Raw genomic sequence first — 137984 nt, 5'->3', positions numbered from 1 at the left:
AGGTGCTGTGCTTTAAAGTGGATCTCTAGGACTTATTCATCTTGTATAACTGAAACTCTGTGGCTTGTAACTCCCTGTTTGCCCCTCTCCCGAGACCCTGCCAACCACCTCTAGCTTCTGCATGAGTTTGGCTATTTTAGATTCCTTGTAAAAGTGATGTTGTGTAGTATTTGTCCATCTGTGTCTGGCTTATTTCAGTTTGCACAGTGTCCTCCAGCTTCATCCATGTTGTAGCACATGGCTAGATTTCCTTCTTTTTTAAGGATGAATGATATTCCATTGTATGTATGTACCACATTTTCTTTATCCATTCATCTGTCAAAGGACACTTAGGTTGTTTCCATAACTTGGCTGTTGTGAACAATACTGTGGTGAACATGCTAGTGCAGATCTCTTTGAAATCCTGATTTCATTTCCTTTGGATATATACCCAGAAGTGAGATTTTTTTAAGGAGTTCCTTGTACATTTTAACATTATTTCTTTTTCTTTTTTTATTATAGTATTTTTAAGTACAGAACTTCAAGCTTTACAGATATTACAGAACAAGAAATGTAAAAATTCTCAATTAGATAAAAATAGTGAAATATATCAGGAAGTTCAAGCTATCTGTGATACCCTTGGTGTACCCAAGTCAACGACTTCTGACATTCCGCTTATGCTAAACCAAGTGGAATCAAAGGTATTGTATTTGTTTTATTTTTCATTTCCCAAAAATTCCACTAAATGCTGACATGTAAATATTGTATTAAAAATGAAAATATTTCCTTTAAGTGTAAGATTTACATTCAATTTCAAGAAGCTTATCTTCATGTAAACTAAATTTTGCATTTGGAGTTAATATGTATGTGGGCTGACTTGACTATAGCTAATATTCAGGAAGCCGATCTTAATGAGTGAGTGCCCTTAGGCTTTGCAAGAGTTTGCCGTGATAGAAACACTTTGCAAATTTAAGGATCTCTTTCCTAAACAAGGTTGGATTACAGTATAATGAAAGAAATAGAGTTATCCTAGAGAGTCAAAGGCAAACTAAAATTTTTTTCAGTGGATGTTGTTAATAGAATTGCAATATGGTTGTCTTCAGCAGTGAGCAAGCACAATTTCTGGTGGATAAGTATTCATTGTATAGTGAATGTGAGAGAATGCCACTCTTGCAGACCAAATTCTGGCCTAGTTCCTAGGATTTGTAGGAGTCCTCTAGAGGAATAATACAGGATTCATTTTAAAGGAAAAGAAAATTCTCACTCTCAAGAATAGGTGCTAAAACTCCACTTTTAGACATGCTGCTTTAAACTAAATCCTTGAATAAAGTTCTCTTTTGCATTGATAGTTTATGAACTGAAAAATAAGATTTATCTGAATGAAGTAAGAAAATTTGAATATCATTAAGATGAAAAGACAATATTAAAAACTGTTTTTGGTAGAATTTGCAAACCAAAAAATAAATGTTTGAATCCCAGGTCAAAAACATTGTTCTGGAGTTAACAAGATACTCTTCAGAGTTTTTTTTCCCTTTTTCTCTGGATTAAGAATGATCTGGGGTTGGCTAAAATGTCTGGGACTATTTCAAAGTGAAACAGGTTTCTGAGCTTTTCCTAATCTTCCAGTGCTTCCACATATCTCAAAGAGGCTTTTCCGTTTTATGGGTTTTAGTTAATATTAACAATATCCTCAAACCTCTCTTGTCCCTACTTGAAGCAGGCTGTAATGCCTGTGTTAGATGCTGGCAGGCTAATTATAAGGTAGCTATTGTTGTGGCCATCGTGGCCAAATATTTACCTAAAGGACTTCCTTCTCCATTCACTTTGTATCAGAAGCAAAAATTTCCATATTTTCTTTCTTCTACATGTGACATGTCCAGAAGATACTTTGTTACCATTGGGGAAGAAAATGATCATTATTTTCCAACTTGAAACTGTTCAAATATAAATCAAAAGTAATTATAGTAATAATAACAACAAACGTATAGCATTTACTATTCTAAATGTTTATATGTAATAACTCATTTAATTCTCACATCACCTATAATGAGGTAGGAAACTGAGGTACTGAAAGATTTAATAAATTAGACAAGCAAGTTTCTAAGTAGTAGTGGTAGACCTGAGGTTCGAACCCAGGCAGTCAGCCTCCAGAGTCTGTGCCTTAACTCCCTCTCTGACACAAGTCATTCTCAAACTTACTAAAACTGTTACCTGATGTTGAAATTCTGAGAATGGAGCTGAATGTGATTACATGTAAGAAACTACAAGTTTGCATTCAGAGGCCCTCTTGTGTGAGGAGTTACAACTAAAACTTTTAGTATATGAAATAACAATCAAAATTGGAAGTATTTACAATAGTTGCATAGAAATGGTATATTTTAAGAAAATAAGTTAATAATTCTTTATAATATGTAAGAATCGTGTCAGCATTTCAGTTGTTGTTGTAGAGGTAGATTTGCTGTGAAGCTAATAAAGCTTAAGCTTTGGGGTTTCTCAGTAGTACAAGTTCTTTCTAAGCTAATTTTTTAAAAACATCTTTCTGAAGATAAATATATGTGCCATAAGATTCACCCACTTTAAGAGTATAATTCAGTGAGTTTTAGTATGTTTGCAGAGTACAATCATCATCAAAAATCTCGCTTTACAGCATTTCCAGTACCCTCAACAGAAGCCTTGTGCCCAGTCACAGTCACTCCGCATTACTGCCACCAGCCTCAAAGCTAATTTTGTCTTCATAATTTTTAATTCTTTTTCTTAGCGTGCCCCCAAGGTTAAATAAGCTTCATACCCCTCAAAATCTGAACTGCTCTTTGTTGTTTTCACTAGTTACCTTATAACCAAGAAACTGTAAATATTTTCTGCAGTTTTTAAGTATTTTCTTTAGATAATGAAGGATTCTCCAGTTAGCGGGGTGAGCCCAGCTTAGGCTGTCACTTCTCAGTCATTTTCTTCAGGATAAATTGCTGTTATTGGAATGACCCTTAACATTGCTAAAGCAAAAGCAAATGCCTAATATCTTGTTCACCAAAATAAAAATGTTTCAAGTAATTCAAATTAGAGACTTTGCAAAAGTCATGAAGTGGTATGTGGTGACTGTAACTGAGAAGGCTTGTTGTCCTGTGTTGTCTTGCTGAAGAGCAAAACCAGAATATTTACAATTAGAATGTGGACATAGCTTTTAATTGAGAAAAATGAACGTGCTTTTCAAAGGTTTTAGCATCTTTTTTGAGAATTTACCAAGATGTAAGACAGTGCTATCTGATGAAGAAACTCCAAAATTATTTCACATAAAGCATACAGATTCTTACAGTAAAACCTTTAGTGACTAGTTTTTTGGTTGTCTGTGTACATTATTTCTTATTCTGGAAAAGAAGATGTTCTATAGCTTGGATAAATATATAACTTACGCTTTGAAAAAGATGTTTGCATTGTAGTGTTACTCTTTCCTGGTAGGTGAAGGTATATTTTAATTATTTCAACTTAATGTTTTATTTATTCTCTAGCATTCAGAACAACATTTTAAGCAAGAATAAGGTTGTTTTAAATTAGGGATATACATTTTTACAATCTTTTATATTTACTTTTAGGTGAAAGATATTCTCTCAAAAGTCCAGAAAAATCATGTGGGAAAACCACTGCTGAAAATTGATTTGACTCTGGAACAGGCGGTAAATCCCCCCTCCCCGTTTTTATTAGTTTTATGTAATTAAATTAGTAAATACAACTTAATTTTATAACTGGACATCTAGATTTTACAATGTATAGCATGCATTTATTACTTTGGAGAACTAGAATGGATTGATACTCTAGAGTAATAGGTCCTAAAATTTCTTCAATCACATTATTAATTTTAAAAATACCTGGTCAGGAGTATTTACAGTCCCTAATATGTTAGCATAGTTGTGATTTGAAAAGTATAGTAGCTCAAAGCCAACAAGATGGGAAGTTATTGGTGTTTTTATTCCTTATTCGTCCAAACACTTAGCAAGTAGACATTTCACTTAAATTAACGTTTGGTTGAAGATGAGATAAATGCTACCAATTTTAGAGTTTAATTTATATGTTTAATATCTTCTGAATATCATAAATGTCCTATCAAATACTCTTTATTATTTAAATAATTTACTGTAAAGTCTCGTGGGTTCAGGAAATGATCATCAAGTATAGTATCTTTTGAATTAGTAGGAAGTATTGGCTATAGTTTTCAAGTTTCTTTTCTGTGCATCATGAATCTAAAGCTTATGATTTTTGTTTCCAAATTCTTTAGAAACAATTGGAAAGAATCAACGATGCTCTTTCCTGTGAATATGAGTGCCGCCGGCGGATGTTGATAAAACGATTAGATGTGACAGTGCAGTCTTTTGGATGGTCTGATAGAGCAAAGGTAAGGCTGTTTTCCCATCTGTGTCCTGCAGGTGGTACTCTGTGACAGCTCTGCCTGCTCTCTCGTCTGTTACTATGTAACAGTCACATTTGCACAATATCACTGTCTGATGCACATGCCCAGGCCTACTACCAGTCTTATATAATCATCCTGGTCTTGTATAAATCCCTGTTTGCAAATACCTTAATTTCTCCCCATATCTTTCACATTTGTTTTAAACTCATAGATGTTGTGATTTATGCAAGGATGTGCATAAAAGAAAGGGCATCATATGAAACAGTGAGATAGATATAGTGAGCAAATGGTCAAGAAAGCAGGAGATAGAAATAGGAACAGGTAATACGCATGCCTGAACAAGTCTTCTTACAAGTGTTTTAAAGCTGTGGAGAGTGTTTCAGTCAGGGATGGGGCATTCCCAAGTAGGAATATCTTCAGATACATTTCTAGAGAGCTCTTTGCCTTCATTCCCTTTTTATGCCTTTAACCTGTACTCAGACCTTGTCTGGGATCCCCTGCCCTACCCTGCATCATAGTCTAGATAAGCTGAAATAATTATAGGGCTCACCTTATTTGCTTCCCCTGTTTCAGGGGTCACTGTCCTGTGCTCCTTGATGTCCAGTGTCTCAAAATCTCTAGTTCACATGGGTTGTCCAGTTTTGTAGTTGTTCCAGGTGTGAAGGTAAATCTGGTGCCTGATACTCTCAGGTGTTATTATATTCTTTGGATTAACTGGACAGTTCTTCTGCCTGTGTTTTATCACTGCGATCACTTACGCACCTTTAGTAAGCTGGTGCTTGGGCTGGGCGGGAGCATCCAGGATGGTTGTCTGGGTTCTGCTGTCTGCTGGGCTGTTTTGGTCGTCGTCTTGGCTCTTCTTTATTCTCTCTCTCTCTCCATGTTGTGTCTTGTATTGGTTTCCTATGGCTGTTGTAACAAATTACCAGAAACTTAGTGGCTTAAATAATATACATTTATTCTCTTATAGGTCTAGAGATCAGAAGTCTTAGAATGAAGGTATTGGCAGGATTACATTCCTCCTAGATGCTTCAGGAAAGAATCTGTTTCTTTGCATTTCCTAGCTTCCAGATGCCACCTGTGTACCTTGCTTCTTGACCTCATCCTCCATTTTCAAAACCAGTAGTGTAGGATCTCCCACAATTTCTCTCTGCTTCCATTGTCACATCACCTTCTCCTGTCTCTGACACTCCTGTCTTTCTCATATAAGGATCCTTATGATTACATTGGGCCCAGCGAGATAATCCAGAATAACCTTTCCATTTCAAGATCCTTAATTACATCTGCGTCTGCAAGGTAACATATTCACAGGTACCAGGGATTAGGATGTAGACATTGGGGGGCCATTATTCAGTTTACCAGATGTCTCACCTTCTTTCTCATTGGATTTTTTCTTGCATTGTGTTTCTCTATCAAATGCTACTGCTTCTTTTTCTCTTTTTATATATACTTTAAAATCAGGTATTCTAATGAGTCCTCCATTTTCTGTATACTTTACCTCCCAAAAGCTTGTATCTTCCAGTTGCAATCTTAGCTGTTTGCGTGGTTATCCTTGGATGCTGCACTATTTCCTGGATCCCATGGCCTACTCTTTCATTGTTTATTCCCTCATTCTGCTATAGTAAATCCACAGATAACTTCCTAACAAAGAATGCTTAGGAGGTGATTTTCTGAATTCTTGCATTCTGAAAATATGTTTATTCTGCTGTCACATTTGATTGATCGTTTGGATAAACATAAAATTATAGGTGAAAACATTTTTCTCTAAGAATATGGGAGGCATTGCTTCGTTGTTTTCTAGCATTTAATGCTGCTTTTGAGAAACCTGATGCCATTCTCTGTCCTTTGGGATGACCTTTTATTTTTTTCTGGAAGCTTTTGGGCTCCTCTATCCTTGGAGTTCTGAAATCTCACAATGTTTGTTGGTCTGGGTCTTTTTTTATTCATTGTGCTAAACACTGGGTAGGCCTTTCAATCCATACAATCTTACCTTTTATTATTTTTTTCTTTATTAATTTCTTCCCTTTTCTTTATTTTGTTTTCTTTTTCTGAAACTCTTGTTAGTCAGATATTGGACGTCTTGAATAGATCTACTTAAGTTGCTTTATTTTTTGTCTCATTTTACATCTCTTTCCCTTTTTGATTCACTTTCTTGGAAGTGTCCTCAATTTTGTTTTGTACTTGATATTGACTTTTTGTTTCTGCCATTATTTTTTAAGTTCCAGGAATTCCTTTTTGATTTTTGAATTCTCCTTTTTTGTTTTTTCCCCTTCTTTTATGGATGTGCTTTCTTCTTGAATGGGGATGAAAAATTAAGAAAAATTTTTTTTGCCTTCAGTTTTCTGTTTTCTCCAGGGTAATGATTTGTTTGTTTTTCTTTGTCTCCGTCTCTCTTGTGGTGGCTTTCTTCAAATGCGTAGTGGTCCTTGGTTGTCCAGAGTTAAGAGCAAGGCACTGAAAAACTGATTGGGAACTATAGACATTGATAAGGATTATTGACGTCAAGCTTTGGGTCTGGCTGTTGTGCTGTGGGAATTCTTAATGCCAACCTGTAGAAGTCTTGCCTCTAGCTGCTAATTTTTTCAAGAAAGAAACTCATTTTTCCTCCACACCTTTTTCGTTTGGCCAGGGGAGAAGGAGTGACAGCCTGGCACCAGGGGTCAGAGGAATAGACTGTTCCACAAATAGACTGAGTTGACCTCACTTTTCAGCTCCAGATTTCATTTTCTGAGATGTTGGTTCCCTCTTATCTGTATCCCTCTTTTCCATTCTCTTTGTTATAGTATATGTATACGTTTTTATAATTTAGTGTGTTCAATCTGACTCATTACCTTGAAATACTCTGTCATGGGTATTGTACATGGAGTCTCCTTCCAGATCCCTGGCAGACAGATACAGAAAATTGAAGAGTGATTAGAACAGGGTTGCTGGTGAAAACTGTTATTATTTCAGAGAAAAATTTTTTAGCATAGTAATAGTATAGCTATAAGGCAGAGTTGAAGACTGTCATTCATTTATTTTCTTTGAATACAGATTTATTCAGCACCTCATATGTGTCGAGTGCTATGATGGTACCTGGTTCTGGATGAGCATCTCAATATTCTATGATTAGGTGTAGAACATTTTTAGAAGATTTCTGTATCTGTAATTCCTAGTCAGCTTCTCAGATGGATAAAGCCTGTTTTTCTCTCCTGCATGCGCAGCAGGATAAACTCCAAAGATGTGTGTGTGTATCCATGTCATTGAAATGACTCTTATATGCAAGAAGCCCAGATTCTCTAAGAGCTGTGAGTTACCAAAGAAGTAGATGACATGATTGCTGACCTCAGGAAATGTAATAGAGGTCAGATGTGTGGGAGGTACCAGTTTTACTGACCTCCAGAAACTTAGTAGGGGTTGTATACATGTTGGGTCTCCAGTTTAACCTGATAAAATTTGAATGATAAAAAGCAATTGTTAAAAGTAGTGCATTAAAAGTGTCTTAACATACTAGCTTAGAGGATGTTCCCAATGTTGGCCTTAAATTTACAGAGAAATCCAAAACAAATGAGTTTTGACATGTTCTTTTCTTTGACTTTTTAATGAGATCCTTGGCAGTTAAATTTTTGGTTGTGTCTATGATATATTTCTAAAAGTGGAATTTCTTGTTCAAAGAATATATGTGATTTTAATGCTTTTGATGCATACTCCAGAGTTGCTTTCAAAAAGATTATTCACATTTATTAGTATGGTTAATCTAGTTTCTTTTCTTTATTATTTTGCTAGTATTGAGATAAGACTGTGAACATAATTTTATAGTTTGCTTTTTCACTGAATATATTGTGATCATTGTCCCATATCTCTAAAAGCCCTATTTCAATACTCTTTTTAAAATTAATTTTTAATTTATTTCCTATTTTTTGAGATATCATTTACCATTCTTAAAATGTAGCATTCAGTCATTTTTAGTGTATGCACTGTATTGTGTAACAATTACCGCTATCTCATTCCAGAACATTTCCATTACCTGGAAAAGAAACACGCATCTGCTAGCAGTTATTCCCAATACCCCCACCTCCCTTCTTTGGTAACCACTACTAAGATCTACTTTCTGTCTCTTTGAATTTGTCTGTTCTGGACGTTTCATATACATGGAATCATACAATATGTGGCTTTTCATGTCTGGCTTCTTAGCATAATGCTTTCAAGGTTCGTCTATGTTCTTGGATGTAATATTACTTCCTTTCATCATCCTTTTTGTGGCTGCATTATATTTTATCATATAGTGATGCCATAATTTACTTAACTGTCTTTTTTTATACATTTTTCCTATATTAACTAACACCAGGAATATTATTATGTATAATTTTTATTTGTAAATTTCAAAGTATATTCTTATGGTGATTACTAAATGAAAATTTACTGTGTCAAAGGTTGTGACTCTCAATGCTCTAGATTCACATGGTCAAATTGTTTTTTAGGAAGTTTGTATGAATTTAAACTCCTATGAGTAGGGTAAATGAAATTTTGTCTTCTCTTTAATATTTAAAATATTATCAGTTTTATTGCTAACTTGATGGTTAAAAAAGACTAAATTGTTTTAATTTTGTATATTTTTATTATTGGTAAAGTTGAACTTTTTTTCACAAGCTTATTAGTCATTTGAGTTTCCTCTTTTTTTGAAATTTCTATTTGTGTCTTGTCTTTTTTTTCCCCCTTTGAGTCTTCCTGTTTTCCTTTTGATTGAGCTTTTTATATATTAAGGAAGTTAGCCAGTTGCTTTATTTGTTGAAAATATTTTCCCCAGTTGTCTTTTGGTTTTCTTTTATGTTTTTTGATGTATAGAAACTTTAATTTTTGTAATACAGTTAAGTTTTTCAATTTAAAATAAAACCTTAAACAATGAACTCTATTGTATTTGGAATTCTCTTTGTTCTACATGGTGTGCCTTATTATTATTGTTATTACAAATAGCCAACAGTTCATTCCAGCACCATTTAAAAAATAATTCATCCCTTTTCTCGCTAACCTCTGATGCCTCCTCTGTCATTTATCGCATTCATACATTTGTCAGGCTCTGAATCTCAGTTACCTATTTTGTTTAATGAATCTGTTTTTTCCCCCAAGTTCCATTGAATTAGACTGAGGTAGGGTGGTAGACTGTTATCTGTACACCTGTGCTTGGGGGTCAAATAGACCTTTATTAGTAAGTGGGCAAAGCTGAGATTCTCGCTGTATTTTGGGGAAACTATTTAAGCTTTTTAAGCCTCACTTTTTTTCTGTCTGCAAAAGGGGATAATAAAAAGAACCACTCTAAAAGGATGTTTTGATGATTAAAGAAATAGTGACTAAGTGAACAGTATCTTGGCACATTTAAAAAGTACTCACTGAATGTTAGCTGTTACGACAATGAAATAATTTCATATTGTATATTAGTATCTAGTAGAACTCTTCTTTTTAAAATTCTTTGAGTCATGCTTACCTATTTAGTGTCTGGATTAACTTTAGATCTTTTTTTTTCCATCCTCTCAAAAACCATCCCAATAGGATTACAGTAAACCTCTAAGTTAATTTGGGGGAAAACTGACAATACTCAATGTTCCCATCCAGAAACTTGGTATTTCTCTCCGTTTATTCAAGTTTTCCTTTTGTTTTTGTAAGATGAGATTTACTAATGTTTTCTTCTTCAAGGTCCTGTATGTGCTTTTGGTAAAGCTATTTTTAGTTCTTTTGTTTTGTGTTAATATGAGTGGAATCTTTCTTGTGTTACTTTTTAAATGAGTTGTTACTGATAGTTATGTATTCTTTTAGCATCTGTTGGTCTGGTTTTTTCATTCTGCCTACAAATTATCAGATATTTGAATGTTTTCCTCTTTTCTATTTCTTGTGCATTATCTCCTTTTTTTTTCTTTCTGATGATTCTGATTGTCATTGCTCTTTCATTGAAATGTTCTTTTCCTTTTTTCCCCTAATCTTTGTTATTTAGGTAAAAACAGACGACATAGCAAGAATTTACCAGCCTAAGCGTTATGCTTTGTCACCGAAGACAACAATTACATTGGCACATCTACTTGCTGCTCGTGAAGATCTGTCCAAGATCATTAGGACAAGTAGTGGCACCAGCCGGGAGAAGACGGCATGTGCCATTAATAAGGTTGGTTCTTCTTTCAGGACAGTGGAGAATGAATTTATAATATCCTCGTTTGATGTTTTTACAGATTTTAATCCATTTTTCTTTTACATCCTGGTTAAACTCCTAGAAAAGGGGTGTGGTGGAGGGGCTTCAGTTGCTCTAGGCTTAGTTCACTGTTGTGTGTACGTGTCCATTTGAATTTCTGTATTCATAAATGGAACTGAAGTTTTATCTGAATTAGGGGAATTAAGAATTTATTTTATTAATAGCTTTAGCAAGAACTAATTTGCCTTCTTTCCACGAATGTAATCATTTTTTGTCAGGAAAAGTCTGTAAGAATCTTTTCAGGTACTGACAGATTGCTTATATCCTTGGTGTAAAGGGAAGAGTACGTGCTCTGGAGTCATACAAATCTGGGTTCACATCCTAGCTCTGTTGTTTGCTTTTAGAGGAATCACCTTGGGGAAGTTACTGAATCTCTTGGAGGTTCTGTTTCCTGATTCAGAGTCTAGATGCATTTCTCTGATAGTGGTCTGAAACTCAGAGTCTGAATTGTTCACTTTGTAACAGTAGCAACAACAATAATCTAGAATAGTAATGTCAGCTTGAATAGCATGTATTCTCCATTTGGATGATGTACTTTAAGGCGAACTTGATTACAGAAGAGCAAAAAATCAGCAATACGGGATTTGAGTAATTTTAAAACCTCGTTTCTCACTCACTATAGTTAGAAAGGCATCCTTGATACAGCACACTTTGCCAGAGAGATGGTTGTATTTAAAGGCAATTGACTAATTATTGCTAAGTTAAGCACTAGTGTTTGTGCCTCTTCGCTTTCATTTTAGATCAACCTCCTCTGTCGTCTGAAGGTGCTCTGTCTTTAAATATGTTACTTAATATCTTGCATCAAGTTATAATCTGGTCTTGCCGGATCGAGAGTTCTCCTTTAAGTGACATTGCCCATCTCTTTTCTGAGTTTATAATTTATAGTCTAATTATTTGAGGGCAATCTTATGATCACTTCCTGGAGCACCATCCCCGTATACCCACCAGCATAAGATATTTGGTAGAGAGATCAGTGCGAATAACAACCAGGACAAGCTAATTTTTGGATTTGATAATTAGGACATTATTGCTGACTTTCAAAGAATGTATGTATACTTTGAACCTTGCCCCACAGTGAGCATGTTGTGCTTTTTATATTTTATTTATGACAAATTACTAAAACATAGAGGATCAGTGAAAGTAGAACCCAAGTGATTCGTAGGTCATTTTAGTTGAGGCAGCTACTGTTTAACTTCTTTCCTGAAAGAGACTAGCCAGGAGCTGTTGGCTTCCCCTTGGCTTTAGTGGGTGAAGGACACCCTCCTCACCGCTATCTGTCTTTCTCTCTTCATGGGCGCATAAAGAAGCTCCTTTCTATAGAAGGTTAGGGACCTAAACCAAACTCTTCCTTGGTTTATGCTTCAAATATTGTAAAGCATGGTTAAATAAATTTATCAGGTCTTTTTTTTCTTTGTAATAGTGTAGTGACTAGTTTCATTGAAAGTTGGTGAGCTTAAATTTCTCGTAAGAAAGGAATTGTTTGTTGAGAATCCTTGTATATCTTTGCCATGATACCTTGGATTATAATCATTATATTCATCTCTGACCTCATATCCACGTTATCATATATACCTCATACTTTATTGAAATAAAATGTGCTCAGAAATACATTCTTTTATTGGATAATTCATTAAGAAATCAATGGCACTGGGAAGCCCAGAGTTGTTATATAAATGGATATGAAGTTAATTAATGTAGAGTATGCAGTTTATGCATATTCAAAGTATTTTGCTGAAAAAATTTCTTAAGTGTGATAGATACTACATTTGTTACAGAATTTGCTAAACACATTTATACAAGAGAAAATCAACAAACTCTTAAGTTTCAGAAATATTCCCTCAGATTGTGTAAAAATAATACCAAATGCTGAGGAATTTGTCATACATCACATATTTTCAATATTAATTCATACTGCCATGTCTGATACTTTCATGTCCTTAAATATTTGGCTTCTGTTCCTTTATTAGAACAATAACTTCAATATCACTTGAATCCTTTATGTAAGTTTTTACTTTTAAAATATTAGAAACTGAAAGAAAGTGTTTCTTCACGCAGGTGCTGATGGGAAGGGTGCCCGACAGGGGAGGACGACCAAATGAAATTGAACCACCACCCCCGGAAATGCCCCCTTGGCAAAAGAGACAAGAAGGCGGTGGACGGGGTGGTTGGGGCGGTGGAGGTGGAGGTGGTGGTAGAGGAGGTGGTGGGGGTGGAAGAGGTGGCTGGGGAGGTGGAGGGGGTTGGGGAGGTGGTGGGGGAGGGGGTGGAGGGTGGGGAGGAAGTGGGGGAGGTGGTGGTAGAGGAGGTTTCCAAGGCAGGGGAGATTATGGTGGGAGGGGAGATTACGGTGGAAGAGGAGGGGGCTATGGTGGAAGAGGGGGCTATGGTGGAAGAGGGTACGGAGATCCATATGGAGGAGGTGGTGGTGGATATAGAAGATATTAAAACTAGAAAAATTCGATAGCAGTGCTTACTTCTTGATAGATACATTAGGCATAGTGTTCTAAATAACATACTTGAATGTCATCTTTGAAGTAAACACATTAGACTCTGATGATAACATTCTTTAACTGGTTAATATGTAAGAGCATTGTTTTATACTACCATTTGATCTCTTAAACAAAGTGATGATTTTTTCCATATTCTCTGTATCCTTGAGCATGTTATGTCTTTTTAAAAAAAACAAAGATCAAAAATTATTTTTAAGAATGTAAATATTTATTACCATGAGACTTGGAAAATGGAAAGTATTTTATTGTCATTATTGAATTTAGATTGTTACCTGTATTTTATTCAGGTTTGAGACCCATAAATGACCCCACTTGTAATGAAAAGGAATATAGACTGTTGCCTTATCTGTATTCCTGTGGCTGTGTTTTGTATTTGTTAATTCTACTTTACAAAATAGCGAAAGGAACTGACAGTTGTTTTCAATAGGTAGTTGTCATGATTTGTTTTTTCTTTTACAGGAGGCAATGCCTCTGGTCAGGTTTCTGTTAAAGTTCTATTAATTGAAGCCCAGGTCTGCTGTTCTGCATGCATATTTGATTTATTTTCCAATTGGATTCAAAATCCATGATTTTGTTTGACTTGACAAAGCAAAGTTAAAGATTTGGGTCAGAATTTCTCTAAAGGGACAAAGACATAGTAATTTTACATGATGGTGTGAAAAACATTCCTATAAAGTCGTTTCTTCATCATTTGTGCCATCACTTTAGATATCTGCATATTAAAAGGCAGGTTGAGCTGCATTAGGTAGGATTAGGGCAATAACTTCTAGTTTCAGTAGATCAGAGGTAGGTATGAGGCATCCCTTGGTGATTCGGATTCACAGCCAGGGGTGGGAAACACAGGGTTAGGGGATGGCTGTGTCTGGTTTTGTGGGTGGACTAGTCAAAGGCGTGGGGATCGAGAGTTGTGAACTCGAATCATAGCACTGGCTTAGGGCTGCTGTGGACTGAAATGACCTTAGTTCTCAAGGTGTGATTTGTCCTCATTTGTCAAATGAGGAATGCGGCACTTGCACCCTTCTTGTTATGTTTCATAAAGACCTACGTGCAAGTGCAATTTGTTGAGAATTTATAAAGGACCTATTGAGAATGGTTTAAGAGGTGGGCCAAGTAATGCATTTTTCTCTTAGTGTAGATGGTGAGAGAAAAGGAAATAGCCACACAATTTTTTCAATGCCACTGTAAAATCATATCCTGCTGTAGGCTTCTGGTCAACACCTGCGGATAACAACTTTTTGTGATCTAATCAGCTCAACAGATAGAAAGCTGAGTACCAGTGGACAAATGGTATTTGATATTTGGCAGTTTGTTGTTTTGTTTTGTTTTACAGTAAACCCCATGGTGAAATCTAAAATAATGTTGAAACTTTAAATATTGTGTATACTGCAGTCTTGGCCATGTATTGTTAAGCTAACCCTTCAAGGAAATTTGTTCAGGAGAGGAAAGCAAATTTTTTTGGTTATTTGTAAACTTAGATTTTTTTTTATGTGTTTATATTTAATGAAGAGACTTAATTTCATTTGTGAAAAAGGCTTTCCATAATTAAGAAAACACTTTTATCAGTAGCCTTGGACTCTGAAAAATAAATAATTTTTAAAAATATATAGGCAAAGACCACTGGAGTGAAATATTTCAAGAGTTATTAGTTAAAACAGAAAATGTGCATTTAAAAGCTTTGCTTTTCTGCTCTATTTCTTTCCAGGAGCTTTGGTTGCTGATACAGAAGGGGTTTACAACTACTTTTATCACTAAAGGTTTATGGCAAATAATGGCAGAAACATTAGTTTATCAGTTTCCGTAAGCTTTCTGTGTACCTTCCTGGGAGTGCTATTGGGTCATCCACTGCACTCACTGTAAATCTTAGCCAAGTTTAGCACTTGCTCCTGGAATCATGTTGGAGCTGGAATTGCTCCTATTTACACATTCTCATGAACTTCATTTGAATGAAAAGCTGAGTGGTCTAGCCCCTAATATCTTATTCTTTCCTGTAAAGTAGGATTTTCATGATAATCTTTATTCAGTAAAGATTTCTTTTGTAGAAGAGTGTGCTGAGCAATATCTAGAATAGCAGTAAGGCACTTTGGGGCCTTAATGTGAAAGGTCATAATGTGAAAATGTTTTATAAATTGAATGCAGTACAAATGTAGAGTATAATGAATGGCACTTCACTGCTTCCTAAAGTCTAACACCTTTTTCTCTGCCTCCTCTTCATTCTTCTCCTGCCTGGTTCTCAATTTCATTTTTTTCTAATACCTCATTTTTCCTTCCCTGTTTTCTTCTCCTTGCCTTGGTCTAGCCTGTAGTATTTCATAACACCTAGAGACATGACCTTACTGGGAGTTTCCGGATTAAAGAAGTAATTGACCTCTCATCTGGCCCTATAGGACATAAGCCCTGTCTGTACATAATCACCACAGCATTGCACATAAGCTCTCAGTGAAAGAAGGGATCCAGCGTTTTCTTTGAACCTAGTCCCTTGTATTCTGCAGATCAGGGAAACCTTGCCGTATGAAACAGAAAAGACATTTTAAAACAAAAACATTTAATTACCTGTATTTGTTTCAAAAGAAAGTATGATAACCCAAAAAAGATTTGTGACCAGAGAATGTCTTGAGCATTGAAACTACCTATACCTTGTAAGGAGCACAGGGCAGACATACTGGGGGTGGAGGAGGGGAGGCAGTTTAACCTCTCCTTCAGGGTCAGATTAGCAATGCGACTTCATTATTTTCTCTGAAGTATTATGGATTGCCAAAATGATAAACAGACCCACATCCAAATGTACCACAGTGGAAACTGAGTGAGTGGAATTTTTCCCCTTTCTTCATGGGTCTGGTTAAACAAAAGCTGGCTGAGGATTAAGGGAGCATCACGGCTATCTCCAATCACTGCATAATGAGAGCAGGTGAATTGCCCTGGGTGGTCTGTGCACCGCGTTGAACCATCCTCTACCACAGCTTCAAAGCTTTTCTGCTTGCTAGTTTGCTAAGATAGACAATGGAATTAAAGACAAAAGCCTCAGAGAAATGACAACCTCAGATTTGTCTCCTTCAGTGTTAAGTATTTATAGACTTAATATTTGGGGATCACTATACATCATTATGCAAGAAGATGGGAAAAGGTTGAATATTTCTGTACTGTTACTTTATGTTATAGACAGATTTAGAAAAACTTACACTGAATAATTACTTGTCCTTTCGGAAAACTCAGTTTGATTAACAAAATGGAGAAGTGGTCTCAGCTGTGGATTGTAGTAAAAATTCAGTTGAAGCTTCTACATATTTATGAACGAGAAGAAACAGAAGACATTTATGTTGTAGGGGTCCTAATGTTTTTTATCATATAAATAATACACAAAGAAAACTTACATTAGGTATCAAAAAAAATCCCTTTACAACCTGTACATTTGTTTTTTTTCCTTGCAGTTCTTTTACATTATACATCTTTAGACAGAAATTCACAAATGGTCAGTAAAAAGGCAAGTCAGTTACCAAAGAAAATGAGAAGTGACATTGCTGTTAACAAAATAAGATTTATCCTTGTTTTGGCAGATAAATAGATTCCCAAACTTATTTCAAGTAGTACAAGATACAAAAATTTGTATCCTAGGCTTGACAAACCAGAAATGTGCTCCAGATTATTTCTGTAGATTCCACTAATCCCATGTAGCTCAGCGCAAACAAGACTAATTTACATCCTCTACCTTTTTGGCTCCTGCTGGACTGTAAAGACCTGTGATGAAACTGTTGCTTCCTATCCATTTCAGTGATAAATTCTAGAATGCTTGAGACCCTCTAGCATGTTAATTTGACTAATTAAGGGGACTGTGACCTTTTGAATTCTTATAGATTACAGATTATATACAGAGAAGCTAACCTGGAGTCTGTATTTTGGATGGAGGGTTAGGAGAATGAAAAAATTTGTGTTACATGACTGTCTTTAAAGAAATTGAGCAGTACCATCTTTGGTCTATATCAGAGGAAAAGAATAATAGTGGAGACTATGAATTTTAAAGATTATCATAAACTCATGTTTGTTCCATATAAGGTAAGTAGCAAAGTGCTTCTATAAGTTCATATACCTGGTGGTGGACCTAAGGAACCCTTCTGGGGGGATTTCTGAGTTTGGATTTAGACGAGGGTAAATCTGTGTGTAAAGTGATTCTTTAAAACACTAACTGAAAGCTAGTCACTAGCTTTGTCACTAAAGCTCAGCACAAGGAGGTACGCAAATGAGAACTGGTCTTTCATCAAAGAAACTTCTTCAATGGTCTGAATCCTCCAAGGAATCTGTACTCTTTATATACTTTGTATTCTGCTGAAGACTTGGTGCTATTAGCTTTAGGTTTGGAACTCTTAATTTTGAGATTATACTCTTGGCATTTGGTCAACTTGTGTATGAATTTCAAGACAGCTTGGTTCCAGGCTTTCCAAGCAGGGAAGGTAAGTTCCCCCCAAAAAGAAAATGATCATATGATTTTTCTTAGAGAAACAGAGTCTGACAAAGGAGTTTGTGAACAGTTGCCCTGACAACTAAATGAGCCCATTTATCACGAACCTTCTTTAACAGAAAACTCATAGAACTCTTATTAAACTTGTGATTTTGCCAAACAATACAATTTACATTGTGAGCAATTTCATCTTATAACAAAGTGAACTTTATATTTCTGAATTTGTGTGAATGACTAAAAGTTGTTTAATTCACTTCCACATTTTGTAAAGGAGGAAATAAAATTCCAAGCCACATGCATGCCTGATACTGTATATACATAATATGTACATATATATACACACTGTCAGCTATTATTGAAGCCTCTGATCTGATTAGCTTATTTCTAAATAATAGTGAAGACAGAATAAGCACAAATTCACTTCAAAAATAATTACTTAAAAAAAAAAAGATGGCACATGAAGAGTGAAACAGAGTCTATTTTTTAAAAAAAGCCATAAATTCCTAATTCTCTCCACTGTAGATAATATGAGGGCAAACATCATGTTTGCATTATGTTTATTTTAGCTAATTAGCCAGTCATGTAGGTAATAGCCATGTTTCCAGCTATTCCATTTGGCTACTTATTATGACTGTGAGACTAAAACCATGAGTTGATCTGCAATTGGATGATGTTGTGTTTAATAGGCCCCCCAAAATTTGTGGCTACATCTCTAGAAGTTCCCTTCTAGGTAGATATCCTTGTGTGTATGTGAGTGTAGTGAAGGAGGGGGAAAGGCTAACTGATTAGATCTGAGGTAGTGAAGTGGGAACCAGATTCGTAAAGAAAGCTGGAATATAGACTAGGAAGTGAATCTACTTTCAGAATGTGGGTATTTTTCCATTATAAGCAGGCTTTGGATGGAACAAAGTAAATCCCTCAGTTCACAGAAAACCTGGGGAAGGAAGCAAATTCATTTTCTAGGGATTTTAATTCTAAGGAAGAAGTAACTGGACAGGCCACATAGGAGAAGCCACCTTCTCAGAAAACTGTAGTTACGTTTTTATCATGCTTTTAGTATTAGTCTCAGGGAAAAAAAAAGGTTTGTGTCATGAATGGCAAAAATTTTGTATTCTTGAGCTTTGCTCCCCTTTGATTCAACTGACCGGAAGAGAAAAACAATACCGCACATTAGGAATCTTCTAGGTAAAAAAAAGAATAACTAGCTTTTCCTTTTTAAAGTACCCTTTTTAAAAAGCCCGTCAATCTAAGGTTCCCTGGGTCTTTGTGTTAACTGGTTTAGGAAGTGAGACCTCTGATAGACTCATCTACAGCTTGTGTGTGCTCCTTGAGTTTCTGGGCTAAGAACAGTCACCCTGCTCCATCTGAGCTAAGACATGATTGCTTCTTGCAAGCTGGAGAGTTTCTATTTTCTTCTGTGCACATTTCAGTTGGATCTTTAGAGCATCATTATCTGCTTTCAGGGTATTTATTTCCTAAAGAGAAAAGAGAATGAGGTATGTTAATAAAGCAGTAATGAATAGCAAATCAGTTAGACTATCAGGAGTACTACACTTGATTGGCATCTCATATTCACTGTGGCTGGGAATTAGAAACTATTTTCAAGACAGTTATTTTGCCCTGAATAGAAAATAAGTTAAATATCAAATGAGCATGTGCAAACAGCAATTAGTTTTTGTTATCAAAGATGTGAGTGGCTAGTAGGCAGAATAAACCGTTCCCTGGCGGTAGGTGGATCATGACAAAACCTCTGGATGTAGTGTAGCAGGCTAACTAAACTTGGCAGAAACAGTCTCTGGTCAGGTTTGAGCATGAAAGCAGTGACTCAGAATACTGTAATGTGAGATATCATCGAACATTTAATCTAAGTTTTTTTCCCTCAATCATTGAAAACTAATGGACTCTTGATAAGGATAAGAATTTTATCCCACCCCCTAAACTGGGATTAAGTTATCTAAGCTGCAGTGATTTAACTATAGAGACAGCAGTTGACTTCTGGCCTTCTGGTTCTTTTTTTTAATTGAAATATATTTGACATTTATCATTCTTTAAATTTAAGGTGTACAACAGGTTAATTTGATACAGTCATATATTTGCCATTGTACCAATAATTAGCACTTCTATCATATTACATAATTTTCTTTTTAGTAGTAGGAAAATTAAGTTCTAGTCTCTTAGCAAGTTTGATTATAATACAATATTGTTGTCTATATTCAATATACTGTGCATTATATCTGTAGGGCTTATTTACCACTCGTAAGTTTATACCCTTAGATAACATCTCTCCTGTCCCCCCACACCCCATCGCCTGGTAACCACCATTCTCTTTGTTTTTACAAATTTGGCTTTTTAAAATTCCACATATAAATGATATCATAGAGTACTTGTCTTTCTCTGCCTGACTTATCTCACTAGCGTAATGTGCTCACAGTCCATCCATGAGCAGGATGTCCTCTTTTCTCATGGCTGAATAATATCCCATTGTGTATATGTACCACATTTTCTTTATCCATTCATCTGCTGATGGATGCTTAGGTTGTTTCCATATCTTGGCTATTGTGAATAATGCTGCAGGATGTGTGTATCTCTTTGAGTTAGTGTTTTTGGTTTTTTTGGATAAATACCCAGAAGTGGAATTGCTGGATCATGATATTTCTATTTTTAATTTTTTGAGGAACCTCCATACTGTTTGCCATAGTGGCTGCACTAATTTATAATCCCAGCAACAGTGCACAACAGTGCACTTTTCTCCATGTCTTCGCCAACATGTATCTCTTGTTTTCTTGATGATGGCTATTCTAACAGGTGTGAGGTGATAACTCATTGTGGTTTTGATTTGCGTTTCCCTGATGAGTGATACTGAGCATCTTTTCATGTACCTGTTGGCCATTTGTATGTCTTCTTTTGAAAAATGTCTATTTAATTCTGTCCATTTTTTAATCAGATTGTTTTTTTGTTACTGAGTTATATGAGTTCTTTATATAGTTTGGATATTAACCCTTTATCCGATATATGGTATGCAAAATTTTTCTCCCACTCTGTAGGTTGCCTTTTCATTTTGTTGTTTCTTTTGCTCTGCAAAAGCTTTTAAGTTTTTTCTGGATGTAGTCCCCATTTGATATTTTGCTTTTGTTTTTTGTGCTGTTGGTGTTATTCCCAAAAAAATCATTGCCAAGACCTGTTGGGTGTGTATATATTTACAATTGTTATATCTTCTTGATGTATTGACCCTTTAATCATTATATAATGACCTTCTTTCTCTCTGGTTATCATTTTAGGCTTGAAGTCTATTTTGTCTGATAAACGTATGGCTATGCCTGCTTTCTTTTAGCTTCTATTTGCATGGAATACCCTCTTCTATCCCTTCACTTTGAGCCTATGTGTGTCTTTAGAGCTGAAGTGTTTCCTGTAGGCAGCATATAGTTCGGTCTTGTTTTTTTTTTTTTTTTTATACATCCAGCCACTCTGTGCCTTTTTATTGGTGAATTCAGTCCATTTATATTTAGAGTGATTATTGATATGTAAGGACTTACTACTGCCATCTTGTCTTTTGCCCTCTGGTTTTTCATCGCCATTGTTTCTTCTTCCCTCTGTTTCTGTTTGCCTTTGTAAAGGGTTGGTTTTTCCATGGTGATGTGTTGAGCGTCATCCTTTTTTTTTTTTAAAGATTTATTTTTTTCTTTTTCTCCCCAAAGCCCCCTGGTACATAGTTGTATATTTTAGTTGTGGGTCCTTCTAGTTGTGAGCCTCATCTTTTATGTTTCACAATTCTAGATTTTTGCTTTGTGGTTACCATGTGGCTTACATAAAACATCTCATAGATAAAATAGTCCTGTTCATGCTAATAGCACCTTATCTTTGTTTCCCTATAAAGGTTTCACCCTTTTACTCCTCTCCTTTTATATTGTTGATGTCACAGTTTACACTCTTTTCATGCTGTGATTTTGTTGAGAAATTATAGTTGCTTTAGTTATTTTTAATCCTCCTTTCCTTAAGCCTGTATACTATAATTAAGTGGTTAACACACCGTTCTAGAAGTTACAGTTTTGTAATTCTGTTTTTCACCTTTGCTAGAGTATTATGTACTTTCATTTGCTTTTTTGTCACTAATTAGCATTTTTTTTCATTTCAGCTTGAAGAGCATATCTTACAAGACAGGTCTGGCAGTGGTGAACTCTCTCAGTTTTCGTTTGTCTGGGAAAGCCTTTATTTCTCCTTCATATCTGAAGGATAACTTTGCTAGGTAAAGTATTCTTGGCTGGCAGTTTTTATCTTCCAGCACTATGAATATGTCATGTCGCTCTCTCCTGGCCAGTAGAGTTTCTGCTGAGAAATCTGCTGATAGCCTAATGGAGCTTTCTTCAGAGGTTTCTTTCTTTTTTCTCCTGCCTACCTTTAAGATTCTTTCTTTATCATTGAATTTTGACAGTTTCATCATGTATCTTGGAGAAGGTCTTTCTGCATTAAGATAATAAGGTATTCTGTTATCTTCTTGGACTTTTATGTCCAGTTCCCTTCCCCAGGTTTTGGCAATTTCTCAGCTATTATTTTTCTAAATATGCTCTCTGTTCCCTTTTCCCTCCCTTCTTCTTCTGGTAGACCAATTATTCTTATGTTTGTTTTTCTCATCATATCTGATATCTCTCACAGGGAGTTTAGTTCACTTTTTAAAAAATATTAGTTCTCTTCTAATTGTCATTTCTAAGTTCCTATCCTCTAAGTTGCTAATTCTTTCTTTCATCTGATCTGCCCTATTTCCTAAGCTCTCTAATGCATTCTTGATGTCGTTCATTGAATTCTTCAGCTCCAGATTTCTGTCTAGTTCATTTTGAAAATTTCAATCTCTTTGGTAAAGAACTCTTTCTGTTCATTAATTTTATTCCTGAGTTCATTGAATTGCCTTTCTGAGTTTTCTTGTAGCTCACTGAATCTCTTCATAACAGCCATTTTGAAGTCTTTACCAGTTAGATCTCAGTATTCCCTGCCTTAGCATTCAGTTGCTGGAGTTTTTTCTTTTTGTGATACTATATTACCATGATTTTTCATAGTGTTTGATGAAATGTGCCTCTGCTGTTGCATCTGAGTAGCACACACCTTTCTTAGTTGTTTACTTTGACTGTAACAGTTCAATGACTGGCAGTTAGAAACCTTTCTTTTGTTTTCCAGAAGGTGATGTGTACTATAGCTCAAGTTTTTGGTTTCTCTTTATCTGGATTGGCTGTGGGGCTGCACTCTGGAGCACACATAAAAAAAGCCAGCAGCAGAGTGGGGGCGAAGTATGGACTTATCACCTGGGGCTTTGTGGGTGCCCATGGCATGGCAGGGGGATCCTTGAGTGGGGATACCCTCAGAGGTCCATGGGCAGACCTCCTGTGGAATTCGGAAGCAGACAGTGGGGGAACTCGTTTCTTCAGTGCTGTTTGTTATTCTTGTCTGCTTCTTTCTCTTCTCTCTCTTTTTAATCACAGACGTCTTTGTTCAGAAATCTGGGTGCTGTTGGAGAAAAACGGGTCTCTTTGGCTGCAACCTGCATAGCCAGGTGGTCAGCCACTCTCTGCTTTCACTTTCCACCTCCTCTGTGAGGGAAGAAGTTCAGTGTGTTGCACTGTCACCATGGGGAGGGAGACTGACTCCTCGAGTTCTCCCTTCTCCTCTGCCTACAAACTCGTCTCTGTCTTGCTTTGATGGCATGCTTGGTTCTCCTATGAGGCTGGTGAGCCTCCACAAATTCTCTCTTTCTCTCTTGTGTCTGCTCTGTTTTGCACTCTCTGGTTTTGCTTTTTCCCTTGACTGCAGCAAGTGGGGGTGGGGCATGCTCACCAACTCTCTTGGATCTGCGGATCCCTGTGAGGTCCTATCCATCTATTTTCGGAAGCACAGGTAGGTAGAAATCTCCAGAGTATTCTGGTATAATGTGCAGAGTCGCTTCTGTTTGGTTATGAATGACCAATTAGTTGTAAATGAAAGGGGAGAGGAAAAAGGAATAACTTAGGCCACCATGATGCTGACATCCCAGTCTTCTGACTTGGGATCCAGTGTTCTTACATTATACCATATTGATTAACCCCATCCTCCAAAGTGGGCAATTTCTGGGTAATTTGGGATACATTGAATTGCTTCTCAGTGTAAATTACCTAGATAGCTGTCTGTTAGCTACCATTTGCTATGTGCCAGGTACTGTGTTACATGATAATAGAGGATCTTAGCCCTCACAAAGACCCTGCACATTGGTGGTATATCTGACCCTAAGAGCCTTTGCTTTTTCTTTTGTCCCATGCTGGTTTCAAAGTATATTCATACTTAATATGTAATATTAATGTATACAATATTAATATAACATTTTAAATTCCAACTTAATTTGTCTACTCATTGTGGATGGGACAGGCAAGTCACTGTAAGGATTTTACTTGATGGGAAAGTGGGATTCACTGTTCTTCTAAAAGGTACATGGTGAATTCTGGTCCTTATGTCCCTATGACAAGCATAAAAGTAAAGAGAGGCAACTAGGAAGGTGGTGAGAGGGTCTCCTGCTCTGGTATTACTGCGTTGGAATTATTCTGGACCTAACTCATCTGAAATCTTTCTAACACCCACTTACAGCAAGAAGTCATTGTTGCCAACTACATTGTTTCCTCTCATGGGCATGTAAAATGTCAAGATCTGATGCAAACCATAGAAAGCATGGAATCCCAGCCCCGTACTTTACAGAGGACCAAATAGGTCACACTTGAACAGGTAGGTAAGAAATATCTGGCACGAGAAACAAATCTTTGCCCCCAAGACCAGAGTTCTCTCTATTGAGTTCACTTTTCAAGGTTTCTTTCATTGTTCTTAAAAGTTGCTTTTGGCAGTTTCTACCCTAAAGAGAGATGGTGTTGTGTAACCCACATTTGCCACCTTCTGATTGACTTGGTTCTTAAAGTATGTCTTAAAAAATACTCTAAGCAAGAGAGTACCTTTCATCCAGAAAATGTGTTTCTTTTTTCATGTGTTCCTCCCAATATTATCTGGTTTCTCTAATTCAATTACTGGGAGTCTGACAGGGAAGGTACAACATTGAGAACAAGGCAGGAATCCTGAGGCCCTTTTGGGCAGTTTCACTATGTCGTATGTGCAATTATTTAAGGAATTCTAGCTAGGTGGATGTTGGTTTTGTGTTTGTACTATAGGCCTCCAAAAACACATTGCCAATCTCAATGTAGTAGGGGCCGGCCCTATGGCCGAGTGGTTAAGTTCGTGTGCTCTGCTTCAGCGGCCCAGAGTTTTGCTGGTTTGGATCCTGGGTGCAGACATGGCACCACTCACCAGGCCATGCTGAGGCAGCATCCCACATAGCACAACCAGAAGGACCCACAACTAGAATATACAACCATGTACTGGGGGAACTTTGGGGAGAAAAAAGATGATGATTAGCAACAGATGTTAGCTTAGGTGCCAATCTATAAAAAAAAAAAAAAATGCAGACAAGCATTCTTCCCCTTTAATAAAATGAATGATAATGTTGGATCTAATGTATCCTTGCTTTCCCATCCCTAAGATGACTTAGGTTACCTATCACTGGTAGGCAACTACTGTCCCATGACGAGGTCTGTCTAAGCCAGCTCTCACCATGAGCTTTGTACTCTAAACAAAAAGCAGTACATTAGTAATTGACCCCACAGAATTGAGTATTTGGACAACTGCCTCTTGTCCCATCTCCTATTTTCCTATGTTTTCTTATTTTTTTAACCTCATTATCCCCTTCTTTCAAACTTTGGCACCATATTCCCAAACTCCTGTTCTCCTTTTCTTGATAAACTTTGTCTTTTCTATTGCTTCCTATAAGGTACCTTATAATTAGGACATCGTGAGCCTAACAAAAAAGCAGCTCCTGATACCACAATTGTTACCATTTATAGATTATATTGCTATGTATTATATTCAACTGTGCATTTGCCAGCTGCTGTTGATTTAGCAGTTCAAATATATATATAGAAGATCAGCACATTCCCTGATGTGTTCGAAAAGATTTCCCTCATTTATATTAAGAGGGAGGCTTTTCCTGTGGTGAGCTATAATATACTCGCCTCTTTTTTTGTAGCACAAAGATCACCTACCTTTTAGGAAGATGCCCAGGCAACTTTGTTTTAAGTTTCATCTAGAAAAGCTGTCGTGTCAGCACAGTAAAGCTGATCAGTAGAAACTGGTTTTTCTCAAGGAGCCTACTGTGAACAGAGCTTTGGGTCCTGGGACCAACACTTTGAAATGGTACCTTTATGGCAATAGGGAGCACTGTATATCCTCATCTACTCCTATAACGTGAACCAGGGCCCCCACTGGTTTCTTTGAGAGAAAGCCAGAATACTCTTTTTCCTTTCTTGCTTGCTTTATCCTGCCTAGTGATCAGCCTGGTCTGAGTCTTCATTTTACATGTTCTTCCCTGGTTTAGCCCCACTTTTCTGAGAGAGAGTCTGAAGAAAAGGAAAAAGAAGGTACCTGTTCCAGCTCTTGGTAGGTTGGGAGTCTGAGGCGGCGGAGCTCCTCTTTTGATTTTATGAGAGATTCTTTATTCTCCCACTTGACAAAAGCCCGCTTCCTGACCAAGACTGGGCTGGGGCACGGAGATGTGGGACTGGGAAGCACATAGAGAGTATCCTGGGCTGTCTTCCTTGAGGAAGACAGCACAAAGGGACCAGAAGGGCCCTCGCTGCCAAGCCAAGGCAGTGGTTCGGTCTGGGTGGCCTTGTGGGCGACAGTCCTCTTTAGCCGAACGGAAATCTTCTGTGAGGACACTCCCATGAGCATGATGGTCCGATCCTTACTTTCTTCACTGTGTTCCACAGCCTCCCCATTAGGGAATGTGAAAGGTCCTTCCTCAGGTGCTGTAGAAAGATGTATGACATGTTAGGACTCTAAGTCAGAAAAGCAGAGACTCAAGACTGACACACTGGTTCCAAATGAGATCTTTCTTATTGTTATGGGAGTTCCACAGGACTCATTTTCAGGGATCCAATTTAGGAGGTGGAGGAGGCTGAAACCCAGGGGCTTTGCTGGCCAAGCCATGGCCTCTGGTGTCAGGCTGCATCTACCCTGAGGAAAGGGCATCTTTTTCTGTTTGCACAAAGCTTACGTAGATGGTTTCTGCGTCTGCAGATAAGTTAAAGCCCCTGCCTCAACATTGTCATGTTTCGTAAATTAAAGAGAGCAGGGTCAATATATAGACAGACACTCTCTGTAAATACTTTTCTATGGACCCTGCGATTTGGGATCTCTCAGCACTTAACTTTTGGTCCTGATAGTGGTGGCCTCCAGCAGCTCCTGGGAATTCTCTGTGGGACCTGTTTGCCCATTTGTACAATGGGCACAGCTTAACTGTCTGAGGAAAGTTCCAGCTTTGTGGTAGTGTGTCTCAACATATATTGCCCTTGTTTGATACTGGTTGGGAAAGGAGTTTTCTTTAAACCAACACCCCTGTCCAGGACCCAGCCTAGATATTAACTATAAAAAGTAAAGTAAGGTGGATGTATTTGAGATGGGTGGTAGGCTTTAAGATAGACTGCCTTTTAGGAGCAAAGGGAAGAAAGCAAATAAAAAAGCAACAGAAAAGGAGCCCTTAAAATGTCAGGAAAAGGTCCAGGAGACTACAGTGTTGTAAAAGTCAGGAGAGGTGTAAGTTTCAAGGAAAGAAAAGCAGATAAATATAAAAAGTTACTGTGAGATTGAGAAAGATAATCAGCTAAAAATATTTGATGAGCAGGTGCCATCCCAGAGAATAATTGTTAATAAAGAGATGGAGGCAATTTGAATGGATGACAATAATATCCAGTAGTCAGTTTTTATTACAAGCAGACCTTGGCTTATAGCATTTCACAGCAGTTTTCATCTGTTGCCCATGATATACCTATGTTTATCCTACCCATTAGTCTACTCCCTTGTGGGTTCTAAGAAAGCCTCAGAAGTCCTTATCATCTGGGGGCGGGGCTGTGGAGAGAGGGCTCAGAGAAGAGAAATCTCCAGGTGCAGCCTCTTTCCAGGATGCACACTGAGGCCCTGGACCTTCATGCTGTTCTCTACCACCTTTCTCCCATGAAAATTTGCATTTTCATTTTGTGTGATAAAATTGTGGTACCCAATGGTGATGTGTAACTCCTAAAATATAGGGTGCATCATATACACGCGTCTTCCACAATGGTATTTGTGGTGGTTTCTATAAGAGTGGCAAGGATAAAGGTAATCGTTCCTCTCCAAAAACTTTATCCTTCCCCACTTCACTTTCCAAGCTGAATGCTCCCAGTGCCTGCTTACCGTGGAGCATATCTTTGGCTCCCAGTGAGCAAAGGTTGGACGTGGGCCCCGCAGAGGTGCTGTTCTCTGTGGGAGCTGCTGGGCTCTTGGCTCGCTTCTTGCACTCGAACACAACCAGATCTTTGCATTGTCTGTGGCAGTTCATCCCGCAGTCTGTGGACAAGACGCTCAGGTCAGGAAGTCTTTCACTTTCTTCTCCAGGGTCTCAAAACCGCATTCAGGCAGTGGCTTGTCACACATTCCTGTCCTATCTTCTGGAGCTATGGCACCTAACATTCCTAGTGAACCTAGCATTTTTCTCATTTGGTCAACCCTGGATGTCACAATCTTGTCATAGCCCTTACCATGAGTCTCAGAATCAAAAGTAGTATCTGGTTATCTTGGAGAGAAAAGGTGGTGTCTTGGTCATCCCACACATACTGCCTACTTTAAGGGGACCCTCTGCAGGCTCCAAGATGTTAGGGCTTATTCTTCCTTGCTGTAAAAGGTCTCCTCTCTTTTTCTCCTGAATTTTTCTAGTCACAGGAAGGACAGTTATGTCCTGAGGTATCTACTGATAAAAGGAAAGCTGACAAAGGCCTTTGGTAATCACTTATCTTCTGTTCTAAAAGTAATTCTATGCCTTTCTTTGGGGAGCCACCTTTCCATGACCATATGAGAGCATAATCTCCTACCAGCCATCTCTGTTTCCAGGGCAACCAAGGCAGAGAGAGGATCTTGTCAGGGGAAGCTGCCTAACTGATCACCCATGCATTCCTCTCTTCTGTGTGGTGGCATCACTCTCAGGGGGTGCTCTGGGGAAGCCAGTTGGGGATGTGGCTGTGAACTGTGCTGAGAAGTTGGGGACTGAATGGACAACTATGATGGATAAAAAGTGCTTTATAGAAGAGCCCGCAAGACCAGGGAAGACAACACAGTCGACAGAGCTGAGCCTTACCTTTACACCGATATCCTTGTTTGATTACTCCCCAGAGCTAAGAGACAAACAGGAGACAGTCAGAATGCACCACACCTTGTTCACCTCTCTGGTATGAGGCTATACGTTGACATCCCTTCTACTCTCTACCTCAAGTGGGAGGGAAACCTCCTTTATCTCTCATATGTCTTGTCCCTCCTGACCTTGAAAATAGGAAAAGTTTGTGCTGATCAGAGTCAAATGTTCTCAAGAAGCTCACTATAGTGGATTTATGACCCAGGCCTTTTCCTGGCCTTAAGTGGATGAGGTCTGTGCCTTGGACGATTATTTAAACTGTCTCATACCCCTCCGCAAGTTCAACACTGAGGCACTCTAAGAACAACTTACAAATCCAGCACAGTTGTCACAGAAAGTGGGCTTCAGGTAGGTTGTCTCTTGGAAGTTGTGAGGGAAGCCCAGGCCCAGCTTGGAGTAGATTGAGCTGGCCCTCATGAAGTAGGCTGTGATCTCGTCTCTGCTGATGAGGCCTTCCCTGCCAGCAAATGACAGAGACCAGGATATGAGTGGAGGGTGGGGGCAGCAAGAGAGGCTTCTAGCCTTAGAAACTCACCTTTCTTTGTGGTCGAGTGGTAGAACAGCGTGTATTAGCTAGTAATTACTTCCGTGAGCCCTCCGCAATAAGGATACAGGGATAGCATGTCATGAGTAGGTGAGTTGGCATTAATCATTTCCACAGAGTTGTACTTTGGCTAAACTAGGTTTTCCTAACTAATTTAACCAGTATCTACAAAACTTGAAAAAGAAATGATGGAAAATACGTGTCCAGGGAGAGAAATAGCCTTATGCTGCAGTTTCTGACTTTAGACAGTACATAACACATAACTGGAACCCACCTACCAAACATTTGGTTTCATATGGAGAACGAAAATAGAACTTAAGTAACCTTGAGAAAACTAAATATGCAAAGTATTAATAAATAGTAGCGGTTTCTCATAACTTGTAAGGACGAAGCAAGAAGGAAGACTAGACTTTTTCTTATTTATAGTTGACTGTTCCTAACCTGGCAGATTTATGTAATCTTTAGTTCTGAGGCATTTAAAAAAGCATGCATTTTTCATGGTCTCTTGTGATCCAAACCAAAGCAGACAGGTATTCACTTGCTTGCTCTCTTAGCCCCAATATTCAGTAAGTGATCACAGCAGCAACACATCTGAGTTCACAGATTCCTCCAGTGATGCACCCACAAACTGTTCTAACAGGCTCAGAACCACATATCGCCACACACAAATCCTCACCTGTCTTTGTCCATCACACAGAAGGAAAATGGAAAACTCGCAGCAATCTTTTCAAACTCTTCCTGAGAAATGTATCCATCCTGGTCATGATCATAGTTCTTGAAGACAGACTGTGAAAAAAGGAGTTTCTTTGGTGATTTGCCAAAGAGAAACCAATCATTTCTCCCTTTAACCAAATGATAAAGGGGCTGGAGCAGCTGATAAAAGCCTCTTCTCAGCCTGAATGAGAGGAACAAGGAAACATGCTCCTTAAGCTGCTGTAAAGAAGCACAGGGTCACATCCCAGGTCTTCGCTGGTCCGGCATCTGGAGGGTGGCCAGGGACATGCAACCATCACCACTTCAGTCATGCCCTCACTCTGGCTACCGTGGACTCCGTGCTCATCGCACAGGGGGCTGTTCTCCCTCCACCCTGCCCTGCTTTCACTGCTAAGCTCGGACTGCAGCATCTCTGAAGCTTCTACTAATAGCCCAGTTTGAAGTGCTCCCTCCTCCCTCTTACTCCTCTACTGCTCGTTGTTCTGTCACTTGCTGGCTCTTACTTTTCTGTTATTACACTGGAATGGTCCACAGGGACAAATGTAGAAATATGAAAGTATATACTCCTCCCTTAGCATTTAGCACAGTGAACTGAATCAAGCAGTGCCCAAATTTTCAGTTTTAGATTCTCCTTATTACCCTTACTTAGACTCAAACCTTTTCCAATACCTCTCTGCCCCCAGATCAACCGATAACCTTTAAATATATGCTTTCCTGCTAGGTCATAAGAGGAGGCACACCTCCCCCCCACCGATATGAGGCCAAAGTATGTTGGCAAAACGTAACTTCTGAACAGTTCTGCAGCCACAATATGAGAAGTAAGTGGTTCTCTGTGCTCTCATAGGAATGAGTTTCAAGTTTCTTATCTTTGTGTTTCTACCATTGAACTTCCCCTCACCCCTATACAAAACTAAGCCAGGCAGTGCCTTTTGTCGGCAGAAACACAGCTGTACTTACATCCACCATCCTCTGCACATGTTTGCTTATAGTCTTTGGGTCAGGTTTGGGAGACACTCCAGAGGCCCAGTCCACTACTACTGGTGGCTTTGAAGGTGTTAGTGGCTAAAATGAAATATTCAGAGAAATCTCCGTGACTGTAATGCAATATTATATAACCTACAGCTCCTTCCTTTCCCCTGCCTGCTGGCTGCATCCATGGACAATCCTCAACCGTGTGCAGTGGCAAGGAGCAGAGCCCTCACGTCACTGAAATCTAGGACAGTAACCTTGGCTAACACAAGTATTATGCTTTACAGGTTACAAAATGCTCCTCACATACATTATCTACATCTACAGATAATTTAAAATTCTCCATTTGCCTGAGTTTCAATTCCCTGTCCATTAAACTTTTTGTCAAAACCTATCAACAAAGAGGAAAATGGATCATTTAAATTTCCTCTCTGTTCTCTACTTACTATTTAATAGAGATGAGGATGAGGAGAAAAATAGCTAAAAGGCAGGAAGACACACAAGAAAAAAATCTGAGGCACGAACAAGCTGAGATGAAATTCATTCCTAAGTATTTGAGATTTGGCCCAAATTAAAATCTCTTCCAAAAATGGGAGAATGCACCTTTTCCATTGAAATGCCCTCTAACACCCTGAAAATTGAACCCACCAAATATTTTCAGTGAACATCTTTCATTACAATAGGGAGCTAGAACTTGATCTTTGTGTATAACGACAAATTTAGCCACCTGAAAAGATAAGCTGAATTTCTTACATGTGGGCAACTCTCTCCCCTTGAGCATCACTTCTTTTGGGGCTGGGAAGCTTCCCAGGATATTGTGGGGATTGTTGGTCCTTCAGAGGGAAGACCCAAATTATTTCACCTGCCTGTAGGAGATGTGGGGCCAGGCAACCGTGCAGTTGCTACTATGCAGCACCAGGGCTGTGAGCTATTTTAGGGACTCAGCAGAAGAGGTCCAAAGACCCAGCAGATGGCTCTGTCTGACCCAGATGAATTAAAGATGATGGGGCTTTTCAATCTACCAAGCTGGAAGTCCTCTGAAGTTTAGCTTTTGTTTAGTATGCATCTTGCTCTCATTATCATCAACAAATCAGAAGAGAAACCACTGATGTGAGGACGCTTTATAATAAATAGGAGGGAGAAGTCACTCCTGCCCACAAGATTATAACCTTTCCCTAATTTGTAAACCACTGATTGATTCCACCACTCATTCTGACACTCTTAGTCTTAACCCTTCAAGTAGACTGCAGGCTCTTGAGGGTCAGGCATTATTCCTCATCCACATGTTGAAGCTTTCTCTGTTCCTAGCCCAAGGTTGGGCACATGGAAACATAACATGCTTATTATACTGAACTAAAAGTCTGTTCCTTAAGATGAATGACTTCTGTGAGTGGCTTATAAAGCACCTGTTAAACACAGGAGTCTTAATATGAAACACTCACTGGGGCTTTGTGGGTCCTTGGTTCCCGGGCATAGGACAGCTCGTAGATTTCATCTTCGGTGTAGTAGAGATCTAAGGATAACTGTGGATACAAGCAGAACAGGGTAATTGCTAGGATGCCATTTGCCTTCCTCAGGGCTGATGTGTTGTTTCTTGGTTTTTCCCCTCCAGTGGTTTACTCTTCTAAGCTCTTAGTAGTTTGTTTTTTAAAAAGGCACAAAGTTTGCAGGGTGTAAACCTAGTATTACAATAGTGTAAGTGTTCTTTCTTGTTAAAATGTTTTTAAATTTTGGAGAAGTCTCAAGATGCCCTCTTTTAAACTATGATTTAATATCTAGCTTCTGTAGAGCTCAAGCGAAAGGCCCTGTCTGGTCAGATGGTCCACAGTTCACTTGTTCTCTCCCAAAGCAGACAGGTGATCTGAAAGGCCCGACACTGTTATAATTTGATTCCAACAGCAGAGCCCAGTTTAAATAACAGGTATTATTAAACAATATTAAGAGTTAATGATTTTCATATATCTTAGAACTATAAGATTTTGGAGGAGAGAGGTCTTAGAAATAATCTCGTTCTTAACCTAGAGTCTGTGGATGGGCTTCCGGGGGTCCAGAACTCAAAAACATGCGTATTTTTGAGTATATTGCTAATGTATATTTTTCTGGGACGAATGTTCACAGCTTTCACCACAGGACTTGTGATCCAAAAGATAAGATTCAGTGCATCTTTCCACAGACGATGTTGTCTAAGGCCAATATCTGCCAAGGTCACCTGGTCAATTAGCAGAAGGGCTAGGATTAGACAGCAGGATTAGACACCAGCTGGATGCACAGAGACTAATCCCTCTGATTTTACAGAGGAGGAAACAGAGACTTAAGAGTTACATGCCCACAGTCACAAAGCTGGTGAACTACAGAATCGCCAGGTCTGGAAGGAGTCCATCTGATCTCACCCTGCACCCCCAGTGCTAATCCTGGGCCGCTGCACCATTGCAAGTGTTTGCCTCCCCTTGGCCTGAACACCTCTGGGAACCCAGGGATCTAAGCCAGTGGTAGCAGGACCTAAATAATGAACCTGGTTTGTTTGTTTTTTACATTCTCTGTCTTGTCGTTTTTCATGAGCACACACTGTCTCCATCTCTTACCAAGCGCTGCATCCTGATTTGCTATCAGCTCCTCCCAGAGAGCGTAGGACTGCTTTTGCAGGGGGAGGGAAACACTCTTAGAAGTCTGGAGGGCAGACCGCTTACGAGCACAGCCTCTGGACTCCCACCACCTGGGTCTGAAACCAGGCTCTGCTGCTTAATAATGTTTGGTCCTCTGGCAAGTTATGTCGTTGTGTCTCGGTTTCCCCATCCATAAAATGGACACAGTACTTTTATGAGGATTAACTGAGCTAATATTTGGCAAGGTGCCGAGTGGTGCCTGGCACACAGCAAGTGCTTAGTAATTGTCTCACGTGTGAGCTCACCGTCAGCAGATGCACCAAGTCCTTGTTGGCCTCCAGGGGCGGGGGTACCTCTTGCAGCTGGATCAGTTCGTTGATATGATTGTAAAGGGTCAGCAGCTTGGGTACATTCACCTTCCCATCCTCCAGGTAGTCAGGCAGGGCTTCGTACAGGGAGATGAGGTCCTTGAGGTGCACCCCCAGGATGGGGATCTTAAAGTGGGTGCACTCCCCATAGGCTCGCCGGTAGTTGTCGTAGTTTCTATAGGAGGACAGCAGCTCCGTCATCTCACCCAGAACCTACAAAGCAGAAGAAGAGATCCCATCACAGGTCCCCACCAGGCAGGGTGTACTGTCTGCAATGGCCACCTTGTTTACACTGAGCCCCTACCATGGTTTCACCCCATCCCTAATTTGTTGGGCAGGGGGTGATCCATCTAAAAGGTGCAGATTATGACTCCCGAATTAAAACCCCAGTTCACGTCGAACATCACAGGGTGTATTTGCAAACACAAGATCTGCTTTACTTGATTCTACTACATAACTGGAAAATTCTAAATGAGGTTTTGTTTATTTTTATGCTAAAATTTTTCTTTTTAAAAATAAATAATATAAGCTCCCAATATAAACATTAAAAAGGTACAAGAGTATACAGTGAACAGTAAGTGTCCCTCTGACCTCTATCCCTAGGCCATGCAGGTCCTCTCTCTAGTGTCTTCTGAATGCTTCCAGAGACTCCAGTCCATCCCATATGCAATGTGATGTCAGAGTGCTAACTGTCTTGCTGGCATAGGAAAACGTGTTCTACAGGCGGAGCATCAGTCATCTATTGCAAGTTCTTATTCTGTTAGCAGGTGACATTCCCTTCACAGGCTGAAACCCTCACCCAGAGAGACTGAACAGACTAGACCAGTTCTCAGCGAAGGCCATGAAAGAGGATGAGGTGAAGGTCCCAGGGGGCTTCGTTAGAGCTCACAGCCTGCCCCGGCGCTGGAAGAGCACGGCTGCTCTCCAGCACGAAAAGGGAGCAGCCAGATCTGGGGCTCTTTGCAAACACACCTGGCTCACGTCAGCAAGCAGTTCATAGAACCTCATTCCCTGCGTGATGACCAGCTCCTCAAGAGCAAAGACAGGATGTAAAGACCATCTGCCAATCACGTTACAGTGCAAAATAACCATTTTAAACACTGTACCAGAAATTCTTTCAGTAAAATTGAGGCCTAAGAAGTAGAATTTCCCCCCAGTGAAGAATGTTAGGTCCTCCCTCAATGACGTTAGCCTCCCTCAATGACTTTAGCTGGCAAGACAAGAGAGCCTCCTCATCACACACCTCCTGCCAACAGTGCAGGTGAGTGTGAAGTGTGGAAGGTGCTCACGAGGCAAGAGACTAACAGCAAAAATGACAGAGATGTTTCTCCCCCCTCGAAGGTGAAATAAACTACTAGGGGACACTTACTTTAACCCTGGACTTACTAATTCACTAGGCAGACCACCCTGGGGGTCGGGGCCCACAGGCTGAAGAGGAGCAAGCTATATCTTGTGAGCAAAATGGCACGAAGGCATATTAATCTTTGTGACTGTCTCCTTCTGTCACCTCTGAGACAGGGGCAGTCTTTTCAGTTGTTCCACCTGGCCTCAGCGGAACTATTAGGGAATCATAAAGTGACTAGAGAGTCCTCTTTTGAGCAGACCATTGGGAGGTGGGGTGGGGCAGCATCCCCAGAGCCCAGCTGTGAGAGAAGGCATGATTAATAAGAGACTTCCCAAAAGGAGGCTGAAGACCTGGGAAAAACAGCTGGGGCACTGTGGCTCAGACGTCTCTCCCTAAGAGAGTCTCCCTCGGTGCCAGCTCGGGAGCATTGGGGTTTGAGTTTCGTAAGGGAGGGCTGGTTGACCTCTTACACCAGATGAAAATGCTCAAAGAGCAGTCATTCTCTAACCCCCACCATACCTGGCTGCATTGAGATCTGCAGAATATCCCAGTGGCTTATATGTATAACAGCCCTATGTCATAAAGGATTAAAGTCCATTGTGTAAAATCTAATGAATAATGTAGGAAAGTGCATGGGACACTCAAGAAAAATATTCCTCAATAAAACACTATCTACTTTAAAATGGCAGCTGAAAAGCTCATTTCCAGGGACAATTCAGCTATCCAGAATGTCACTCTCCAAGGGATCTGGATAGCGTGGTTTCTTATGTGTCACTCTATAACTACACTTGACATGCAAACTGAACTATGGTCAACGGAACCACTATTCCTTTTGGGAAAACATTTCAGAGCAAGTTGCTGGAGCAAGGGAGTCGGTGTTCAAGATGGTGACTGCATAGTCAGTGGTAAATGAACACGGGAAGGAGGCATACATTATTTTAACTGATCGTCAGGAATGTGTGCAGTGACACAGGCCAGACGGAATCATAGTCACTCTCAGATCTGTGACGTCCTCATCCTGTGGGTTTTGCCTCCCTGATATTTTGCCTGGTTGACAAAGGACGATGAGGTTCAGAAATGCTCTCTAGGTTGCCGCTCAAGGAGGAAATGTTGACACTGGTCCAGGAATGCTGCTAAGGGGCCCGGAGGAGACAGTAGCACTGACCTTATTGATTTCGTGTGGGATGTGGGAACTTGTCTCCTTGAGCCTGGAGATCGAGCTGTGGCTTAGCCCTCCTATCACAGCCATCAATGTATTGAAGTTCTGTAGTTGGTGGAGCTTCTGTGATACAGAAAACAGATGAGAGCAGTCACTGTACATGTCACTTAGATGGGAGCGTAGAGGCTACATTTGTCTCCAGCCGCAAGTCTTCCTTCCTAACACTGGCAAAAATGAGTGATCAGATGTTGTAATTTTCTGTTCATTTCTTCCCTTACGTTTAACTCCAGACCAGTAGGTCCCAAATCTAGCAACATGTCACATCTCCCCGCTTTTGCTGCAGCTGGTCTGTGACGACCCTCTACATCAGTGTTTCTAAGCATCAATCAAAGTACTTGTTTAACACAAGGATTTCTGGACCCAAGCCCAGATGTTCTGATCCCCCGGCTCGGGGGTTGAGCTTAGAGATCTGTGCTTTTACTATACCTTTAGTTACTATCAGAGCAGGTGGTCCAGGTACCAAACTTTCGGAAACACTGGTCTAGACCATCTGGAGCTGGAAAAATGTTAAGCGTAATCGTTCATATCCTTCACCCCATATTAGCCAGGCGATTTTATTTTTGAGGGCAATACCAGTGCCTATCTAGGATACTAACTCAGACAGGGGAGCTGGAATCTCTGGGGAATTTCGAAATGTGTTCACAGTACCTGTTTTCCTCTTCTCAAATGCTTAAACTCTGCCCCTCAAACATTAAACCTAGCCATTCAAAACAACGTGGGCTCAAAGACGAAGGACAACTCAGGCTGGTGCAGCCCCAATAAAACTGGGAATTGCCCTTCCTTTTGTCATGTGGGCCAGATTTGGGGAGAAAATGTAGGCAGGTAAGCATCTTCTGAGAAGATGCTAACAGATCTAAACAGATCTACAGATCTAAAACCGTACAGATCTAAACAGATCTAAAACCGTATCCTGACCCCTGTATGCCCCTCTCCATATTATCCTTGCGTGGGAAAGAGAATAGTCACCATATCTACATCTGGGGACAGTTGAAGGCACACAACCACCCCAGCCGCTCCATGGTTCAGGAGGGAAAAGCATGTATAATGGATAGACTAGGTTGGGGGAAAGAGGATAATTTATCTCATAGCCCAGGCCTAACGTCTAAATCAGTCACTCACCTGAGCCACCTGGATGAACTTGATAAAGACTTCCGCTCGGAGCTGTGGGGTGGGGCGGCTGAGAACCATCAGTTGTACCCACTGGGAGATGCCATTACACAGGGCAATGGACCGCTCCATGGTGGGGTTCTCCTTCACACAGCTATTCACAAGGTAATTCTGGTAATCAGAGAACTAGGAGAAAAGAAACCCATTAGGACTGCCGCTCTGGTATTCTGGGAGATAGAGGCGTATCACCTCTGCCCAGCTGACAGCTAGAAACTGCTCTGGGACAGAGGAGCTCTTGCAAGGCCGCCTTCTGCGTGCCCTCCACTTGGCCAACAAGAATGAGAGGAAGGAAATCTTTATTATTCTACCTATGGTCTCTCTACATCAAAAGTCATTAGGCATAAGTAGATGTGTACACATCCTGGTTAATCTAAATATAGTATTTAAGTAGATATTGATACTGTCTCTTCTAATTTCTAAAGAACACAGTATAGAAGAAAAATCTCAGTACTAGTTCTAGCTCTATTGCTGAAGTTAAGGGGAAAAAAAGATAATCCTTTCACAAAAATCTAATCTCCGGCCCCCCCCCCCCCCCCAGCTGTTTTCTTAATTTAAAAGCGGGAGGGTACAATCTGCCCTATCTGGGACATGGAGTTCTTACAAACATCAGACATGGTAATGCATAAAAGCACCTTAACTTTCCAAACTGCTACATCAATGTGAGGTGGTGCTAATAGGATAATTATTAACCTCATGCTAAAACAAACCTGTTTGGATTTCCTTCTGCTCACCAGTTTGAGCAGAGGCCAAGTGAGTGGGGTGCGCGAAACCTGGTTAGCTCTACATATTTGGTGACCATAGTTTCCCAGCTGGACAATGGCACTGACTGTGGTTGACAATGAAGCAGCATATGTGAGACGGGAAATGTTCCAGAAGATCCCTGTATAAGTGATGACTGTAGCTATTGTGTCCCTGTCACAAACACTCCTGCTCAAACAGTACAACCAAGAGGAAGGAGTAGCCTGCTCTGCTCCAGTGCTCCTATGGAAGCTTTCGGTGCTGCTCCCCAACTCTTTTCAGCTCTCTGCTTCGGAACCCTCCCCTCTGAAATCAGGTGTGACCACGTGACACAGTTTAGCCAGTAGAATGTGTGTGGAAGTCATGTGAGTTTCAAGGAAAATATCCAAGAGGCAGTGAATGACTTGCCGTGTTGCCTTTCCACTGCTGCAGAGACTGTGGAAATTCACGTCAAGATGAAGCATCCTACATCCACACTGTGATCAGCAGAGGCCCCTGCTGACCCATGTTAGACCCTGTAGTGTGAGTGAAAAATAACTTGTTTGTGAAGCCACTGAGATTGCGGGGCATGGGGCTTAGGGGGCCGTTACTTCAGTATACAAACCTTCATCCTGCCAGACTAGTAAATACACTGATGAGAGAAACTCACAACCTAAATAAAATAAATACAAATTAACTTAGCCCCATTTTACTATGCTGTGATTGCTAACAGGTGGAAAAACACAAGTAGGACCAAAACTATCCTTAAGAGAGACATATAAAGCAAAAATCTTGTAGTTCTAAGAGAAAGTTCCCATGACTCATTCCAATGAATACATTTATATATATATATCTGCCCCGCTATAAATATAACATATTGAATCCACTTGTTTTATAAAATAATTATCCAAGTAATCTCCCCAACCCCCCTAAAATATTATAATAAACAGAAAATATCAAATACCACTCAATTCACAGCAGAAATAAATTTTCCCTCCAACTCAATGTTGGAGGGAAAATTATTGTTTGGGAGAACTGTTTAGAACTGTGTAGAAAAAACAAAAAAAAACCCCAGTCTTCTTCTATGAGGGGACCATGCCATTAAAAAGAAGTGAAAGTTCAAACTGACGTTTTCTTTTGCAAATAGAACACTGCCTCTACCCTGCGGGAGCACAGGCTCCAGGTCCTTGTGCTACACTGATTTTTCACTTTGGCATCAAGCAGACACCTTACAGGCCTGACCGAGCAGCCCTGCCAGCTGGGCCCCAGCACAGCTCAGATTTCCAGCGTGATAAATGGCTCTTTCCAGTGTCCTTCCCCATGGCAGGGGCAGGCACGGCCAAATGGAAACTCCCCAGGTGAAGCTTCCCAAGCAGGGCCTGTGGTTCTGTCTGAGGGGTGCCAAAGAGGAGACTGGGGGGCTACACAGAGCAATGCTTGGAGACTCATTTCCAAATGGGAGCTAGGTGGTTCCTGGCTGATGGCCCAACAGCTGTGTGAAAATAGGGTGGATATCAACATTATGGGTGAAAAGATGAAATAACCTCTGTAACCTGGTGTGCAGATCTCCTTCCAGGCACAACCAGGCTCAATAAATTGGCGCCGAGTGACTGAGAGGCATGTGACCCTAGCTCCAGCTCTGACTCTAATAAGCTATGTGACCTTGTTCAAGCCCTCTGGGCCCCCATCCCCTCATCTGGGGAACACAGGTCATTCTAAGAAATGCATCCAGCAATTAGGCCCTCTCTCTTTCTAGAGCAAAGCTGAAGACTGTATCTTTTGTAGGGGTGGGGGCTGAGTCGGAGTAAGGGTGTCATTTCTCAGGAAAGCGTATGCCCAGTTAGGGTCTGCTGGCATCTGACATGTCGTCAAGTTCTCTTGTACGGAACCAGTGTTGTTTGGTATCACATGGAGTTTTAAGGAGCAAGGTCTGGGTCAGCACAGTTTATCTCTAGAATCATGCATCACTGCTGGGCCATGTCAGCACCACTTCAAGGCTTTAGGTAGATTTTGGGCTAGACCAGTAGCATCTACTTTATTTTGAGATTCCCCAGAGCCATCCAAAGCCTATCCTAGAATGAACTCAAACCCTTAGAGAACATATCAGCCCTCCCCTCCCCACCCCCACTGCTGCACACTTTTCTTTGGAGGAAAATGAAAAACTTCTAGAAGCCTATTGATTATCAGGGGTAAAATGTGTGTGTCTGTGTATGCTGCGTGTACACTCACAAATGCATGTGTGCAGGGTGTCATGCATACCCATCGTCATTTGAATGAGGGAGCGGGCATGGAGGATGGGAGGCGGGACCCACAGCAGGAGCAACAAAGGAGTTCTGAGTGTACTGATTCTCCAGACTATACAAAGTCTGCTGGGAAAGCCGACCAGCACGGAGAGGGCCCTCTAGGGTTAGGAGGTGGGCGGGCTCTTGAATTTGTCTGCTTAGTCTCAGAAATACTCCATGCAGCTTTTCCCCCTGCCCCTTGGGTACATACCGATATCCTCCGGAAGGACTTGAACTCAAGGTAGGTGAGGTGCTCAGAGAGCTCTTCTGGTTCCAGATGGTCAAAGAGCAGAGAGACTTTCCGTTTCTTGCTGGTGTTTGATTTTATCCTTTGAGTAAGTTTCCTGGACCAGTCACGAGCATTGCTTTTGTGAGTAAACACGAAAGGGAGAAGATAGGGAAAAAGGATAAATCAAATTGCTTTTTAAGGCAAGTAAACCCATTAAGCTTTCCCACAAGAATATACAAAGCACCATTAGCTAACTTTCCTTGGCCAAAACAATGCATTAACTGAGTTTCCCTGAATCAATTTTTTCTATGGTGCCAACTAGGAAGCCTTGCTTGTTTTCAATGAAACTTTTGCATGTGCCATGGGAACTGGGTAAAAATGTGTTAACTTTAGGGCTGTGGGAAGGACAGGGTCTCAGGCAGTGGTCACAGTTTCCTGGCCTTTGGTCCTGGCTCATTTGTCTAGCCCCTGGCATGTGTGCTCTCTCCACGCCTACTGTGTGTTCCTTCATTCTCATGAAGGTGATGGGAAGGCTCTCTGGTTGGAAATCTCAAGGTCATAGGGCAGTTTTCATGCCAGAAGAGCACAGAGAACCAGAGAGAGGAGAAGCCGTGCTGTGGGGACTCATGTGTAGGAACATGTGGTCACTCTGGACAGACTGACCCCAGCCACTGAAATGAAAGCCTAGCTAGCCCTGGAGTGTTCCCCATTACACACATTTTCTTGTAATCAATCCATGTATTTCTTACTCAGTTTCCATTTCCTTCACTAAGGAAGCAAAGGAAAGCAGCCATTTTGAGAGGGAGCGGGTTGCAGATCTGTGTTTCCCAAACTAGTATTCTTGAGGACCTTGTCTCTTGACAAAAGGATTCTGTGCTCAGAAGAGTTTGGGAAATGCTACAAATTCTGTAGCCCCCTTGGCCAATGAGCATATCACAGACTCTGAGAAGCACTGCAAAAGGAAAGTTTAACTCACTATTTCTCAAGTATATCCGGTCAGGTAATATGCCGGTGACTAATTCCTAAAGAACATACATACTGTGGAAAATATTGGTAGGGGAAAGTCAGCTAGGGACATCTTGGGATGAGGAGGTCCGGGTTGGAGAACTGCCCTGCACCCTAGGTTCTGCACCTTTAAAATGAGGACATTGTTAATTCAAAAATTTCTTTTATCTTTGAAGTTATATAATTCTAAGCAGAGAAGTACAGAGAATCCAAACTGATATATAAATTTATTTGGGACTATGAAATGTGATGTTGAATTCATTTCTTTGTGGCTATGGCACAGTGCCTTGAGGGCCCTCACAGTCCAGCTTCTCCTCTGCCACTAATTTAACTAGCTGTGTGACCCCAGATGAGTCACAACCTTGCTGAGCCTCAGTTTCTCAAGATGTTGGATAAAATGATCTCTAGAATATGTTTCAGTCCTAGAATTCTAGATCCTAGGAATCTGTATTATTCCAAAATGAAGTGGCCACATCGTGAAGGCCTTAGCCTACAATGTGTACACCCTCCTCTCTCAAAATTAGGAAAGGCACTCATTTTTCCAGAAAGGGCCAATCTCATAAATAAGAAATCCGAGGAATAATTTGAAATATTTCTGAGACCCTTTCCATCACTGACACTAAGTGTCTTGCACAGACCTCCATGTCTGTTATAAGCCCTCTGTCAACACATTTCTCAGCAGGCCCGTCCCCCTTGACACGTTCGGGTGCCTCAGGCACTAGCTGCTGAGGACGTGTGGATTTAGTCACTGCACTTTCAGTTTCTCACGATCTGGATAAATTTGAGTCAATATCTTGCTGCTTGATTTCTTTTTCACTGGGACTTTTTTTTTCTTCTGCTCTTGGATGTTAGTCACCTACAGCTTTATCGCCAGGTGGCTTCTCTGCTTTCCTGTTAAATGTCAGGCTTTTCACTTTGGTGAGGCAACTGGAACCTGCCTGTCTGAGCTTCTCAGAGAGGTGAACAAGCACAGCAGTCACAGCCGGGAGTGGGAACCTAGCTGAACAGCTTGGATTGCATTACAGGAGGGAGGTGGTTTTGAAAGCTTAGTCAAAACCTTGACACTCACATTTGAGTTGTGTCAATCAGGCGGCAGTGCAACTCTTCGCCGTTAGCTTTCACCAGCTCCTGAAACTCCTCCATAGCATTTGTCAAGCTGGCATCCATTTTAAACATGGTCCAGAATTCCGTTATCCAATACCTACAAGGCGGGAGTTACAAAACACCATCTGAAACTGAAGCCAAGGACTCACACTTTGGTGGCGTCTTCCCACGAGGAGGACTCAGAATAAGGCATGGGTTGGTTTGTCCCTCTGAACTCCCAGGAATACAGAATATATACACTACCTACAGAATATGAGGAGCTGGGGTAGGGGTTGGAGGATGGAAGGATCACCTGCTGACAGTCCTCTGCCCTCTGCATGCTAAATGCTCTGATGGGACGAGGCGCATCGTAATACAAAGACTTAGGCACCATCATGTGTATCAGAGATAATTATAAAGACAACTACAGACAAACCAAATGTCCAAAGATGGGGCAATGAATCTGTAAATTCCCCTTTCTCATATCTTAGAATATTACACGGCCGTTAAAAATAATGTTTACAGAATGTGTTTAAGGATTAGAGAGGATTCCTATGGTATGAAGTGAAAAATATAGGATATAAAACTTTATATATATTTTGATCTTCACTATGTTAAAAAAATCTGCTTGGAAAAAAGACAAAGGAAATACACCAAAGCAGGTGGTTGGATATGAGTGATTATTACTGTATTCTTTTCTGTATTTTCAAAATGCTCCAAGATGACCTATATTACTTTTATAATTAGGGATAAAAACAAACAAAATAGCAAAGAGATCCTTCATCATCTCTGTATCTCTCCCGATGCTATTTGATACGAAAATGCTGTAAGACTGAGGAAAATGTTGGTTTAAAATATTAAGCTCAGGCTCACCAGAAAACACTGAGTGTGCTCTGTTGGGGAATTTCCAGAATTAAGGATTGCCCTTTGCAGCCTGTCCACCTGTGTGGTGTTCTACACACGGTCAGGAAGAGAAAGGTGGGGAGGACGAGGGAGGAAGTCAAGTCCCCTGTCTCCGTCCTTCATTTCGCCCACTCCACAAAGTGCCAGCTGCAAGCGGAAACGTTACCTTACAAAATGGCAGATCTTCAGGCAGAGCCCTGGTGAGTTCTGCGCCAAGGCCTCCTTATAGGTAGGGCTGCGGTTAAGGGAAACGGAAGCCTCTGTTACAGAAACCAAACAACTTCTCACCTCTGGAAGTATTTCCTCAAACTACCCCCCACACATAAATAATAATTTTTTTTTAATGAAAATTTTTCTTCTCTCTCTCGCCAGAGGATAAAAACCAACTCGATGTGTGCACTGTATGCTTACTATTACCCAGAAGGGTGACAATGGTGACTTTCTATCTAGCCCACGCTGAAATGGCCTATGGGACGAGGCCGCTGCATCTCCTTTGCAGAAGCAAAAGTCAACGGCGTGGAAAGGTTCCTAGAAGAAGAAGGGGCAAATGACCTCCTGCCCGTGCCCAGGAGGTCAGGAGTGCAACTGAGACGAGTTAATAAGAGCAGCCCCTTGGTATCTTTTGAAATGTTTCCAGTAACTGATAAACAATTTGTGCAGTGAATTAGAAGAGGAACAGATAGATATTCTGATACATTGTCGTGATAATTAAGAACAATAATGTGGAAAATAATAATGTTTGCCTAGATGATGTCAGAAGATTGACCTTATAATTTGTGATGGCCAGTCAGAAAAAGCCACATGAATAATCCAAAATGCAATCGGAGGTCAAGTGAAGGATCCGTACCGTTTGGAATATTCCACGAGAATGGTGCCGTCCTAAGAATATGAAAACATAGCGAGATTCCATCAAGTTTGCATGTCTTTAGAAATATATGGGAAGAATATTCATTTATTTTATAAGCCAAAGAAATGCAAGATCCAATCCAGTGAGGACCCTGGGTGGGTCCTACCGTCTTCTGTCAACAGACTGAGCAATCAGGCTATGTGGGCTGTGTGCCCCGTAGGACAATATGTCCTCTTTCTCTTCTAAAAACTTGCCATAACTGCAATCTAGGGTTCAGTGAATTTCACAGCAGGACCCCTGAGAGGAATCCTGTGAGCCAGCTGGCAGAGACCTCAATTAACTAGGATGGGAACGGCCTTCCTTCAGTGGGAATGGGTAGTCTAACCTCTGGAAAATTTAGAGTTAAATATAGAAAAGTAAAAGCCCAAGTCATGGTACTGATATTTTTCATTAGGAAAGAATCTGTGTGTCTTGAGATTCTATATGTCGATGATGTTCAAGAGCATATTAGAATGATAGCCTTGAAACTTCAATTTGGAATATATAATCAAGTGCCTTAGACTTGTGGTTTTAAATTTAAATCTTATTAAGTTTATGCATAGCTCTGGAACATCTAAAATAACGTTAGCTTTACTGTTCATCACTCTAATCTGCTAGAGTTATAAAAGCTATTTAGAATTCAGGAAGGCATCTGAAGTATTTTAAAATAATCTAAAATGTAAAATTCATAATTGTAGTTTAAAACCATTGGAAGTATTTAATTAATTAGTCTTATTCAAGTTAACCAAACATTTTTCAAGACCCCTTAAAAACGCTTGGTGAAACATGCTAGACTTAGAGAAAGAATAAGATTTGCAAACTAACTTGAGCCCCTAAAGAAGAACTATGGTTGTAAAATTTGTACTTTTAATGACATGACTTTAATTTGAAAAACTACATTTTAATAGATTTACTGCCTATAAAATCTGTCCTTGAAAACACCAAAACAAACACACAAAACCACACACACATCAATAAGGGTAATCAAAACAGAAATAAGCCCAGGCAACTGGCACATTTCACGAAGGCAAAGTTCTGATGCCTGCCTTTCTTGGGCCTGAAAGGTAAGAGAATAAGATGACTCTACGTTCTTCATGCCACGTGGCTAAGGAAATGTATCCCTTCGATGCAAAGAGATTCAGTCATAAGGCACGTTCCAGATAAACACGTCTCAGATCCTGTATTTTCATCATTTGATCTACCTGTTGAAATCTGTATTCTTCTTTCTAACAAGGAAGGCACAAAAAGCACACTCCTCTTGAAAACAACTAAGTGGACCTGTAAAGGTGCCTTTCCCCGTGGAGTTGCTCTTTCTCCTGGGCACTCCTAATCCTTCTCTTCACGTGTCCATCTGGCTGGCAGTGCCCGGTGGCTGTGCGTGGGACAGTATCTGTGTGAACCCAGTCAGTCTGCATCCGAGAGCTGAGCCTGTGGGCGCATGCAGGTCACCACGCAGAAAGAGCCTCCCAAGGTCCTTAGAGCCCCTCCCCCACAGCAAAGGCAGCCCCGAAGGGAGGCAGGGCACCCCTTTCTCTGCAGAGGGAACAGATGCCCAGCACGTGCCACCGACGGACCAGGGGGCGACGTCAACTGTTTGCTGGAAGCTTCATGCTCCACACCTTTTCCTTCTCTTCACAGCCAGGACTGTGACGAGGAATCACCAGGACGGCTCTGACCGTACTTCAGGCATCTCAGCTAGTCAAAGCATGTTTTTAAATGTCTCTCTCTCTTTAGCAATGGAAAAACAGGAAACCATCTGAGCTTACTTAACTAACAATTCTATTACTTCCACGCCAGAGAACAGGGACATTATGTGTGAAGAAAAAATTGTTTTGCCTTCAATGTTTAACCTGGGTTTCAATGACAGGGAGTTTTATTTCATATTCCCTTCTTAGAATCCCTTCCCCCCCTCCCAGACCTGAGCAAAACGCAGATTTCCCACCTAAAAGTCCTGATATATATGGAAAGAGTGTCCTAATGTTTTGCACCCACAGTAACACTTTCCTTGTGTCCTAACGTGAAATGGCCATTAAGCTAAGTTCTAGAGAAATAAAGATAGATAAGCCTTGGTTCCCAGTGTTGAAGGACACACAGCCTACCAGGCAAGATGTCATGTAAATAGGTAAGTTACAATATGGTGTATGTATTTTTAAATATATGTTAAAAATACATTTATATCTTTTTTTAAAGCAACTTGTCATGTAATTAATTTCAGTACCCCTTCAACCTTCCAGATTGCTAACACAATTCAAACTGCAGCAACTGGACACAACGTTCTGTGGTTTACTTGAAACGGTCATCTACAAAGACCAGAGTACATGCAGATTACATTGCAAAACTTACACCTGAAGTCTAGGCAGATCCATTTTTTTTAGCTAACACAATAAAAACACTTCCCACTTTCTGCAAGCATTGATGAAAAGCTTTTCAAGGCAGATTACATTCAGGCCAGAGATATAAGAAAGACAGTTTGACTTAAGCAATACAAAACTAAGTCATAAGAATTAAATAGATTTTCCATCAATAATACTATGTTAAAACACTACAGTCATGCATTGCTTAACAACAGGGATACATTCTGAGAAAGGTGTCATCAGACAATTTCATGTGTGGACGTCATAGAGCCTACTTACACAAACCTAGATGGGATAGCCTACCACACACCTAGGCTATATGGTACTAATCACATGAGAGCATCATCGTATATAAGGTCCATCTTGACTGAAAAGTTATGTGGCACATAGATGTATTTTTAAAAGTCAGGGGAGGGCTGGAAATGTCAGCAAAGACTTCACAGATGGGTCTTGAAAGAGCTTGCTAGGTAAAGAGGGAGAAAGAGGCATTCCAGGCACAGGAATTGTAAGAGGCCCCATTCTGCCTGGTGGGTGGAGCAGTTCAGTGTGGAGGGGGAAGGGGTTTCTGAGAGAGCTGCAGGATGAAGCAGGAGGGACACACTGGGGTCAGACCGTGGAGGGCCTTTTCCTGGCAACTGAGGAGTCTGACATTACCCCTGTCGTTTGCAGAGGCTCTGAAGCAATGGCCTATGTGATTTGCTTCTTAGGAAAGTAACTTCAGCGGTAGATAAGGAACGGGACGGGGAGGCCTCGTAGATGAGAAGACCAGTACAGGATAGAGGCCTAGGAGAGAGGCAATGAGGACCCAAACTAAGGCAGAGGCGTGAGAATCGAGAGAAGAGACCAGAGAAGAGTCACTTCTGAAGCAGAAACCCTGGACTGGGGAATGGACTCTGTGGGAGATGAAAGGTAGCAAGGAGCCAGGAGTGCTTCTGATGTTTCTGGTTTAGGCAATTGGCCGGGTAATGACACCGTTAACTGAAACTGAAAATGAAAATACAGGTGTCAAAGCAGAATTAACGGGTAGTAATTGGGGATGAGAGTAGGGATGAGTTAAGTTTTGAACATATTAAGATTAAAGTGTCTACAGGACAAACTAGTACAAACATTAAAATAAAAATGGTTTGGGTTAGAGAAATACAGCCTTGAAAGTCATAAGCACAGAGGAACGGTGGTGGAAATCACCCAGGGAAGGAAGCAGAGTGAGAAGAAAACCAGGATGTCCTCTCTGGGTTTAAGAGTTGCTCGAGGAGAGGCTAGATAGAAAGCTGGAAGAGGAAGAGCCCAGGAGGAAGGAGAGCCAGGCGTGTCTGGGAGCCCTGGAGGGAGAGTTCGGAGAGGCAGGGGATTGTCAACAATGCCCACTGTAAACCAGGATGGAAAAAAGCCACTGGGCTTAGCAACTGGGAGGTCACTGGTGACATCAGAGGAAAGTCTGAGTACAGTGGTGAGGGCCACAATTGAGTGAAGGAGCGAGTAGGAGTTGAGAGATCGGAGATAGTGAGGGCAGACTATTTTAAGAAGTCTGCACATCAGATTTCTAACCCTAACAATGGAATGAAGGGGAGGCAGGCTTGAGAGTTTATTTTTAGGTTGGAGAGACTTCACTGTGTTTTAGGTTGAGGGGCAGGTCATTGAAGAGACAGACTTTAAAACTATAGGGAGAGAGGAGATAACTGACGGGGTAGGAGTCTGTGAGAAGTGGGAGGGGGGCTGGGAAGGGGAGAGGGGTCCATCCTGCTGTATGGGCAGGTGGCAGGCGGTGCACCAAGGGCGGGTGCCCCAGGGACAACTTAGTCCTCAGACCAACAAACGATTTGTTCAGTAAGGAGCATTTAATCATTGACATTGTTTGGAATGGTTGGGACATGGAGTTAACAAAAAGTAGACCAACTCTGAGTTGGTTTTATTATGGTCTTAAAATTCTCTGCACACCCAGTCACCACTTCTACCTGCATCTCTTACCACGTGGACCCCTCTCAACGTTCTGCCCTTGGAATGCACTGGGAACACCTCTTTTAATACAAGAGGGAAAATTTCATTAAGTAGGTTTAGTGAAGAGACTCAGTCCTGGTGGCTTCTATTTTTTTCTGTGTGCCAAAAGATGAAAGGGAGGGGTCAGGAGAGTGGTGAAGGATTAGAGAAGCCACGAACCATGACTCAGTGCCAGGGACCTGAGCTTTGGGCGCTAAACAGGCTCACCCCACCTACAGTCCTTTCTTGTCAGGGACCACAGCTTACAGTGTCATCAGCAAGAGGGAGAAGGCGGGCACTTTCTCCACCCTACTCAATTCACACCCCTGAGAAGGTTAACCTTCAACAGGCTTTGCTTGGCGCATAGCCAGTGCCTCTGCCTGAAGCAAAAAGGCCCCAGCAGACTCTCCAGATGCCAGGGCATCAGGAAGCTTTCTTCAGGACCTGGAGAAGGTAAAAAAATTGGACAGAAAAGCCAGAATGCAGTCTATCATGTGAGTCACGCTTGCACCCCTGTCAATCCACACAGGATGAAAATGAATTTTGATTAATCTTCAGGACAAGTATTTTTTACTAGCAAGAGATACCAAAGAAGACTGTGTTTACATGTTGATTTCTCTGACCACTTCCCAGAGTAATCAGCATCAATCATATCGCCCCACCCAACAGAAAATACACAGACACATGTATGGACACACACACACAAACACACACACAAACCCTATACCCCTGAAAGGACACATGAACCCATTTACCACTCAGGGTTCTTCCAAACCAATCAAAATGAAAAGCATACTTCAAATTCCAAGATACTTGAGAATGAAGCCCGTTTTAGGATTGCCAGTCACTGTGCTAAAGGATATAGGGTGATAACTTTTTGGAGCAGTTCGGCAGAGGAAATGAGAATTCGGTGCATGGTCAGCATGACTTGCAACTGCTGGTTACTTTGACACAGGTTTCCATCTGCATCTGAAAACATAAAGAGCAGCATCTGAGTGAGGTCCCAGAGAGAAATTAGTCACCTGGGGGTGACCACCCTCCATTCCTCAAGGGTGGATGAGTGTGGGTTCCCCAGGTCAGGGCTTTGCTTCCGATGCCCCAGCACCACACATCCCTCCCTTCTTTGCTTTTCCTATCCTCCCACCGCATTCTCCCCTTCCCCAAATGTCCATTTTGATGCTCGTTAGCCACCCCACTAAAAAAGTGGTAGAATCTTGGGAAGGGATAAAATTTGTACCAGTACGCTTGAGTCTCTGTTGAAAGCAGAAGAGATCCAGGTTTTGTGGGGCCTAAAGTGCATATAATTGAGAGGCGGGGGTCCTTTCTAGGGTCAGAGTGAAAAAAGTTATAGTCTTAATAGATTACAGTTAAAACATCTTACTTTTGCAAATTTTACAAAAACATATGAATACATTTCCAGGGCTCTGTGATGGCCTTGAGAGGGGCTCATGCCAGTGAGGGGCCCTGAAACATAAGCTACTCTCGTTTTATGGGCAACATGACTCTGGATGGAAATAAAGGAGGAAGACCATGGGCAAACATTACATTTGGAGATTATGGGTGGATTACAAGTGTCCATGATGATTTGTATCAAAGAGCATGTTTAGCTAGCTTTTCCAACTCCCAGCTGGTACCAAATAATAAGATGCATTCTATACACTGGCATTAGGCTTAAAGATTCCCCTTGGAGTGGTTTTCAAATCCTTTTCAACATGTGTGGTATGAAGTGTTAGTTGCTGTGTTGGTTATTCGCTGCTGGATCTACTCTCTGTCCTTCACCATGGATTGCATGCTGCCAGCCAGCTTCCAGTGGGGTTCAGCCATTGGGAAGCATCAGCAAGAGAGAAGTCAGGATATTTCTTTCTCATTCCCTCTGCTTCGGCACTTGACAGTCACTACTGGTCCCTTGAATGAATGATCACACTCGTTGACCCCTCCTTCATGACTCCAGCTCTCACTGGCATCTAAACACTTCATCTCCCTTGACCCTTTGCACCTAAGTGTGCAATGACTTCTGCCTGTTGACAGTCTCTGGGTGCAGCATCTCTTAATTCCATTCTCATCTCTGTAAGTAGTTCCTTCATTAAAGTGTCTTCATTTAAACAAACAACGTGAATTCTGTTCCCAGCTGGGCACTTGAATGATTTAGAGTAAAGCATCAAATGAAAGAATATATATGAATTGTTTTATCATTTGATAGCTCTTTAAAAAACATTATACAAAAGAGGTTGTCATTGTCATTCTTTCCAAGTGTACCAGATGGTAAATGAAGGACATAGTACATTTGGACTCAGGACTTAGAAGTCCTGGTTCATTCTCAAATGATGACCTAAAGTCATAGTTCATTGAGAAAATATAAGTAAACTGACAGGATTATTCACCTTCCCATCACTAAATCCACCAATTTACCCACACTCTATTACTCTTACTGCCTGCCATCCTTGGTTTCCATGGAAGCCTTTTGGAGGCCAACGCTTCCACTGTGTTCTGGGTCTCCTCCTTTCTCAAGAACGTTGATCCTGCCACCTTTGTCCATTTTCGTTCCTGCATTAGCAACTTTCTCTCTCTCTCCTGATTTACTTCCACTGCCATTTAGACATGCCCCAGAATCTCCTATTTAAAACAAAATGAAATAAAATAAAACCTTAAACTCTCATCCTCTCTAGCTACCTCTCCATTTCTCTGTTCCCCTTTTCAGCAAATCTCACTGTCATTAATTTCTCACCTCCCATTCATTTTCAACCATTCCATTTTGATTTCTATCTCTATCATTCCACTAAATATTTTATTTTCAAGATGACCAACCAGCTCCACATTGCCAAGTCTAATGTTTATTCCTCTGTCCTCATCTTACTTTATGACTCAAGTTGCATTCAACCCAACCAAGTTGACAAGTCTCTCTGTCCTGGAACACTTTCTTCTCTTGGCTTCTGTAACATCACACTCTCTCAGCTTCTCTCTCAGGCTCTTCTGTCTTCTCTTCCTCTGCTAAGCTTTTAAATGTCAGTGTGCTCTGTGGCATAGTCCTCCTACTTCCTTTTCTATAACAATTTTTAAAATTTAAAACTTCTTAAATTTTAAATTAAAAAAATTTCAACTTCTTTTTTCTAGGTGAATTCATCTAGTTCTTTGTCTAAAATACTATCTGAATGCTGATGACTGCCCAACTAATATCTTCAGGCCTGGGTACCAACTTAGTATGTCCAACATCCTACTTGGCAAATCCACTCAGATGTCTAATTTCAAACTTAACTCATCCAAACAAAACTCTTGACCTACCCCTCCCCCTAATTCATTCCTCCTCCATTCTTCCTCATCTCAGGAAATGGCACCACCACCCATCCTCTCAGTTACTCAAACAAAAAACCTAGGAGTCATCCTTCATTTCTCACTTTCCCTCACATCCACCCCATTAGCAAGTCTTGATTCTATTTTCGGAATATATCTCAAACCCATCATTTCTCTCCATCCTTGCCATCACACTAGCTGTAGCCATCACCATGATGCAATGACCTCATTGACCTCCCTGCTTCCACTCTTGTCCATCTACCATCCATTCTCCACACAGCAGCCAGGAGTGAGCTCCTAAAACCCATAAGTCAGGTCACATGCTTAATACATTTTAATGGATTCCATTATACTTATAATAAAACACCAACTTCTTATTATGGCCAACAGATTTCCACATGTTCCAGCCCCTTTTCATATCTCCTACTTCATTTCATACCACTTTACTCTTCTCTACACTTCTAGTTATACTTCCGACCCTCTGACCTTATTCCTACCTCATAGTCTTTGCATTTATTTCCTTCAATGTGGTCTTTTTTCCCTTGGTCCATTGATACCATTTAGGTCTCAATTTCAATGTCACATCCTCAGAGAGGTCTTCCTTAAACTACCTCAGACAGCCATTACTCTGCCTGAGTTTCTTCATAGCACTTATCATGACCTGAAGTTATTTTATTTGTTTAATTTGTATGTTCTGAGTCTTGACTAGAACATAAGCTTCATGAGACCTGAGCTTTGTCTGTTTTTCCCACAAGCATATCTCCAGGGCCTAGAAAGTACTGATACAAAGTCGGTATTCCTGAAACATTTGTTGAGTAAATGAGTGAACTGGATCAAAAAGGAGACCCCCTACCTTTTCCTGCATCTTTGGATATTGAGCTTGCTTTTGTCATTAGCTCTTTCATTGATGATATTTAGCATACACACTTATTCTCCTCTTGGCCACAGTTTACAAAAGAAATTCAAAGCTACGACTTGACACATCACTTTTATGAAGTATTCAGCTAGCCGGGTTATATTTTTTAAAATCTTTCACTCATTTTTCTTAACTTATTCTCTGGTGAGGTAGAGTTAGTATGGCTATCTCTATGTTTTCTGGCCCAAATAATTTCTATAATACTTATCTCTTGCCACAAAAATTCTGCATAACAAACCACCCCAAAACTCAGTGACTGAAAACACTAATCATTTTTTTCTCTCAAGTGTCTGTGAGTTGGCTGGGTGTCGGCTCATTTAGGCTGGGCTTTCCTGGGAGCCCTGCTCTGCATTCCCCCCAGGTTCCTTGGACCAGTGGGCTCGCTGAGGCGTGTTCTCTCGTGGCGATGGCAGGGCACTGAAGGGCAACTAGAAATACCCAAGGCCTCTTAAGCCCAGGCTTGCAACTGGCATGCTGTCACTTCTGCCTTAGTCTGTTGGCCAAAGTGAGTCACACTGCTGAATCTCGAGTCAAAGGGCAAGAACCTCAAGGTCACATGAAAAACTGACAGAAAGAAGGTGAAAAATGGCAGGGGAGGAGGGGGGAGAGCAATAATGCAATCAAATCCACCACAATTATGGTGGGGGGGAACTTTTCAATTCAGCATCTGACAATATAGTTTTTATCATGCATCTTTCCTCACAGAGGTAGTGGTACTCATATTCCCGTACACTATGGTAAGAAGCAGGAGAACCTGTGAAACACGTTTGCAGGGTACGCATTAGAATGTTCTTGGAGCTATGGACACAGTCGCAGGCTTATTCAGTACGGACAGAATCTAAGACTTGCTATCTCAAGTCTTGTTCTTTGTGGCTGGTAGCATCTTTCCAGGGGTGCTCATACACAAGGGACGAGGGCTTAGAAGTATCCTGGGTGAGAATCAAAACAAGTTATCTATGGAAGGATTCAAGGAACTAAAAAGATTTGCCATGGAGAAGTCTCAAGAAAGATGTTAGAATTGTCTTTGAATATCTCGAGTGTTATACGTGGGAGAAGGATTAGATTTGTTCTGTTAGGCCACAAAAGGCAGAACCAGAGAGGATGAACAGAGGAAGTTATAGAAAGACAACGGGGCACGACATATGGCAGAAACTTCTAACCACTGGGACTGCTCAACCATGGAAAGCATTCCCATCACAGATGTACTCAAGAGAGGCTGGAGAGGGACACTTAATTCTATTATTGCAACCGGCATAGTTGTTATATATTGAAGTCCCACTAAATACCAGGGGCTGTCTAAGCACTTTAACAATATTATTTCTAATTCTTACAACAACTCTGCAACGTTGATATTTTTCACAATGTACAGCTGAGGAAATTAAAGCATAGAGAGATTGGATAATTTGTTCTAGGTCAAAGAGACAATGAGTGGAGGAGCTAGGATCTGGCTCCAGGTCTGTCTGATTCCAGAACCCCAGCTCTTTCCACTACCCTTGGCTGCATGCCGTGTGACCATTTGTCAGGAAAGGAAATTCAAGTACTAAATGGGGGACTAAGGTAGAGGAGCTTTAAGTTGTCCTCCAGTCCTTAGGGCACAAGTCTGAGACATGCCACTGGGAGAGTGGATTGGAACCAATGCACATTTGGAAGAATAGCTTTTCTCCTCTGGTGATTGCTGAAAATCTCTTGTATGCCTTGGTTGATTGACACTGATCATTCAAGTTACCTTTAAGATAAGAAGGGTACTGTGCGTAAGGTTCACAATCACATTCGCTCTCCACTTTTACCTTGCACACCCTCTTCCACAGAGGTCTGTGACATTCCCCTACTGTGGCTTGTTAATCCTCGCACGCTGTCTGTGGGAGTGAGGGCTGACAAATGGTAAGGCCGGGAGGGGATGACTCACTCAGCAAAGGGAACCAGAGACGGGGCGAGGGAAGAAGTACCTCTGCCCTGGGCCAGAACTCCCTTCTGGGCTCTGCTCTTCCAAGAGGAGAATGTCTCCGCTTTGCACTTGCCCTCATTCCTACCACCATCTCTCCCTAGCATGACCTTCGCCCTCCGTATGACCTCATCAAGGGTGCATTCCCATCCTCCCCTCGTCTCACAGAGCATGCACTTCTTCCTTTCAGAGGGGAAGAGCCTCCCTCGGAAAGTCAGATTTCAAAGTGGGTGGTCAAGGGGAATCTACCTTCTAGGCTGCTAGATTTTATTTTGATATTTTGATATAATTGCTGTAAGCTGATTTAAATATTTCAGTGAATAATTTCATTTTGTTTGCATCTTTAGGCTTTTTTAAAATGCAGGGTGTCATATTAAAAATTCTAATAAGTAAAATGTGCAATGCATAATAAAATGTGACTAGTTTCCCATTGCCATCTGCTTCTCCTTACGCTTCAGAAGACTTTAAAAGGTTGAAACCTCAGTGAGGTCTAAAATGTCCATCTTCCATCCTCTCTCACTTGATCTGAGGAGTAATGTATGCTGCTAGAGACATATGCTAGTCAAAGACCCACCCAACTTATGGACCATTTGCTCCACAGAGCAAACAGAAAAGCCATGTGGCTTCTAGAGAGTCATTTGTTTATGAGCCAACAACCCATTTTCCATCATTAGACTCAGTGCTGGCAATAGCTACACTTCATGGTATCCCCAAATCTTGGGGTAGAAAAAACTTTAGAAACTTTTATCCAATGCATTATTTCCTCCTAAAAGTATCACAGGTAACTGGCTGTCAGCTTCTATTTGTACCCTTCCAATAAAAAGCTATGGCTCCCTAACTAGCTATATGGCAACTCTTCATTCTACTTCAATTAAAAACACTTTATAATAAATCTCCTCTGTGCAGGGCACTGTCCTAGGTACCAAAGAAGATCTGAAAAGCTATGAGAAAACTCTTGTCATTGAGGAGCTCACTATCTAGTTGGGGAATAAGACACACACCCAAGCAGCAGCAGGTAGAAAGTGTTAAGAGGGAAGCCCATGGAGACCACGCTGAGTGGTGATATGGTTCAGAGCAGGAGAGACCCAGCCAGTTGTGGTGGTTCAGGAAGCATCTCTTGATATCTGTGGTGAGGTGACCCAGAACTTCAAGACTCAAGAGGCCACCTGGTCCAGCCCCCTGCCCCTAAATCACCCTGTAGACTTTTTTCTTCCCTTCTGTGGTTTAATCTTCAGCAAGCTTCTTGCCTCTGAGAGCAATGAACTGCTCCCTGATGCAGATGAGAATCCCGGGAGAGCAAACTTGCAAAGGGCTGCATTCCAGACCCTGTTTCTTGCTGACCAGAGCTGGGGCGACTTTCCTACAGTGAAGGCTTGTCTGGGGGATGAGGCAGAAATGGCTCGCTGCAACATGGACATAAAACATGCCCAACATCACAGAGACTCCGGAATAGAGTCATCTCTTCCTTTGTTTTGGCTTCCATGGAAATCTCTTGATGTGTGAAGGGGTTTTGACTGCACCAAAGGTAGAATGTCAGAAACTGCTATACTGACGGTACGCACGCTGTCAGCATTGAGGACATAACACAAAATAACAGGTGCGCCGAAACCAGGGGCCAGGAGATGGTGACAGGAAAGCTAATGTCAGAAAAACAGGGCAGAGCTGGATGCAGAGCCTAGAGCAGGGCTGAGCTGCTGGTGGAGGTCAGTATCTCCAGAAACGAGAAGACTTGATCCAGGTAGAACCTGACAGATGCACACAGAATTCTGAATGTACGACAACGCGATACACATTCCAGAGAAATAAAACCTACTTGACAGCAAGACCGGCACATTCATTAAATCCTGTCTGGAGAGTGTACAAAAACTGCCGAGCTGAACATAGGTTCATGTTTGTTTTTGTTTCTTTGTTTTTTGAGCGCCAGCAGTTGCAACTGGGGCAGGAAGTGCGTGTGGAAAAAAGAGTGTGGTGACACACTTTGAACTCTCAGAGCTTCTGCTGCTGGAGCAGCTTAAAACATGTCTTGGGCAGCCCCTTGATCTGGCATTTGTCCCCAGCCTCTCAAGACTGGGGGAGAGAACAATCAGGAGAAAGCAGGTGACTTGCTAAGGATGGGGCCTCACTTCACAGGGCAAGTGTGAGAATCAGTGTGGTGGCTGCCCGTGGTGTGTTGGTAAGAGTTTCAAGAACAGCCCTCCTGGGGGGGGGGCGCGAAGGGGGAGGGCGACAGACCCTGATTTGCAGATTTCTGTGGTGTAAATACTCTCACTATGGCCAATTCTGAGCTACCAACGGGAAGTGACTGAACGTGGAGCTGGCAAGAGAGGCTTGCTGTCAGCGCTTAGGCCAGATGCAGCTGCTCCAACACACCTGGTTGCAGCTCTCAGCAGCACACCTGACGTCAAAGGGCGGGAGCCTGCTCAGCTCCCTGTCCTCTTCCTACCCGGCCTCCTTGCTCCCGGGTGCTCCTGAACCCACTTTCCTCCTCACCTCACTCCTACTCCCATGCCCTCCAGGTCTTGCCTGGTGACTGAGCAGGGAATCCAGGCGAACACATTCCTCTGGAGGAGAGGACTTCCAGAGGGCATCCTCCCAGAGACATGGCACTGCAACAGCAGGGCTTAGAGTGGTTAGTGCTTGACCCCAAGGGCAAAAATTTGACTGTAAAGTGAGAACTTGGAAGAGGAGAAGCTCCCAGTTCCTTATAAATCTAGCCCTGCTCCTGGTCCCTCCAGGACCACCTGGTATATCAGATTCAGGCCCATGGTATGGAGCCTGCCACAGGAGTGAGGTCTACCTAGAATATTTCCTATTCCTTGGCCCAGCATAGGGTTCAGAAGCTCTGAATACCTCAGCTACAAGTAGAATTTAATTGTTTATTTGCATCGGCCAGGGGATACCACAACATGGGCAACATACAAGCCTCAGTTTAACCTTGACCTGCGATTTCAAACTTCTGCAACAGGCCTTCAAGCAGAGTCTTACCAAAGTGGGGAGGGGGTTAGTCAGGCTCCCCTCCTCTCTCCTTCAACCCTGGGGGGTGATGACAGCCAAGGCCAGGGACTCAGAGCAGGGAAAATCCCGGCTAATCAACCCCAGCTTAGCAGGGCTTTGGTCTAATCAGGCCTCCCTCGACGCCTGGCCCCGAGAGGCCAACCAGGGAGACACTTGGTGAAGGAAAAGAACTTGCGCTTCCTCCCTTCATTCTGTTGATACTTATTCACTGTCCTGCTGGGCCAGAGTGGGGGGAGCAGGCGTTTCAAGTTGCACAGCATCTAGATACACGTACAGACACACACATAGTACGTGCATGCGCACACTCAAATCTTCCCTGAAGCGAGCCAGCAGCTGGAGAACCACTGCTCTCCCTAGAGGAGAACATCTGATAACAATGCTTTATGCTTTTAAAGCACACAGGTGCAATAAATAGAATCCACTGTGTTGAATGTCTGAGTTGCACAACGCTGTGCAGTACCAGGGACCGTGGGCTCAATTTTAAAGATGAGGAAACCGAGCTGTCATGCTGGGCCATGGTCACAGGGCAGGTAAGTGGAGGCTCCTGGACAGGATGGCCCTCTGGTCCCCAGCCCAGGGCTCTTTCCTTGCCATCTGCCTCTCCTCAGGGATTAGAAGGCGAGGAAGTGAAGACTTGTTATATTGAGAAGAGCTCTAACTTCAACCATCCGTGCTACAGGCTAAAGCCCTTCCCCACGCCCCACTTCTCCTTTTCTCCCCAAGAAGCTCTGCACCCATACAGACCAAGCTCACCCCTCTCATTGCAATTATGGTGCATACTCTAAAAATCTCCCTGGAGACCCGAACCCTTAAACCCACCGCTTTTCATGACATCAACACGAGGCTGCTGTTACTGGCACTGTTTACCTAGGATGATGAGAATGCAGAGAGCCTGTGAGCCAGTGGCCGTGTGGGTGAAAACGCCAAGTCCCCTGAGAGCTCACAGCACCCCCCAGCCCCCCCGCCCCAGCCCCGGCATCGGCCCACCTGGCCCTCCCCCTGCAGCAGACACTCTCTGCACTCGCTCTGCCCACCCAGACATCGACGGGAGCATTCCTCCCCGGGCATGGCTCTTCTTCTGAAGCCTGAAGCTCTATGTGAAGGGTGACCTAGATTTTTTGGATGAACGATTGCAATCTATAAATGCCTAACCAAGCGCATGAATTGCGTAAAGTGAAAAAGAGCTTTTAGCTGTATTGCCTCTGCTGAGCAAGAAAGCAGCCTTCCTTGGGGATCGCCGCCTCGGTCTGCACCTGTCAGGAAGAATGAGGGGTCTGAGAAGTCCTGAGGGATGCTGTCCTCTTCAGTTCCATGAATTGGACCCAGTTCTGGGTGTGGGGGTCAGGGGGCCGGGCTGGCACTAAAAGACAAGAGAAGGGAGGACGGCGACAGGTCCTGGGCAGACCCAGTACTCTGACTCTGGGATGATGCATGACCTCAAACTCTAAGAGCCATTATTGGAAAGTGGCACCAACGGAACATCCCAGGTGGCTGCTTCACCAGGGCCCATCAAACTCCTTGCAACAGTCAAATTATCTGGCTGGGGAGTTAAGCTGCAATTTGAGTCTTTGGGGAGCTGCTGTCAATGCAGCCTACTTGGCTCACACGCGGTGACCATTCCCCACGACAGCACCCCAGGAATGTGCCTGGTGGGGTGAAGGGGAAGCAGGGCCTTGTCTCAGCTTCCCAGAGGATGCAGAAAGCGGCCTGCAGGTGGCCAGGAGAGAGGCCAGCAAAGGGGTGAGTGGACCCAAAGACAAAGAAATGCAAACAAAATGGGGAGGAAAATCTGGGGCAGTCCTCTTCCTTGCTCCCTGGAGCACACTCCTCTTGCTGCTTCATTCTTGACTGTCAAATTCTGGGCCTTTTTTGCATATTTGTTGACTGGCTGGATATTCTGAGAAGCAACTCAAGGGAACTTCCCAATTACTCACCCAGGGAATACAAGGCCCATCTCACACTGACTGGTTGGCCACAAACTCGGCCTTGACTGCACCCTAACTGACCTAAACGCCTGGATAACCTCATTCCAGTGCCTGACAGGACTGAAGCAATCGGTGTATGCTGACTGAAACAGCAGTGCACAGAATACAGTGTCACCATAACTCAGTTTGCACCACAGACCCTATCCTTGGCCTACAGTGCTCCACAAAGGACAGTCCTGTATAAAAAATGTCATCCTGGGGCTGGCCCTGTGGCCGAGTGGTTAAGTTCGTGCGCTCCGTTGCAGGAGGCCCAGTGTTTCGTTGGTTCGAATCCTGGGCATGGACATGGCACTGCTCATCAAGCCACGCTGAGGCAGCATCCCACATGCCACAACTAGAAGGACCCACAACGAAGAATATACAACCATGTACCGGGGGGCTTTGGGGAGAAAAAGGAAAAAAATAAAATCTTAAAAAAAAAATGTCATCCTATCCCACGTATGGGAAAAGTCACTGAGACAGAAGTCACTCTGAAAGTCTCTCCTTCCCTTCCTTATTTGTAGTCAGGATTAGATTACATTTGATGCAATACAGAAAAAGGCTTAGGAAACTGGGAAGCACTGTTAACAGTGGGTGAATTGTTCTTGTCTTGCTGGCCTGGGGCTTTCTTTTGCTTTTCTCTTTGCTCCTCTTAGTCTTTGGCTATTCCAGGCTGAGACTATGACTTTTCATGAAATACAAAACTATAATCACCATTCAAAGACTCGTTGTCCATTGTGGTTTGTCACACCCTCCATGCCACTGAGACTGGACTTGGTTTCCCCTCAAGCAGGGTCCCGATCCGTGGCAGAGTTAGCTGGGGGCCTTCCAATCCTAGGTTTTACATGTCCTGCCCCTTAGACCCTCAAGACATAAAGATTTCTTAGTTTCCTGAGGTGTTAGAGAGAAATCTGCGTGAGGCCCTCGGGAACAACTCTGAGACGGAGAAGTGCACGGGTGGGTGAGGAATCTCTTATTATCTGAAGGAAAGAAGAAACTGCCCTCTGTTCAGGAGCCAAGAGCCAAATAATGTGTTTCAAAACAGCCCAGGTCACGAACCGGTGCTGTGTCATTGTCCTACAGAAATGGCAAAAATGCACCACTGAAACTCACAATGTTGATATGAACTGGAAGATGGAGGAGACCCGAGAAATATTTGCTATTGTTGGAGGAAAGTCAGCATATGACCAGAAGAAATGAACTAAATTCAGAGTTGAGCCTGACTCTCTCTCCCTCTCTCACTGTCTCTCTCTGTTGCTCTTTTTGTTAACATACTTGGAGTGTGTCCTGTGTCCCAGGTACTGTTCCCAGAGACTCTTTACATGTATTCACTCTATGAGATAGGCAGTATTATTGTCATCTGATAGATGAAGAAACTGAGGCAAAAAGGGGGCAAGGTAACTTTCCCAAGTTTAGCTAAGGGGCAGACCTGGGATTTGAACCCTGGCTTCCCAGCCCTGGGAGAGGTCTAATCATTTCTCAGTCTCAATTTGCTCATCTGCAGAATGAGAGCTTGATGATGTCCTCCCTCCATCCCTCCCAGCAGAGAGGGAATCAGGAGATCAGTCCAGATAAGGAGAGAGCTTTGATTTTTTGGGGGGGGAGAACAAAGTCCTGAACTGAGTCCAAACCACTGTGCTATCTGGTTGACTTGTGGGTTCCAAATATCTAGGTAGCCTGACAGCCGCCACGTAGGCACACGAACCCTCACTGTGCGAAGAACTAACAACGTACCATTATCAGTGCTTTCTCACTAACTACCCTCTCCTTGCACGTTAGCTCATTTGAGCCTCACAACAACTCTGTGGATGTACATTATTTCATTAGTTTATAGGTGGGGAAACAGAGAGTAAGGTAATGCCACCTGCCTAAACTCACCATGTGATGAGTGACAGTGTTGGGACTTGAGTTCCCGTCTTTTGACTCAAGCCCTGCCCTTCCCACTGTATCCCACAGCTTCTCATTCTGAGAGTTGTGAAGACTAGAGGCGCATCCTTTACCTCAGTACTTGAGGGTTTCTGGAGCCAGCCTACATGTAAGTGACATTAGAAACCACCACCACGGCCATCTTATCTTGAGTACCCCCTGTGCTAGATGCGAGCTCGGCCGTATTACAGACGTTCTCTCTAAATTTGGATCACAGCTCTGTGTGGTAGATGAAGAAACAGACTCAAGGGCAGTAAATTAACTCATCAGTGGTCCCACAGCTAGGAAGGGGCCCCTTGTTGGTGGTTTTATCACTGAGTCTCGAGTGTTAGTCTATGACAGTCCTGCATTGCCTTTTAAATGAGGATCCTCCAAGGAAAAGGAAAAGGATGTGTTGACTTCCTGTCAGCTCCCTGTAGTCTCAAGTCTGCTGCCGTATGCACCACACTGGGCCACTTCTCTCACTGAAGTCACAGTATGTAAGAACAGATAGCGACTAGCGACTACTGAGTAACACAAAACAGTGACTGCGCCTAATGTAAGGAAAGAGTTAAATGCCTTTGGAAGGAAGAAATAGCTAAGGATTTGCATTCCCAGGATCCAGAGCTGTGAGGGGCTGCTGGGGGGTGATGGTGAGGAAACTAATATAGGTTTTAAGAAGAAAGGGTAAAAAGAGGAATCAAGAAACTATAAGGACAAAGCAGGAACTAACATTTATTTAGACCATCCTTTCAATTTGTGTTCATGTTGCTGGCCTTTAGTTCCATTTACAGATCTAGACAGAGCAGCCCCTTGACACACAGTGACAATCAGAGATCCCCAGATATCTGGAAGGATCCTGAATTTTAAAGTCATTGTGCGATAGAACAAGGTGTCCTCAAGTGAGAAAAGCTTAGGCTAAAGTTCAAAAAGCCTTCCTACGCTTTTGATTTTGATTAGATTTCCCCAAACTTATCTACCGAAAAATTGACATTTTTAGGACTGAAAAGGTGAGGGGAGATGTCTGAAGCAGCTGATATCGTGGGATCTAATAGGTGGATTCCAAGATTTCTTCTGTTTGTTGTGTCCTACTCAACTGATCAACACCTCTTTGGTCAGCTCCTGGGAGCCTGCTCTGAGCAGAGCAGAGCAGGAGGGAATGCTGAGGGCGGAGCCACCAACCCCACACACGCATCGGAAATACCGCTAAACAACCCGACTTACCTTTGCAGAGCACTTTGCACTTTACAAAATACTTTCACATGCAGGATCTCATTTGACCACCACCACAACCTTGTGAGGAGGGGAGGGACTATATGCACCTTACAGATGAGAAAGGCACACAGACAGACCTGAGGTTCAGTCTGTCCAAGTGGCATCTGTGCAGACTGATGGGGGCCTGTGCTACACCAGTCATTAAATATTTGGAATATCACCCCTTGATAAACAACCGGCCCATGAATAACACCACCATCAAGTGGCAGAGTTGGAGTTCCAGGCTTGAACGGTCTTGACTCAAGTCCAGGGTGTTTTGTTCAAAGAGTGCTGTGCTAGGTACTGTGGGGGTGCAGAGATAACCAGGATCCTGTCCCAGGAAGGGTCCAGGAGCCACTGGCTCTCATACAGGGCAGAATACAGTAAGGGCCTGGAGGGAGGTACAAACGAATCACTGAGGCAGTGTGGAGGACAGCAAAAGCCAGATCTGACTAGAAGAAATGGCTCAGCCTTCATGAAGAGGTGGCATTTGAGGTGGACCTTGAAGGAGGGGTCACATCTTGACAGAATGAAATGGAGGTAAGGGTATTCTGGGTGGGGAAAGACATGGTTTCTACTCTTGGAGATGAGAGAGTTATTAAAAGTATATTTAGGGGGGCGGCCCTATGGTGTAGTGGTTAAGTTCACGTGCTCCACTTCAGCAGCCAGGAGTTCACGGGTTCGGATCCCGGGTGTGGACCTACACACTGCTCATCAAGCCATGCTGTGGTGGCATCCCACATACAAAAAATAGAGGAAGACTGGCACAGATGTTAGCTCAGGGACAATCTTCCTCACCAAAAAAAATTAAATTATTTTAAAAAAGGATATTTAGGAAAGGATGTGAAGCCCAGTTTGGTGGAATTAGAAAGCACTCATAGGCAGGGAGAGAAGTGTGGAAATGTAGGTCAGAGTCACAGTACTGGGAACCTCACATACTAAGTGGAGGAGTTGCCATTACTCTGATCTTTACCTTAAAATTCTGCAAAAGCAGAAGGTCTGTCTACAGAAAGAGGAAAGCAGCACCCTCTCCCTTGGTATTCTGGTAAAATTACCAGGTTTTTTGTGACTTACAACCTCAGCCCTCAGGGCTCTTTTCAAGGTGGATCATTTCTAAAGAACCTTTAACCTTATTTTAATTTCTACTTGCGTCTTTCCTTAACCACACAGCCACCAACTGAAGGCTACAGTGTGGTCTGTGTGTGTGTGTGTATGTGCACGTGGGTGCACTTGCTGCTACAGTGAGGTCATCTTGCCATATGAAATAAATGTTGATTTTTGCTGAACTCAACTGATTTCATTGTTATTTAGGAAGCTCAGTTACTTGCGGTTAATATTTTCCCCCCTCATGTTGCCAGCACAGCCCCTTAACCCTTGGTTTCCTTCCCTATCCACATCTCCCCTTCCTCCTTTTGAAGGTGAGGAATCATAATGGAAGACCATCCATGGTTACCACGGACCAAGGACTCTAAGGTTTCCGAGATCTGTCACAGGGAGGCTGGAGCACTTGCTTTTGGAACAAGTTCAGACCCTGAAAATGTACAAGTCGTCAGCAAGGATGGGGCTGAGAGTTGGCAAGTCTTTGACTTTACCCGCTGGCTAAGACTTTTACCACCGTAGGGTAAATATCGTTCTTTCATCTGTCACTCTTCCTATGCACCAGCTGGCATGTCTGCCTCTCATGCATGCTAGGGATTTAAGTAAAATGATGACCCCATAGGCAGTCCAGATAGGTCAAGAGTAGACTGTGAGGGAGGGACGGCCTTCAGTGCTTTCCTCACTTGGTGTGTTTTTTCCTCTTTATCTCCCATCTTTTCAAATAGCTAGTTATCTACGGAAACCATAGGCAAGACCGTGTCAAGGTATTGGAGACTTCAATATTCTTCAAGTCATATTTGCAGAATAATAGCTATTCTGAGAGTCATAAGGAAAAGAAAAATTCACAATAGCTAAAATTGGGGGCTTTAGTAGGTGAATTTTTCTCTTTTTCTAGTGAGGAGGCCTTGATGATAATACTGTACAAGTTACCACAACTCATCCTTCAGAGAGTTTCAGGGGGGAAAATAATCAATGGTTTTCTATCTCAGAATGAATATGTTCAGACTTATCCAGAAACAAATGAATATATTAAACCTGACTGACTTTTCAAGACCTCCAGGGTAGCTTAAAAACAAAACAAAAACACAAACCAAACAACCTCCCCCAAAATGGGATCCAAGGCCTTGTCTCATACCTACTGCATCAAGACATCCCGGGATGGGGCCTCGAATTTAGGTTAATAAAGCTCTCAGGGACCCGATGGTCAGTCAAGTTTCATTAGGATGATTTAGGTCATTCCTTGCCCAAGCTACCAAGCTTTACCCCATGAAGAGTCTTCCAATTTCAGAAATCACTGGTGAGGTTTTTCAGCTCTTTTCAGGGCTAGATGCAAGGGAAGTACTTAACAAATAGGTGATTTGGTGCCCACACTGCAGACTCCTCAGTGGGGCTTGGTTAGTTCTATTTTATAAATCACAGTCTGAAGTGCATTAGATATCAACCCGGAGTAGCCAGAAGACCTTGATCAAAGGTAATGGATCCGGACCACAAGGGGCTCCTATTGTACATTGGCAAAGCTCCCCTCTCCCTGGGGCCTGCACAGCCACATTTTGAGGTGATATTTTATCCCTGAAGCCAGAGACCAGAGCCCTTCATACTCTCCTAAACAAAGATGTCAGTTCTCCTGCAGCCTTCACAGGCTCTCCTGGTTGAGGGTCTTTGCCGACAGTCTCTGGGCAGTCTCCTGTTTCCTCTCTGTCCGTGGTACCCGAGGAAGTGCTCCTTGGAGGCCATCACTTTCCAGGGATTACTGAAGGGACCCCAAAAGCTCAACCAAGGGCTGACCCTGTTCTTCTTTGTTTGGACAGGGACATTTTATCCAGGACATTAAACCCTTCTTTTTCCCTTTTCCACCACCCAACTCTTGGGCCTGTTAGTGCTAACACCACTCCTGCCAGAGAGAGGACCCGGAGAGGGTGTTGAACACTATTTTAAAGTATTTCAACAACTCTGGTAAAACAATTGGAATGGACTCAAAAGGATGATTAAAATGAAACGTTTGGGTTCTTGGTAGATTTCAACAAAGCCCTCTTCCAAACTGGCATGGTCTCATGAATTAACCTTCAAGTAATTTGCCATGTCACCTCTGTAGTTCTTGGGGTGTTCCAAAGAGTATTCCATTAGCAGCAGGTCACTTGATTAAATAAGGAGGTTCCTTTTGGCAGGGTTTTATCTATCTCCCCAGCCCTCCCCAGTGAGTCACTGGAGGGGGGCTCTGGTTTCTGAGTTACTAGACATTTTGCCCCTCCGATCTAGGCCCTCACGTATTCGATCACATACAATCACAAAAGAACCCAAAGGATTAAAGCAGAGGTGAAGCAGGTGAGAGTCATCTTCACTCCTCACCTGCTGCTGCCTTGAAGAGCCTGGCTCTCCCTCCTAGCAACCTCTACTACACAAGCACGGATTGTGAAAAGGAGATGTCCTTCACTTAAAGTTCCTACAGAAGGAACTTCTACCAGTTTTCTGGCAGCCTGTTTTGGTGATATTTTCTCTAATCAACTTCTTCTGTCTTATTGAGGTACAGCGAAAGGCACATCTCTTAATGCACAGCTTGATGTCTTCCGACAAATACCATACACACATGTAACCCAAACCCCTCTCAAGATCTAGCATATCTCTGTGACCCATCAGTTCCCTAATCTTCCAGTCAGTTCCTCTAGCCCCCTCCCATCATAAGGCCATCATTCTTATTTTTTTAAATCATAGATTAGTTTTGCCTGTTTTAGAATTTCATATAATTGGAATCATACAGTATGTATTCTTTGTGTAATGCTTCTTTCACGAAGCAAAGGTTGAGATTAATCAGTGTTGACCCTATCAGTGGTTCATTCCTTTTTATCGATGAGTAGGTATTCTGTTGTATAAATAACATATTTTGTTATTTTCTAATGTTAAGTGACATTTGGGTTCTTTCCAGTTTTGGATTTTTATGGCTAAAGCTGCTATGGATGTTCTTGTACAAGTCATATTGTGGACATATGTTTTCCTTCTCTTGTCTAAATATCTAGGACTGGAATCGATGGGCCATAGGGTAGGTACATATTTAGCTTTATACAAAACTGCTAAACGGTTTTCCACAGTGACTGTATCACTTTACAACCCATCAGTAATGTCTGTAACCCAGATGCGCCACATCCTCATCGACAGTTGGTGTCCATCTCTTAATTTTAGTCTTTTTAGTGGGTGTATAGTGGTATCTCATTGTGATTATAATTCATGTTTTCTAGTGCCTAACAATGTTGAGGATTTTTTATGTTTATTTGCATTTGTATATCCTCCTTTGGAAGAGTGTGTTCAACTACTTTATCCATTTTTAATTGGAATGCTTGTTTTTTTATTATTAGGTTGCACGAGATTTGTATATATTTTGAATAAAAGTTCTTGTCAAAGATATATAATGCCAAGTATTTGCTTCCATTCTGTGGCATTTGTTTTAACTTTATATTCAAGTCTCTGGTTCATCTCAAATTACTTTTTGGGTAAGGTATGAGGGACAGGTCACAGTTCACTTTTTTCATCGCGATCAGTTGTTTGATCACCATTGGTTGAAGGGACATTCCTTTGTCCATTGACTTGCTTTGGTACTTTTGCTGAAGACCAATTGCCCATATATATGGACTTGTTTCTGAATTTGCTATTCTGTTCATCTGGTATAATTGTCTATCCTTAGCCTGTACCCTATGGTCTTGATTATTGTGGCTTTATAGTAAATCTTGAAATCAGGTAGTATACGTTTTCCGACTCCATTCTTTTTCAAGATTGTTTTGGCTATTTTAGGTCCTTTCATTTCCATATAAGTTCTAGTTGCATCACCTGAAACTATTTTTTTCAGTCTCTTCTAAGATATTGACTTGCTTTCAAATATCACTGATTTTTTCTTTCCCAGCGTCCAATGTAATATCAAGCCCATCCAGTGAATTTTTCCTTTTGGTGTATTTTCTTTTTTACTTGTAGATTTTCTATTTAGTCCCTTTTAATATTCCCATTTCTCTGTTGAGTTTACCCATCTGTTCACCTCATTTTCAATCCTTCAACATATTTATAGTAGCTTTTCAAATTCTCTATCTATGATGAACTCCAATGTTTGTGTCAACTCTCGAGTTCATTTCTATTAACCTTTTTTCTTCTAGTTATGGGTCACATTTTCCTGCTTTTTAAACATCTTGTAATTTTGTATTACACCCTGGGCACTGTGGATACAATGTTGAGAATTTGGATCGTGTTCCTTTACAGAGGCATTCGATTTACTGGTGCCTTAAAGTGATCCGGTCGAGGCTTCGATTTAGGCTTGGTTAGGGTGGGTCAAGAGAAGCTCTCATTCTGGGGCTAGAGTAGTCCAATTCCTATGTTTCAGTTTTTCCATGTCTCAACTGAATGCCCAACGTATTCTCTCTCTCCATTCTGGCTGGTTGGAACTGCAATATTTCCCAGACCAGGAGACTTCCAACGACCTACAGACCCCCAGGAACTATTTGGTGTCATGGAGTCTCACCATATTCATGCATAGTTTACTATTTGGCCAAAGACTAAAGGAGAGCCCTTCTCTCCAGCACCTTCTCTGCAAATTCCAGCCATCTCATAAGCCCGGGACATAAACTCTATTTCCTCTGCCAGGCGAGATGCTGCTCTCTGGGCTCTAGTCTCCTGTACCGCAGTTTCTGCCCCCAGGCAGAAAGCCAAGATGAGTTTGGAGTTCACCTCCTGTCTTTTCATTTTATCCACAATCACAAATCTGTCCTGTTTTCCAATACCCAAAAATAGTTGCTTCACGTATTTTGTCCAATTTTATAGTTGTTTACAGCAGGAAAATAGTTCTAATACCCAATATTCTATTATGGCCAGAACTGGGAGTTCTTGTTTTGATGTTCCATACCTTTATAAGTGGGAAGTTGCAGTTCTTTGCTGAAATTTAAACCCATTTACTCTTTATCTGTCCTCTCGGAGGGAAATAACTCACGCTAACTCTTCTATGCTTAACACTGTTAAGGCAAAAAGGAAAGAAAAAGCCACTTATTTATCTTCTTTTCCAATGCTGCCATCTTATATCCTCATAGATTCTATTTCTATATAATTTCTTAAATATTTATCTCCTCTGTACTCTGTTCAGCCTTCCATTCCTATTTTAAAATCTGGAGACTAAGCCTGAATTTAATAACACCCTGCACTCTTATGTTTCCAAATTTTGGTGCAATACACAGACATTGTTCTGTGCATGCCCGGAACACCAGCCTTCCTTCGGGAAACTTTCCTTCCCCAAATTCAATCATGTGGTTCTAGAGAGAAATACTCCATTCCTTTTTTTTTTTGACTTTTGATTGAGATTATGACAGTTTACAACCTTGTGAAATTTGCCCCCACCCTCACCCCTTTCCCCTGGAAGCCACTAATCTGTTCTCTTTGTCTACATGTTTAACTTCCACCTAGGAGTGGAGTCATACAGAGTTTGTCTTTCTCTATCTGGCTTAATTCACTTAATATAATACCCCCAAGGTCCATCCATGTTGTTGTGAATGGGACAATTTTATCCTTTTTTATGGCTGAGTAGTATTCTATTGTATATATACACCATATCTTCTTTATCCAGTCATCAGTTGATGGGCACTTAGGTTGCTTCCATGACTTGGCTATCGTAAATAATACTGCAATGAACATAGGGGTGCATGGGACTTTTAGAATTGCTGATTTCAAGTTCTTTGGATAGATACCCAGTAGTGGGATGGCTGGGTTATATGTTATTTCTATTTTTAATTTTTTGAGAAATCTCCATACTGTTTTCCATAGTGGCTGCACCAGTTTGCATTCCCACCAGCAATGTATGAGGGCTCCTTTTTCTCCACAACCTCTCCAACATTTGTTACTTTTTGTTTTGGTTATTGTTGCCATTCTAATGGGTGTAAGGTGATATCTTAGTGCAGTTTTGATTTGCATTTCCCTGATGATCAGTGACGATGAGCATCTTTTCACGTGCCTATTGGCCATGCGTATGTATATCTTCTTTGGAGAAATGTCTGTTCATGTCCCCTGCCCATTTTTTTGTTCAGGTTGTTTGTATTTTTGTTGTTGAGTTGTGTGAGTTCTTTATACAGTATGGAGATTAACCCTGTGTCAGATATATGACTTGCAAATATTTTTTCCCAATTGGTGGGTTGTGTTTTTGTTTCAATCCTGTTTTCCCTTGCCTTGGAGAAGCTCTTTAGTCTCTTGAAGTCCGATTTGTTTATTCTTTCTATTGTTTACCTTGTCTGAGGAGACATGGTGTCTGAAAAGATCCTTTTGATACTGATGTCAAAGAGTGTACTGCCGATATTTTCTTCTAGAAGCCTTATGGTTTCAGGTCTTACCGTTAGGTCTTTGATCCATTTTGAGTTTATTTTTGTGAATGGTGAAAAAGAATGGTTAATTTTCATTCTTTTACACGTGGCTGTCCAGTTTTCCCAGGACAATTTGTTGAAAAGACTTTCTTTTCTCCATTGTATGCCCTCAGCTCCTTTGTTGAAGATTAGCTGTGCAGAGATGTGTGGTTTTATTTCTGGGCTTTCAATTCTGTTCCATTGATCTGTGTACCTGTTTTTGTACCAGTACCATGCTGTTTTGATTACCATAGCTTTGTAGTATGTTTTGAAATCAGGGATTGTGATGCCTCCAGCTTTGTTCTTTTTCTCAGGATTGCTTTAGCAATTCGGTGTCTTTTATTGCCCCATACGAATTTTAGGATTCTTTGTTCTATTTCTGTAAAGAATGTCATTGGGATTCTGATTGGGATGGCATTGAATCTGTAGATTGCTTTAGGTAGAATGGACATTTTTAACTATGTTTATTCTTCCAACCCATGTGCATGGAATGTCTTTCCCATCTCTTTATGTCATCATCAGTTTCTTTCAGGAAAGTCTGTAGTTTTCGTTGTATAGGTCTTTCACTTCCTTGGTTAAATTTACCCCAAGGTATTTTATTCTTTTTGTTGGAATTGTGAATGGGATTGTGTTCTTGAGTTCTTTTTCTGTTAGTTTGTTATTAGGGTATAGAAATGCTACTGATTTATGTAAGTTGATTTTATACCCTGCAACTTTGCTGTAGTTGTTGATTATTTCTAATAGTTTTCCAATGGATTCTTTGGGGTTTTCTATATATGAGATCATGTCGTCTGCAAACAGTGAGAGTTTCACTTCTTCATTGCCTATTTGGATTCCTTTTACTTCTTTTTCCTGCCTAATTGCTCTGGCCAAAACCTCCAGTACTGTGTTGAATAAGAGTGGTGAGAGTGGACACCCTTGTCTTGTTCCTGTTCTCAGCAGGATGGCTTTCAGTTTTTGCCCATTGAGTATGATGTTGGCTGTGGGTTTGTCATATATGGCCTTTATTATGTTGAGGTACTTTCCTTCTATACCCATTTCATTGAGAGTTTTTATCATAAATGGATGTTGGATCTTGCCGAATGCTTTCTCTGCGTCTATTGAGATGATCATGTGGTTTTTGTTTCTCATTTTTTTAATGTGGTGTATCACGTTGATTGACTTGCGGATGTTGAACCATCCCTGTGTCCCTGGTATAAATCCCACTTGATCATGCTGTATGATCTTTGAAATGCTCCATTCTTAAATTACTCCACCCCTGTGACTACAGCTGATTGGTTCAAGCAGTAGCCACCTGCCCCAACGTGAATCAATCAAAGTTCTTCCCTGGCAATTTTTTCATTGAACTTGAGGAAAACACATTAAATCTCTAATCGTAAGAGACACAGGATTCGCAGCTGTTAGTGCTATATTCCCTGCCCATGGAGGAAACAAACCTTCCGTGAAAGAGAATGATTAGCCGACAAGCAGAGAGAAGCAAGTCAGCGAGAAAGAGAGAAATAAACGCGAGCACTTCCTGGTGGTGTTCCAGTTCCTAATTTCAGATGCTCCCAAGGCCTACAAGCATCCTGTATTCTTCCCGTGCTTTTAGTTATGTGACGCTAGTTGAGTCCACGGAGGCCCCTTACATTGTTCTGCCTACTGTGGTATATGCCTACAATTTGCCATAATAAGATTTTAAAAGTAAAAGTGCCCTCAAACCTAAGAAAAATCCATGATTAAGAATTACAGAAAATTCAGGGCCAGCTCGATGGTGCACTGGTTAAGTTTGCACGTTCTGCTTCAGTGGCCTGGGATTTGCCAGTTCGGATCCCAGGTGCGGACCTATGCACCCCTTGTCAAGCCATTCTGTGGTAGGTATCCCACATATAAAGGAGAGGAAGACGAGCACGGATGTTAGCTCAGGGCCAATCTTCCTCAGCAAGAAAAGGAAGATTGGTGGCAGATGTTAGCTCAGGGCTAATCTTCCTCAAAATAAAATAAAATAAAATAACAAGAATTACAGAAAATTCAAAGGAATCTATTGCCCTAATTTTCTTGGATGAACTCTAATAAATTCCATGAGATAGTTCTTGTTGGATTTTTGTCATTGTCCTGACTAATATTTTGAAAAATAATTACTTTTTGTGTTTTATTTACTGGAACACCTATTAATAGAAAGGTGTTTTTTAAAATAGAATTTTTTAAAAAGCTCAAATTTATGTGAAATTTTAAATTACAGCACTACCTACTAGGCCACACCTGCTTGTATCTATTATGGTGACATCTCGGTAACTTTTTTGACACAGCCACTCTAACCAGAAATCTGCGTCCTGTATCTGCGGGATGCCATTTTGCATCCTTTGGCAGTCTGCATTAATCTGAGGGATCAGTACACAAACATTTGTGTATAGTAATAACGATTGCTACTATTTTTGAGTATCTACTGTGTAATGGCATTTTGATAATATTTTACAAAAAGGCTTTCTTTCTACTAAGATACCTACTTCACAACAATACAAGGATTATGTATTAACTTTCATGTTGATGCAAACTGAGTCTCAGAAACGTTAAAAAATTTGCTAAGGGCAAAACTTACTATGTGCCATCATTAGGACTGGACCTCAGAATACAACTAGGGTATTAGCCTCTTAACCTGGAAAGTCTATTTCTATAAATACGATCTCAGGTTATTTTAACCTTTTGAGAAGATACATGACACTACTGGCTCATGTTACATTTACAATCTACTAAAATCCTTTGGTATTTTTTGCAAGAATGACAATTAATCCAGTTTTCCTCCATCCAGAACATACACGAAACAATATATATATATATATATATTTTTTTTTTTTTTTTTTGAGGAAGATTAGCCCTGAGCTAACATCCACCACCAATCCTCTTCTTTTTGCTGAGGAAGACTGGCCCTGAGCTAACATCTGTGCTCATCTTCCTCTACTTTATATGTGGGACGCCTACCACAGCATGGCTTGCCAAGCGGTGCCATGTCTGCACCTGGGATCCGAACCGGCGAACCCCGGGGCCGTCAAAGCAGAACGTGTGCACTTAACCTCTGCGCCACCAGGCTGGTCCCACAAAACAAAATTTTTAAACTTCAGTTTAAAAGACACTTATTCCTATTGAAGTGCTGTTTGTCAAAGTTCTTTGCTCTACCTTATTGATCTTGCTGAATTTTAATTTGCATCTAATGTACCTATCATTCCCATCAGTGTGTCTAACAAAAACATAGATGCATTTAAGTGTGATGAAAATGTCCAGAGCTACTCATAAATGTTTATACCTGCAGAATGACATCCATGCATACCCATATCTGTATGTATACACTTTGAGTATGATTACTAGCCAGCTATGAATCTGTTTATCTAGATTTTTATGTAGCCTATATTTGCCCTTATTCAGCATTTACTTTTTGACTTTGTAGCAGAGGCTGTCAGTGCCCCACCCATATAGTCTCAGGCTTTATCATTTCAGTAGATGCCCACCCAACTTCTACCTGCCCGAGAGGGCTTGCTCTGGCGGCCCTTCCCACCCCCACCTGTGTGCAAGGCAGGCCAGCAGTGCTGGAGGGTTAAAACCCCCTAGAAGCAGCCCTTAGCCAACGACTGCTGGAACTTGGTATATAAATCCCCCAGCTCCTTTGCCCTGGGTAGGATGGTTCCAAAGTCTTCTACCTTGACTCCAGAGTAACAACTCACTTGACAATGCACCCTTTATAAGCTGCTTCCCTGTTCCTCTTCCAGTTCTTCCCAGGATCATCTTCCAAAGTCAACTATTTGTATTCAAATCCTTGTCACAGGATCTGCTTCTGGGAAAACTCCAACTAAGACAAGCTTATTTAATTTTCACCCAAAGTAGAACGATCTTTAAGAATTTTCTCCATTATTATTCATTTTGCAGATGAGAAAACTACAGTAAAATAACTCGTGTGAGGTCAACACTTGGTAAATGGCAGAGTCAGGACTGGATTCCAAAGACCATGACGCTGTGTGGCCTCCCATGGTCTCAGCTGGAATCTGTTTACTGCCTTGCTGAAATCAGGCTGTACCATGGCCATGGCATTGCCCTGGTCCATGCTGGGTGTCGGGGGGTGGGGTGAGGTGGGGTGGGGAGGAGAGTGTTACATTCTCTCCAACCCCCGCCTCTGACAGTAGGATTGAGATTAAACTTTCCAGTTTTATTTTTTGTCTTTCTGGATACCGGAAATTCAACATCTCAGTGTTGAGCAGGGAAGGGGCTGAAGGTGAGGTGGGACGTCATGTACAGGACACGAATATGTTATTTCAGTGGTGTGGAACTGAAGTAGCCCAGTTTTATTCTTTCCTCTCTCCTCTTTAACACAAACATGGTACTCTATTTCATCCACCAAGAAAATTAGGACAATAGATTCCTTTGAATTTTCTGTAATTCTTTTTATTTTATTTTATTTTATTTTGAGGAACATTAGCCCTAAGCTAACATCTGCCACCAATCCTCCTTTTTTTGCTGAGGAAGAGTGGCTCTGAGCTAACATCCATGCCCATCTTCCTTTACTTTATATGTGGGATGCTGCCACAGCATGGCTTGCCAAGCGGTGCATAGGTCCACACCTGGGATCCGAACCGGCCATTGAAGTCCCAGGCCATTGAAGCAGAATGTGTGAACTTAACCGCTGTGCCATTGCGCCAGCCCTGAATTTTCTGTAATTCTTAATCATGGATTTTTCTTAGGTTTGAGGACAATTTTATTTTTAAAATCTTATTATGGCAAATTGTAGGCATATACCACAGTAGGCAGAACAATGCAAGGGGCCTCCACAGACTCAACCAGCTTCAACAATGATCAGCACACGGCCAGTTCTGATACATCTGGACCCCACTCACTTCCCCCTCCCATATTAAAGTAAATCCCAAACAAGATCTTTTATCAGTAACTATTTCAGCATCTATTTTTAAAAATAAGGACTCAAGGAAAAAAACCCAATGCATCATTAACATGCCTAAAACCAATAGTAATTTCTTAATATCATCAAATATCCAGTCAGCACACAGATTTCCAAATACAAAAAATTATATAATAATATAATTGTATTATATTATAATATAATTTGTGTGCAAACATGTACACATAAACACAAATTTTAGAAAAAAGGTTCACACTTCATGACTGTTGAAATGTCCCTTAAGTCTCTTTTAGTCCAGAGGGTCCTCCTCCATCTTTCTTGCAATTTTGAGGGCATTTTCTCAGTTAACTGAAGCTAAGTCCATCTCAGGTAGATGTTAGTGGTTGCTGACCAGGTGACGGGCCTCTAAGCCACTAGGGACAAGAGAGAGCAGGGGAACCACAGGCACGTATATGTGGGGAGCTCCTTCTTGGGGCTTAAAGCAGCACCAAACAGTCAGGAGAACCAGAGCCACTCTCAGAGACCAAGTGCTCAGCTCATCCTTAGCCATAATGGAAGACAGAGTCCGGCAGCCAGCGGCATGGGTACCACAGCTATCTTCTGGGAAGCAGCACATGAGAAGCTGGAGTGACTCGCTGCATAGCCTGAACTCTTGGGAGTGGAGGTAAATGGTGAACCCATCAAGGCAGGTTTGGATGGAGTAAATCTGGAACCTGTGATGCAAATGAACTGGGGAGGGAGAGGGCGAGGGAGCACGAAAAAGTACCCATGCACTTTGCATTAAATACGTGAATGCAAAATTAACCGAAATTATTAATTGCTCATCATATTTAAGGATGCTCTGTGGTCTGTAACTACATTCTAACAAGATAGACTCATAAATGATAATGCTGGGACATATCTTGGCTTCCTAAAGGCCCTGGGGGCCCCCTTAAAATGGGGCTGCTCACAAGATTATAAAAACAAGAGCTAGATGGTCGTCCAGAGACATCAGTGAAGGGAAACCAGACATAGCTACCTTTGCTCCTCCACCCCAGAAATTCCCAGATGACTTCATCCCTGATGGCCTTATTACTATGGTTACTCCATTCTCTCCTTCACTGTAAAACTGGCAATCTCTGCTGTCCCCTCCCCTGTCAAGAATAGTATCTTTCTCTACTCCTTTTGTCCATTTCAGTGAATCACTGGTGTCCCTCCAATTCAAGCTCCATCCTGGCAGCATCTTCTGCCTGAAGATTTTGGAAAGAACCTTAGTAACCTCCCCAGGGTCCCTGACCACACTCTGGAAAAAACCAAAGTAGACAACATGGCCTCGCCAACACTACTGCTCACGTCTCTTCTACTCCACAAAAGAATCACAGATGTACCAAAGTGTAGCATCTTCCTGTCTCTGCTATGTATCTTTTGCAGTTGCTACTTCTTAAGATTCTCTTAGAAAGTTAATAAAGATGCAAGATTTCTTCATTGTTTCTGAAAGTAAAGCGTATCTTCAACAAAACCCATCTGACTTTCCCTATGCATAAAAAAAGAACCCAAAAAACCTCACCCCTAGAATTTTAAGTTAATGAAAGCAGTTTTTGGTGCCTTCATTTATTATAGCTATAATCAGCCATGGTTGTCATAATTAGCGTGGAGCATTGGAAAGAAATGAGTAACTACTCTTCTCTTCTTGAACGTCTTTAATTCCTCATTAAAATCATTTTAGTTGCCAAGCAACCTTCACTTTTATGTCCCATATTTGAAGGGATTATGCCAGAATTATTTTTTAAAATCAATTTTAGGAAAAGATAGCAACTTGTGTGCTAGCACGCCTCTTTATAAACACTCATGTTAACTTTAAGATCATAATTGTTTCCAATGTGAATTATGGAAAGCAAAAAGTTAATTATAGAGAATCCACCATTTAAAAGTTAATGTGATTGTAGTACATATAAATATGCACAGAAGACAATCTAGGAAGATACAGCCAACAACGTCAATAATGTTTATCTTGCTCTTGGTGGTAGAATGGATGACTAATTTTCTCCTTTTTCCTAGTCTGTATTTTCTAAGTTTTCTACAGAGAACATGAATAATTTTTAAAGTTATTGAAATTTAAAAAGTAAATATGAGAGCTAAGTTACAGTCAGATCTTTGTAAATACAAGAACTTACAAAAGAGTGGGAATTAAATGAGAATATGCATACAAAATATATTAATATGAACACTGTATGGTTCATAGTAAATACTCAAAAGTTAATTGTTACTAAAATAAGACTTTAAAAGTCTACATAAGTGGTACATTTTATGTTATGTATATTTTACCACAATAAAAAAGTCTACGTAAGAACAATACAGACTCAGTCTATTTTATTAATTTGAAAGAACGGATTTAAATTTGGTTGGCTTTCTATGTCTCCACTCTAAAGATACGGGCTCTTCAAACAGATTAAAAGTAATTTCTTTAAATATACTAATTTTTAAAGGACTTTCTTCAAATTCACATTCAGCATCATGATTGAGACCTCATCACACCTTCTCCTAGACATCTTGAGTCTCAGAAATCATTTCAACAGTGTCACGGTGAGGGGAAACTGAGGCACAGAGTTACAAAGTGACGGTCCAGCGCTCTGGTTTTAAGCCAATGCAACCTCAGAAACAAAACTGGAAGCTTCTTTTTCTCCAGCAAAAATTGATAGACAAACTTTTATCGATCATCCACAACAGTGCAATATGGAATTATATCATACAATGGATTTAATGTAATTTTGATTAAAATAATGGAATAGTCACCAAATCTTTGGAATAGGGGTATTTTTTTGAGTTTAGAGTTAATAAAGGAAAAGATAAAGGAAATATGGACAAATTTAATTGCATAAAAATTTCTGTATATTAAAATCCCCAAACTAACATAAAAATGGAAATGAGAATGGAGGAAAATGGCTTTAGCAAATGATATTCAAAGAGTTAATAGCTTTTTTACATAAAAAGCTTTTGCAAACCTCTAATAATAAAAACATCAAGCAGCAAGTGATAAATAGGCAAAGGATAGGAACAGTCATTCACAAAATTGGAAATATCGTTAGCAAACTTATGAGAACACACTTAACAAAAGCTTGGTGATATATATATCAATAGTACCTGTTAACATGTAGCGGGAAATGGAGGCAAATGATTAAACAGATGGAATCAGAAACAAACAGACACGGCAGATAACACACCAAGAACAGAAGTTCACAAAATCGAGGTTTGGTCAGTCAGAAATAAGGAATAGTTTAATCACGGAGAATTTTTAGAGGAGGTAAATTAAAGAGAAAAAAAGAAAACACAGTCATAACTTCAACTATGGAATAAGAATCTCTCAGTTTTACTTTTTAAGTTCCATTGTCACTTCTTTAAAAAATTTCTCAACTTCACTGATATTTCATTTCCTTTTCTCAAAGATATATTGTTCCTCTTCTTTGAAGAACACACGGAGAGTTGTTTTATAAGATATTTACAGGAAAGAAGCAAAAGGATGGTAAATAATTCTTACTTTCTCCTGATTAGGTGATTCAAAAGAAAATTTCCAGTTTTCAGCGTCCCCTTCCACCTCGACACTCTGCTACCTGAGCATCCTCTGCAGCTGGGAGAAAGCAGCGTGCTGGTTCACGTTCAACAATGGCCTCTCCAGGGGTGAGGTTTAAGAGGAAGCCCTGATTAGGAGCGTCTGCCCATTCCCACGGTGTAAATTCTCCCAACGCAGGCAAAGTCAAGCTACTAGCATGACCTCACTGAATGTGGAGCTGGGAAGAGATGCACAGACCACAGCATACCACTATACAGCATTCACACCATACGGTACGACAGACATAACCTCCACAGCAGAGATAATAGTCAAATATGGTCATATCCTAGGAAATGATGAGTTTTGAGGATTTATCTTTATTTTTATTGTATTGTAAATTTATACAATTTAACTTTTAATCATGGCTGTGTTAACAAGTGGCTTGCAAAGTTTCTGAAAATTTAAGGCTCTGCTCTTGCAGATTAAGACTTTCAAGATTGTAACAGCACGAAATGGAGCGTGATGTCCTGGGCATCGACACAGGCCATGTGCCCATGAAGCTGGCTCTGCTTACACTCTTGCTCTTTCCCAGTGTTCCTCCCCGCCACTCTAGGACAACCCAACTGGGTGGTGGCCCAAACAACCTGCAGACCAAGGCCCAAAGTCCAGCAGCTGTAACTGTTCCAGGCAGAAGCAGGCATGTCTGACCCCCAGGAGGCGGGGCCTGCACTTCAGAGGGCCTTCTCCAATGGTCTCACGCCCAGTCGCTGCTGTTTCAGTCAACTATGTACACACTGCTTTTGCTTCCACACCATTTCCTAGAGTGTTTCCATCACAGACGTGATAAACTTGATGTCACTGCAGGCCCTTAAGAAATCTGTTGGCAAAGTGGCGCTCTTGGAGGAGTACTTAGAGGAAGCGCCTCTCCAGCTCCCCTCAGCTAAGCCCCCCCTCTGGGCCTCTGACCCCTGGGGCACAGGCACACCCTAGGGAGTAAGGGCCAGCGGCACCACAGGAAACGGGTCTGAGTGTGGCTTCAAGTGGAAATGCAGACCAGGAAGCTGCCTTGAGCGCAAAGAACCAAACGGTAGTCATGAGAGACACCCCCATTCTCCTTATTTCCATGGCCAAAGCGCCGACAGTGGGAAGTTCTCAAGGGAGTTTCTGCAGTGGAGAAGGGATAGCAAGGCAGGAGAATCCGGTAGAAGTGGTCCCAGGGTTGCAAATGCTCACGGGCAGGGCCTCGCTCTACTTCGATCTGGCCAGATTGCTTTAGAGATGTCCAGGACGCTGGCTTCCCCAGGCCCTTTTCTAGTTCATGCAGTGGACAAACCTACTTCCTCTATCGCTTCTCAGAGGATCTGTACCCTTCAGGTTTTCCATGTTTTCCAAGAAAATCCCCTGGGACGTCCAAGAAGCAAGTGTGCTATAGGACAGTATTTCTCAGAATCAGCCCATGGGTCACCTCCATCAAAACCACAGTGTCAGCCGGCTGAATGAAAAGCTCTGGGGTTGACCCTCAGGAATCTGAACGTTGAACACACCCCTGACGGGTACTGCTTCGTCAAAGCTGGAGAGGCTCTGGTTGAGGGGAACGAACGCGAGCCTCAGAGGTGAAGTGACCAGAGTTCAGCTCTCGGTGCCTCTCCCGCTAATGAGCTGGGCTGCCTCTCACAGGTTAACACCTCTGAGCTTCAATCCCTTCTTAATTAAAAAAGCAAAGCGGGGGCTGGCCCAGTGGCTCAATGGTTAAGTTCACACGCTTTGTTTCAGTGGCCTGGGGTTCACAGGTTTGGACCCTGGGCGCGGACCTAGTACCACTCCTCAAGCCATGCTGTGGCGACATTCCACATAAAATAGAGGAAGACTGGCACAGATGTTAGTTAGCTCAGTGACAATTTTCCTTAAGCAAAAAGAGGAAGATTGGCAACAGATGTTCGCTAAGGGCAAATCTTCCTCAGGAAAAAAAAAAAAAGAAAGAAAAGAAAAAATAAATAAATAAATAAAAAAGCAAAATCATAACCATGACACACGGTCATTATGAGGAGTAACGGAACCAATTCAGGTAAAGGCCCAGTACCCTACAGAGCCCACAGTAAGTAAGTGTTCAACCACCATCGGCTTATTGTCTGTCTGTCTGACTGTCTCTGTCTTTCTCTCAGCAGTAAATCTCATCTCTCTGGATGGACTTAGTGAACTAAAATGCTCAGAATTCCTGAGACATTGTCGACCTTATGCAGAACATTGTTAAGACTGCCCCTGTTCTCTATTACAGAGGGAGGTCTCCTATAAACACCACCACACAGGAGAGCCCGGATGATCCCTTTTCCTCCTGTCTCAGGGCTGGCAGTCACCGTAACCCCTAGCCATGAGAGGGCAGGCACCGCAGCCCGGGGCACTGGGTGATGCCAGCCTGTCAAATAGGCAGCACAGAAGTTCCTTGGAAGAAATACCGTCTTGATCACAGAATTCACTCCGGAAGGCTAACAGTCATGCCTGGGAGATGCTGATGCCTAGAAGCCTGAGGACCATCCTTTACATGTGAAACCTTGCGGCCTGGACTCCCAGTGACTGGGGGTTCCACTGGGGAGGCTAGTGGGACAGCTGTGGTCTTCTTCATGAAGGGCCGTCGTCAACAGTGGCCAAGCCTTTGGGTCCCTTCCTGACCCTACACTTGGTTTTGTTCCTTGGAGTTGTCCATTCTCAGCAAGGTCACAGCCCTTGGCTTCCGGTCCTGTGTTCCTGTTGCCTCTGAGTGCCTCGCTTTGGGGTACCGACTCTAAGTTGCAGAGCGGTAAGGAATATCTGAGCTTCTGTTTGCCACGGAGGGAACTGTGTGTGATCCCGACAAGCGTGTGTTTGCCTTCTTTGACTCCAATTTTAAAAACAGGTGTAGTGTTTTACCCTTAATAAGCTGAAGTCTATAAAATGCTTTTAACATCCAACTGCTCCACGGTGCAGGAAATATACCTATTAGTTTGGGAGGCCTTTGGATAGTATTGGTACAATGCACGTGATAATTTTAATTAGTTAACACTTTGTTCAAGAGAGAATGTCAGACAGACACCTGGTATATAGACCGGGTCCAATAAACTTTTCTTGTATTGAATGGAGTTGAATTTCTAATCTGGGGGAGACCAGGCCTGCAGAAAGTGGGCCCAGGGTGCAGCCTGTCCTGTGTGGCATGCAGGTCTCCCTGGAGTGAAGGGAGGCTTGTCCCAGGAGGGGGACCAGAGCACACTGAGCTCAGGCTGCAAGTGGCTGCTGTGGGCAGGAGAAGGAGCACAGGAGGGGCATACTTTCTTTTTAGACTGGGGCATGAGGCAGGTAGTTTCAAGCCTCAGAGGTTTGATTTATTTTCTTATTTGTCCAACAGGACAATAACACCTGATCTGCCCATTTCAGAGTCATTTTGAGTTTAAAAGAAAGTCAATACATATGGAACTCCAAGGAAAACTAAAAACCACTCTATCAATATAAGACACTGCTGAGCTGTGTTTCTCTTCACACTGAGTGGTAAGACAGACACAGTTTCCTCCCACAGCCCACCTGGAGCAAGAGCACTGCCTGCTGAGGACACGTCTACAGGTTTCTCTCTGATGCTGTCAGAAGTTGTCTTGCATTCCGAAGGGGACAAGGAAAGCACTTTCTGAATTTGGACATCTGAAGGCTTCCATTTGGCCTCAAATGCTGGCAACCCTCTTACAAAGTGAAAACATTCAAAAAAAAAAAAAAAAAGCCCAGATGATCTCATAGGTCTTCTCTACCTCTGAAACAGATGGTGTGATTCACACACATTTGACATAAGTGGACCAGGTTGTGATGATTTGCCTCATTATGCACAGTTGAAGAGTGGATTAACTAGCAATAATATGGTGAGAATGTAAAGCATGACCTCTGATTAAAACAGAAGGTGGGAGTGGGTTATCTCGTGGTTAAAGCAGTGAACTATGACTCAAGGCTGTGAGTTTCTAATCTCAGATCAGTAACCTTGTGTGTGACCTTGGAAGCCTTGCTAGAGGCCTTCAAGAGTACCCTTAATTTGTACATGCTGGTCACTCATCCTTAAGAGCGTTGTAATAAGTTCTTTTGAGAACAGTGCGGGTGGTAATTAATGGTTAATAGTACTAAAGAGAGAGCCATCAGGAACGACTGCCAAATGCCCATGATGCTTTCGAGAGTATCCAGACTACTACCTAGAGACACTAGAAAAACGCAAATCCCACAGTTTCCAGAAGATGTCTGTTGCCTTTGCCTTCAAGTCAATCATCTCCCCTGTCAGCACTCTCTAACATTTTCTGTGATAATGGAAATATTCTCCATACACTCTGTCCAGGGGTAGCTGCCACTCATGGCTATTGAGCCCTTGAAATACGGCTACTGAGGCTTAGGAACTAAATTTTACATTTGATTTAATTTTAATGAATTGAAACGTATATGTAAATAGCCACCTGTGGCTAGTGGCTACCTTATTGGACAGCACAGTTCCAGCTGACTCGAACCTCCTCATAGCATCTGCACGAGGGTGAGGCTGAGAAGGTAGTACAAAGTAATTAACTAATTAGTCAGTCTATGTTTAAAACATTTTTTGCCTCCTTTTTTCAGGTTGGTGAAAGGAGTGGCTGAATCCAGGGTCTGAAGTGACAGATTACCAAAAAAAGAGTTTCCCCACACTCCTGTACTATTTCCCTCTCCTCTCATGCGTATGAAAAGGAGAAGACACCTAAACTCATGAACCAAAGGCTAAGCTAGATCGTGTTATTCTAACGCAAAACTTTTCTCTACAAACCTCAGAAAATAACCAGTAAGACAGGATTCAACAGAAACATCAGCCTCCTTGCGCTATTCTCAGACCACCTCTGGGGAGGGAGAACCACGGAGGCATGGGCGCACACTGTCATGGATTGTTCTTTGCGATGAGCCCCGCTACCCATACCCAGCTCCACTTATCTCTGGAGCTCAAGCTCCACTCCCCTCCCCGCACAAGACACATCAACTGAAAACCAGAGGGTCACAATCACGGAGGAAAGTGCTGGTTCCCATTCCCTCCAAATACAGGGTGTCTTTTCTTCTTTGCCTCTTCCATGTAAACTCTGTGGCAGGAAACTCTGCAGTACATCATACGCAAGCCTTGTGCTGCTCTCTCTGCCTTTCCACGGCATTCCCATGGCCCAAGAGGGGTGGGAACAGTAGCTGTCTTCACTCACCTATGTCCTCACCCTTGGAGTGAACTTACTTAAACTCTCCATGGTAAAGCATTTATTCTTCCTCCACACCTTTGCTTAGTATTGCCCAATCTTTTGTATATGTATATATTTTTTTCTGAATAGTGCATTTCTCAGGTATTCTAAAATCTAATAATGGGACAGGGTTTGGTCACTGTAATTCTCCTTGTGCACTGCCCAGCAAAGTGTCAGATGCAATTAGGGGCTTAATCAACACTTCCTGATAACGGATAAAAGACTTAGACACAATGGGATTTTTACAGCTTTTAGATTTTAAGGTCCTTGTTTTAGTCAACATATTGCAGAAAACAATGTATCTTTTGCCCTTGTTGGATCTGTTGAAGGGAGTGGATTTATCTTGGTCCTTTTGGGGAAGGACTTCAGAATTGGTCATGTATTGTTCAGGTTGATGTCATAATTATTTGAAGGTTAGGAAAACAGCCCTAAGCTCAGCTGGCAGTTACTGTTGGTGCAGGAGGAAGAAAGATTGCATGATAAAGACATCGGTGGTCCATTTTCTCAACAGTGAAATGGAAAGAGAATAAAAATTCTTATTCATGAAATGGTCACAGTGCCCTGCTAATGGCCAGCAAATATGACTACTGAGACTGTCAAGCATATTCAAGTTGGGAGCCAGGTGAGAGTAAAGTCCATGAGGAACGATGGCTCATCACAGCCATGCTGCCACTGCCTCCCATGTCTTCTGGTTTATCTCCTTGCATGTCTATTTTCTAAGGAGATCATTTTGAAATAGAAAAACCATTCATTCTGCTCCCAAATTCATCCTTAACTGAAAGATGTAAATAAATAGAAATAATAAGTATGTTGCCGCTTTTCCAAGTTAAAAAGTCTGCAACAAACAACAAAGCAGTGATTCTCAAAGCTGGGTTCTTGAGTCAGCTGCATTAGCATCAACTGGAACATGCTAGAAACATAAATTCTTGGGCCCCACCCCAGACCTACAGGAGCAGAAATTTTGTGGGTGGGGCCCAGCAAATCACGTTATAAAAACCCCTCCAGGTGATTCTGCACTAATATTTGAGAACCACTGCTTTACAACAAGGTCAAAATCATTGAAACTATTCCTTTCGATGTTGTACTAAACTGTCCTAAATGAGTACCCCTGAAATGCCAAGTCGTTCCTGATTCTATAAATAAGGTCTGACCAAGCACTCAACATGTTCAGCCAATAAGCCCTAGTTCTGACTTCTAGCAGGTCTGCATGTTGTGTGCCTGGGACCTGATCAAGCCGCCCACACACACCCCAGGAGGCTCCCAGGGGGCCACACGTGCTTCTGGGCTGGGCCATATGTGCTCATCTGCTTCACAGTGGGAGATGAAGGGGAGATGCCTCTTCTAAAAGGGGCACAGAGGGGGAACGGTGACACTGGAGATCTACGAATTTTCCATCATTCCTTTTTTGGAGGGGAGCAAATATTTAGCACTTTTCAATCACTATTTCACTATAAATAACAATCAAAAGAAAGTGCTTATAAAAAATTAGGCTAATGATGGTGAGAACAACACAGTCTATACAGAAACTGATAAATAATAACGTAGACCTGAAATTATACAATGTTATAAACCATCATGACCTCAATAAAATAACTGGGGAGGAAAAAAAAAGAAAGTGCTTATAAAATTAAAAAAAAAATAGGGCCTCTTTGCAGACGCATTAAGTTGTGCATCCTTCATGGTAAGTACAAGAGATGACAGGGTGCAGCGTCTAGAGAATTCACCACCGGTGTGTGTCTGTGTGCTTATTTCCCACATCGTTGTCCCTCAGTTGCAACGCTTATTAACCAGTACCTTCCAGTCACAGACATTCTGGCTTTACCCGGTCCTATCCTATCCCACAACTACCCTCCAGATTGTAAGGAGAATCACCAAGACTTTACTGTCCAAACGATCCACAGCCTTTCAAATTTCTGTCTGATAACAGGGTCCGCCCATGTAACCCAGGCTTTGCATGCCCCAAGAACACAAGGACAGAAAAACATCAAAGCACCAGATGCTCAACAGTGTTTCATGATATTTTTCATCACGAGAAAAACCTCCGTCCCAAGAAAAATGGAAAAGCAAACTCTCCTCAGGAACTTTTCTCACTTTGAATCGCACCTCTCATCACGACCTGCTACGCCCACACAGTCATGTGCCATCGGTACTGCGCACAGGCTCCAACTTTTCAAAGGCTCCAGAGCTATTTTTAAAGCCAAAATACAATCTAGGCTGCTATTCTATAAAGCACTTTTTAAGGAAGAACAAATTAATATAGAGAATTTTCTGCATGTGGGCAGTTAGCCAACTCACCAAAACACTGAATGCAGCCGTTGATGAGATCGTCCAGGCTGGCTCCTTTGGCTGAATTTCCCTGAAACACCATCATTTGGAACTGGGTGATCTGCGCCAGGCTGGGGTGGGAGAGGAGGGGGCTGCTGGCTGGCTTCGCCTCTAGTTTTGCTTTAGGGGCAGCTCTGCAGCCATGAGAAGGTTTCCTGGGGAAAGAGAGGAGGCAGTGAGTGCAAGCAGGACAGCCAAGGGACAAACAAACTGGCAGCGCTCTGCTCTGAAGGCAGATTGGAGAGGAAAGGAGTAGAGATAAGACAATTAATCCTGTGAGTTGGGCTGATCGAAGACATACCCCTCCCACTTGGCAAATGCACCATTCGGACTGGTTGGCTGTTAAAGAGACATCTCCCCAGCAAATAACAAGGTGAGATTTCAGGGCTGCAAGTAGGGCTCTTCGTCCTGGAGTCAGGATCGCTCTGGCCCACTGTCTCCAGGGCCTGAAGGGGAGAGGCAAGGTGCAACTATCTGAGCAGTCCTTAGCTCCTAGCAATAATTACTAATTTTAGCCACAAGGCCACTGACTTAAGTCTTAAGAACTGTTTAAGTTGGTCTCATCTTCAGCTAACCTCATTCATCTTGAGCAAACATGGGAGATGCTGTAGAAAGTCAGGCGGCCTCAGAAACACTTTAAGGACTTTAGCGAAGAAGTCAAAGACTAAAGACCCATGTGTAGGCTTGAGGGGTTACAGTGGTGGTGTTTAGATTTTGAGCTAGCCCTGCCTTTCTCACCAATCTTGGGTGGTTTTAAGATTCTGCTTCTCAATATTGATAATACAGGTAATCAGTATGAGTCATTTTTATTATTTAACAACATTCCATTAAGTCCTTACTTGGGTCCTTACTGATTGAAACAGAAAGCAGAGGTTATGAGAGCTTTATGCCAGAACTGAATGTGAAAGGACAAGGCTGGATCTGGAAATGGCTTAGAAGTCAATAGGTCACCCTCGTCCACTCTCATTCAGCCTCACCCTTGGTCATGACCTCAGTACAAGTCAAGTTGTTTGCAAAATGATACAGGAAGTTAATTAAGCATTTTATTTTCCCTTCCACTTAAAAAATAAACATAGGGGCTGGCCCCGTGGCCCAGTGGTTAAGTTCGCACACTCCTCTTTGGTGGCCCAGGGTTCGCTGGTTCAGATCCTGGGCGCAGACCTATGCACCACTCATCAGGCCACGCTGTGGTGGCGCCCCACACAGAAGAACTAGACTGACCTACAACTGGGATATACAACTATGTACTGGGGCTTTGGGGAGAAAAAAAGAAAAAAGAGGAAGATTGGCAACAGATGTTAGCTCAAGGCCAATCTTCCTCATCAAAAAGCATACCTTAAAAAAAATAAAAAACATACACAGACACATATCGATAATCTTTGAAGGTGTGACAGTGATGGGTGGCGCTGTTGGTAACTTCTCTGAGCATGTAGTTAACTCTTCTCTCCCTACTGTGGCTTTAGTTATTTCATAGTTTACTACCAAAGAGGAGATGAGAAAAAGAAATATACCTCAGATCGATAACTTTAGCTACTCACTACGCGCTTTGATAAACACACGATGGCATCAATTACCCAGTCAGTGCTTATTCCATGAGGAAGACATTGTGACAGGCCAGAGAGGACCAGTGAGAGAGAGTCTACGTGAGGGCACTGTGTAAACTGTAGAATGTACTCATTGTACGTTACTTGTTGCTGTTGTCATTGTTATTGTAGAAAATAGTCTCCCCCAGAAGGGACTGAAGACGTGCTTTGACCAAAATAAAATGCTGTGGTGCACGTGGATTTTGGGAAACCAGCCTGCTAAAAGACAGTGTACTGAGCTATGGGGCCACTCAGCGCACAGCTAGACGTGTGGAGGGGACACCCTGCCCTTCGAGCTGTTTCAAACTAGCTCCAGGGCGCTGGTCTGGCAGTGGCCGCTGGGCTCTGATCCAACCTGGGGGGTGGTGGGCAATGAAATTGAATCAACAACTGGCTACTGGGAATCTGCTAACCCAAGGCAGTGATTTCCAAAAGATCAAGCCGGTGTTACAGGGCTTGATCAAGTTTCCGGCCATTATTGATTTTTATCCAGGCCCTGCCATAGCCCCAGGATCAGATCAGTATCTGAAAATGAGACAAAATAATAATGGCCCCCATGAACTGAGTCCCTGTGATATGGCAGGCACTGGGCCGGGGATTTACATTGTCTTTAAAGCTTACAGCTCAGAAAGATGTTATCTCCATTTGGTGATGTTGAAACTGAGTCTGAAAGAGGCTAAATGATATAGCCAGGGTTGTAGAGTTCATAGGTGCTAGATCTGGGATTTTTTACCCAGCGCCCCTCTGGCTTTATTTAAAAAATATTACCATGCCTGGAATGGCGCACCTTTCACTCCATCAAAATTAGCAAGTGGACCATCACAGAGAGGCTGAAGAGGTCAATCAATTTAAGACAAAAGTAAAATCCTCCAAAAGCACAGATGATGACATAAAGGCTGAATCTGGGCCCTGCTCCTTCTGTGGATCCCTGGCACAGTCCTGGAGCGGGCCACACTCTGCCCAGTCATTTCCCAAGCCCTTTATCTACACATGCAGAGGTCTAGGCTCAGAAGAGGACCGTGACTGGCCACCAGTGCAGAGACAGGCAGAAGCCAGGCCTCCTGTGCCCATGGCCTTCTCCCACCTGGGCTCCCTTCCCTTCCTGGAAGCACTGACAACTCTCGAAACCGGGCGCTGGTTGTCCAGTGTTGGAATGAGTCAGCTTTCCACCTTAGCTGCCGCCTTTTCACCATGAAGACCTCCACTCAGGGCAGAGGCAAGAGAGTTGAAAATAAAGTCCTTCCCAGGAGAAGTGTTTAGTCATAAAAAATGACCGAATTCTAGAAGTGTTTCCCAGTGTCGCCAGGAGGGGAAACCACTTTGGTTGGCAAGGTGATTCTCGGAGTTCAATGCTTTTACCAGAACTAGGAGGGGCTCGGGCAAATTCAAGCAGAAAGGAACAGCTTGAAGGGAGTCTTGAGGGGAAGGGGCAGGGAAGGAGGGTGAGAGATGCATTCTGGGAAGGATGGAGGCCGGGGAGGTGCAAGGGGCCTGGGCATGAGAAACCAGGAGCAGAGACACTATTAAAAACCAAAGGGCAAACTGAGGGGTCTGCGAAGATGGGGGCATCTGCACCCTTAACTAGGAAACCCTGCTCTTCCTCCGCGCAGTCTCTTGACTGGCTTTGTGACAAACCATCAACTCGCTGTCTCTTCTGGTGAAATGGCTGTAGATAAGGATTTGTAAAATGCTTCACTCTAGACAGGTGTGAGGGTGTTTGAACAATCCAGAGAATGAATAGCCTCTAAGTCTGCAAAGGCATATTTTTAAAGGATGGTAGTCAAATGGTTCCTGGTCACTTCCCTCGTGAATTAAAAAGAAAAAAGTCCAAGAGAAACAAATTAACTTGAAAGTGTTTTCAGCGGCTAAAACGGGCTAATTAAAGCTCCATCAAGTTCGTGGAAGGAGATTGTCAAAACTCCGAACCGGGTCAGGTGAAATCCTCTCCAGGCACAGGTACCTCAGTGGAGGTCACGATTTCAGGTTGACCTTTATATGAAATCCAGCCCAGGAGAGTAAGAGATGAACTGGACGAAGAGAATGGAAACTTCCACCCCTTTCTTTGCAGTGGAAGGTGGCTTTTACTGGCTTCTTAGTCAGGATTCCTTCCAGTCTGTCCTCTCCCCGCCCCCATAATACAGATTCAACTTAACTTACTGAAGCCCTGCCCCCCACTCTAGTGCAAGGTCCTGCGCTGGATCCTCAGGGGAGGAGGAGGGGGGAGCGGGGGGGAACGGAGTGCAGAAAGGGCCAAGAACTTTCAGCTCTAGAAAGTCCAGCAGGACGAAGCTTCCTGCCTCTACAGGGTATGCTTATACAGGCTAGGCCCGGCGCTGTCACATCCAAGTCCATGTGGTTGGAGTTGGGTCGTGCACAACTTGCCCAGCCCTATGCTGAGCCCAGTAGTCTGGGCAGGTGTCCGGTTCCAGCCCTTTGGGGGACAAACACAAAGTTGCCTGGCCTGTCCAGGCCTCTTTCTCCTGCCAAGAGCCTTTTCACTCACTGTCACTCTTCCTTCATCTCTGTCACCCCAAGACCCTCCTAAAACATCTCTCTGGAATCACAGTCGGGTGGAGGGGAGCATAGGTCTCCACCCACAACACGGTTACACGGTTCGCTGACCTCTGCTTGCTCGCTGCAAACGCACTTGGCCTTGCCGGAGATCCCCAGGGCCGCGAGAGGCCGCCAGGTGGCGCTGCCCGAGCCCGGCGCCCGCAGCAGGTGCCGGTGGCGCGGAAAGTCCGCGAGTGGGATCCCAGGTGTCCGGCGGTCGCGGCCGGGGGAGGAGGTCGGCCAGTGCAGTTCCGGACTCGCCGGACGACCTCGGGCCCCGCGGCCGCGCACCCCAGAGCCCTCCCCTACTGCCCAGGCTACGCGATGGGCGCTCGGGGCGCGTCCGGCCCTTGCGCCCGTCTCCCCAACTGGAGCCGAGCCCCCGGCCTCCACCGCCCGCACCCCGGGCCAGCCACTTCCCGGAGAAGGAGACGCAGGGGTCGCCCGCCCCCGCGCCCCACGTCCCATCCCCGAGGGGTCCCGGGGGCCGCCCGCACAGTGGCCCCCGCCCCGAGAAAGGAACCTGATGCTCCCGAGGGCCCGGGCCCCTACTCACCGTGGAGCTTCTCTCGCCTTCCCCAGGGTGCCCATGGCCGCAGCCCGCGCGCCCGGAGCCGCCTCACCTAGCGCGGCGGGACGGGCTCGGTGGAGCGCGGCGCATCGCCACCGCCACCGCCGCCGCCTGCCGGGCCCCCTGCCCGGGCCTGCCGCCCCCGGGCCGCCCACCCGCCGCTCTCCGAGCCGGGAGAGCCCGACCGAGGCGCACCGCAGGCACAAACTTTGTGCAAGCGCGCCCTCGCCCTGTCGCCCTCCCCCGGCGCGCGCGCACACTCACACTCGCCCGCACGAACCACCTGACAAAGGCTGATGTTATCGGCTGGAGGAAATGTGTGGCGCTCCTCAGCTCTTCTCCGAAACCGGCCCCCATCGCTCAGTGGTGCCCGGCGGCCGGCGCCTCGCGCAGTCCCGCCTTTCACCCTTGCTGTCGGCCTCTCCCAGCCCGAGGGCGAGGTCCGAGCTGGAGCTGGAGGGCTGGGGAGGCTCGGGGCGCACGGGACCCCACCACCCCTGCGCCTGGGGAGGAGGGGGGAGCCCGAGGAGATGGGCTTCGCCTAGCGGCTCTCGGGGGACCCCCCGCCCCGCCGCCGTCCCGCATTCCAGTCCTGGCTCCCCAAGACCCCGTGTCCCCTCGCAGGCCTCTCTTGTATATACCAGAGCGCAGAGCCGGGGGCGGGGTAAGAAACTAACACACACTGGTGGATTCGCCTTTGCTGCGCCTTTGGGTGTCCTCTTGGTAGCAATTTGCAGGACTGGTTGGGAGACACACGCCCTGCTCCCTGCAGGAGGCGGCGGGTGTGCAGGAGCACTCCGGGGGCGTGATCCATATCGCGCGAGCAACAGCCGCCTGGCGTCTGTGAGTGTGGGAAACGTGGGGAGACGGGGACAGGCGTGGGGAGAACCTTCTTACAGTGACCTGGCCTGGAATACGGCCTACCCCTTTGTCCGAATGATAGTGATGGTAACCACAGCTACCGCTGGCTGAGCGCGTTGTGCTAAGCACTTTCTCTACATCGCCTCCTTTAATCATCTCCCCCAAATTCCAACTGGCCACTATTTTAAAGATGAGAAAATTAAGCTTTAGAGAATAATATGCCTCCCATCACACAACTAGTAAACAGCAGAGAGAACTATGACCTGGGCTGAGAGCCGTCTGACTCCCTGTGATGGCTGCTGTAGTGTCCTAATGACACACCCATTGTCACCGTCACATGCCAGAAACTCCAGCCACAATAATAGGTCTCTTCCCAGCCATAATGTTCTGGACCTCAAAGCCTCCCTCTGTGATTTCTCTTATATATTTCCTCATATTTATATGCCACCTTGTCCTAAAAAAAAGATCTCAAGATAGCTTTCAAAGGTACATAACCTACAAAGAGAAGTTCGAAAAATAAGGCACATAAAATGGAGTCAGAAATGAAAGTCTTTAAAAAAAAGGAAAAAAAAGCACCCCAGAGAGTCCAATACCCTTGCTACAAGTGGGATCAAAGTTTGTCCCCTGAGTTTCTAGCAGTCAAGTTCGAAAGGGAGGCCTGTCTAAAACTCGGTTCCTGTCATATGCAAGAGCAAAAAAAGAATGCTCGAGAGAAGATCATATCTTTTTGATACTGAGACCATAAACAAATTTCTCGAGAGAATCCTTGTGAACTTTGGGTAATAGAAAGAACCAAGTTCTCAGGCACAACCATGTGTGTAGAAGGGGGCATGTGGCTATTTAATAAATATTAAATTGTGACACTCTTGCAGACCTGTCCTGTATATGCATATGTATATGTGTCAAGTGGATAAACACATGCCTTTATGTAAATACATAATTATGTGTAAATATGTGTTTAGATAGATAAGCTATTTGGCGTATGCTAAACACACATGTAGGCAGGTGCATGCACCTATCCACCTGCAGTCCATTATGTATATAAGTATAGAAATGATTAGTTATTAGTTCAGTTAAGAAATGAGTCTTGCTGAGTTTTCTAAAGAAAAGGCCTGCCTCTGCCTGGGCACCTCCTTCATCTCTGGCTTCCTGAGAGCTCTGCCCTCCACTTGCACCTGATTCTGTTTCTGGGCCCGCCTGAGCTCTTTGATGAGGCTTTCTGGCGGTCCTTACCTGAGCAATTTGTCTTTTCCAAATACCCAAAAAATCAGAAGTTAGCTCTGTCTCTTTCTTCATCTTTTGCCGTGTGGTTAGTCTCCCCGGTGTTGTCTGAGGCACCTCTGACCTCAAGAGCAAAGTTCTTCTTTTCTCAAGTTCTCTTAGCCTCTCTTTTGCTTGTCCTACCTCTTTGATGGGCAGTAGTCAATGTCTCTGTAGCAGGTGAGAAAGGTTGGGGACCACTGTCTTCCTCTGCCCACCCCTTGGGTGAGGTCATTCCTTGGGACTCTTTCTCTGTCCTTCTTCCTCTTTTCACTCAGGCATTCTTAACTGATGTCCAGGGGCCTTTTACTTGGCTTTTTTCACTTGGCAGGTATCTAAGCCTCTGAAACTAAAAACACCTGCTTTCATTAGATTTTCATTAAATGGTCCAGTACTCAAATTAGGTGTTTTTATGTTCTTCCATGACTTTGACAGGACCCACATGACTCTCATGTCTGAATAGCCAACCTTGAGGTCTGACATCCACACCCATGTTTCCAACTGGTTACCTCCTTTAATGGTCCCACAGGGCTTCCTCTCCACCTCCACAGCCGCATGTTGGTCTTGGTCCCCGTTATCTCTGAACCTGGACATGTGTAATAGCTTCGTAAATGGTTTCCCCAATTATAGGACCTCCTCTCCTCTGATCCGTCCTTCATATTGCTTTCAGAGTTACATGATCATGTCATTTCTTTGCTTCCAAACTGCCAAGGAATCCCCAGTTGCCTACAGAATAAAGTGCCAACTTCTTAATGTTGTGCATCTTCACAACTGGACCTTACCAGCCATGCCCTCCCAGGCACCTGACCTCTTAGGGTACACCTGGGTCACTCCTGTAGTTGCTGTGCCATGTCCCCTTGCAGGCCCCACTGCTTTTGTTCATGTACTTCCTTCCGCCTGCCATTTCTTTCCACCTGGTAAACACACAGTTATACCAAACGCGTGTCAAACTGGCAAGTCACCCTAGAGGGCACACCCAGGGCTGCATCCCCAATGCAGGGGGGTGCAACCCACCTTTCAGAATCTGCCTGATGACTAGTTGTGCTTGGAGAACCTATTGGCTACCACAGCTTCCACTCTGCTGTCTAACACTGCTTCATCCATTTAAGACATTCACTGGTGCCTGCTTAGCATCAGATGCTGTCGCTGGCATTGAGAATCTGGTAGAGAACAAGACAGACAAGATCTCTGTTCACACGAGCTTACACGTCTAACAGACTGTAACCAAGTCAACAAGTGAACAAATACACCACGATCTTACACCCTGATTTCCAGGAGCTGCCACTTCAGAGTCGAGTTACCCCTGCCCTCTTGGGGACACCATAAGGTATCCCAGTTGAGGCCCCCCCGGACCTGTGAGGACAAAGCTGCCACATTTGGGGTGCACAGATCCAGGCGAGAGTGAAGAGAGATGGAGGGGAAAAGGAGAGATGTGACACTATCCTTTACCTGCCTGCTGACTGCTGCTCCTATTTCTGAGACACAGAGAACTGGCCTCGTTATTTCATTACTGTGACTGGCTGTCCCACACAACGGCACATTGGACGCTGTAAATCCCTGCTGCTGTCACCTTGGACCAGGGCGAGAGGAACTGCCCACCTGAGAAGCGACTCTTTGGCTCCGTGCCTGCAGACTGGGGGCCTGTGGCTGGACTCTTGCTTGTTTCACGGTTCTCGGCATCTTCTGGAGGATGCAGCAGCCTCTCTGGGAGTCTCTCCGTCTGTGGGCCAACTGTTCTGCAGAGCGTTTTGTCTCCTTGAGGTACCCCCAGGGTTCTCCAGAGGGAATTTATGAATGTCGGATAAATTATATTTTAAAATAGATCACTCCATATAGAGACCCTACATGTCAATATCCGTTCTTGGTTTCAGCTGCTTTGAAGGATGCTGCCTGTCTCTGTGAAGTCCCTTCTCAGAGCACCACCCCCAAAGTCATATTTATGTGTGGCACAGACACATATTTTTGATTTTGGAATTTTTTTAGGATGCAAACGCAACAAATAAATAGAAATACATGTCATCTCACGGCTTTTACTGTTAGTGAGATGGCAGTCCCTGGAGGGCTTTGAGCAGAGGAGGGGCGCGATCTGACTTCTGCTTTATAGGGGCACTGGGGCTGCTGAGTACCACAGGGTCTCATGGGAGGTAAGGGCCAGAGGTCCTCCGTGAAAGCAGCCTTCATAATTTCCAACTTCAGGGTCCCCCAGGTCAGTGGCTTTCAAACTGTTTGGAACATGACTCCATGGTGAGAAGTGTAAAATCACATTTTACATTCTGTGACTCAGATGTACATTTATGCCACATGTAAAACTGACACACAAGCTGTATGAAATATGATCCTTTCACATCCTTTTTTTATGCCATTAAAAAACAAAGGCTAGTCAGAACCCACTAAATGGATCCATTACTGGGTTTGGATCATAGGTTCCAAAATACAGCCTTAGGCTCACCTCTCATGATAACAATAGATCTTGCTGTTACTTCCGGAAAAGGGAAGCAGGTGGCTCTGAGTAGGGGGCGGATCTTACTTTTCATTGTTTCCCATCTTATTACTTTTATTTTTATATTATGTGCAAACATCCATTCAATAATTAAATCCGACATAAATTCAATAATTCAATAATTAAATTTCAAATCATTTTGGCATAGAACTTCTTGCTTTCTTATTCTGGACTGAATGGCTTCAAAAAACCAGAAGCTGGGGCCAGCAAAGGTAAGTCGCCATGAATCTGCTTTGTTCAAGTTTATCAAAAAATGTCAAACAAAATGTTTTTCACAAATATTTGGGAGGCAGAATGGCAGAGAGTTAAAAGTGTGAGCTCTGGAGCTAGAGAGATTTTGAATTTCAGCCCTCGTGCTTCCTGGTAACATGACGTTGTGCAAGTTAACTTTTCTAAGCCTCAGTTTCCATGTCTGTGAAAATGGGCATAGACAAGGCCTACCTCATGGAACTTTACTAATGATTATACAACATGGTCTATGCCCAGCATGTTGTAACCACTAAAGTCATATTAATGTTTTGAGTGATTACTCTGTACCAGGTCGTGGGCATATAAGGTGAATGTTTCAGTAACCCAGTAAGTGCCACGTGATCACATCCAAGGGACACTTTGGTTCTCAGTTGATAGGGAGCTAGCTACTCAGGGGAAATGAGGTCTAGGTTAAGATGCAAAGGGTGAGATGAATAGTGAGCCAAACAGAAGTGAGAAGATGAGAGGAGAGGAGAGGGCAGGTGAGGGGAGGGAAGGAGGTGAAGGGAGAGGAGGGGAGGGGAATGAGGAGGAGAGTGGGGAGGGGAATGGGGAGGGGAGGGGAAAAGAGGGGAGGGGAGTGGGGAGGCCAGGTAAGTAGGGAGGGGAGTGGGAAGGGGAGAGGAGGAAGTGGGGAGGGGAGGGGGAGGGAAGGGGTGGGAGAGGGGAGAGGCGGGGAGGGGAGGGGAGTGTTTCAGAGAAAAGGAAGATGCAGAGGTAAGGAAGAGGAAGGGCAGAGATCTTTGCTGAACTACCACACTCAGGAACTTATTCCGATTCTCCCCACCTTCTGCGAATATATAAATAAGACTCCCAAGTCTGACTTAATCTTATTGCCTTTGCAGAATCTGAGAGGCTTCACACCTTGAAAAGACCCCATGAGCTTCTTAAATCCCTCGCTCAGCTTCAGCTGTGATTCAATTAACACCACTCCTCGGGTTTGCCGTTGGGTGCTTAAGACAAGCGGTGCTGAAAAGAGGGCTGAGTGAGTTAAAATTCCACACTGGCCTTCTTTTCAAAGGGCTGGCATTGCAATCTGGGCAGCCATCATTTAGATGCTAAAACGAGTTAGCAAGACAGCCACTATTTTTAAAACTCCTATTGTGCACCCAGCACCCTGTTAACTTTAATAATGCTTAATAATTTAACACCAACCAAGACGAATGGGTAAAAGCTGGAAAAAAACAGTTCATAGAAAGATTCAAATGGCCTGGACCAGCCAAAGGATGTGGTTTTCTGGGTGCAAAAACTGTTTAATATGCATTCAAAAAAGTACTGCAATAAGCATAATATTGAAATAAAAACTCCTGAGTATTAATAGATACACTTGCGTGTGCGCAGTGGAGAAAATCGATGTAAATTAATAGGGGTGAGCGCTTCTCAAATTGGCATCCTCCGCAGATGCATCCTTAAGGGTCTAGAAGAAATGTTTTTCCCCTTAAAAGGGGTCATAGTTTGGTCATGTTTAAGAAATGCTAAAGTAGGCCATTTCACACACAACTTACGAGAGTTGTACCGCTTGATTTTGACAGTGGAGCTGTAATACCCCATCCTACTCCTGCCAACGCTCTTCCCCACCCCACGGGGCACGTAAGTATCTTTTTATTTGGTCTGATTCTCTGTCATGGGAATAGTGAGGGAAACTTTCATGGGCAGAGGGAAGCCTTAGGAAAAGAGTAACTTGGGACAGAATAATCCACCTTCTATTTGTCTCTGGCTTTGCAAGTGGGAAGTGAGGCTGTGTCGCCCCATGAAGGAGGGTGTGTCTTAACCCTGTGGGTAACTGTGTTCCCTGAGCACAGAGTTTTGTGTTTCAAAAATAACAGTGTCACACCCAAGAGAGCTCTGTGAAAATTAGAAATGCATTGATTACAAAACAAAGCTGAAAGCTTGAATTTGCTGCGAGCATCGATCAACATTAACCTGCTTCCATGTCTCATTGGCAACAGACTCAAACATTTTAGTTGAAGTCATTTCTTAGCATCCATCCAAATGATAGCCAAAATCTACTGAAAAGAAAACTGTCTTCTTTTGCTTTGTTTTGTTTTGTTTTCTGGACCTTGCATCAAACTGAGAATACTTACCTCTGAACGAAGTGTGCAGCTAGCGGAGTCTGTGTTACGGCTTCTAAGTACGGATGGAGAACTAACCAGCAACCAAGATGGTCAGCCCAGTCTTCAGCTTAATAGATTTTGAAGTAAATTAATCAGAGAAAAGTGTCATCCTGTGTTGTGATAAATCCAGTCAGTGCTCATTTATGTGTGATTTTCAAGAGTCCCCGAAGTCAGGTTTTGCTCCCCAAGGAGGGTTGCCTCATGCTGCATCTTAATTTGAACCGCGCAGGTGTGATCCGCTGTAGCGTTAGTGGCTTTGACGTCATTAGTTCGTAACTGGGTGAGGGGTGTGAAGAAATCTGGGTTAGACTTATGACAGAAATAGACAAGTTATATATAATCAATACTGGCAGGTGTTTCAAAAATCCTCTTAAAAATCTAAGTCGCTGTGACTTTTGTCCTGTACCAGCCAGAGGAAGTAAATGGGTGGAGTAGGAGGTGAGGCGAGGTGGTGAGTTTGTCTCAGGCCCTCCCCACTTAAGACCACTCTAACCTCAGCAGGAGTGGCGGGGCCACATTTTGACGTTCCTGGGCCCCTTCCTCCATAAAAATATATTTAAAAGTATGTTTTATGATAGCGTTGGCATAAAGACGCATATAATCCAGACTGGATTCATTCATTCTTATCATATTCATTTTTTCCTTCTGACCTTAAAAGAAATTAAATCAAAACATTTTCCTGGGTCCTTATAAGTCCTGTGGGCTCTAGGCACTTCTCCTGCCAGATTTGTGGGCCCTGGGAGTTAGACTGGCTCCTTCAGGAAAGACAAAGAGCTCTTTCGTGGCTCCAGGAGAGTTTGTGGCTTCCAGTTGTTGAGAAACTTTGGTGCAAAATAAAGGGAAAGGTGAGTTTCCAGGAGGAGTTTCCTCCTGTCCCTTTTGGTCATGCGGTAGGGAGGAATATGAAAGATTTCCCGGACAGCAGTAAGGTGAGAAGTGGGATGAAAAGTAAAGACTTGCCTGGGGAGGAGAGAAAGAATTAGGGGCTCTGGAGGGTCATTCAAGGCCAAAATGGGGCCCACCTTAAAGGGGTCAAAAAACAGTACTTACTGACCACCTAGCTGTTGGGACTACGGAGGGCTCGTCCCATACCAGGGAGTACGTACCTATTGCTTTCATGTTAGACTTCAACTCGGGGCTGTCTTACACAGAGGCCTAGCCAGAAAGGACCTGCCAGCCCTTGGACTATTGCAAAGAGTAGGCTAGGCTATTGGGCAAAATTGGTAGGCGGCAAAAACAAGCAAGCAAACCAAAAAAAGGGCCGACTTACATGTGATGCTATGCTGAGCTATATTCTATGATGGAATACAATGCTTTTTACTTGTTTCTCTGTATTTTCTGTTTACCATAAATTCCTCATGACGGTGATAGGAGCCAACATGCTGAGTGCTTCGGACATGTCAAGCACTGTGCCAAGAGGAAAGTATCCATTATGTCACTTCATCCTCACAAAAACTTCGTATGGTTTACCATTGTTGTCCCCATGTTATAGATGGGGGATCCAAGGCTCAGAAGGGGTAAGTAACTCACTCAACGACACATAGCTAGTGAAAAGTGAAACTGGGTTTTAAGTCAGTTTGATTCTGGAGCCCAAGCTTACCACCGTTTTGCTATATTGCCCACTCATAACATATTAGATTTTGCACCCGAAATAGTTGCGCTTGTTGGCTCTTGCCCATTATGAAGTTCTGGGTGAAGTAAAGAGGATAAGCAGCCAGCGCTAACTATATTATTGATGATCTCAATGAAAGGCTAACCTTTAGCTGTCCTTCAACCACAAGTTACCAACCTGAGTGTCCTTGGGGTCAGAATTTTTGTCTGGTTACAGCTGTTCCTCAGCTCAGCTTAAGCTAGAATTCTCTCTAAAAAGACGCGGCCATTGGAGAGGAGACGGAGAGCCACTGACCTGAGACTTGCTCAGGCCTTACCCCGAGCTTTCACTTTCGTTATTTGTAAAGTGAAAGTACCAGTGTTATCAATGTGCTGTTAAGACGTAGGTCCGGCCTTGTTACGGTAATATATCAGCTCTCACATGACAGGTGCCAGGTGTGGGTGTGTGTCTACACATGTGAATGTTTCCTTAACAGATGGGGCTAAAAACGTGGTTCCCATTACAATCTATTCTCCGTGATTCCTTTTCTAGGGGCTTTGGTCTTCTCCTTAAGAAATCAGGAACTCTTAGATCAAGTAATACAAGCATTGTTCCTTAGGGCTTTCTTACTACAACCCGAGAGGTTTGATCTGTTTGTTTGTTTGTTTATGTGAAAAGCGTTTTAGCTCACTATTATACTTTTAAAAATTCTCATGATTGAACTATTAATGGAGTTGAAGTCCAATCGTAAAGGCTACTCTCAACAGGTGTGCCTATTTTTCTGCAGTGCCAATATAAATTTAAACATTTGGTCTAACTTGGTCCAATTGGGAGTTAAGACTGATTTTGGCTTTTCTGAGTTTTGGATGATTTTTGTCCAGTCCCTCAAGTTCCAAGCCTCGACCATCCTTTCCAGGAACATGCCAGAAACCGAGCATTCTCACTATCTTCCAACCTTGTTGCCCTCCCCAGCCTGCGCACAGCTCTGATACAGATCTGGGCACTGAAGAAAAAGGGTCCCCACGTACCTTCCTCTCAACACAGGGTGAATCCCATGCTTGGAGTTCCTGACTCAGTGGTGCTGCTTTTCTTCCCGCTCCCCCGTCTCTCTGGAGGACCCACGGGTGATGCATAGACTTCTATTTCCTGCTGTTCTATCAGGGCCTTGCTCTTGCAGGACATTTGAGGACCACTTTTTATCTTCTAGTTAACGTGACACCTGGCCTTTCTGCCAGCCCCATGAGTTCATGCCAAATCCTGTCCTTGCAAACCCTGGAGTCCATGCAGGAAGGGTCAGACGGTCAACTATCCAGGGTGCCTATAAATCAGACGGGGGCTAGAGCTAAGAACACACAAGGAGATGCAGCAAGGAGGATGGCCCACCTACTTTCGGCTTCTGCTGCAAAGAAGCATGATAGGTCCAGCTTCCTGAAAAATTGTTTAACTGTGTCCCACCCTGCTTCATCCTCTGGGGAAAGAGTTGTCCTCTGCTCACACTTGTGTGTTTGCCCTTGTTACTTGGAAGTGGGTTCAAGCTGCCTGAGACTGACAACAGTCTTGCATTAGTATTTTTTATGCCATAACTTTCCTGAGGGTGTGGCTATCCCAAACCTAGAATAGGCTTCTGAGAGTCAGGAATTGCTTTCGATTCAGATGCTCAAGGCCCAAGGTTTTTGGCAGAAGCAGCTCTTTCTGAACAGTAAGTCATTGTTGAGTGACAGGAATAGGACCAGAGCTAAAGAAAATGAAGGTTTCAAAAGACTGCCTGAAACAAAAGTCTTTTCAGTCCCCGATATTCGGGGATATTTGGGGTTTCATCCCCATTGAACCAAGGCTGCTCATGTTACGGGGAGAAAACACACGCACTGTGCTGGCTGGCATCCAAGTACACTTTGATTGGCAGGTCAGCTGCCATTTCAGGATATGAAGTTCATCTGGAAGGGGAAGAAAGCGAGAAGCCTTTCCTGTTTTATCTGCGTTTATTCCCATCTTGTATTTCCTGAGGGACGTGGCTGTAGTTACGGGTAGATATCAAACAGAAATCATATCATTCCAGCAGAGAAGAGAACTCAGGGAAATGGTTGTAAGTTTACCAGGTTCTTCCTTCTTCCCTAGGTCCATGTTTTTTGTTGTTTCCTCTTTCGAAAGTGAGGTCTAGCTTTTCTTAAGGAGGTTTGATTGAGATCTCAGCCAGTGCTGATCTGGAGGACTCAGGAGGGTTTTGTCAACTGTGGTGTTGCCCGTAGGAAGTGAATCCTGTCTGGGCCTGGCTGGAAAGACACAGCCCTCTAAGACCTCCCAGGACCTGTGGACATTGAAAGATGGACTGGTCTCCTGGGGGAGATTTAAGGTTGTGGCGTCCCCTGGAAACACGTAACCAGGAACTGTCTAAAACAGGGCAGTTGCAGACTTTCAGGGCTGAGGGGGAAATCCCAAACCTTTCTGGGTTTTTCCTGGGATTTCAGTAGACAGGTGGCTCCCCTTAGTTCACAGAGGAGTTTCTATCCCTGTTTATTGTTCGTTACTCACGAGAGTCCTCCCAAGACGCAGAGACAAGCGACTTGTTTTGGGCCACGGGGTGAATCATTAACAAATTGGGAATGGCATCATGTCTTCAAAATCTAGATTTGCCTCGTGACCAAAACAGCATCAAGTCTTTCTTGAAAAGATTATGTCACAGGTGGCAAAGCATTTGTCTTTGCCTGTCTTCATCTCATTTCTCTTTCCTGGTTTCTAGCATGTATTGTCTGAAAAGTATGATTAGCTTTCATAATTGATCCACATTATACAATTCGACTTTTATATGCTCCCTCTCTGCTAGTTATTTTGTTTCATTAAAATAGGCAGAAATCCACGTAATCAAAAAAAAATAAAATAAAATGGCATATGAAATTGCCTATAGCCCGGGAATCATCCCCATTGCAACCCTTGCTCTGTGCTGCGCTTGGTGTTGTGGTTTAGGGGAGCACGTACCCGCTCGATCCCTAATAGCCATTTTAGTGTTGACTATATCATTTTTGTTTTTTATTCAAGGACTTGTATATGTAAACTGAAAATATACATACATTTTTACAATGAATATTTTAAATGTTAAAAATCTTCTGAACTTCATAGCTTGTTTTGCTGAGAAAAAAACTCTAAGAACATTGATCAAGAATCTGATGAATTTCTGGAGGGGCCAGATGGTCTCAGAGGTTTAGTTCCCTCTCTTCTTCTCTCAAGTAGCCCCAGCTAGAACACCCCTAAAGTAGTTTCCAAAAGGGATAGGACCTGGGGGAGGGGCCAGAGCCCATCAGACTTTGAGTTTTGCAGAGTTTTCCCCAGTTTTAAGTAAACATTTACTGTTAGGTTGTTAGTTCAATTCTTTTTTTCTTTGCTTGACACACTGGACAAGTCACTCACTTCTGGAATCTTGGTCTCCCCGGTGGTGCTCTAGCTGGTAGCATCTATGATAATTTTCACCTCGCTTAACATTGACTGAACTCCATGCTCTTCAATTAGACAAGTGATACAGTAAAATATCATTAATCCGGACTCCATACTTTTAGAGGTTAGTAATTCCAGAGGGATGAGATGAAGCTTGCTGTTTCTTAAATATATATGTGAAGAAAGGGTTTATTAAGCCTAAGCATATGATTTTAGGAGCAAATAATTTACCTGCTAAGAAGAAAACTGCCTTTGAAGATGCAAATACATTTTAAACACTGCTGCTACTAATTACAGAGAAGTTTAGCAAAGTAGACTGAGCAGCATTCTAGAAGAATCTTTAATTAATATATGTCCTGTAAAGTTAAAAAAATAAAGATAACAGCATAAACCTCCATATCCTTAAAGATATTCTGTAGATGACATTTTGGTTTTCTCTTAAACACGACATTGACCTTCTTCATACCAATGGGTCCAAACTTAAGAAGTTTAAGATGTCATAATGTTACAAGCTTTGGAGTGACAGATTGAATCATGACTTTTTGAGGGCAATCTAAGAACCTTTGGGATTTAAGTGTGATCTTCAAATATGTGGGTCTGTCTAGGTGTGTGTGTTTGTATGTGTCTGAGTGTGTGCACCCATGTAGGTGTGTGTGCTATTATGATAAATTGTCAGTGCCAAAGGATTTTAAGGCAGCTGGCCCAGAGAAACGAGCAAGGGCGATGGAAGCTACTTATCTGGAAAAGTGGAAAGAAATCATCTCAGAACTTTGAAGTTAAGCAAAAGAAATAAAGAGAAACTTCACAGCATAAAAAACGAAGGGGAAAATAGGAGGCTAGTGTCACTTCATCATAAATATTCAGATCTTTGGCAGGATAAAAAAAAGGAAAAACCCACTAGAATAGACTTTCTGAAGTAGATGGTTATTTCTACATTTACATAGTGTTTATGTTAGGAGATAATAAATGAGTTTTGAGGTTTGTGTCTTAGAACAACAGGCCTGTAGTCTATCCCTGACTGGCAGTGAGTGAAAAAAAATTCAAGCAAATCCAAGCAAGTTTTAGGGAGAACACGGACATGCAGGGCTCCTCCGGGAGCGTTGATTCTAGTTCGTAGAGGATTTCTGACTCAGCCCTTTAGTGCTGACAGGTTGCCTGACTCCTCTGAGGCTGAGTTTAAAGTGACAGACGCGGACAGCACGTCAGCTTTCTCTTCATCTTTCCCTGACTGTGGTGCTCTCAGGATAAATGGGCACTGTCCCAAAACGAATATTTTTGTGGATGTCAAGTGTTCTTTGTTCACACGGATGACCCCTTCCCACACTATTTGGATTTTTCTGTCCAGATATTATTTGGCATTTCATAGTTTCCAAGCCATTTCCAGCCATTAATAAACCCAGCCTGCCCATCCATCTCTCCCCAGTTTGGTTCTTCTTATCCACCCCGGAGCGGCGGTGCTGACAGCTGCGCAGGGCAAAGGCTTTCTCCTCACAGCTCAGGAGTGTGACCAGGGGCAGGGGCCTTGGAGAACCTTTCTCCTTCCAAGATGCCAGCATTGTGACCGAGTGGATAGACACCAAATGACATCATCGGCATTCCCCTCTCACTCACTGGCTCCAAGGCCTGGAATTCCTACAGAAAGAACCTTTGACGTTCAAATTTCCTGTAAAAGGCCATACATTGTCCTTTGTGCAGCAAGGTTAAATTAACTATATATCTATACGTAAAATAAGGAAGTGGAAGCCTTCGCAGTTGGGCTGCTCACGTTAGATGATTAGCGAATGGTGACCCTGGAGCTGGAATCTTGACCTTTTGCCTTCAGATTTAGTGTTCTTACTACTAACCATGCTGCTTCCTCCATAAAATATTCTACCCTAAAAAATGTTTTAGCACAATTAGCTCAGCAGATTAACAGCCTCCAATAGATAAATTGCCCTGTTTGGAATGGAGTCTAGGGCATATGAGAGAGTGTGTGTGTGCGTGTTTTCCCTAATCTTTTGTGTGTGTGTGTGTGTGTGTGTGTGTGAGGAAGATTGGCCCTGAGCTAACACCTATTGCCAATCTTCCCCTTTTTGCTTGTGGAAGATTGTCACCAAGGTAACATCTGTGCCAATTTTCCTCCATTTTATGTTGGATGCCACCCCAGCCTGGCTTGACGAGCAGTGCCAGGTCTGCGCCTAGGATCCAAACCTGTGAACCCTGGGCCACCAGAGCAGAGTGCACGAATTTAACTACTATGCCACCAGGCTGGCCCTTCCCCAACTGTTTATTGTGAATTTCAGACACAGAGAGAAGTTGAAAGAATAGTACATAGGGTGCCCATCTACCCTCCTCCTAGATTCACTAATTAACAGTTTGCCATATTTGCTTTCTTTCTTTTAAAAATATTTTTTTCAAGAATAGTCTGCAGACATGCTGACACTTTACCCCTAGATTCTTCAGCTTCAATTTCCTAAGTATAAGGACACTCTCCCACATACCTGTAATGTTTCCCTTATGGGTGAAAAAAGTCAGTTTTTTCCAGTTGTCCAGGCCCTATTTAAGTCTTCTCAATTGCCCTAAGAATGTATTTATAGCTCTTTTCTTTAGAACTAGGACCCAGACTAGAGTCACTCACTGACTTTGGTCATTAGATCTCTTTAATTTCTTTTAATCTAGAGCAGTAGTGTCCTGTACAGTAACTACCAGCCAGGTGTGTACTATTGAACACTTGAAATGTGGCCGGTCCAAATTGAGACGTGCTTTAAGTGCAAAATATACATCAGATGCTGAAGACTTAGCATGAAATAAAGACAGTATCTCATTAGTATAATTTTAATACTGATTACGTGTTGAAATCATATTTTGGCTATATTGTATTAAGTAAAATATATTACAAAAATTAGTTTCATCTATTTCTTTTTGTGAGCACCCAAAGATTAAAAATGACATGTAGCTTGCATCGTATTTCTTTTGGGCAGAGCTGGTTCTAGAATGTGCTTCCTTCCTTTTTCCCCTTGACACTGACTTCATGAAGTGCCTATGTCAGTTGTGTTTCAAATAAGACAGATGTATTTTGGTGGGAAATTATGGACTAAGAAAAATTTGCAGAAGGGGCTCTTTCTTGGGAGGGCCTGGATGGGATGTCCCAGTGGGAGGAACACTAAGGAGCCTGTTAAAGAAGATGCTGTAAGCATCCGGCCACGTCATGTGCTTGCTCAGTGTAGCCAGTCAACTGTCCTTTGCCCCATGCCTCCTTTGTACAGATTTGTAAAGTGTCTGAGGATTCACTTTCATGTAACGTTTGGATTTTTCTTTTTTTGCCTAATGCATTTTTTTCTCAGTTTTTTCTTCTTCTTCTCGTGTTGGCTCACTTCTAAATTCATTCTTTTAGTTCATCTTAGGGGAAGCCCAGTGCTCCTGAGTGCTGTTTTAGCCATCTCTCAAGAGTTGCTGGACATCGTTGCCCTGGATACATCAAGGAGTGTTAGAGATGTTCCAGACTCAGTGCTGGAATCTCCCATGAGCCCTTCCCACCCACCTAGGCGACAGATGCTCTAGTCCAGGCCCACTCTCTTTTAGGACTTTCCTGCAATGGTTCACCAGAATTCTCTTTTTGAAAATAGTGACTTTTCATTTTTATTGCAGAAGGTAGCTGTGTTCATTTAAGGAAAGATAAGAAACATAGGATAATTAAAAGAAATTCTTACCCCGACTCCAACCACTACACAATAGGATAGTTTGGCTACTTCTAGTGTAAACAATAATATTCCTTAACAATTACCCCAAATTTAGTGACTTAACACAAATTTATGACCTTACCCTTCAGTACATCAGAAGTCTGAAATGAGTCCTACAGGGGTAAAATCAAGATGTTGACGGGGCTACATTTCTTCTGAAGGCTCCAGGGCGGAACCAATTTCCTTGACTTTTCCAGCTTCTTGAAGCTGCAGGCATTCCTTGGCTCTGGTCCCTTCCTCCATCTTCGCAGCACAGCACTCCAATCTCTACTTCCGTGGTCACATCTCCTTTTTCTGACTTCATCCCTCTTGCCTCCATCTTACAAGGGCCCTTATGATTCCATTGAACCTACCAAGAAAATCCAGGGTGATGGCTCCATCTCAAGAACCTTCCTCTCCATCTGCAAAATCCCTTTTGCCTTGTAAAGTAGCAGACTTGTAGGTTCTAGGGGTTAGGACATGGATATTTTGAGGGGTCCATTATTCTGCCCAAACCCAAAACATTTTCTATTATCTGATTGCTCCTGTTTATGTACATGCAAATGTTTGTTATAAATTGAGGAAGAGTGAGGAATTTTGTGTGTGTGTGTGGGAAGAGGGAACAGTGAAGGGAGAAAGGGAGAATGGAAGGTTTTGTGATATCTATTCCAGTTCTGCCTGAAGAACTGGACTTAAGACTTGCTGAATAGGGGGTGATGGCTGGAAATGGATGGAACCATTCAAGAAAGACTGTGTGGCGCTGGGGACATGAAGGGCTATTTTAGAACCAAGGAAAAATGTGGCTCCAAGTTGCTTGTTTTTGCCAAGAACCCAGCAGACTTCTTATGTACTGGGAATGGAAGTGTTGAGGCCTCTGGATCTGGCAGTGTCACATGGACATGCCTATTCTTATGGTGGCAGTAGTAGAGGTCCTGCATGAGAGAGAGCAGGTAGGTGAGAGAAGGGACAAGTGAATGCCACAGTTCAACTGTAGATGACCATGGGCATGATGATGCTCCATTTAGAGCCTCCCAGAAAGCCCTCTGATGACACGAGTGGAGATGTTAGAGGCAGAACAAGCATGTGGCTATGTGTATTCCACTTAGCAATATATTATGAACACTTTTTCCATATAAGTAATTTCCTTTTATGAGATATGGGACTTCCCAGTATCCCATGTTTGGAGATGTGCCAATATTTGTGCAATTACTCCTCTCTTGCTGTTGCTTCTAATTGTTTCTCTCTTTTAAACCATAGTATAATGAACATTCTTGAAGCTTTCACAAATCCATGAAAATTTTCTTAGGATAACTTAGCTGAAAGTGGAATTGCTGGATCTACAGGGTATGGGAATCATTCTAAGGCTTTTGAAGTATGAAGTACAATTTCCTTATCTGTAAAATGAAAGATAAGGTGAAATTGGTGACTTTTAAGCTTTTTTCTTTTCTTTTTAGCCAGTAGACTCTCCCAGCAGAAACTTCTGCAGAAACATGGGAAGTAAATGAGGCAAGGTGAACGCACTCTGTGGAGTGGGGCTGGGCTCTTTCTGCCTCCCCGTCCCTCAGCTGTCATGGGCTCTGGGGAACCTCTGGGTCTCTGAGGCACGCAGTTTGCAAACCACGGGGTGAGGTGACCTCACGTTCCTTTCTACTGACATCTTTGCTATCAGTTGCTTTGATTGAATGCTGGCTGTCTAGACGGGTCTGAGATCACTGTCGCTGAGTCCCGCCATGCCCCCTCCTTAAGTAGTCAATAGGCACTCGTTAATCTTAGATTGCAGCCATTTCACAGCAGGTCAGAAGCAGGAGGGAACCTGCAGGCCAGGTTGAAAGGGAAGAAACAGCCGCACCCACCTGATGGAGATGCCCCGGGAGCCTGGATGGGACAGATGAATTGGGGGAATTCCTGTGACTCAGAATTGAGGGAATGTAGACAGTATATAATAAAACTATAATTTTAAATGTATTGGTGACTTTGGAAATATTAAGTCGAACCTCTTTTTATTGGTGATGAGAAAATGGAACCAGAGAAGGTAAAGGTCTCCCCCTAGGTACACAGCAACATAGGGCATATCAGACATCCTGAAAACTATAGAAATGCCCTTGCTTTACTCCAGAGATCTCCCTCTCCCCTCTATAAAGGGAAAGGACAGAGGGGAGGAAGAAGCTAACACTTAACACACCGATTATGTACCAGACAATGATCTAGAATCATTCCTTATACCTTGTTCACCTCATCAGGATGGAATATTGTGCTGTCATATGCATGAGGTCTTTGCCTCACGAGTTCAGATGAGTGACAATGCTGTGACTCGAACGCAATCTGTGACACCAAAGACCATTCTTCCCCAATTTGGTTCTATTTTATTAACCTAGAAATGTACCTGTTGCCTACATATCAGATTGCAGAGGAATTTGGGGAGTAATTTTAAGACTAAATAAGGTAAAAGATGATGAATAAGAACTTGATAACAGACAAGACTCTAAGTAGGATAAAGACATCTCAGTTTGATTCCAACACATCAGTTTAGGATCAGAACCTGACCTGAAACCCTGCCCAGAACATATCCTCAGAGATCCTTTCTTGGCATGAAAGTTGGTATTACAGGAAGTCGTATAAGATGTAAAGAGAAACCCTCTTCCTCAGATTCCTCTGGGACATAGCACCTAATGTTCAACATCCCAGGGCACTCTTTATAAGAATGTGGGGTTTAAGGCCAAATCTCCAGAGTCATTCAGAAGACTTGGGTACCCAAACTGTGGCCATGGGGGTGTAACCCTCGGGGAGAGGGGGTGCTGCGGGAAACAAGGATCTGTGCATGATTACCTTGAATCTGAACTCCGGTACCACCTCTCATCCAACTCAGTTCTATAGGAGATCTTGCCTGATTTGGGAGAGAAATTCTAGGCTTTGACCGCCAATATCAAACTTCTCTTGGAAGTTTACAGTGCTGTAGAGTGGGGCTCATAGGCAGGAGGTATAAGAATATTAGGAAAATTCTAGAGCTTACCAACAGGATTGGGTTTTCCTTGCATAAAAGTTTTACAACTCGTGAAGTCCACTGTAATGCAACTCATGAGCCCATGGTTTTGTGAGTAAAACAGCCTTCAAAGTTTCTCCTAAAGTCAATGAGGCTGGAGCCCTGCTCTGCTTCTCCTCTCCTCCAGTGAGTGGATTCCTAAGCCCCTTCCCTTTGCCCAAGTCACATAAGAGTAGATTTTTATTCCCGAAAACTGTAAGCTGCGACACCAGTCTGGCATGCTCTCCCGTGACTCCCCAAACTCACACCTCTGCTGAGGTCCAGCCCCTGTACCTTCCTGGCAGCACCACCCCCTATTGTCTTCCCTGTGCTCAGCACCCTGGTTACTTCTTTCCTCTAATACATCACTAATAATTGTCACTAGCTGCTATATTGCATTGTTCTCTAGTTTTTCATGTGGTATGTCCCACTGAACTCAAAATGTACACGTTTCTTGAGATTAGGGGAGCGGTGGGGTGATGAAGTTGACTGCTAGTTCAGTGCACTCAAGCTTAGAGAATGAATGCGTGTGAGTAGGACTTTGCACTGAGACTGCCTGAGATTAAATGCAGACTCTGCCTCGATCAAGGAACTTAACTCCTCTGTGCTCTTCTTCTCTGTCAAATGGGCAGAATAATGGTGCCTACCTCGCAGGACACTCATTAAACTAGAGGATTCAGAGAAAGGGCCTGGCACATTGTAAGTCCTCAAAAATGTCAGTTGCTATTATTATTCCCATGTGCCAGGCTCCGAGTGGGCCATTTTCATCCATGATCTCATCTGTTCATCACGAGAATTTGGGGTGGTGGTGTAGTAAACACCATCGGTGTCTACACACCCGCCAGCTACTGCTTCCTCCTTGTCTGCAAAGTCCTGCTGCTGTTTACATGTTTGTCCTCCTGTCACCCTGTCCTTGGGGAAGGTGATTCTGCTCTCGGCCCAGGAGTAAGTGCGAATACTTTAAACCCATCATGGCATCCATCCCCAGTGACTGGTTCAGAGGAGGTCATGTGACCGCATTCAAGCCAGGGAGGCATGAGGGGAAGCCTGACCAGGTGGGGGGCCGGGGGGTTGGGGAAGGTTTCCTCATTGATCAAAAAGAGGCACCTAGGAAGAAACACCCCTCTTTCTTACTCTGGACCTTGCGGTGTCTCGATGTTTGCGTGGAATTTCTACAGTTGTAAAGGAAGCTAACACAGAGGGAAGAGGCCAGAGTCAAGTGAAGCAGAGGTGGACCCTGGCTCCTGGCACACCTCTGCGCTTTCTGTTTCACAAGATAGGACTCCTCATGATGGTTAAAGCACTCAAGTCATGCTTTTCTGTCACTTACACCCAAAGAAAGCATCCTAACTCATATAGTTAAGTATTTTGCTCCCTATGTCCCAGATGAGGAAACTGAATCACAAAGGGATTTGCATTATTTACTACAAGTCGGTCAGGCAACAGGTGGAAATGCAGGGCAGTGCCATACATCTCCAGTGGCCTCCAGTGCCCTGGGCATCATAGGACAAATGCTTGCTATTTAATCAGTAGGCTGCATCTCAGAAACTCATGATGCTTAGCAGTCTATGTTACCTCTGGGGGCCCAAGAGTTCTGCTACAAGGAGAGCGCACTGTAGCGTGAGTGCTTCAGCGGTTTTAATGACTTTTCAACTCAGTGTGCATGCTGAGTTTCTTGAGTCCTCTTAAAAAGTAAGGAGAGGAATTATCTGAAGTGATACTCACTTCTAGGGCACACTTCAACACACACAGCTCTGTCGTAAGTAACGCTTGCTCTTTATTTAAATAACAGACTTTGGTGTGGTATTTCCCGCTTCTTAATGTCATGTTCATCTAAAAAGACAAGATTCATGCTATAAGTGCTTGAGAAGTCTAGTTCTCCTTTTCTGCTGCAGGCTGTGCTCAATTGATCTCAGCAGTTATCTCCGCTCTAAGAGGATCCTCTAACTGCGGACCTGGTAGGAAAGCTTGGGGTGGAGTATACGAGAACAAGAGTCAATCACCGTGGGAGGGGGATGTCTCAGAGTTTTCTGACCTGAGGAGCCTGTGCTGTGTCTCAATAGATGCCTCTCTGATGTTTGTCAAGGATAGAATATTAAAATACACCTTTAATTCTACTGAAAGCTAACCAAGGGAAAAGTAACTGACAATGACATACTGCATAGTCACAGAGCGTGACTGGGTTCCCCTTTATGTCCCACCTCAGACAGTTTGTACCAGCCAAGCTTGGTGCCCAGTGAACCTGCACCTGGGCAGAACTTCAAGGGCGGTGACCTTGACTGGTATAGCCAAATGAGGGAGGTGTCAGCCAGTGGGCTAAGATTGTAGCTGGGGGATCACCTCTCAGTACTATCCCCTTGAGAGCGAAATTAATTGTTAAACCCCCCTCCTATCTTAAGAAATAATCATAGGAGAGAAGCCAATAATAATAAGAGTGACGGTTAATATTTACTGAGCACTTGTGACATACCAGACTCTGTTTTCAATTCTTTGCATACATTGTTATTTGAATTCACACAACCTGGGTTAGTTAAAATGTCACAACTTGTATTAATTCATACACCTCTCACGACAATAATAGTCAATACTATTGTTATAGATGAGAAAACTGAGGCACAGAGAGGTTGAGTAATTTACCGAGGGTTTCAAAGCTGGGAAGTGGCAATGTCAGAATTTAGATTCTGGTCTTCTAGGTCCAGAATCCAGCTCTGATCACCGCCCTCTAGTCTTTAATGGCCAAAATAGCTCATGAGAAAGAACAGATGGTTTGAAAATGGTAAACAGATGGTGAAGAGCAAAACACTTTGATCAAGCTAGTTTCATTTCTCCGCCGTAACTGTGCCTGTGGACAGCAGGGCACAGTGTGGGGAGCCCGCGTTCCGGGATATCTGGAGGCCAGTTCTGACTTGGCCCTGACTGGTTTTTAACGCCCACAGAGGGTGACAACATGCTCCCCCTTTTTTGCTATTTGGGCTAAAATTTAATGACTTCCAAACTTTGAAGTAGATCCTGACTCAGAATCTTTAGGAGTGGCAAACGGGAATCTGCATTTCTAGCAAGCTCTCCAGGTGATTCTCAAGCAGGTGGTCTTTGGACCATGCTTGGAAACCAGGGGATTTGGGGGGGCTCGTTCCTGGTCCTGATTTAACGACAGCAGGCTACTTGCATTGTGGGGAGGTTTCTCATCTGCTTTTGTCTGTAGAGGGGAGCAGGTGCCATGAGAAGAGCAAGACGTGGGGTCAGGCAGTTGTGTGATGGGGGGCCACTCACAGCCTCCGACTCTCTTCTCAGCTAAAGTAGCATTAAAAGATACCAAAAAGCAGGGACGCAAAATGGAATAGCTACTCAGCCATGTCAGTGCCCACCTTGATCGCTATAGCCGTGCTCTGGTCTATGTGGTCATGTCTGAGTTAGTAACACTGCAGAGAAAAGTTGAACTCTAAAGAGCCCTCAGTTTCTTCTTTCTTTCTTTGTTGTGGTAAGAACACAACACGAAAAGTACCGTCTTAAAATTTTTAAATGTACAATACAGTGTTGTTAACCATAGGCACAATGTTGTAATGCAGGTCTCTAGAACCGTGTTCATTTTGTGTAACTGAAACTTGGTACATTTTGAACAGCAACTCCCTATTTCCTCCTCCCCCCCAGCCCCTGGCAACCACCGTTTTACTCTCTGTTTCTATCAGTTTGACTATTTTAGATCCTCATATAAGTGGAATCATGCAGCATTTGTCCTTCTGTGACTGTCTTATTTCTCTTAGCGTAATGTCCTCCAGGTTCATCCATGTTGTCAAATTTGGCAGGATTTTCTTCCTTCCTTTTTTTTTTTTTTTTTGAGGAAGATTGGCCCTGAGCCAACATCTGTTGCTAATCTTCCTCTTTTTTTTCTCCTCCCCAAAGCCCCAGTGCGTAGTCGTACATCCTAGTCCTAGGTCGTTCTTCTAGTTCTTCTCTGTGGGATGCTGCCACAGCAGGGCTTGATGAGCAGTACGTAGGTCCACGCCCAGGATGCGAACCGGCGAACCCTGGGCTGCCAAAGCAGAGCACGTGAACCCAACCACTTGGCCACAGGGCTGGCCCAGGATTTCCTTCCTTTTTAAGGCTGAATAATATTTCATTGGTCTCGGCAGTGACTTCTCGGATATGATACTGAAAGCATAAGCAACAACAGCAAAAATAGACAAGTAGGACTATACCAAACTAAAGGAACCTCAATTCTTAAGTAACTTAAGTAATATAAGTTAGAATACCTTCTTGCTCTCTTCATTTTAGTTTTTTCCACCCCTCCCTTGAGGAAGATTTTGCCCAAGCTCCCTAGGGTAGGTCTAGCCTGCATGAAGTATTCTTATAGACGCATCCCTCCCGTCCTTTCTTGGGACAGACGCTGTGAATTGGTATTTTCCTGTTGGCCCAGGTGCACCAGGCCATCTCTACAAACAGATTAAAGATGGTTTATGAGGTCCTAGCTGTCTTGCAAGGAACCCTTTTAAATTTCACTTATTTATTTTTAAAGCTGTCTCTTTTTGAAACCCAGCATGATCTGGCATCGGGTCTAATTTTAGGGTCACAGTCAAGAACAGAAGAGTGAGAAGGGTTTTATTATTAGCTACGAAATTGTGGAATTTCTACTGTTAGAGAGTAATTTTTTCAAAACGTAAAATCTTGACTCCCATACAAATATAAAATGAACACACGCCAACTATTTTAACTCATTAATATTGAGAGAACTCGTAAGATATTACAGAGAATTCAAAGGAAAAGCCAAAAACTAGTCATAGGCAATCAGAAATGCTGATTTTCACTTGCTAATAGTTGCAAAAACAGCCTGTACCACAGGGTGGAAATCGAAATTCATTTGCTTTTTCATGAACAGAAATCATCTGTGTCACTCTGTCTCCACAAGTTAACATCTAATTCCACAGAGTTGCAAAATAGTTGGAGACCAAGAAAGGCACAGACCTCTCAGGAAGCAGACAAGCTTGGAAGGGTCCTCCAGATGCTGTCTAGTTTCCACTGAAAGGATACTCAATAATCTCTTTGCTCCTTTCAATTTTTTTTCAGTTTTTCTTGACTCAGCTGAGTGCTTAAATCTGCAGGGGTGCTAAGTGAACTTTGCCTGAAATCATGGCAGGAAATACTTTGTAGCACTACTTTCCCCTCTTACAACATTATTTTGTCATTGAAAACCAGTTCCCAGGAGGATTAACTTCTCCTTGAAACCTGCCCGGGGCAGGTGCTTGCTCTGACTTTTCTGCCTTGTGCGGCTCTTCCACCTGCTGGCCCACTGAGATCCAGTCCCAGTGATGGGGACCCAAACGATTGTTCCATTTTGTCTTTCCCCCAACCCAGCGCTTTCTCAGGGAGTTCCACGAGAAGGAGAGCGCTAGCATAGTTAGCTCATCTCTAATTATCCCAGGGCTCAAGGATAAAGAGGGAGAGCCAGGGGGAGGTAAAGTTTAGAACTCAAGTTTTCTGATGACTAACTTGCACCAATGTCTTAGAAAAGTACTAACACCGGGGCCACTGCCAGAGGGCAAGCCTGGTGCATGTATATGTCTATGTATGTTTGTGTGTGTGTGTGTGTGTGTCTGTGTCTGTGTGTGGGTGTGTTGTCAAAGACGCTCTCTTTGACCAAACTTTAGTCAGGCTCCTCTCTGAGACCTCTTCTTGACTAGGCCGCGACCTTGACCCCTGTCCTGTCTTGGTCTTATTTGGTGCAACTTTAGCAAGAATCATGCTAAGTCGGTTTAGCGAATCCCCCCACCCCTGATATCTGATCAGTCTCCACCTTTGATGCCTTCCGTCTTTGGCCTACCTTGGCAAGAATCCTGTTAGGCCAGTTTAACAAGAATCCTGATACCCCTGGTGTCTCCTCTTAGTAATTTTCTATCCACTGACCCTCCTGGATTCAGCCCCCACTGGTCCTGAGCCCGACAGCCCTCTCACCCTACCGAGAACGCAGTGGAAGGAGGCAGGGTAGCGCCCACCCAGATTTACGCTCCATTGCTAGGGTGGCATCTCAGCTAGTGGGCAACTCAGCCCAGCCCTGGGCTCTTTCCTTAGTCTTCATTTTATAAAAGTTGTTGCCTTTTTTTTTTAAAAGGTTGGCACCTGAGCTAACAACTGTTGCCAGTCTTCTTTTTTTTCTGTTTTTCTTCTGCTTTTTTCTCCCTAAATCCCCCCAGGACGTAGTTGCATATTTTAGTTGTGGGTCCTTCTAGTTGTGACACATGGGATGCTGCCTCAGCATGGCCCTGTGAGTGGTGCCATGTCTGCGCCTAGGAGCCGAACCAGCAAAACCCTGAGCCAGCGAAGGGGAGTGCAGGAACTTCACCACTTGGGCCATGGGGCCGGCCCCAGTTGTTGCCTTTTTAATGGGCTGTCACTTTCAAACACTACTCCCTGGGGATGTGTTGGGGGAGGAGAGGTTGGGTGGAAGCCAGCCATCAGTGGCCATGTGGGCCCCAAGGGTCTGGTCCCACAGAGATGCCCACAGGACAATGAGAGCTCTGTCACTTCCACCAGCACCGCCCCCCCCCCCCCAACACCTAACTGGTCCTTGGTCTAATAAACACTATAAAGAATAAAAAGCAGATCTCTCTCTACTCCTTGGCCATAAATCCCCACTTGTCCTTGTTGTTTCTGGAGTTGAGCCCCATCTCTCTCTCCTATCGCAATACTCCTGTTGCAATAGTCTTGAATAAAATCTCCCTTACGCTTTTAGCAAGCGTTAGAATACTTTTTTCTTTAACAGTGTGTGGGTATGAGGGAGAGGATCTTTTCCAAAAGGAGTGACACTTCTCAGTGAGGGGGTCACCAGGACAGGGAGTCTGGGAGGAAAAAAGTCACACCAGCTCTCCCACTCACTATATTACCTTATAGGGAACTTACCTTACTTTTCTCTTCCTCAGTTTTCTAATCTGTAAAATCAAGATGATAAGATTTTCTCTAATAAGATGCTATCTCTCCCATAGCATTGTTATGTGAGTTTATGAATGTTAATTATATTTATAAAATATAAACATTAATATTTATAAAGCAGTTATGTGCATTTCACATGTTTTATTTTATTATTTAAATAACAATATTTGTCATTTAAAAGTGTTATTCTTAACCTTTAAGAAAAGTACCATTTTGAACCTAGGTAGAATGATATATGCGGTATAAAGCATGTAACAAGGAGAATCATCTGAGTAAGGGTGCTTTTTTCTGCCCTGGGTGGTTAAAAATCCTCAAGAAAGAATCCTTCACTCTGTAAGGTCTAGAAAGTTAATTTTGCTCCAGCTCTGAGCAAGAGAGAGAGAGAGAAAAGAGATGGTAGCATGCTGGACTTCTCAGAGGGTGACTCAGAAGTGCTCCGTGTTGGCCACATAGTTCTGACCAAACAATGGAGTGGGGGGTGGTCTCTGCTCCTGGGTGGAGTTCTCAGGCAGCCAGTCCCTCAGAGGAGCTGGGAGGAGGGCACTATCTTGTTGGGAGACATCTGCTTGCGGGGCGCTGGAGATAGGGGAGGTGGGAAGGTGGAAGTGGTGGCTGTGGCTGCCCTATCCATCTCTTAGCTAGTGCTCAGCCATCTCGCTATCGAGAAACCCTCCTAGAATAAATATATTCCCCGTCTGTGGCGAGGAGCCAGGGCCACTAAGGAAGTGAGGTCTGCAGGCTGTGGGCTGGAGGAGGGGCTGACCTCTGTGAGACGTTGTCTGAAACCTTAACACTATTTCCTGGAAGAACTGCTCTGACAGTAAAGAAGAAACCTTAGAGATGAAAACCTGAGTAGAAGAAAATTCTCAGGGCAGCCTCGGCCATGTTGGATCTCGTGAGAAGGAAAGCACAACGTTGGAGAAGGCAGCCAGTCGCCCAAACCCTCCCTCAGCCCAGGGTGAGGCCAAAGACTAGAAAAAGCATCTTAAGACACGACTGCTTCTGAGAATGGCCGCAGGCAAGGAAGCTCAAGTGTTTCCCCAAGTGGGAAATACGTGCAGCAAATTGGCAACTCGGTTCAATGAATTAAATCTGGATGTAATGGGTTGGCGTTAAGATGAGTCAAAATTAATTATTTCAAGAGAAGTTGCTTCAGCAGTGCACTGCGGAGCCGCAGCCACTGATAAGAAGGTGTGAGAAAGTAGTCTGATGGTGAAAGGGCTCCCTTTGCAGGGGATTTCATTGGTTGGTTAATGGACACTGATAAAGGTTTTTGAAAGGGAAGCAAATGACATTCCCCTTTTCCTTAATGCCTCCATTCGTTGTTCCTAGCAACCGTGGGGTGGCCTTTCCACTTTGTATATAAGATGCTCATCTCCAGGAGGCCAAAGATTTCTCCCAGAGGAAGGGAGAAAGTTCTCTTTGTGGGGAAAACCACAAGATGAGGAAGGAAAGGAGAAATAGCTTGTGCCTCACACCTCTGGCATAACCCTAGACAGATGAAAAGCTACGTGGTGGGAAGATAAAAGGAAGAGAGGCCACCTGGAGTCTCTGGAGGCCACCAGGAGGTGGGAGATAGAAACTCTATATTAATCTGTGCTCCTAAAGCCTAGTTCAATTCTTTAAAATTTCATCCTCCCTTATATCCTTCCCAATAGCCTGCTGCGTATCCAGAAATCTCCCTTACAGTTAGTATTACTTCCAGAAATTAGTATGGGCCTGAGAAACAGGGGATCAGGCAAAATAGAATGAGTCATGATTTTTTAGTTATTTTACCTACATCAATGAATAATTATTTTTAATAGTCTAAAATATTTCCCAAAGAATATTCCTCTGTGTGGTATTAATAAATAACACACACACAAAGAGTTTTATGGTCAAATTTGCTTGAAGAATACAGGGTTAATGTAAATTCTATAGGTTTCTTTGTGTTAGGATTGCTCAGAGGCTTTAATAAACTAACGTGAATTATAAGTCAAAGTGGGCTATCTGGTGAGCAGTAATTCCCAAGCTTATTCTTGGAGCATCATGGCAAAATAGTGATTGAAGGGGCACACTTTAAGAGATGCCAGTTATTTCTTAATCAGTTGATGTCACTATGTGGAAGTTACCTTCCATGGTTTTCACCAGGAATGCACCACAGAGGACATCATGGGGCAGGGAAATGACATGAGTCAGGAGACCTGGGTTCTAGTCCCACGTTCTTCTTCCAAGCAGTGGTGGGCAGTAGCTAGTTGCTGGGCCTCAATTTTATCATCTGTAAAATTGAAGAATAGTGGCCTTACTTTGCTTGCAGGGCAATAGCCGGGAATATCAAATGAGAAATTTGAAATAAATGACGTAAGTGGGTGGTTGTTATCAATGTATGGACTAAGACATCCGCTGTCTTGCTTGTTTGAGTGATGCTTCCCGGGCAGCACTGCCTCTCTTTGCTCTTTATTTACTCTTTATCAAGTCAATGAAAGTCTGAATGCCTTTTTTGTATAAGGCACTCAAGTTGATTTTAGCACTATGCTGGAATTCATAGTAATCCTCTGGAAATAATTAAATCCCCCCAGATTGAATATGGTGACATTATTTAGTGATACCATGCAAACTCATAACTCATTTTGGCTGCCTGGACAAGCTCAGTCTGATAGTCCTTTTCGCCTGTTATTCATGGTTGTTAATGAATCGTTTCCTTGTTAAACAGAGCAGTGGAGCAAAACATGTGACTTTGAGGGCAGAGCTGGCTGCAGGGCATTTCTGCCCATCACCTCTGTGAACTCAACTTTCTTCCTTTAAGACCTGCTTTTGTAAGTACCTTCCCAAAGATAAAGGCTAGCATTGGTTTGGGTTGTTTTAGCATAGCCCTAGACAGTTTCAGACTGGGACTCGTCCACCTTTGTTGTCTAAGGGTGTTATCAAACCTGCCCTGGAAAAGTATGTGTTTCCAGAGATGTTTAAGTTTGGCAATTGTTAAAGCCCATGTTCTTAAAAAAAAAGTGGTTCAGGCAAATGAACTAAGTTGGGAGTCAAGGTATAGCATGCCAGAGACCCAGAGCAAAAGCGGGTGCAGTACAGCTTGACTAATAATGCCATTCATAGCAATCACTGTGTGCACTTCACATCAATTAACTCCTTTAAATCTCATAATAGCATGTGGGGGTTGGGGGATACCATGATGAGCCTGATTCTACATGTGAGGAAAGAGGCAAGTTTACAACGTCTGCTCCAGGGTTCTGGTTTCAAGGATAGTGATAGATGTCCCAGTATGAGGGACATATTAGGCAATGCCTATACTACCCATAGTTCTGGGTAGTGGCTATGGCTGGTTGGATCCTGGATGGATACTTGTCTCAAAGCCAGCCAATTCATTGGTTAGTCCTATTTGCTCAATTATGACTTGAGTTAGGAGTCACAGAGAGAAGAGTCTCTATAAAAGCTCTAGGCACGATGCAGCCATTTTAGATTGCGTGCAGGAAGACGGGAAATTAATTGGAGCTCTTCCGCTGAGAGAAGCAGGGAGAAGAAAGAGCCACATGATGCTAAGAAATGGAGAGAAGGGTTACACACTTCAGCTCTGGGGTCTGATGGGTCTGGGTTTGAATCTGGACTCTGTTATTTGTGAATGTGGACAAACGAACACCTAACTTCTCTAGGACTCAATTTCCTCATCTTTAATGTAGGAATGATGATATCTCTATCAGGTGAATTGCTTAGCAGAGTGCCTGGAACGTAATCAATACTCATAAAATAATAGCTATTATCATTGTTAATATTTTGGATGGCTTTTCAGTTCTCCTAAGGCCTGACTTGACTTCATTTCCTTTTCTAAGATTCCATCATCTCTTATTACTAGAGTGAGAATTGATGGGAATGCATAGGTTGTCATATAGCACGGTGATAACTAACCTTCTTCCCCACTTTTTAAAAATAGATTATTTTTTAGAGAAGTTTTAGATTCACAGCAAAATTGAGTGGAAGGCATGGAGATTTCCCATATACCCCTACCCCACACATGCATAGCCCCTCCCTTTATCAATATCCTCCAAAGTGGTTGTAATCGTTATAATTGATGAACCTACACAGACACATTATCATCACCCAAGGTCCACAGTTTACATTACTGTTCACTCTCCGTGTTATACATTCTATGCATTTGGACAAATTAATAATGACATGTATCCATCATTATAGCATCATACAGAGTAGTTTCACTGCTGTAAAAATCCTCTCTGCTCCATCTACTCATCTCTCCCTCCCCTCAGCCCCTGGCAACCCCTGGTCTTTTTACATTCTCAATGGTTTTGCCTTTTCAAGAATGCCATATTGTTGGAATCATACAGGATGAAGTCTTTTCAGATTGGCTTCTTTCACTTAGTAATATGCACGTGAGTTTCTTCCATGTCTTTTCATGGCTTAATAGCTCATTTCTTTTCAGCATTGAATAATATTCCACTCTTTGGACGCACCACAGTTTATTTATTCATTCTCATACTGAAGAACACCTTTGTTGCTTCCAAGCTTTGGTACTTATGAATAAAACTGATACAAATATCCACGTTTAGGTTTTTGTATGGACATAAATTTTCAGCTCATTTAAATAAATGCCAAGGAGTGCGATTGCTGGATCATATGGGAAGAGTATGTTTAGTTTTGAGAGAAACTGCCAAACTGTCTTCCAAAGGGGCTGGACCATTTTGCATGCCCATCAGCAATGAATGAGAGTTCCTGTTGCTCCACATCCTCACCAGTATTTGGTGTTGTCAATGCTCTGGATTTTGCCACAAATGTCTCCCTTTAAGACTAGCTCTTTAGGGAATGGTCTGGATCTTGTGCAGGATTTATTTTTCATAGAATCACAATAAAAGGAAGACAATACAAATAATGCACTCTCCCATCACTCTATTTCCTTCTTTGCTCATCAGCTATGGCAATCTAGCATCAACGATTTATTATATCTCCACCCTGTTCTTAGTACTGCGCTGGACTCTGTGTGTGTGTGTGTGTGTGTGTGTGTGTGTGTGTGTGTCCCTGCCCCTGGCCGGCAGAGATGATGAGTTGGTAGGAAAAACAAAAGTAGCAAACTCGAAACAATTTAAAAATGGTATGATAGTGTATAGCAAGCATTTTACGGTTCTTTATAGATCAGTGATTCTTAAGTGAGGGTTTATGAGAACATACAAAATAAAAAATAAAAAGCAAAAAGCAGATTTCCCAGCCTCACTCTCCAAATTCCAAATTTAGGCAACCTCAGGAGAGTGATGGCAAATATTTATAAAGCTCATCAGCAAGCTTTGTTCTGCCCCAGATTTTGGAACCACCACTGTAAGATTACAAGCATAGTTAGGATTTATGGAATCCAGAGTTGTCAAATATGCCTTGATAGAAGGTTGAAAGTTAGACCTGGATCTTAGAAGGTGTGAGAGAGAGAGACAAAAGGGGGAAATATTCCAGACTGGGGGAATAGGGGGAGCAAATGTGGGGAATTTGGACTCTCCATGGCGTCTGTTGGGGGGCAGGAGATGGGGAGTGAAATAAGAAGACCTATGAAACAGGAGTGGCAGGTCCAAAAGGGAGAGCCACTGAGGCAGAAGATCATGCTTAAATTTTGCATTTACCTTTGTAGATTCAGCATTATCTCTGCCTATTGTTGCAGCAGGCTCTTGTAAAGCAGGTGGAACAGTGCTCCTCTGGTCCTGCTGGGAAAGCTAGGTGACCTCTAGTTAGCTCTGGGAATAGCTCACTTCTACTCCTGGTCTCCATTGTCAGTGCCCTAAAGCAAAACCAGCTCCAAATGAGAGGAGAGGACCAATGCCGTTTGCTGAAGTGCTAGCTCATCTTTGCAGGTAGTTCTGGATCAGCTGGTTGAGTCAAGACATCTGGAAAAGCCAGTCCAGTCCAAGCTGAGCCAGCCTGAAGCTCGACGATGGCGTCCAGGAAGTTGGCAGCTCAGCGGACTCGCAACTTGGTTTTGTGGTACTCACACCCTCTTTTACAGGAAAGGTTTCATGGAGGACAGAGGAGTCTCAGCTAGGAAGGCTTCTGAGAAACTAGGAAGACTTTTACAGAAAAATTTGCTGTGTCTTTGCTATATACAACTCCACGATGCACACATGGCTGCTGCCTCCCTTCCTCCCAGGAACCAGCAGCCGGGGCATAGATCTGATGTGGAGTTTGTCTTTTCTGAGGGACTCCTTCCTCCAGGACCCAGTCTCTCACAGCTTTGCCTCCCTGGGATGTGCTTTTCTCCATGTCATCCCAAAGTCTGGACATGGTCTGTCAACTTTTCCCTGTCAGGTCTCCCCTATCCTGTGTCTTTTGAGATCAAGCACAGGCATTTGACAAATTGAATCTATGCTGAGTAAATCCTTAGCAAACAGAGAAAAAGCTGTAGCAAATCCTATAGTGTCTGGGGCTCTGACTGCTCTCCTAATCAAAATGTTCAGGATCCGGAGACCTACATTGTCAACAACCGTCACTGGAGTTTCTTAGGCCCACTGCCCTTCATGACTACCTAAACATGGAACTTCTTTTTTTTTGTTTTCTTGCTTCCAAGAAGTCATCATATATTTTGAAATAGCTGGTTACCTTTATTCATTTATTTATTTTTAATTGAAATATAATTTACATACAACATTATATTAGTTTCAGGTCTACATCCTAATGATGTGGTATTTATATCTATTACAAAATGATCACCACAATAAGTCTAGTTACCATCTGTCAGCATACAAAGTGGTTATAATGTTATTAACTATGTTTCTTATGCGGTACATTGCATCCCCGTGACTTATTTATTTTATAACTAGAAGTTATTTTTAAAAAAATTTTTTTATTGCCAGAACATTGGATTATAACATTATGTAACTTTCAGTTGTACATCGTAATATATTTAGAATTCTGCGTAGATTCCATCGTAAACATGGAACTTGTAGAGGCATCTTACCTTAGCCGGAGTTCCATTGTGAGGATTTCTTGCTTTGAGATATAGACGGTGGGGGAGAAATGTTCTTTGGGTAGAATGACCTTTCCAGGCCCTTTGGCTCTTAGGTCACCCTCTATGAGGAGACTGTTGCTATCAGTGAGTTTGATGTGTAGCATTTGTTAGCACTGACAGATTCAGGCTCAATATTCTTCACCTCCAAAGTTCAGGTCCGATCTGCCATATTGTTATTGTCCTTCCATCTCTCCACAGAAAGAAGTGCAACAAAACAGTAACCCCATAACCTAGGACATCAATGAGCCAATACTCTCTCATTAGAAGTGAAGACAAGAAAATTTGCTGTGTGAGCGTATTCTTTTTTCCCTCTCTGTGCATAGACCTGACGTCACCACTGGGAAGCCCTGGGCTGGGTGTGTGCTCAGGTGACTCATGCGGAAGGACACACCTCTCTGGGGAGCATCACCTTTCTCAGGAAGGAAAAGTCCCCAACATCAGGCTTTCAGGACACTCACCAGGACTTTTCTGGAATAAATCGAGTTACTGATAGGTGAGTCCACACTGGTGGAACAAGTCAGAGTTCTCCAGAAGTATCTGTGACAACTGGTTAGAAGTGTGATAGACCTCCATGTTAAGTAATTGAGAATCTCATTGTGCCTGTTCACTGGTGGGGTGCACCTGCAATGGGCCGAGCACAGATGAGGACCTCAGTGAAGGAGATTCTAGGAGGTGCCACAAGTGCACTTGGGTTCCTTCAAATGCCATGAAGGCAAAAGCCTTGTCTGTCTTGTTCACCTTGGTGTTCTCAGTACCTGTAGTAGTTGCTCAATAAACCCGTGTTGGATGAATGAATTGATTGCCTTTGATGGACTGCATATGGTGCTAGAGGTGTGAGTTGACTAAGTGCGGTATGGTATGAGTTGACTAAAGATATGAGTTGGCTAAGATGTGGATGTTGTCCTTGAAGAGTTCTCAGGCTATTATGTAAGGCAAATAGTTGGGAAAAAAAACAACACAAAATTTAGTAACAGATGTATGAAAAGGTCCTAAGGAAGCTCCAAGGAGGGAGCTAATTTTGTGTTGGAGAGCATGCAGGTCAATCACGGCTTCATGGAGGAGGCAAACTTGACAGGGACACGTGAAAGATTGAGAACCATGTAGAAGACCGAGAAACATTAACCAGTCAGAAAGACTTTGTGCTTCACCAAAGGAGTGGGAGATGAGCTGGCTCTTGAAGGATGTGAAGGGGATGGATACTGATGGGAGAGAAGAACAATGCAAGCATGATTTCTATTGCTGAGGAACTCACTGTGTAAACGGGGCGGGGAGGTCAGGGCAAATCTCTGTGAAGGGGCATTAGAAAGCATGCATTGCAGGATGTTACACTGGGGCCATTCCTGCCTATTTTGACTGAGACACCAACATGATAGTTATCAGCTAACAAAGGGAGTATGAAACAGAACCCATCACCTTCCCACCCTCTGCAGATTTACAGAAAAATAACCCTGAGGACATGTCTCATGTCTCTCAGCCGCTTCAACCAGATCAAGGAATTTTCAGGGCAAGGATGCCTTAACACTTGCCCCATTTCCCATGGACTAGATAAAGGCCACTCAGGAGAGAGATGAGGTGGAGTCGTCTCCAATAGGAGAGGTCCTCTGTCAAGAGGAGAGGAGAAACTGCACCGAAAAGGGCCAGAGGTGCGTTGCTCAATGCCCAGGGGATGAAGGAAGAGCTGTAAGAGGCTACCAAAAATAGAGATGTCTTTACCAAGTCAATGGGGACTAGCAAGAGACTCATGAAGAACTGCAAAGGCACTTAATGAGGCCAAGAGTTCTTCTACCTGGGGACACCAGCGCTAGCCATGTGCCAGACCCAGAGAGCACAAAGCCATTCAGCCAAGTAAGTATTATCCTATCCCCCATCCCTCCCCTGCCTCCTCTCTTCCAGGTCTGACAGTGAGGGAGGCGGGGGGGAGTGTGATAGGAAGAGGAGAGCTGAAGTGTCAAACCTCCTTCCACACTCTGGGCTTCCAGCCTGAGGCAGACCCAAGGACAGAGGATTCAACACTAAGCTGAGTTCAGCCTCTTGATTATTACATGGGACTGGACATTATTACTACCAAAGTGAGAATGTCTTTGTGGCTCAAAGTGACTCCAATGCTGTTTATGACCTAGAAGTGAGCAGAAAAGACACAACACCTGCTAGAGTTTTTATCCAGGGGCAGGGAAGTTTAACCCACTGAGGAAACCATTAAGGGACCATGGGAGACAAAAACAGTTCTGGGTACATCACGAATCATACTTATTCAACCTGCCTCTTACATGTTCAGACAGTGCTTGGCAGGCAGTGAGTGTTCAATAAATATATTTTTACTGAGTAATGTCAACCAGGTTGTAATGGTTGCAACAGAACTATCTACATGGAGACGTGGAAGACACAAGAACACCAAGGTCAAACCCAGAAGTTGTGGTTTGGGGTTGCAATGAATGACTGAAGGGTTGCTATGTAACCTCACAAAAGTCATGATTACAGGGTGACATCAGTGACTTTGTGGCTTTCTGAATGGAGCATCCAGGGAGCCGAAGCCCGTAGGTGAGGTCCCTTTGTGGAAGACAACTAATGACCAACGACTCCTGATTTTATAGCTCCATAGAAAATGCACAGAAGTTTTTAATCTCTTCACACGTGAGGAGACAACACTATCTTAGGTACTGAAGGTGCCTAGTCTGCCATTGATAGAAGTTAAGACCTTCGCTGAGGTTTCCTCCAAGAAGGATAGGGTGGAATGCTCATCAGTTCCTTCTGCCCTCCTTCCAGAGTGCTTTCTTCTCTCCTGAGGCTGGAAGGCTAAAGACTACATTTTCCCAACTCCCTGGAAGCTAGGCTTCTCGAGGGCGTTCAAGATTGACCAATCATGGACACTCACATAGATTTGGAAGACAGACATGGGCTGGGGCTCATGCTTCTTTTGCTTCAGAGAGCCAACAAGCACGTGAAGGCATTTGGCCCTTCCAGAGTCTGTTACTTTCATAGGTGGTGAGAGGCAGAGTGGGAGGCATTCATTCATGTGGGAGCAGGTGTGGTGCGATCTGGAGCTGGCAGCCGTGGAGGATTCCGGGTCTCGGCAGTTTTCTGGTCACTGCAGTGCAGTGAGGGTCTGGAGGAGGAAGCCTCCTGGTTGTAGGTGAGGCAGCAGCTCCCTTGATGGGCCAGTTCTGCGGTGCATTTCAGGAGTCTTTCCTGACAACGCAACCCAAACCCTGTTTCTTCAGCCCCCACAATGATTCTACAAGCCATTTAATACCTTGAAATAAATCCCTTCTCACCTAAACTAATTAGAAAGGATTCTGTTCTCTACCCCTGAACCCCCACAGATACAGCGTGGCATGTAAAGAAAATAGAATTGAAATTAATATGTCTGAGGAGCTAACCACAGGAAGGGATGAGTGCAAGAGAGAGCTGTTTTATCTGAAGGTGTGGGTGACATTCATTTGTTCGTCCATTTATCCATTCATTCATCCCTTATTTATTGAGGGCCTCCCTGTGGCAGACATTGGGAGTGGCTAGCCGTTCATTGGAGAAAAAGACCGATGGAATCCTGTCCTCATGCCGCTCAAGGTCCACTGGATTGTTCCTCTTTCCCTCCCTTATTCTCTCTTTCTATCTGGCTAGGAACATTGACTTATATTTCTTTTCAATTAGTGATCAAACACTTGAGTGACTTGTTAAACCAAAGAATTTGGTTCCTAGAGAGCTAAGAGCTCCAGGAGAAAAGCTTTATCCTCAACCCAGGCCAGTAGTAAACACTAGTGATGGAGTTTTTCCTACCAGTATACCAATAACTAGCTAACAAATTACAGCCTACAATTAATCTGTGGTCTTAAGATCAGGGCTTCCTCCCTGCATACTTAGAACAAGTTTCTACTATTGATCAGCACAGTAAACTTCCCTCTAAGTTCTTTTACGCCAGGATGATACATGTGTTCAGCAGCCATGGAGATGTGTTGCTCAACTCTCCTTTTAAGAGGGAACCTGCTGTGAGGCCCTCTGTCAGTGGCAGGTTCCTTTGGGTTCTTCCTCAGCTTTAGAACCAGGCACTGCCCAGGCAGCCCTGGCAATGACTCAGCTTAGTGGGGTACAAGGGCCAGTCATTTCTCCTCTGTGGGCAATCTTTGCACCTCAAGGTCTTACCCAGTCCTCCTTCCTGTTCCTATCTATTCAAAGGTGTCAGGGCCCCATCACTGTCTGAAGCCTCTCCCTACCTATTTCCACTCTCTCCCCTCTTTCTCCTTCATAGGTATTCCCGCCAGGAAATCTCTTGGATTCCTAACTCTGTTTTGGCATCTGTTTCCTGGAATACCCAACCAGCCCACTGTGAAAAACTGTCTTTTCTTTTGAGAGGTTATCCTCTTATTTCTGACTTAAGAGCTTTCCCATTTGCTTCGTCTTTCTTTTTTCTGGATGAAGCCTTCCATACCTGAGGTCCAGGTTTCTCTTATCTAGACCCATCTCAATCCCAGCAATATAGGAAGTGATGAGAGACCCTTGGAAGTAAGCAGCATAAGACAAATCAATTAGGGAAGATGTTGGGTAACTGGCATTTGGCTCAAAAATATCCCTGACACTAGCACAGCTTGGGACCGTCCTTGGCTGCCTTTTATGGAGCTGGATCTTCTGTTGTGATGAGAAGACAGTCACCAGAGGACACAGGTGTGCAGCCTCAATGCTATTGCAATTGTTTGCACAATGAAAATCAATGACCAAGTGGGAAAGCCCTTCCCAATGCCTGTACACTTAGCAAGCTGCTTGTTCTTCAAGGCCCAACTCATCTGTCTCTTTCTTTGTGAAGACTGTTCTGCTTTCCCAGGGAGGATCGCCCAGTCCTTTGGTGCTCCTATGGTGGGGTGGATACAGTTCCCACACTGCATGCAATTATTTAAATCAGTGACTCCTCCCTAGCTATGTTGTGAATCTTAATAGAAGGACGATGTCTGTCTCAGGCATTTGAATATCCTCCTTATAGATCTGGACCCAACACTTTGTAGGAGCCCAATACAGGTTGAGTGAGTGGAAGGTGCATGCCTATCTAGAACAAGCCAATGGACTAGACACTTCTGAGGAAGCTCTTTGGCCTGTAATTCCAGTCCCAGTCTCAGCACAGGGCATTCTTGTGCATCTGGTTGGTGAATATTGGCCCTTTTTCACGGCATAGTGGAGAGTAACGAACAAAGGGAGGAGTCCAGTCTTGGCCCTTCACTGGGCTTTGGTTTCCTTATCTTTAAAACAGCAAATCTGATTAGATTATCTGTCAGGGTTTTCAGTGACTGAAAGTCACTGTTAGGATGTTCAGTGACTTCCTCCAACTTTCTCTGTCTGAGGACATGTGGCTGTGTCATCTGTGGGCCCATTTGCTTCCAAGGTGGACGTGACTGATGTGGAGATGGAGCCTCCCTCACTATTGCGTGAACAGCTCCCACAAATACTTGCTCAGGTTAAGAGGGAAAGGCTCTTCTGCCTGCAGTAACCAGCTAATTGTTGTGCTCAAACTTGAAGGGTAATAAAGAGGAAGGACAAACATTTATTGGGAACCTGTGATGCCTTGGTGCTTTCACAAATGTTATCTAATTTTTTTTTTTTTTTAAAGATTGGCGCCTGGGCTAACAACTGATGCCAATCTTTTTTTCTCTGCTTTATCTCCCCACCCCCCCCACCCCCCCCACCCCCCACCCCCGTACACAGTTGTATATCTTAGTTGCAGGTCCTTCTAGTTGTGGGATGTGGGACGCCGCCTCAACATAGCCTGAGGAGCAGTGCCATGTCCATGCCCAGGATCCGAACCCTGGGCCGCCGCAGGGGAGCACGAGAACTTAACCACTCGGCCACAGAGCCAGCCCCTAAATGTTATCTAATTTTATCTTTCTGTACAACAACCCTGTGGGGTTAACATGATATCTAATTTTAAAGATGGGGAAATGAGACTCAGGGGCTAAAAAAAAAATTGCCCTGGGTCATGTAGCTAATGAACTAGTAGAAGTGGGGTTTAGAGCCCAGTGTCTAGACTCCTCATCTGGTCTTCCTACTGCTGTTATTCCAGGCAGGTGGTAGGTGTGAACAAAGGTATCAAATTGAAGAAGCATGGAGAGTGTTTGGGAATTATTGAACGGTTTGGTAGGGGGTGGAAAGCAGAAGGTGTTTAAAGGGAGGGTGTGAGACAAGGCTGGCATGGTAGAGTGGGCATGCACATCAGCCAGTGGCAGTGGACTTGACAAAACTGTGTGCACTAGGGGACTGTGGACAGTTGTGAGTGCAGATATGACACACTCAGGATTGTCTGTTATGAAGGTTAATCTGGCTTTGGGGTAAAGCATACATTGAGTTGGGAAAGATGAGAGATCTCTTAGAAATCCTATGGAAATAGCCTTCCTCCATGAGTCATTCAACAAACAGAATGCCTGTATGTGCAAACCACTGTGCTCTGCACTCCGAGAAGAAACAGACACGGGTCCTGCCCTTAAAGAACCTGTCTCATAGGAGAGATCAATTAACTTGGGGATATTAAAGCATGTGGTCTTATAGCTGTAATCTCTAAGGAGGTACAGCCAGAGCCCCGCCTTTGTGAAGTTCTCCACTGGATAAAACCCACTAGGTTAAAGGGGTCAGAAGTGAGTTTTTGGATATCTCTTTGGACTAAAAATTGGGTTTTCTTTCTCACTGTTTGCTTGGATGTTTGGATGCTCACCTCTCAGTATAAAAACAAATTGTGACTCACTGCCTTTGTTCCCTCTCCTTTAAGCCCTTGCTCTCCTTCCTCAGAGCGAGTTAAGGTCAGACACCGCCACGGGGTTTACAGGGGCTCAGGTCAGTGCAGAGCCCTGCAGAGCAGGGGTGGGGCTGGCGCAGCTTCCTTCCCTCCGTCTCCACCTGGCTCCTCCTCCTCTTCTCTCTGAGACTGGACTTCTGGTATCTCCAGGTGCCATGAGCTCCTCCCATCCTGGAATCCCTTTGCCTCAGGAAACATGGAACAGCTCCCACTTCTGTTCGTCTTTGGCTCAACTTGTCCGCCTTTTGTTACTCCACCTTCCGTCAGCCACTGGGTGCTTACGTAACAGTTCTTGGATGTTTAAATAACAGTTTTAGCAGAGACACTCCTAGCTTTTAAATAGGTCTCCTTTAAACTGGACATACAGGTAATAGAGAAACCAATACGTTATTATTTTATTCTCCACTTTTTTCTTCTTCTTTTCCTTTTGCGTGTTTAAGCCTCTCCTCTATGCCTGGGACTGTGCTGTGAGAGATGGAGCAAGAGGCAGGGTTATTTATTTATTCATCAAAATTTTATGGAATTCCCTATGCCAGGCATTTCCCAGATAGATTTCTCTTTTGGATTCCAGCTCCTCCGCAAGCAGCTACCACTGGTTAGATTGCTGCCCATGCCCTTGACCCTGAGAAGCTAAAAATCATTATTTCATTTGTTTTTGGAAGTCTCCCTCTCCTCTCAACCACCATTTGCATCTCACACAGCAGCTATTAGGGAGAAAACCTGAGGAAAAAGGACTCTGAAACCAAGAGGAGTTCCAGACTCAAAATAAACAACAGAGCTTTACAAGGCTCTCTACCCTCACTGTTGCCCTTGTCGTTGACTCTTCCTTACCGAAAACTACTAGGGACCTGAGGAAACCTTTGTGCTAATACTGATATGATTGGATTTATCATCGTTGCCTAGGTGCGTGTCATTAAATATTTACAGAGTTGTGCACAGTGCAAGGTGCTCTGTCGTACATAGTTATACTGAAAACAAAGTTTCTCAGAATCCTCAAAATCACACTGTTAAGAAGTAACTGTGGAGACAGAAGCTCAGAGAATCAGAAGAGCCAGGCTCTAGTCCCACTTCTGTCATTTTGCCTCAGTCTCTTCATGTTTTAAGAAAGAGTTGGAGAAGTGGGTTTGCACTTCCGGTTTGGGATTCTGTGATCCTGACCTCATCACTTTCTTTCTACTATTCTCTTATCACTTTTTTCTTCTCTATGCAGCCGTCTTCTCTCTCTCCCCTCCCCTTATCAGCCCAGCTTACATCAACCCCCTTGCCTTAGTTGACAGGTAACAGCTTCTGGAACCTAGTGCACAAAACATAAGCCTATTAGTCCAAGCTCCTGGGGGAATAAGGAAGAGAAAGCCATTCTTTTCCTTTGTTGATGATCTTCTGGGGAAACTGAGTCCCTTTTTTCTTACCAATCTGTGAACAAGTGGGCATTATGGCTGAGGTCCCTAACTGCTTGTCCTCCTCTTAGCTGCAAACTTTAAAAGAGGTTTTGGGGAAATAAATGAAGGCAGAAATAAGTTGTTTTGCTAGATCCCTCTGTTCTCCTGGCCGCTCTCCTTGTCAAGTAGTTGACCTGGGCCATTTGTTACAGCTTCTGCCCAACAGAGTAGAGAGAAATTAGCTTATGATGACCAGAGGTCATTTATTAAGTTCTTAATTGATTAGAGCCTCATGCTTGAAATGGCATTTGGTTGTGAATTTCTTGAGGGCACGTGGCCCAGGCCTGGCACATAGTGGGTATGCCGTGAAAGCTTTGTTGTGAAGGTGTGAGTGATGTACACATTTACACTTCTTGCAACTTTAAAGAATTTTAGAAACAAAATTTAGAGATGCAGTTTGATAAATACATAGTTGTTTCTGATTTTGGAACTTACATGAAATGACAAAAGTATAAATATGAAATTTATTTTGTTAAACATCGAACAAATCACATTTATTGAAAAGAATAAATATATGAAAATTGGGGCAATCTCAGAAAATTGAACATATAATATGCTCATGACTTGCAAAATTAGAAGCTCCAGCATGTAAAGGATTTAAAAGTAATGTCTTAGAAGCAGTAAATACAGACTTTGTCACTTAGTGTGGTCGCAACTCAGGAGTGGCTATGGGATTGTCATGGGCACCAGCTAAGGCATTGATTCACATTCTGGGTTCAAGCTGGAAGACTGGAGTCATATAGTAGCTTCTTTCTGTTTAATCTCAAAAAGCTAGAGAGGATGACCTTGATAAAATATTTGAAACCTGAACAAAGATAATGAACGTTAATCAGCTGGTGTCATCAATTGCTCTGAGAGTTCACCGTGGTATTACACTCACATTCTGTGAATCGTGACCAGTCTGGGTTTACAGTCAGGACCCTGAAAGATTAAGAAAGGAAATGAAGTATTTCACAGTTACGTATTTCTAGATACAAAAGGATCCAGAAATGTAGGAAAATTTTATTCTAATCCTCATCACCCAAACACAATAAAATGAAAAAGACAGACACCCAAGGCAATATTCTGCTCTGGGAAGACCTACGTTCAGATGTCTTTTTCTGAGTGGGAGGCACATGGGCTGTGAGGACGTGTGAGTGCATTTCTCTGATGGTGGGAGGAGAGAGGACAGGGACCTTCCACATGGCCCTGTGGCACTCAGAGCCCCGCCTTCATGGAGACTGCCATTTTCTCTCCCCTGGATTGTCGCTTTAGCCTCCTAAATGGTCTGCCAGCTTCTGCTCTTCTCTCTCTACAGTCTGTTTCTCACACAGACGCCAGAGCCTTCTCATAAAAATGCAAATCAAGCTGTGTCACCTCTTGCATTAAATGGTCCAGTGGTTTTCCATTTTGGTTAGGATAGAATGTTATCACAATATATTCTTACTCTGGTCTGGTTATTATATTCCTACTCAGATCTACAAAGCCCTATGAAGCCCTTGCCCCACTCACCTCTCCAGCCTCTTCTCAGGCTACTTTCCCCTTGTGGAATGTGCTCCAGGCACAATGGCCTTCTTTCTGTCCCTTGAGCATATAGAGCATGTCCCTGCCTCACAGCCTTTGTACTTGCATCCTTAGCCCCTCTGACCTTAGTTCTTTGAATGGCTTCCTCTTTCTCATCCTTTGGGTCCAATACAATAACAACCCCTCCACGAGAACTTTCTTGACCTACTAGTTTAAATTAACTCAGGAAGCCACATACAATTACATTGCCCTATTTTATTTTCTTCATTGCCCTTATTACTTTTTAAAATTATTGCGTTTATTTAATGGCTTACTAGTTTATTGACTATTGTCTACCACTAAAATGTAAGCTTCAGGTAGTGTGCACATAACTGTATTGTGCACTGCTACATACCTAGATATAAGTTCCCAGCACACATTAGGTCCAGAATAAATGGTTTTGGCTGGTGTTGATGGATGACAAGACCTAACCCATTCTCCCATTGCTGCTGGCATTGACATGCTCCATGGATGGGACATACCTTTCCTTTGTAAAGTGGGTTGAGGTAACCTGTTTATCTTGGAGGAAGAGCTAGTCCAGGATGCACACTGGAAGTCTTTTCAAGCACTTAGAGTTTAGGGAGGGTTCATGCACAGCATCTAATATCAACCAAAGGGGGCAGTATGGTAGCTGGCCTCCAAAGATGGCCACCGCCAATTCCTTCCCTCCTGTATATGCATGCCACTTCACCCATCAAGAGGTGGAAACCACTTCTCCTCTCCTTGAGTCTAATTGGCCTGTGATTTGTTTTGACTAATAAATAGAATACAGCAGAAGTGATGTTCTGGGTCTTTCGGGTCCAGGCCCTGATAGAATTGGCAGCATCTGTTTCTTCCATCTTGGAAGCCAGTTGCCATGCAAGAAGCCCAATACCCTGAGGACGCTGTATTTTGAGGAAGCTCAAGCTGTCCATTTGGAGAATCTCCAGGGAGGAGCACTGAGGCACCAGACATATGGGTGAAACCTTAGGCCTTATAGTTCAGCCCATGAATGCAGCCTAGGATTGACCCCACCCCATGCAGCTTGAGGCAGAAGAACCTACCAATTAAGCCAAGTCAACCTATAAAACTGTGAGAAATTAATCATTATCATTTCAAGACACAGGAAATTTTGGGGTGGTTTGTTACTCTGCTACATTGTTGTTACAATGTCTTGCTGTTACAATTGTTGTTGCTGCAATGTTGTTACAGCTAGCTAACAGGCTGCTGCTGCTATGGAATTTTGTGTAACCAAATCCTGAGGCTTTAAGAAATGTTCAGTTGAAATAACTCATCAGGGCATGCCACAAAAAGCAAGTTCTGATTGTGTAGGTCTGGGGTGGAGTCGAGGTTCTGCATTTCTCGCCAGCTCCTAAGTGATGCCCAGGCTGATGACAATGTGCTTGGACTACACTTTGAGTAGCAAGGCCAGCCTCCAGCCTCCAGGGAGTTCCCTCCTTAAATCATCTTCTCGGGGCCAGTCTGGTGGCACAGCAGTTAAGTGTGCACGTTCTGCTTCTCAGCAGCCTGGGGTTCACCAGTTCAAATCCTGGGTCCGGACATGGCACTGTTGGCACGTCATGCTGTGCTAGGCATCCCACATATAAAGTAGAAGAAGATGGGCATGGATGTTAGCTCAGGGTCAGTCTTCCTCAGCAAAAAGAGGAGGATTGGCAGCAGTTAGCTCAGGGCTAATCTTCCTCAAAGAGAAAAAAAAAGAAACAAAGAAAAGAAAATCATCTTCGCAAACTCCAGACTTCTGAATGCATATTTGAGGAAAGACTAGAAAAAGGGTTCTGGTCGAATACGCTTGGGGAACACCACCTATTATATTTTACCACGTGAGATTCACAACAATTATTAGCTAATTAAAAGCTCCTAGAGCTCCTCTAGTAAAGAAAACTGTTCGACTCTATTTACAACAATATTTCCTGGATGTATTTGATTATACTTACTAATGTCTTAAAGACTACTGTTCTGAGAACGTACCTGGAGAAGCACAAAACCAGCCTGTGTTTTTTTTTTTATTTAAATTAACTTAGCAGGTTTCTCATTGTCCCTCAATAATGAATATTTATGTTACACAGTTTTGCAGTCTAGAAGGTTTTATTTTCTTAGAGCTAACCTCATTCCTTACCCCTTGCTGCAACGTAGGGAATCTCTATTCATTTCTTAAAGAGCGGGAAGACAATTGCATCCCCCCGTTGCTCAGCCCTTTCTATCCTTGAAGGTCTCCCCTCTTTATCAAAGTCCTTGATCATCCAGTTCTTTCAGTTTTTCTTGCCATTTCCCAGCACCTCCTTGTTCTTTTTCCAGTCTACCACTCAACCAACTGAGTGACCTTGGATTAGTGTCTTGACATCTCTAGGTATAAATATCCCCACTTTTAAAATGGAGGGACTCTGAAGAATGGAGTATTAAATGAATTGATGGATGTGAACTCTTCAGCATAAGGCCTGCAAGTCCTAATCACTCAATAAATGTCAGTTCTCCTCATTGCTCTGGTCTAAGCCCCGTCTCATCACTCCAAGTCTTCAGTATTACGGGTGTTCGTGTCCCACTGAGGCTGGGGAAGAAGGAAGAGATTGCCAGGGGGAGGCGGGGGGCGGCACGTGGCTGATGGAAACTCATCTAATTCCATATTCTGATGTGAGCCTCTATTCTTAGCCGCCTTCACACCAAATCTTCTCCCCGGTGCTGCCGAGCAGCTTCAGAAAGTTCAGGCTAAAGTTAGATTCTGAATCTGTGTCTCTGGAAGTCCACCCACTCCTCATCTCTGGAAGCTGTTCTTTGGGGCTGACACTAGCATTTCAAGGGTTATCTGCTATTTTTACGTTTTTATTGTCTCTTTGCTGAGACGAGTCAGGGATTGTCTCCCAGAAGCCAGACTCAATACTGCTAGATTTTGCACTGCAATATGGCTCTGAAAACTATCACCTCCACCATCTACCCTTCATTCCGGAGACTACCTGTAAAGAGGGTTGAATTCCTTGCTACTCGTGTTCCTCATTTGCTTAGGAGAGAGCAGGCAGCTTCTCATCCATATTCAAAAGCGATGGCACTGTTCTTTTCCCTGGCTCCTCTCCCCTGCCATTTGCAGACCCCCTAACAGCATCACGCTGCAAGTTTCTGCTCCTATAAAGGGCGCACAGAGTAACTCAAGCTGTCCTTACTTCTCTCTTCCTTGGCTTTAAAAGGAAGAAGCTCTGGTCACAAGACAAACTTCCTTTTCCATAAAGTGGGAGAAAAACCTACTGGATTTTGTTTGCATTTAAGCTTGATATGGTTTCTTAATGTGTGCAGAGATGATGTAGTTATTATTGTATTTCCTTGTGGGCACCAATTGCTGTCTTTTGCACGGGCTAGAACCAAGAGCCCAGGCAGAGGGCAACAGGACTGTGGTGTGCGTGCTGTACTTGAAGGTGGTGATTCAGCCTCTCTCTGTAGGGACATCAAGGCTAGTATTTCCATCTGACTTAGAGATGGAGGAGGACCCATCCCAATAACAGCTGAGATTTAATGTTATGAATGTGCCAGGCTCTGTGCTGACCACTTTACCTTTAATCTCATCTAAATATCCATTCATGGTCCTTTTTCACAGAAGATTCCTGACAGATCTAAGGCTTAAAGGAGGTGACATAACTTGTCCCAGGTCACAGAGCTGGTCAGGGAGAGAGTGGAGATTCAAACCAGAGCCTGGGCAGCCCCAGCCCCACTCCCATCCACTAATAATGGAAACTTCGCTTGGAAAGCCAGCTCGGGCTGTTCTGGAGGGCAGTGTGGGGTTTTAGACCCATAGGGCTGCGGGGTCCTCCTGAGGTCACCTAGCACATTTCCCTGCCCCCAGAGAGCATATCACGCAGCCAGTCCACTAAGATGTTGTCGCTCCTATTTGTGAATAGTTGCAAGTTAAGTCACGCCACAGCCAAGCCTGACCAATCTGTCGGGGTTTCATGACCCTTAAAAAAGAAGTTTTAGCCTGAGATTTCTGACTAGTTGCATCTGAAAAAAATCTGTGCTGAAACTCGAACCA

The 137984-nt window shown here is 43.1% G+C and overlaps 2 protein-coding genes and 2 long non-coding RNA genes across 16 annotated transcripts in view; 3 read left to right on the top strand and 1 right to left on the bottom strand.

Annotated features, from left to right (window-relative positions):
- The window catches only part of FAM98B (family with sequence similarity 98 member B), a 26477-nt gene extending 13021 nt beyond the window's left edge, over positions 1-13456 (top strand). The window contains exons 4-8 of the mRNA XM_023620253.2: positions 502-680; positions 3567-3647; positions 4247-4363; positions 10344-10511; positions 12651-13456. Of these exons, the coding sequence (XP_023476021.1) occupies positions 502-680; positions 3567-3647; positions 4247-4363; positions 10344-10511; positions 12651-13040 (935 nt within the window). The 3' untranslated portion in view covers positions 13041-13456. The remainder of the gene's footprint in view (positions 1-501; positions 681-3566; positions 3648-4246; positions 4364-10343; positions 10512-12650) is intronic.
- A 2957-nt stretch (positions 13457-16413) lies between these two features.
- On the bottom strand, positions 16414-92246 carry RASGRP1 (RAS guanyl releasing protein 1). Of its 9 annotated transcripts, none has more exons than XM_070272190.1 (18): positions 91869-92216; positions 86868-87052; positions 49989-50161; positions 44745-44857; positions 44145-44213; positions 43062-43193; positions 40970-41123; positions 37712-37885; positions 36539-36655; positions 33966-34241; positions 32500-32580; positions 31046-31150; positions 30051-30160; positions 29143-29287; positions 28777-28813; positions 27840-27992; positions 26031-26416; positions 16414-19030 (listed from the first exon to the last, which is right to left on the bottom strand). In XM_070272190.1, the coding sequence occupies exons 6-18, from the start codon at positions 43166-43168 to the stop codon at positions 18896-18898; spliced, it is 1980 nt and encodes a 659-aa protein (XP_070128291.1). In that variant the 5' UTR covers positions 43169-43193; positions 44145-44213; positions 44745-44857; positions 49989-50161; positions 86868-87052; positions 91869-92216; the 3' UTR covers positions 16414-18895. The 9 variants fall into 9 exon arrangements, with proteins under 9 accessions (XP_070128291.1, XP_070128294.1, XP_070128289.1 ...); XM_070272193.1 differs by lacking the exon at positions 91869-92216 and adding an exon at positions 91590-91713; XM_070272188.1 differs by lacking the exon at positions 44745-44857 and having other exon boundaries at positions 44145-44207; positions 50056-50161; positions 91869-92246.
- LOC106782162 (uncharacterized) lies at positions 23541-47053 on the top strand. Its single transcript, XR_001379019.3, has 3 exons — positions 23541-24290; positions 30810-30906; positions 44351-47053. It is a non-coding gene; the product is annotated as an uncharacterized lncRNA (long non-coding RNA).
- A 5537-nt stretch (positions 92247-97783) lies between the features above and the next one.
- Positions 97784-125020, top strand: LOC102149348 (uncharacterized). Of its 5 annotated transcripts, none has more exons than XR_002800577.2 (6): positions 97880-98064; positions 99960-100011; positions 118051-118201; positions 119936-120038; positions 123075-123204; positions 124424-125020. It is a non-coding gene; the product is annotated as an uncharacterized lncRNA (long non-coding RNA). The 5 variants fall into 5 exon arrangements; XR_002800576.2 differs by lacking the exon at positions 97880-98064 and adding an exon at positions 98504-98638; XR_002800580.2 differs by lacking the exon at positions 118051-118201 and having other exon boundaries at positions 97784-98064; positions 99960-100105.
- The last annotated feature ends 12964 nt before the right edge of the window (positions 125021-137984 follow it).

Source organism: Equus caballus, chromosome 1, assembly GCF_041296265.1.
Source record: "Equus caballus isolate H_3958 breed thoroughbred chromosome 1, TB-T2T, whole genome shotgun sequence".
NCBI lineage: Eukaryota > Metazoa > Chordata > Mammalia > Perissodactyla > Equidae > Equus > Equus caballus.
This window is presented reverse-complemented; position numbering and strand designations above follow the sequence as displayed.

What these genes read in the sequence shown, in the direction of transcription:
- RASGRP1 (XM_023620231.2), bottom strand. Translation starts at nt 91,961, where the DNA reads ATGGGGGCCGGTTTCGGAGAAGAGCTGAGGAGCGCCACACATTTCCTC. An exon ending in CTGATTGACACAACTCAAAT is followed by an intron (nt 41,124 to 43,061) that starts GTGAGTGTCAAG and finishes TACTCACAAAAG; the next exon opens with CAATGCTCGTGACTGGTCCA. An exon ending in ACTTGGTGCATCTGCTGACG is followed by an intron (nt 32,581 to 33,965) that starts GTGAGCTCACAC and finishes TTGTATCCACAG; the next exon opens with TTATCCTTAGATCTCTACTA.